At 37.6% G+C, this 135,962-nt stretch overlaps 1 protein-coding gene across 2 annotated transcripts; it reads left to right on the forward strand.

Moving 5' to 3' along the window:
• The first annotated feature begins 55,805 nt into the window (after window positions 1-55,805).
• On the forward strand, window positions 55,806-121,657 carry LOC105492598 (speckle type BTB/POZ protein like). Of its 2 annotated transcripts, XM_011759814.3 has the most exons (11): window positions 55,806-56,156; window positions 98,670-98,807; window positions 98,996-99,117; window positions 99,395-99,546; window positions 101,042-101,169; window positions 107,452-107,629; window positions 107,711-107,766; window positions 109,238-109,360; window positions 113,163-113,305; window positions 113,395-113,448; window positions 117,373-121,657. In XM_011759814.3, exons 2-11 carry the CDS (start codon window positions 98,730-98,732, stop codon window positions 117,515-117,517), a joined length of 1,179 nt encoding a protein of 392 aa, XP_011758116.1. In that variant the 5' UTR covers window positions 55,806-56,156; window positions 98,670-98,729; the 3' UTR covers window positions 117,518-121,657. The 2 variants fall into 2 exon arrangements, with proteins under 2 accessions (XP_011758116.1, XP_011758118.1); XM_011759816.3 differs by lacking the exons at window positions 55,806-56,156; window positions 98,670-98,807 and adding an exon at window positions 102,918-103,014 and having other exon boundaries at window positions 98,994-99,117; window positions 99,466-99,546.
• The last annotated feature ends 14,305 nt before the right edge of the window (window positions 121,658-135,962 follow it).

The following is a 135,962-nucleotide window of genomic DNA, read 5'->3' on the forward strand; positions in this document are numbered from 1 at the left end:
ATCAAAAAAAAAAAAAAACAAACAAACAAAATTTATCATGCTAAAGAGGTTGGATTTTATCCTGTAAGGAGTCAAAGGTCATTAGAACACTTTAAAGAAAAAATAAATGGCCAGATTGGTATGTTTGATTATTTTCTCAGACAGGGTCAGCATAGAAAGAAGACAGTACTGAAAACTGGCTAGCATCAGGTTAAAAAGAAAAGGCAGCATTTCTGAATGTCAAATTCACCTGCTCTATAACTTTGTATAAGGCTGCCTCAGATGATGATGTCACATTTTCCCAACCTACTATCTAACAGCTGGTCAGCCTGTTCCATAGATTTCATTAGGTCAAGCAATCAAATAAGCAAATCTTCAACTGCAATGGGATCTTTATCATGGTGTTTCAAAGATGCTTTACAACTTTCCATTAAAAAAAAAAAAAAAAAGAATGAAGTAATGTTTCTCTTCTGACTTCCAAAGTTTACATTTTCATGATACATTGTTATTTAGAATTTTATTGTGAAATTTAAAAAGGCAAAATACTGATAATCACAGAGTGATAGCTTAAGAACTAAAATTTGTGGCTATAAAATAGATCATTTGTCACAAAATTAGCACAGTTTTAAAATTTTGATGCAAAACAAATGTATACTACATTGCAACATTTGTTTTTTCCTTGCATACAATTTTTTTTTTTTTTAGTAATTGTGAGAATATGTCAAGAACCTAATAGTACCTCTTAGCTATAAGCTAGGCATTAAGCTGATACTTGGTTCCTTGCCTTTCTGAGTGCTCTCTTTTTGTGCCATTCCTCTGAGAACAATGCTTCCAGCAGAACTGATTTTGACATAGAAGTAAATAGTTTCTGCTACAAACATTTATTAAGTTCCATAGTGGGCTAACACTGTCCGGGGCACGGGGAATACTGTCATGAACAAGCAAGAGAGGACACCGTCCGTGGTTCGGGAAGATCAAAGTCACATACAAGCGAAAGCAGTAGTAGTAACACCCCATCCTCAATTCCTAAGGGTTCCCCCATCCTGACCTCCCATCAGGAAATCCCCTGATGTGTACACTACCTGATGAGGAACTTTGTTGAGGAAACACAAGAAAGGGAGGGAAAGGATACTCACCCGGCTAGGCAAATCAGCCAAATCACCTGGGATGACAAACATCATAATCACAGATTGCCCTGCTTCAAGGAGGAGCCACTTGGTGACTTAAATCATTCAGCTGTTTCATTCTTAATCTTTGTTTTATTGTGTTTTCTTCAACACAGCTGCTAAGTACTCCCTTTCTTAGCAGGGAAAAAAGTGCAGGCCTAGCTATTTCTAAAGTCCAGTCATTAGTTCCTTGGAAACAAAATATATTAATACAAAACCTCTTTTAGTAATAAAAAGCCTACCCAAACTACTTGGGAGAAACAGGCTTGTCTGGCTTTCTAGCTGGGAAGTTCCACCAATGAACTTCAGGCACGGCTAGATCACAGTGCTCAAATTACATCTTAAAGATTTGACTTTCCCATTCTATCTTTGTTTTTCTCTGGGCAGATTCTTCTCACATGTGGCAAAGATGACCACCAGCAGCTCTAGGCTTCCATCATCTTTACAGACGATACACCTGTACCCCGCCCTCCCCACACCAGCAAATTGTACCTTTCCTCATAGTTTCAGCAAAATTCCAGGGATTGTCCTCCAGAGAAATGCTAGAAAGAAAAAAGAAAACATAGGTATATCCATTTTACACAAAAAGCCCTCTAATATTTTTAAAGACTTTTAAATAAAGAGAACAAAATTTTAAAAAAATCAAATTCCAATGACAAAAAACTGTATAGATTAATGTTTTTTATAGATCTCCCTCTGGAGTTTATGGAAATGTCAATGGAATTAAGTCAGCTATTTCTTAGCTCCTTTTACTGACTCACTTCTTGTTGTACTGTTCAGAACAATCTCTGCCTAACTTTTTTGTTTAGGTTTTATTTTCAGGATAATACTCATAGGTTTTCCCAACTTCTTGTTTGCCATCCTCTCTTTCTAATTACATAGCCAACAGTGAAATTACGTAGACTAGTTACAGATAATAGATCCAGAGAGAGCCAAGTAAGACTTGTATCTTCTCAGAAAACCATAGGCTTTCTAGATCTAACGTCTTCTGGCTTCACATAGACAAGTCAATTTACTTAATTCCTTGATGCTTGACCTATGCTTTGCTCCATTATGTTTTTAGCAATGGTTATCAAGCACAAAGCTGGAAATTTGTCTCTATGGGACTGGAACATAGAAAGCTGGTGCTGGGCTTTGAGAAACCCTCACAAAAGAGGACAAAGACCAGGCACTGTAAGGAAGATGAAGATTGTACACATTCTCTCAAGCTGGGCGGGTCTCTTGCCCATGCAATTCTCTCCAGCTGTAGAAAAGTGGAGACTGTAGAAAAGTCAGCCCACTACCTGTGGCTAAGAGGAAAACAAATTATTCTCATATGGTAGGAAGAATGCACCTGTACTGTATCAATGGAGAATTACCTGGGCATGATCAAGATGAAAATAAATCTCATGGCAAAAACAAACAAATATTTAATGCAAAGTAAAAGGACCCAACTTGGAAGAAATTATAGCTTAAAAATGACATGGAAATACCTCACAGTTGCTTTAAGCTATAGATGAATTTAATAAGAATACAAATTCAAAGGATTTTAAGAATGAACTGAAAAATGAGTTGATCAAACAACGGTTTGAGATCAAAAAGAAGTTTGTCAGTCTGAGAAAAAAACAATTAAGGATGGATAACATTGTTCTCAGGCCATAAAATTCATTGGCTCTTCTCTCTTCTTTCAAATAAAATATGGTTTAGGAGCTCAGGAAATAAACCAGACTCATTGTTTGAAGAGATTCCCTAAGATATCGCCTGTTTCCTGCTTTAAAGATCATACACCTTCTCTTGGAATTAGGAAAGATCAAGGCTTCATGAAGACTTTGGTGGAAACTTGGCAAATGCACATGTGTGTGTGCACACACACTAGCCAGTGGAGAGGAGTAAATATTTGAGACCTATTGAAGAGTTAAAGTCTTTGTGTTCCTTCAGCAACATCACACAAAATGACAAGTATACGCTAATCATTCTCACTGTCAAACCCCTCAATACCATTTCCACCACTACCATTCTCTGTGTTCCATGGAAAGCTGACCCCTGAGGACTCATCACCCTTGCTCCTTTGTCCTTGGGCTTCCAGTTGGGCAGGAGATCAGAAGGTAGGAGGAGGGAGAGGCCAATATGTTTTTTCTCCAATTTTTCCCTGCTGCTTTGTAGATCTCTGACAGTAGATAGAACACTCCACACTCTGCTGGTGTGAGAGGGGACCTTCTTCTCTGTGTTCATTGTCAGTTGACTCCAGGAGCGCTGTAGTGCCTGTAGCAGCTTCAAGCAGTTGTTAGTCTCTCGAATCTCACTATTGCTTATTTTTTTCTCTTAATCTCATTCCCACCCCAACAGTACTTCTTAATATGTCTAAATTTTAAGCAAACAGGGCAAATTCTGTTTCCTCACAGGATCCAAACTGAGTTGCAAACACAGATACTGACTTTGGCCAAATTGAGAAAAATGAATAATTTCAAAGAAGCAAAGAAAATTAAAAAGGTTCTGATAAATATAGAATTGTTCTTATAGGGAAATGGCTAAAGATAATAATAGTGAATGTAAAAAAGAAAAGAAGAAGGAAGAGAAGGAGGAACAATCTAAGAGATTAGGGGGAAATTAACAGATAAGAGAGTTAGATAAAAAGGATCTAACATAGATACTGGGTTGTAAAGAACCAAACAGATACAAAAAGTTATTTGAAAATATGAAACAAGAATAAGAATAATTTCCCCTGAATTGAAGGCAAATGCTGCAGACTGAAAGAACACACTGGATTTGAAAGAAATTTGACACAGAGTAGTCAACGCCAATTCATATTCTAGTTAGGTGATTTTCCTTATGCTAGTTGTGCTACTATCAAGCATTAAGAAAAAGAATTCAAACAAAAAAGACCAAAAACGCCAATCACTATCACCGGGGAAGTAATCACACTGGCCTCAGATTCCTTGACAATTGGAGATTGGTTGTACTGTTCTTCATGGTTCTGGGGGGAAATCACGGTACATTGTAATAGTCCTATTATGTTAAAAATAAGTTTTAATAAAACCTGGAAGGTAGATAGAATGAGATGACAGAATGGATGTGACTGTTAATGTCCTCCTTATTTATAGCAGGGAATCACTATTAAAACTGAGACTTTCCAATCGTTTTTTTTTTTTAGGTGGAGTTTCGCTCTTGTTGCCCACGCTGGAGTGCAGTGTTGGGATCGCAGCTCACGACAACCTCTGCCTTCTGGATTCAAGCGATTCCCCTGCCTCCGAGTAGCTGGGATTACAGGCATGTGCCACCATGCCTGGCTAATTTTGTATTTTTAGTAGATAAGGGGTTTCTCCATTTTGGTCAGGCTGGTCTCTAACTCCCGACCTCAGGTGATCCACTCTCCTTGGCCTTCCAAAGTGCTGGGATTACAGGTGTGAGTCACCGCACCCAGCCCCTCCAATCTCTTAACATTTGTGTTTTTCCAAAATTTCTTCCACAGTCTTAGAGGAATCTTTTACGTTGAAAGGAAAGGAAATATTTGTTTGAAACTTACACTTCCATCAGGGTGTTTGAGAATGTTTGTGTGGTGTGTATGTATGCATGTGTGTGTGTGTTTGGGTCATAAAGAAATTGGCTTCTTTTTCACTTTAAAAAACATCTATAGGCCGGGTGCAGTGGCTCACGCCTGTAATCCCAGCACTTTGGGAGACTGAGGTGGGCAGATCACCTAAATCAGGAGTTTGACAAGCAGCCTGGCTGGCAGAGCGAAACCCCAGCTCTACTTAAAATACAAAAATTAGCCAGGCAGGGTGGCACACATCTATAGTCCCAGGTACTCCGGAGGCTGAAGCAGGAGAATGGCTTGAACCTGGGAGGCAGAGGTTGCAGTGAGCTGAGATCGTGCCACTGCACTCCAGCCTAGGTGACTGAGCAAGACTCCAACTCAAAAAACAAACAAACAAACAAACAAACAAAAAACCCGAAAACTATAATAGGCCAGGCATGGTAGCTCAAGCCCATAATCCTAGCACTTTGGGAGGCCAAGACAGTTGGATTGTTTGATTTCAGAAGTTCAAGACCAGCCTGGGCAACATGGCTAAACCCCATCTCTAAAAAATATAAAAAAATTGCCTTGGCATAATAACACTCACCTGTGGTCCCAGCTACCCTAGAGGGTTCCTTGAGCCCAGGAGTTCAAGGTGGTAGTAATCTATGATAGTACCACTACACCTCAGTCTGGGCTACAAAGTGAGACCCTGACTCTTTTTCAAAAAAAAGTCATCTATAATATAATCATATTTTAAAGCATTTCTTTCCTGTCTAGTGGTCTATTTTTTAAAGAAACATGCCTGGATAAAGTTCATCTAATATTAACCAAGTTTCTTCCTATGTGGTGAGATTTAACTGATTTTTAAATCTCCATGTTTGTACTTTTTGCAGTGTTTGAATTCCTTCTAAAAATACACTTAGTATTTACAAGAAAAGATAGAATAATTTATTTTATTAAAAATAAGGCTGTAAACAAGACAAAATATTAACCAACAACTATTAATCTCTTAATATGGAGATTATGAGATTATAATCTCATATATGAGATTATAATCTCATTATGAGATTATATCTCATATATGAGATATGGAAGGATATGAATCATTTTAGTGTTCTTCTTCTACTTTTTTCTAATTGGCAAATAATAATTCTATATATTTATGGGGTAGGATGTGATGTTTCAATACATGTATATACATTGTGAGATGATCAAATCAATGTAATTAGCATACCCGTTACCCCAAAAGCTTATTATTTCTTTGTGGTGAGAACATTTAAAATCTTCTCTTTTAGTTATTTTGAAATATCTAATACATTAACTATAGTTACCTTGCTGTGCAATAGAGCAGCTAAAACTTATTCCTCCTAGCTGTAACTTTGTACCTGTTGACAAATGTCTCTCCTTTTGTCCATTTACCTCCCCCAATCCAACCCCCTGGTAACCATCATTCTGCTCCCTACTTCTTTTTTTTTTTTTTAATTTTAGCATCAGAATTACGTGCAAATCTGCTCTCTCCTTCTATGAGCTTGCCTTTTTTAGATTTTACATATACATAAGATCACATGGTATTTGTCTCTCTGTGCCTGACTCATTTCACTTAACACAATATCCCCTAGGTTCATCCATGTTGTTGAAAATGACAGAAATTCAGTTTATTTTTTAAAGATGAACAGTATTCTGTTATGTATATATACCACATCGTAAAAATCTATTCATCCCTTGATGGAAAGTTAGGTTGTTTCCATATCTTGGCTATTGTGAATAACGCTGCAATGAACATGAAAGTGCAGATGTCTCTTTGGCATAATGATTTTAATTCCTGTGAATATATACCCAGTAGTGAGATTGCTGCATCATATGGTAATTCTATTTTTAGTTTTTTAAGAAATCTTCATATTATTTTCAAAATGTCTACTAATTTATAATACCACCAACAGTATATAAGGGTTCCCTTTTCTCCACATGCTCACCAACACTTGCTATCTTTTATGTTTTTGATAATAGTCAGTCTACAATTGTGAGGTGGTATCTCATTGTGGTTTTAATTTGCATTTCTCTGATGATTAAAGATACTGAGCATTTTTTTCATGTATCTCTTGGCCATTTGTACGTCTTCTTTTAAGAAGCGTCTATTCAAGTCCTTTGCCCCCCTTTTTTTTTTTTTTTTTTTTTTTGAGACGGAGTCTCACTCTGTCACCCAGGCTGGAGTGCAGTGGCCGGATCTCAGCTCACTGCAAGCTCCGCCTCCCGGGTTCACGCCATTCTCCGGCCTCAGCCTCCCGAGTAGCTGGGACTACAGGCGCCCGCCACCTCGCCCGGCTAGTTTTTTTTGTATTTCTTAATAGAGACGGGGTTTCACCGTGTTAGCCAGGATGGTCTCGATCTCCTGACCTCGTGATCCGCCCGTCTCGGCCTCCCAAAGTGCTGGGATTACAGGCTTGAGCCACCGCGCCCGGCCTGCCCATTTTTAAATAGAGTTGTTTTCTTGTTATTGAATAGTTTGGTTTATTTATATATTTTGAATATTGGCTCATTATCCCATATGTGATTTTCAAATATTTTCTCCCAATCTGTGGATTGTCTCTTCTCTCTATTAAGCTTCTTTTACTTTTTAATAAAAGTTTGTTTCATGTCTTTGCAAAACAAGGTTCCAGACTTCATTTGATAATATACAGGAAAGTTCAATAATTTGTGACAGCATATTGCAGGGTAAGGAATACTCAAGCTTTAGACTGAACCCAAGTTAAATATCAATTATCTATTGTTATGTAGTAAATCACTCCAAACTTAGGTAGCATAAAATGACTACTATTTTATATACTTATGACTTTGAGGGTCAAGTAGTTAGGCAATGTACAATGATAATAACTTGTTTCTGTTCTTTGATGTCTGGAACCTCACCTGACTTTACTTAAATATCCAGGAGCTGGCTGGAAAGGCTCAATGGAGGACATATGTCTGCAGTCTTGGTTCTGACTCTTAGCTTGGGCTCCTCATATCATGGTAGTCTCAAGGTTCCAAGAGGAAACATTACAAACAAGACAAACTCCCTAAGTCCAAGTGGTTAGTAAGCCTCTGTTAATGTCATGCTTGCTAATGTCCCATTGGCAAAAGCAAGTCCCAAGGTCAAACCTAGACTCAATGTGGGAAGGGCAAACACAAGAAATTTGGATCCTAGCTCTATCTTTTTTGACCTTGACAAGTAATTTTATTTCTTTAAGTCTCAAAATTTTGAGTTTTCTCTCCTGTAAAATGAAGATAACAATATCCGATTCACTTGGTTTAAGGGATTAAATGAGACAAAAGTATAGCTAACAGAGAACCTAAGAAATAGTACATGTTTAATAGATATTAATTTTCATAATACTTATTATAAAAACATAAAGGGTACTTTTGTTTAAAAATGATTGCACACCTCATAAACTTGCCTTTTGAATAAGTTTGATACAGTTTTGATTAGCACTGTTTTAAATCTGTTTACTTTGGGTCCCCCACACGAATTCTATAAGTCCTTCTATGCCATGGTTACCTTATTTTCTATTTCCTTTGTTTCTCATCTTAACTTTTATTTTTATAGGCTTCTAATCAAAAGTACATTTTCCATTAACTACTTGGAGGACATCTCATTTGATCTTCATGCAACCTTATGATATAGATAAAGAGATTATTATCTTCACTTCACAGTTGGGGAAATTATGACTGAGAAAGGTTAAATTAATATCTAAGATCATCCATTAGCATACGCAAGAATATGTCCAAAGTCTCAGTCTTCCCAGGCTTCAGAACTGTAGACCATAATATATCTTTCTAAATTCTCATGAGCCTCTTAAGAAATCTACGTGAACATTCCAGAAATGTTATCATTGCAATGTTTCTACAATCTTTTCATATGTTGATTTACTGTCTAATAATAGAAACAGAATCCACCATAGTTAAGAGAACTTAACTTACTTTCTCCAGGTATCAGATGCAAACCTGTTATAATATTAGTATGTATTTAACATTGTAAAAATATGTAGGAAACTTCTGGCTGTAAAAGGCTCTTTTCTTTTTATTCAAATAAAAAAGGACTTAGAAACTCACTGATAAACTGGAGAGTGTTGAAGGCAAACTCCCTAGAATATACCTGTTTCTGCTTTGTTTCCTTTAATTAAGAAAGATCAAGGTCTCATAAAGATGCCAGTGGAGGCCGGGAGCTGTGGCTCACACCTGTAATCCCAGCACTTTGGGAGGCCAAGGCAGGGGGATCGCCTTAAGTCAGGAGTTCGAGACCAGCCTGGCTAACATGGTGAAATCCCGTCTCTACTAAAAATATGAAAATTAGCCAGACGTGGTGGTACGCGCCTGTAATCCCAACTACTTGGGAGTCTGAGACACGAGAATCACCTGAACCCAGGAAGCAGAGGTTGCAGTGAGCTGCGATTGCTCCATTGCACTCCAGCCTGGCTGACGAGAAACTCCGTCTCAAAAAAAAAAAAAAAAAAAAAGAGGCGGGCAGAAGCTTGATATTTGCAGATGAGTCTCACATACCAACACACATTCATTCATACAAGCATACACACACACATACACATCAGTGGAAAGGGGTAAATGTTTGATATCTGTATACTGATATAAAATGTTAAATTCTGTATAATCTTTAACAAAGGTAACACAAAGATTGTGGAGGAGTTCAAGATTTTGTGTACCAATTAGAGATCTTCAGTTGCAACGAAAAAGGCTAGCACTGGCAAACTTGAAAAATAAAAAAAGACTTACAGGAAGGATACGGGTGGCTCACATAAGCAAAGTAATAACTGCCAAAGTGTGATCAGCGAAGAACCCAGGGACGCAGGTAGCAAGAGTCAAGTAGCAGGAACTACTCTGTGGTTTTATTAGGTTACCTCTGTGGGGATGAATTAGCTCTCTTTTTCCTATCTTTATATCACTCTTTTTAAAAGTTAAATCTTGAAAAAGAATGTTTGGTTGGTCCTTATACTCACTCCTTGGCCAGGTGAGGACAGGGGACTTTGACAGTGAACAAGACTGCAAACATTGGGCAAAAGGTAACTCAAGAAAGGAAATCATGGTATTATATCGAGAAGAAAGAAAAGAATGCTGGACCACTAAAAATTAAATTACAGACCAAAATGTCTGGTTTAGATTTAATACATTTTATAGAAGGAGATATTTGCCTCAGATAAACCCAATAGCTAAGCTGATTTAAGATTACCCCATTTAATCATTACAGAGACTTATTTTAGAAAGTTCTCAGTACATCAGGTTAGAATAATTTTATATTATTCTCTTAGTATGTTACTTACAGTTATCTGTTTTATTGTTATTAAACCTGTCGTTTAAAAACATAAGCAGCACAATATAGTTCATTCCAAACTACACTTTCTTTCATCACATAATTACATTAGAAAACACTAAGCCTTCTGCTACAATGAGATAATACAATTCCTAGGTGTTCAAAGACACATGGCAAACAATACCTAAAAGGCAATGTTATCTTACAGTTAAATATGCCTACCTCTCAGGGTGTTACCACTGCTAATGTGCTTTTAGAATTCTGAAAAAGATGTACTATAAGAATGTCATTGATTGGCAAATCATTACATACCAATTACCTGGAGTAAAATAATAGTAAGAATTCAAAACAAGATTGTGAGTATATTTTGAAATAAATTTTGAAAAACATACATGGAAATTAAAACCTTTTTTGCAAACTGCCATAACTGTTTTCCTTGATTATAATGAGACATTGGCAGAACTAAGTATTTGATATCTATAATAATTTAAGAGATGAAAAAAATGGCAGATAGGAGGCAGGACTAACTTGCCTCTCCACCTCAGATGGATAGAACAGCATGTGGGGACTCACACTGTGAACTTTTGCTCTAAAAACTACTACAGGAACATATTAGAAAAACCAACAGAATACAAGAGACCCTTTGAAAGAAGCAGGTTGCTGCTGCAAACTCCGTGAGACAGCCAAAACACCGTGAGTGCCCAAAGTGTGAGAGGGGTAAGTCCACCTTCTAACACACACCATCACTGGGGAACCTGTCAATCCAGATCACAGGAGAAAGATCTAACCTTACCTAGATCTGAAACAAATGTAGAGAGCCAAGAGAAATACAAAAGTAGAAGAAGCAGTGGGAAGAGCCCTTTAGGCTCTGCCAGTCCTCAGGGAAGCCATTTCTGATTTTATCTCACAGGGTTCCTTAGGGAAGGCTGCCAGTGGAAACGGGGGAAGGATCACAGGGAGAAGGAAACTTCCAGAAGATCTTTGTAATAATTTTGACCAAACACAAATTTTCCTGGACACAACTGGGTGGGTGGGGGCAAAAGGGAAATGCAGATGGGAGCACAGAAGTCAAGGCCGGTGGGTAGGGGTGGGGCCTGAAAGCCCTGCTTACTTTCTTAGCAGAAAGGCTTGTAGCCTGGGGCTAGATCTCAGCCCTGCTCACAGGCTGGCTGGATATAAACTCGGTGCTGTTGATGCAGCACGATGGGAGTGAGACTGGTCTTGCTGGCTGCATGGGAGTTGGGTGATGCTGTCACTATTGGTTTTCCCCTACTTCCCTGGTGATCTGTATGAAACAGAAGAGGCAGCCATAATCCCTCTGAGAATATAACTCCATTGGCCTGAGAACCACACCCCCATACTCCAGAACAGCTGCAGCAAACCCTGCCCAAGGAGAGTCTGAGCTCACACCACCTAAACTTGCCCCTACCTGATGGTCTTTCTCTACCAGCCCTGGTATCCAAAGACAAAAGGTAAAATCTCTTGGGAGATTCTATGGCCCCACCCATTGCCTGAGAAACGCAAGTACTTATCCAAGCAACCTTAGGGCAAGCTTGTATCAGCTGATGCTCTCTCTTCTTCTTTTTTTTTCTTTTTTGAGATGGAGTTTCGCTCTTGTTGCCCAGGCTGGAGTGCAATGGCACAATCTCAGCTTACTGCAACCTCTGCCTCCAGGGTTCAAGCTATTTTCCTGCTTCAGCTTTCCTGAGTAGCTGGGATTATAGGCATGCGCTACCATGCCCAGCTAATTTTGTATTTTTAGTAGAGATGGGGTTTCTCCATGTTGGTCAGGCTGGTCTCGAACTCCCGACCTCAGGTGATCCTCCCACCTCAGTCTCCTAAAGTGCTGGGATTACAGGCGTGAGCCACTGCACCGGGCGCAGCTGATGCTCTCTTGAAAGCACCACCTCCTGGCTGGAGACCAACCAAGTGCTAGCAAAACTAACATTTGAGAAAACCAGTGCACTAAATACAACTACAACCAAGGACTCTCACAGAGTCCACGACACTCCCCTACTACCTCCACCGGAGCAGGTGCTGATGTCCATGGGTGAAAGACCTGAAAACCAATCACGTCACAGGACTCTTTGCAGACACTCCCCAGTACCAGCCCAGAGTCTGGCAGCCCCACTGGATGACTAGTCTCAGAAGAGCAATAACAATCACTGCAGTCCAGCTCTCAGGAAGCCCCATCTCTAGGAGAAGAGAGAGAACAATGAGACAAAAGAATATGAACAGCGGCCCTTGAGCCCCAGATCTTTCCTCTGACAGAGTCTACGCAAATGAGAAGGAACCAGAAAAACAATTCTGGTAATATGACAAAGCAAGGTTCTTTAACACCCTCAGAAGATCACATTAGCTCACCAGCAATGGATCCAAACCAAGAAGAAATCTTTGAATTGCCAGCAAAATAATTGAGAATGTTGATTATTAAGCTACTCAAGGAGGCACCAGATAATGGTGAAAACCAACTTAAAGAAATGAAAAAAAAAAATGCAGGATATGGATGAAAAAATCTCCAGAGAAATACACAGCATAAATAAAAAAACAATTAAAACTTCTGGAAATGAAAGACATGCTTAGAGAAATGCAAAATACACTGGAAAATCTCAACAATAGAATTGAACAAGTAGAAGAAAAAAACTTCTGAGTTTGAAGACAAGGCATTTGAATTAACCAAATCCAACAAAAACAAAGAAAAATAATCAAAAAAAAAAAAAAAAAAAAAAAAAAAAAAGAACAAAGCCTCTAAGGAGTTTGGGATTATGTTAAATGACCAAACCTAAAAATAATTGGTGTTCCTGAAGAAGATGAGAAATCTAAAAGTTTGGAAAACATATTTGAGGGAATAGTGAAGGAAAATTTCCCTGGCCTTGCTAGAGAACTAGACATCCAAATTCAAGAAGCTCAAAGAACACCAGGTAAATTAATCACAAAAAGATCATCACCTAGGCACATAGTCATCAGGTTATCTAAATTCAAGATGAAGGCAAGAATCTTAAGAGCTGTGAGGCAAAAGCACCAGGTAACCTATAAAGGAAAACCTATCAGATTAACAGCAGATTTCTCAGCAGAAACCCTACAAGCTAGAAGGGATTGGGGTCTTATCTTTAGCCTCCTTAAACAAAACAACTTTCAGCCAAAGAGTCTATGTCCAGTGAAACTGAGCTTCATAAAGGAAGGAAAGATAAAGTCTTTTTCAGACAAACAAATGCTGAGAGAATTCACCACTACCAGTGCCAACTGGTAGACTACACTACAAGAGCTGCTAAAAGGAGATAGACATCTTGAAACAAAACCTCAAAATACAAAAAACAGAACCTGCCTAAAACATAAATCTCACATGGCCTATAATACAATACACAATGAAAAAAAAAAGGTATTTAGGCAACAACTAGCATGATGAATAGAATAGTACCTCACATCTCAATATCAACATTGAATGTACATGGCCTAAAAGCTCCACTTAAAAGATACAGAATGGCAGAATGGATAAGAATTCACCAACGAAGTATCTTGTTGTCTTCAACAGATTCACCTGACACATAAGGACTCAGATAAACTTAAGGTAAAAGGGTGGGAAAAGATATTCCATGCAAATAGACACTAAAAGTGAGCAGGAGTAGCTATTCTCATATCAGACAAAACAGACTTTAAAGCAACAACAGTTAAAAAAGAAGAGGAACATAATGACAGAAGAACTAGTCCAAGAAGAAAATACCACAATCCTAAATATATAAGCACCTAACACTGGAGCTCCCAAATTTATAAAACCCAGAAAAGAAGAGAAAAGATCCAAATAAGCTAAATTGGAAATGAAATGGGAGATATTACAACTGATACCACAGAAAATACAAAAGATTATTCAAGTCTGCTACAGACACCTGTATACGCACAAACGAGAAAACCTAGAGGAGATGGATATATTCCTGGAAAGATACAATTATTCTAGTACAAACCAGGAAGAAATATAAATTGTGAACAAACCAATAACAGGCAGCGAAATAGAAATGGTAATTTTTAAAATCACCAACAAAAAAAAAAAAGACCAGGACCAAATAGATTCAGAGCTAAATTCTATCAGTCATTCAAAGAAAAATTGGTACCAATCTTATTGACACTATCCCAAAAGATAAAGAGGGAATCCTCCCTAATTTCATTCTATGAAGCCAGTATCACCCTAATACCAAAACCAGGAAAGGACATAACAAGAAAAGAAAACTACATACCAATATCCCTGATGAATATAGATGCAAAAATCCTCAACAAAATACTAACGGATCAAATACAACAGCATATCAAAAAGATAATCCATCATGATCAAGTGGGTTTTATCCCAGGGATGCAGGGATGATTTAACATACGCAAGTCAATGAATGTGATACACCACATAAACAAGATTAAAAATAAAAATCACATGATCATCTCAATAGATGCAGAAAAATCATTTGACAAAATCCAGCATCCTTTTATGATTAAAACCTCAGCAAAACTGGCGTAGAAGAGACATTCCTTAAGGCAATCAATGCCATCTATAACAAACCCACAGCCAACATTATACTGAATGAGAAAAAGTTGAAAGCATTTCCCCTGAGAACTAGAACAAGACAAAGATGTCCACTCTCACCATTTCTATTCAACATAATACTGGAAGTCTTAGACAGAGAAGTCAGACAAGAGAAAGAAAAGGCATTCAAATTGGTTAAGAGGAAGTCAAACCATTGTTGTTCACTGATGATGTAACTGTATACTTGGAAAACCATAAAGACACGTCCAAAAAGCTCCCAGATCTGATAAATTAATTCAGTAAAATTTCAAGATACAAAATCAATGTACACAAATCAGTGTACATTGGTGTATAGCACTGGTATACACCATCAGAGGCCAAACTGAGAATGAAGTCGAGAACTCAACCCCTTTTACAATAGCTGCAAAAAAGAAAAACAAACAAACAAAACTTAGCAATATAACTCTATTGGTCCATTTTCATACTGCTATAAAGAACTGCCCAAGACTGGGTAATTTATAAAGGAGAAAGGTTTAATTGACTCACAGTTCCGCATGACTGGGGAGACCTCAGGAAACTTACAATCGTGGCAGAAGGTGACGGGGAAGCAAAGCACCTTCATCACAAGGTGGCAGGAAGGAGAAGTGCTGAGTGAAGAGGGAAGAGCCCTTTATAAAACCATCACATCTCGTAAGAACTCACTATCATGAGGTCAGCATGGGGGAACTGTCCCCATGATTAAATTATCTCCACCTGGTCTCTCCTTTGACACGTAGGGATTATGGGGATTACAATTCAAGATGAGATTTGGGTGGGGGCACAAAACCTAAGCATATCATTCTGCCCCTGTCCCCTCCCAAACCTCATGTCTCTTTCACATTTCAAAACCAATCATGCCTTCCCAATAGTCTCCCAAAGTCTTTTTGTTGTTGTTGTTTAATACTTTAAGTTCTGGGATACATGTGCAGAATGTGCAAGTTTGTTACATAAGTCTACATATGCCATGGTGGTTTGCTGCACCCATCGACCTGTCATCTACATTAGGCATTTCTTCTGATGCTATCCCTCCCGTAAGTAAGCCCCAGTGAGTAATGTTCCCTTCCCTGTGTCCATGTGCTCATTGTTCAGCTCCCACTTACGAGTGAGAACATGCGGTGTTTGGTTTTCTGTTCCTGTGTAAGTTTGCTGAGAATGATGGTTTCCAGCTTTACCCATATCCCTGCAAAGGACATGAATTCATCCTTTTTATGGCTGCATACTACTCTATGGTGTATATGTTCCACATTTTCTTAATCCAGTCTATCATTAATGGGCATTTGGGTTGGTTTCAAGTCTTTGCTTTTGTGAACAGTGCTGCAATAAACATATGTGCGCATGTGTCTTTATAGTAGAATGATTTATAGTCCTTTGGGTATATACCCGGTAATGGGATTGCTGGGTCAAATGGTATTACTGGTTGTAGATCCTTGAGGAATTGCCACGCTGTCTTCCACAATGGCTGAACTAGTTTACAGTCCCAGCAACAGTGTAAAAAGTTCCTATTTCTCCACATACTCTCCAGCATCTGTTGTTTCCTGACTTTTTAATGATCACCATTATAACTAGCATGAGATGGAATCTCATTGTGGTTTTGATTTGCATTGCTCTAATAATCAGTGATGATGAGCTTTTTTTCATATGTTTTTTGGCTGCATAAATGTCTTTTTTTTTTTTTTTTTTTTTTTTTTTTTTGAGATGGAGTCTCACTCTGTCACCCAGGCTGGAATACAGTGTTGCGATCTCGACTCACTGCAAGCTCCGCCTCCCGGGTTCACACCATTCTCCTGCCTCAGCCTCCCAGGTAGCTGGGACCACAGGCACCTGCCACCACACCCGGCTAATTTTTTGAATTTTTAGTAGAGATGGGGTTTCACCGTGTTAGCCAGGATGGTCTCAATCTCCTCACCTCATGATCCACCCTCCTCGGCCTCCCAAAGTACTGTGATTACAGGCATTTTTGTTTTGTTTTGTTTTGTTTTATTTTTGTGAAACGGAGTTTCACTCTTGTCACCCACGCTGGAGTGCAGTGGTGCAATCTTGGCCCACTGCAACCTCCACCTCTGGGGTTCAAGCAATTCTCCTGCCTCAGCCTCCCAAGTAGCTGGGATTACAAGTGCCCACCAGCACGTCCGGCTAATTTTTGTATTTTTAGTAAAGACAGGGTTTCTCCATATTGGCCAGGCTTGTCTCAAACTTTTGACCTCCAGTGATCCTCCTGCCTCAGCCTCCCAAAAATGTCTTCTTTTGAGAAGTGTCTGTTCATATCCTTCACCCACTTTCTGATGGGGTTGTTTGTTTTTTCTTATATATTTGTTTAAGTTTCTTGTAGATTCTGGATATTAGCCCTTTGTCAGATGGATAGATTGCAAAAGTTTTCTCACATTCTGTAGGTTGCCTATTCACTCTGATGATGGTTCTTTTGCTGTCCAGAAGCTTCATTCCAGCACTAACCCAAAAGTCCAAGTCCAAAGTCTCATCTGAGACAAGGCAAGTCTCTTCCACCTATGAGTCTGTAATATCAAAAGTAAGTTAGTTACTTCCTAGATACAATGGGGGTGAAGGCATTGGGTAAATATAGCTGTTCCAAATGAGCGAAACTGGCCAAAATGAAGGGGCTCCAGGCCCCATGTGAGTCTGAAATCCAGTGGGGCAGTCAAATGTTAAAGCTCTGAAATAATCTCCTTTACCTCTATGTCTCACATCTAGGTCATGCTGATGCAAGAGTTGGGCTCCCATGGCCTTAGGCAATACCTAACCAAGGAACTGAAAGACCTCTACAAAGAAAACTACAAAACACTGCTGAAAGAAATCATAGATGACACAAATAAAAACACATCCCATGCTCACGGATGGGCAGAACAAATAATGTCAAAATTACCATGCTGCCAAAAGCAATCTACAAATTTAATGCAATTCCCATCAAAATATGATTATAATTCTTCACACAACTAGAAAAAACAACCCTAAAATTCATATGAAATTAAAACAAAAAGAACCTGCATAACCAAAGCAAGACTAAGCAGCAAAAAAACAAATCTGGAGGCATCACATTACCTAGCTTCAAACTATATTACAAGGCTATAATCACCAAAACAGCATGGTTCTGGTATAAAAATAGGCATGTAGACCAATGGAACAGAACAGAGAACCCAGAAATAAAACTAAATACTTACAGCCAACTGATCTTCAACAAAGCAAACAAAAACATAAAGTAGAGAAAGTACACCCTTTTTAACAAATGGTGCTGGGATAACTGGCAAGCCACATGTAGGAGAGTGAAACTAGATCCTGATCTCTCACCTTATAGAAAAATCAATTCAATATGGATCAAAGATTTAAATCTGAGACCTGAAACCATAAACATTCTAGAAGGTAACATCAGAAAAACCATTCTAAACATTGGCTTAGGCAAAGACTTCATGACCAAGAACCCAAAAGCAAATGCAACAAGAACAAAGATAAAATGGTGGAACTTAATTAAACTAAAAAGCTTATACACAGCAAAATAAATAATTAGTATAGTAAACAGAACCCTCGGAGTTGGAGAACATCTTCACAAACGAAGCATTCAACAAAGGAATAATATCCAGAATCTACAAGGCAATCAAAAAAATCACCAGAAAAAAAAAATAAATAAATAAAAACAAATACAAATAATCCCATCACAAAGTGGGCTAAGGACATAAATAGACAATTTTCAAAAGAAGATATACACATGGCCAACAAACATATTTTTTAAATGCTTAGTATCACTAATTATCAGGGAAATGCAAATCAAAACCACAGTGCAATACCACCTTACTTCTGCAAGAATGGTCATAATTAAAAAATCAAAAAATAATAGATGTTGTCATGGCTGTGGTGAAAAGGGAACACTTTTAGCCTGCTGGTGGAAATGTAAACTAGTACAACCACTCTGGAAAATAATATGGAGATTCCTTAAAGATCTAAAAGTAGATTTGCCAATTGATCCAGCAATCCCACTACTGGATATCTACCCAGAAGAAAAGAAGTCATAATATAAAAAGACACTTGCACATGCATGTTTATAGCAGCACAATTCGCAATTGCAAAAATATGGAATCAGCTCATATGCCCATCAATCAATGAGTGGATAAAGAAAATGTGGTATAACGTCCCCACCCTGTGTCCAAGTGTTCTCATTGTTCAATTCCCACTTTTAAGTGAGAACATGCAGTGTCTGGTTTTCTCTGCTTGCAATAGTTTGCTCAGAATAATGGTTTCCAGCTTCATCCATGTCCCTACAGAGGACATGAACTCATTCTTTTTTATGGCTGCATAGTCTTCCATGGTGTATATGTGCCACATTTTCTTAATCCAGTCTATCATTGATGGACATTTGGGTTGGTTCCAAGTCTTTGCTATTGTAAATAGTGCCGCAAAGAACATATGTATGCATATGTCTTTATAGCAGCATGATTTATAGTCCTTCAGGTATAAGCCCAGTAATGGGATGGCTGGGTCAATGGTATTTCTAGTTCTAGATCCTCGAGGAATTGCCACACTGTCTTTCACAATGGTTGAACTAGCTTACAGTCCCATCAACAGTGTAAAAGCATTCCCATTTCTCCACATCCTCTCTAGCACCTGCTGTTTCCTGACATTTTAATGATCGTCATTCTAATTGGTGTGAGATTATCTCATTGTGGTTTTGATTTGCATTTCTCTGATGGCCAGTGATGATGAGCATTTTTTCATGCATCTGTTGGCTGCATAAATGTCTTCGAGAGGTGTCTGTTCATATCCTTTGCCCACTTTTTGATGGGGTTGTTTGATTTTTTCTTGTACATTTGTTTAAGTTCTTTGTAGATTCTGGATATTAGCCTTTTGTCGGATGGGTAGATTGCAAAAATTTTCTCCCATTCTGTAGGTTGCTTGATCACTCTGATGGTAGTTTCTTTTGCTGTCCAGAAGCTCTTTAGTTTAATTAGATTCCATTTGTCAATTTTGGCTTTTGTTGCCATTGCTTTTGGTGTTTTAGTCATGAAGTCCTTGCCCATGCCTATGGCCTGAATGGTATTGCCTAGGTTTTCTTCTAGGGCTTTTATGGTTTTCGGTCTAACATTTAAGTCTTTAATCCATCTTGAATTAATTTTTGTATAAGGTATAAGGAAGGGGTCCAGTTTCAGCTTTCTACATATGGCTAGCCAGTTTTCCCAGCACCATTTATTAAAGAGGGAATCCCTTCCCCATTCCATGTTTTTTTCAGGTTTGTCAAAGATCAGATGGTTGTAGATGTGTGGGGTGGGGGGCGGCAGAAGGGATAGCATTAGGAGATATACCTGATGTAAATGACGAGTTAACCGGTGCAGCACACAAACATGACACATGTATACATATGTAACAAACCTGCACATTGTGCACATGTACCATAGAACTTAAAGTATAATAATAATAAAAAAGAAAAGGTGGTATGTATATATATGCAACATGAAATACCACTCAGCCATAAAAAGCATGAAATATTGGAATTCGAAGCAACCTGGATGGATTTGGAGACCATTATTCTAAGTTAAGTAACCCAGGAATGGAAAATGGTGCATTGGATGTTCTCACTCATAAGAGGGAGCTAAGCTCTAAGGACACAAAGACATAAAAATGATACAATGGATTTTGCGGATTCAGTGGGAAGGGTGGGAGGGGAGTGAGGGATAAAAGACTATACATTGGATACAGTGTACACTGCTTGGGTGATGGTTGCACCAAAATCTCAGAAATCACCACTAAAGAACTTATCCATGTAACCAAACACCACCTGTTCCCCAAAAACCTACTGAAATTGATTAAAAAATCATTTAAAAGATGGAATAAGGAGCTGGGGCTGTTGGAATCATCTCGCCACTTTGTTTGCCTGAATGAAGTCAGGGAATGAGGTACAGAGATGAGATTCTGTGAGTTCTCTGGCAGGTTTTCATAAGGGTGGATAAGAACTCATGTGAACCCACAGAGCTTTAGAACTTAGAGAACCTAGAAGTAAAGAGCTCTTAGAAATCATCCAGGCCAAACTCTTCATATAACAGTTTCTTTCTTATCATTCATGTGGTTTATCAAAAGATAGTAGCAATCCTAGTCATGCCAATTCTAATTCACTACTTACCCAGAGTGGAAAGTTTTACCAAAATATTTGGAAACAGTTTTAAATTTTTTTTCTCTACCAGGATGTCCACATGTTGAAGGAAGTAGGCAAAAACTATGATAAAAATATGAGCTAGTCCTTTGTCTTTTGAATGCCTTAAAAACACTCAAAGAATCTGTGAGCTGGCAGGAACCCAAGAGGCTACTTCTTTATACATTCTACGTTTTGTTCTAAAAAACAATTTATGGCAGCTTTAGAAGTCAACTAGTAAAACCTTATTTCCCACAGAGGAACCTCCTCTGGGACATCTCAAATTGATATTTTCTTTTATTCTTCAAAGATGAAACACATTCACAAGTATCTTTCCCTTGCTAAAGCTGATTATTAGAAAAAGAAATCTCCCCTATATGGATTTACATCCTCTTTCCTAGAATGTACACTTTATTTAATACAGTCCACTTTTAGGACTTCTTTCAAGATCATAATCTGTCCACAATCTTCCTAGCAACCCTAGAAATTTTTCTTCCTATATCAAAGAAATGGCCTAACTGAATCACTTGTCCACTGTCAAAAGTAAGTTGCCTCTTCTGATTCTGAATCAGCATCAGAATCACTTGCTGTACCAATTCATAGGCTCCACTCCAGACCTAAAGTATTGGAATCTCTGAAGACATAAGACCAGAGAATCTACAACTATTTACATCCCAATAAAAAAATTAAGAATATAAATTTTTAAAAATTATGCTTTAAAAAGACCAGAGAATCTGCATTTTAAATAAGCATATTCTGATTCTTGCATACACTTAAATCCTTGAACTAGTGCCTAAAGGATAGGGATACAAAGCTAACACGGATTCAACCATCTTAAAACTAACTCCTAGAAAAATGTTCTCATTCTGCAAGAAAAAAAGAGCATCGTTATCTGAAAGCTCCACAGTCCCCAAAGCAACACATTGACATAACTGTAGGAATCCAGTGCTTGGCTAGTAATTACTCAGTCTGTTGGGGGCTAATTGTTCAAGGGGTTGCAGTCTACATGGAGAAAGTGCACAGAAACAGTGAAGAACAAACTAGCACCAGACCCAAAATGTTGGGGGTGGGGGCAGCCCTATGAAATGTTGCTCTGATTTTACTCCATGAATATGAACAATACTTCAACATACTTGACATTTAAGGAAAGCTCGTTTTATAATAAACTTTGGATTCTTGAGAGGCTTTTTATGAAATTTTGTCTTTAGTAGCACAAAGTAGGGTTAATCCAATTCTATGAGCCTTAAACCAATATTCCAGAGTGTACTTTGTTAAGAACCTATGATTGAGTTCTAGACTGACATACCACATGTATCCCAGGATTTAATTCTTAGATGACTCTTCTTTTCTCTACCTACATTAACTGCTTTGGTTTTCTCATGGCTTTCAATATCACCTATACTCTGCCGACAGCTAATTCTCTAGTGCAATTCTCTTACCTGAACTCTAAATTCATACTCAATGCCTATTTGACATTATTGCTTAGATATCTAATATACATCTCAAACTAAATATTTCTAAAACTGAATGGTTCATCACTTTCCAAACCTGGTCCTTTTGAAGGCTTTGCTATCTTAGTTAACTGCAAATATATCTTTTCAATTGCTCAGGCTATAACTTAAAGTCATCTTTAATTTTTCATTTTCTTTTTCATCCCAAATTTGATTTTTCAACACATCTTCTTGGTTCCTTCTTCAAAACACATCTAGAATCTGACTTCTTCTCACCATTTCAACCTCTACCACTTGATCTGAGCCACCATCTTCTCTTGACTGGGTTATTGTGATAGATTTCTAAATGGTTTCCCGAGTTCTATGCTGTCCTCACTCCAAACCGTTCTTTACCACAAAACCCAGAATAATTCATTTAAAACTAAGCTCAAAGATATCATTCCACTGCTCAAAATTCTTCAATGTTTCCTCATCTTACTCACTCAGGTTAAAAACCAAAATCTTTACTATGGCCTACAAGACCCTACATAAATCTGGCTCCCCATGACCTCTAAGAGTTCATATCAAACTATTCTGCATCTGGCTCATGCTGCCCCAATATTCCTAGCTCTGGTATCCCAATGAATTCATCATATTCCGGCCTTAGGGGCTTTGCACAGGCTTTCCTCAGATATTCTCATTGCTTACTTCTTTGCCATTTTAAGTTATTGCTAAAAAATGTCACTTTCTCAGTCAATAATCCCCTGACTACTCTGTTTAAACCCTGTTTAAAATGTACTTAGTGCCCAGAACTACTGACCCTTTTTTTCTGTTTTATTTTTCTTTCATGTAATGTCACCTTCTAACTTTTTTTTTTTTCCTGAGACAATGTGTTGCCCTGTTGCCCAGGCTGGAGTGCAGTGGCACAATCTCATCCCACTGCAACCTCAACCTCCTAGGCTCAGGCCTTCCTCCTACCTTATAATTTACTTTTTCACTTTTATGTATTATCTACCTTCTTCCAGTAGAAAATATAAACTCCACCAAAGCAATCACTTTTGTCTTGTTTTTTTTATTTTCCCTCTCTCTGTCCCCACTGTCGTATTTCCAGTACCCAGAATAGTTCCTGGAACAAAATAGGTTTTTAAATAAATGTTTTTTGAGTGACTCAGTTAATAAATAAGTTTAGCTGGCTTTGTGGCCCTGATAGGATAGGTCGCTTAACCTTACATCCTGTGAATCCTCATTTGTAAAATGTGATTCATGATCCTTATTAAGGTCTCTTTCACATTCTGAAATTAAAGTGAGGCTCACAGATCCATAGTTATGGAAGAAAGCCCAGTGAAGTTCTGGGGCACAGCCTGGCTGTTTGAAGATTATTGTAAACCAAGCTGCCATGGCCATGAGAAAGGCACCCAGTGGTTCCTGTGATAAAGACTGAGTTTCAACATAACGTGGTGTCAAGGAGAATCTGAGGTTGCACTACCCTCTCTAAAACAGTCATAAATAAAATCTGTCTGATGATTTCATCTTTATATCTTTTTTCTGCTTTGGGCAACCCAAGTAGTGTTCACTGCCTCTACTCAGCATGATTTTGTAAATGCTAGCCACACTACAGAGTTTAAAGGTATGAAATACCTAATTAAAATGAGACTTCTGGTGGGAATAGCTTTCAGAGAGTAGTAATATGACTAGACAATATTTAACAAAAAATGTCTGAGTCTAGGAGTCAAGGGAACTGGATCCTAAATCTGGTTCTGTCACTGTGTGACTTCAGAGAAGACTTAGCCTTTATGCCTCAGTTTTCTCATTTGTCAAACCAGGATTTGCCAGCCCTCAGAGAATAATTGTAGGGATTGCATAAACTAACAGATAAAAAAGTACTTTTAAAGTTTACAAATGCATGTTTCATCCTTTAAAAGTACTAACGATGTATTATGTTCTGAAAATGACAGAATTAAATGTGATCTTCACTCATAAAACTAGGAGATACAATCCTATAGGTTCACAATTTACTTAACAGGATATGACATGATCACTGGGAGATATTCCAGAAAAGAGGCTGTTGACAGAGTGGAAAAGTCAGGCATATGCAATTACAATGTTGAATCCAATCATCGTCATAAGTTCAGGGTAGATATTTATGGATCATCATGGGGACCAGGAGGAACCTGACATTCTGAGTGGGTGGTAGAAGATTTTCTTTGGAGAGGCAAAGTTATCAAAGACAAAGTCACTTCCGACTTAAGAAGCAGATATTTTACAAGCTGTACAGTTCATCCATTTAACAGGCCCTAACATTTGCTGCATACAGAAATTAAGTTTGGTTGCCATGAGAGTATACTGGGTATTCTGAGTGCCACACCTGGTACCAGCACAGCTGTAATCAGGACAGATTGCGATCAGGATACTTTTTTCTGGCTCCATAGATGCTGAAAAAATCCATGTTTTCTTTTTCCAGGGCCTAACTCAGAAATCAAGCCTGATCAAATAAAGCACACATTCCCTCTGGCACTAAATTTGACTCGGCAGCGTCTGTACAGGGATCCTGGCAAGTAAGAGAATCATTTTTCTAAGCCATGGCCAGTCCCTGGAAGCGAATCTAATCATAGTATGGTGTTCCAAGAGGGGAAGTGAGAAATTTTCAGAGATGGGCAGAAGGGAAGATATAAGAATAATCATAACAAGATTCTAAGGGGGGAAAGCCATATTGAATTAAACTTCAATATGTTTTTGAAGTTTATCTAGATGATCTACAGCATCTCTGCAGTGCCCAAATAAGTGCCTATAAAAAACCAAATATATGTGTTAATTAATGAAAGAATGAAACCTAGTCAGGGTTGGCTAAGTATCTATAATTGTATTCATTTGGTTACAGAACCAGAACATTCAGCCTTTAGAATCACTGGGGATTGGCTCACTGCTGTGTGGAAACACAACTGTTATTTCCGAATGCCATCCACGTGGCTCAGCCACTGAGATGAAGCACCATTCAGAAGAAGCAAATGTGTGCTCTATGTTTCACCCAGTCTGATTTGGCCAAGATCACATAGATAGGTTCTACAAAGAAAGCATTATTGCCATTATCATTGAAATACAAATCTACTTTTGGAAGACAAGGGCCTTATAAATACACCAACTGAAAGATAAGCAAAGTGAATTTAAGCTATGTAAGTATGAGATTCTTTAACAGAAATGCCCTCTTCTAAATTTCTCTGCCAAATCTTCTTTCTACATTTAAATTCTCAAAACCTTTTTGTTTCATGTCCTTGATTCCAGTGCCTTCAATGACTTTAGCTACTCTTTAGTACTTGTACAGAGAAACTTCTCTTACATGATACAGTCAGGGAATGCAATATCCAAGCTCTACAATATTCTGGCTACTGAAAAGATATGCTTTTGACATACCATATAACATTTCCAACAGGTTTCCAACAATAATAATACATGATATTCTATTACATCATATTATATTAAATCATATTATAATCATATATGAGTTCTTCTGCTGAATGTCGTATAATCTTCTCCTGGTGACTCATCAAGTACTTTAGGATCATGGTTTGTCTGTTTTATCGATGCTTACAAAAGCAAAACAACTATGCCAAAGTGCTGATGAGTGAAGCATTATATTGAATAGATTCCTGCTAAACCCGAGAACATCTTTGCCCTGAAACTACCTGGTATCTAGATAGCTCTTGGTAACCCTAGGTATATACTATCAACATAACAAGATCAGCTCTACTTAGTTTCCCAGATCAAACAAGATCAGTTGTGCTTTATTTAGTGTATTGTTTAATGTCTTCCTGCGATTGTATTCGTTTCAAGCTTTTTTTCACAATACACTCCTTCTTTTGTTTTCATTTCAGATTGTCTCCAGGCTCCAAGATTTTATTTTTTCATAGCAATTTCTTCCCCCAATGCTTATTTTAATGCTACGCACAATGAGTTCTTCAAAAACTAGCCACTAACTGGTACTTACCAGCTACATTTTGTGAAACAAAAATTATGGGAGGCCATTGTTTTAGGATGGAGCTCCTGCCCTAGTCCCTAACAAACTAGACCAAACCAAAATGGGGTCACTCATGCTAAATGGCACATAATCAAACTAAAGCTTTAAGAAATCAGATAGATCCCAAATCGACCAACTTTTCCTGAAAACAGGAGACTCCAGTCTACCTGAGTCAGAGTAATAAGGAAGTCCTTTCTCCTTGAACCTGCACAAAAAAAGTAACCTGATATTAAATAATCAGTTATTTTTATTCCTTTTTTTTAGGTGGGGTCTCACTCTCTCACTCTGTCACCCAAGCTGGGGTGCACAGGTGCAATCATGGCTCATTGCAGCCTATAGAGGTTCAAGAGATCCTCTCCCCTTACCCTCCCAAGTAGCTGGGACTAATTACAGGCACACATTACCATGCCCAGCCAATTTTTTATTTTGCTTTTTGTAGAGATGAGGTCTCGCTTCATTACCCAGGCTGCTCTCAAACTCTGGACATCAAGCAATTCTCCTGCCTCATCCTCCCAAAGTGCTGAAATTATAGGCATGAGCCACTGGGCCCAGCCCCACTCAGTTAATTTATTTTATTATTTTATTTTATTTTTCAGACAGAGTCTTGCTCTGTCGCCCAGGCTGGAGTGCAGTGGCATGATCTTGGCTCACTGCAACCTTCGCCTCCCAGGTTCAAGCGATTCTCCTGCCTCAGTCTCCCGAGTAGTGAGGACTACAAATACGCACCACTATACCTGGCTAATTTTTGTATTTTTATTAGAGACGGGGTTTCACCATGTTGGCCAGGCTGGTCTCGAGCTCCTGGCTTCATGATCTGCCTGCCTCGGCCTCCCAAGTGTTGGGATTATAGGCGTGAACCACCGTGCCCAGCTTCAGTTATTTTTATATTGCTCTTTTCCTTGTCCTCACTTTAAAACACCCACTGTTCTGCCATTGCCCAGTGGGAAGTTTACTCCATCTTGAAGAATAGAAGCTGCCCCAATTCATGAGTCACAGATAAAAGCCAATTCTATCTATAACTAAATTTGTTGTAATTTTGTCTTTTGACAACTTTATATGGCAAAAATAGCCAATGTGCTAAGTGAATAACCAAAATGTTCTTGTAAATAACATAAATTTGTAGTTTCCTTGAATACTCTGCAGAGCTCTGGGATTCTCTAGTGCTTCACTGACCACTGTGATATGAAGAGGAGGCTAAACTCACGTCACTCTGCACATCCCATATCCTTCAAGCTGAGGTACTCCATCCTAATCCTTTTTATTTATTGAGACAGGGTCTCACTCTGTCATCCAGACTGGAGTGCAATGGCTCTATCATGGTTCACTGCAGCCTCGACCTCCTGGGATCAAACAATCCTCCTGCCTCAGCTCCTGAGTAGCTAGAACTACAGGCGTGTGCCCCATACCCAGCTAATTTTTGTATGATTTTAGAAGTGGAGTCTCCCTACGTTGCCCAGGCTAGCCTCAAACATCTAGTTTCAAGCAATCCTCCTGCCTCAGCCTCCCAAAGTGCTGGGTGGTTACAGGCAAGAGCCACTGCACCTGGCCCTTGTCTGTTTGATATAGTGGGCTTCTATGCAAGATTGTGTGTAAATGTGTTTTATAGCATAAAAATAGTTTGACAATTAATAACATTGACCCAACTGCTAATTGACAGTGAATATTTCACTTCGGTGACTTTACTTGCTTGTTGACAAAGTTACTATTGAGCAGGGGCAGTGATATTGTAAAGTCCTTTTTTTTTTTTGGTGTACAAATATTTTTAAATGCTTACCAATGGTTCAATACTGAATAAAGTCTATGTACTCCCAATGATTACCGTTCAAAGTAGCATTATGCAAAGCACTTAACTGAGCTTCCACCCTATGATTCTAAAAGCTAAGCAAAAATGCTTGTCACTATTTTGAAGATATGGTTTATAATTATTGGAGAAGCACGTTCACATGCGGTTTGACTCTTCTCCACACTGGAGTAATTACCCTGCATTGTAGCTGGACTCAGGGGATTTTGAATGTAGTAATGAATTGCTGCAAACCTTCCAAGAAATACAGAACCATATGTCTCGGGAAATGGGTTGGAGGCTGCAGCTATAGATAAGAATGTGGGAAGGGAATGCTAGTACTTCTAAAGCCAACTGTGTAAGGTTATGAATTGAAATTCATTGCTAATGTGGATGAAGCTGGAATGTATTTTTCCCATGATGTTTAGAGTGGAATTTGTCAGAGTAGCAGGAAATTGGATGCTAAACTTTATAAGTTGCTTTCCAGTGATTAAAGAACAGAATGTCCAGATTCTTAGAATCTTCATACTAGAAGTTCAAATTTATATGTAGCTTATATTATCTGGATGGCTAGAATTGGAAACTCTCAGAAGCTTAGGCCAGATCACAAAAAGGCCAAAATATGAGAATAAAACCATTGAGAATTAAAATACAGAAGTTGAAAGTCGCCGACTGTAGAAGTTTCATATTCAAGAGATATTTTCTTTTTCCTGAGATCTCAATCCAGTCAAATAATCAAATGTAAATAAAAAATATGTAACTTAATCAAATCCATCTGTAGAAAGGATAGGATGTGTTTATAGAAGCCCAGTAATTTAAACCAAAGCTAGAAAAGGTGGTATCAAAAATAAAGATTTATAAAAATTTGCACTATCCAAGAAGAAGAGAGAGACTATGGGTCACCTGAGGGAAATTCTACCAATAAATAAGGGCGGTTCACCAAGCTTACAGCCTAGTGAGACAATATTCCAGATCTCAAGCTTTCTTACAGACTGGAGACAATCTTTCAGATCTCAAGAAAGAAAGAATAGATAAAATAGACATCTATAGTCAGTTGACTTTAAGTAAAAGAGATAATCCTATATCATCTGAGTGGCCCTAATTCAATCAGTTGAAAAGCTTTACAGCAGAATGAGTTTTCCTGGAAGAAGAAATTCTACCTATCAGCTTCAGCTTGACATATTTTGGACTTGTCTAGCCAGCTCCCACAACTGCAGCCTGGGTGACAGAGTGAGACCCCGACTCAAAAAAAACAAAATAAAAATAAAAAAATAAAAATCCTTAGTATATATTGTCTATTAGTTCTGTTTTTCTGGTTGAACTCTGAATGAACTTCTCCATTAGTTGCCTGACAAAGGCAAAGTCTTCATCAAAAAGAAAGTAAATAAAGAAAGAGGAAGACTAGTGTCAAGCAAACAGAGCATTAAATTTAAAAGAGTGACAAAGGGAATCCCTCGATGATGGTAACTGACTAAAAATCCCTAGGACAACACTTGTGAACCGTATACAATAGGATGTCTAACGTCCATAAGGGAAACAGGAACAGATACTTATAAGGTGAAGTTTACTCACACGTGTCAGATTAGTGGAAGTTAGCAGCTTGAGAGGAAGACAAAAGTCAGAAAGATTCAAAAACAATATTGACAGTAATTCTTAGTGACTAAGACAAAAGTTGCCCGGCAGTTCATTGGTGGAACCATAGAAGTCTGTCTGGAGTTCACTGTAAGCCCAGGAAGCAGGGACATCAATGAGACTGTTCTGGAGCCTTGACGTGCCATAATTATGGTTTTGCCTGAGATTACTATTAATATAAACTTCACGTTCTGAAGAAGAATCTACTCTCCATTACAAAAACCAAAGTAAAGAAAGTCTGAGCAACGAATGCTTCACCATGCTTTATTGTATTAGCGAAAATGAAAGTTTCTGAATAGCATTTAAAAAATGATCATGGTAATATGCCAAGAAGGAAAAGGTTTCCAGGAGGCAAAGGGGAATTAAAACATGTGTTGATAGAAAAATGTGTTTAGTTGATAGAAAGAAATTCAGAACTATTAAAGTTGTGCTGTGGGGAATAAAACTTTGGTACCAGAGTGACACCTTTGATATCTCTCAACTATCAGAGTCTATAAAGTAAAATCATGTTATTTAGATATCAGCCTCATGTTTTTGGCTCAACTTAGTCAAAGACTAAATTTAATGCAGCTTTAGATATAAATTAGATTGTTAGGGAAATGAATGACTTCTGAAGTTCTGGGTAGTCCAGAAACCATCAAGTAATGAAATTAAGCAAGGAATTAAGAGCAGTGCATTCTATTGGACCTCAGGTAGGTTTATGAAATTTTGTTTAGGTGAGTCATAGATGTAGAAGTACATGAACAAGTTACAGATAGTAGTTATGGCTCTCAAGGATCAAACAAGCAGTGGCTTCAGAGCCTTCAAGATATTTCTTCCACATCATGATCTGAGGATTCTAATGAAAGTTGGAGATACAGTGCCCTATTCTTTAGTATATTTTGTCTTACAGTAATAAAAACAAATGCATTTATATGTGTATATAGGGAAAAGCACTATAGTATTACAAATTAGGCAGACTGAGACATGAGACATCCTGGTACCTTAGCAATTTGTATCAACAAGAAAGGAGCAGAAGCTGAGACTTTGAAGAACATAAGACATGCCAATCTTGAACAGCTAGCTTCTGAGGGACTAGCCAGGAATTCCAATGCCCAAAAATAAAAAAATATGGAAGCCCAATGCTGAGTCCCCATCAGTAAGGGTCCCCATCAGTCAGGTAGGGAAAGCATCAGAAATCCATCTGATGTTGATTATAACTCCTGTCACAGCAAACTTCTTGATGGGAGCCAGGATCCACAGGAGAGAGGCTTGGTACAAGCCATATAGGGAATTGGAGTCACAGCCAAGTTAATTGCAGCTTGAGGAGTATCTCAAGCCCAGCAAGGAAAGCGTAGCAAATTGATGATCTGAATTAATTTGGTGGGTAACAGGGGAGAAACAAAAACCGTGCAACAAAAGGTTTATATGCTCCAGGAGCTTGGCAGGGCCATGCCAAGTACAAATTAGGAAGAATAGTTCTAGACTCTGTCTATAGGTGGTGCTAAGAAAACTGCTTTTACTACCTGACCTGGTTAGGCTCTGCTAGGAAACTGGAGTCATTGGGGGCAGCTTGAGAGGGGCATTTTTGACTTCAGCTGGATGGACCTGGAGAACACAAAAGTAAAGAAAATGAGTTCATTAAGGACAACAGGCATATATTTGTAACTACATAAAAAGAAGCAACACGAGTCCTATTTCAAAGCTATTATATATGTTGTTTCCAAGGAACCCTTGTCAGTGAGGAATCAGAGTTTTTAATGAATAGGGTTATGGGAGTTCTACACTACACATTTTCAGGAACTGTGCTCCTGAGCAGGTGAATGAAAAGAAACTTCTGCACATTTACTTAGGGAGATATTTGTTCAGTGTGGTAACAGGAATTGTTATGTTTTGAGCTCATTAATAGTTCATGAAGCCTACTGGACAGTCATGGAAATGATGATCAAAGCAAGGACATAAATAATCTATACTTTATTTTTCCAGTAGAGTATGAAAAAATATCTCATTAGCCTTTGAAAAAAACTTGGGAAATAAAATGAGATGTCTGGGGCCAGGTGCAGTGGCTCATGTCTGTAATCCCAGCACTTTGGGAGGCTGAGGCAGGCGGATCACCTGAGATCAGGAGTTCGAGACCAGCCTGGCCAACATGGTGAAACCCTGTCTCTATTAAAAATACAAAATTTAGCCGGGCATTATGGTGCACACCTGTAATCCCAGCTACTGTGGAGGCTGAGGCAGGAGAATCATTTGAACCCGGGAGGTGGGGGTTGCAGTTAACTGAGACCACACCATTGCACTCTGGCCTGGGTGACAGAGTGAGACTCTGTCTCAAAAACCAAAACAAACAAAAACAAACAAACCAAAAAAACAGATGTCTGAAGAAGTCATCAAGAAAAGCAACTAGTTAAAAAGAGATTTTAAATAGCCATATAGTTAATGAAGTGGCTGAAGGTGTTTTTGTCATTGTTTTGTTTTTTCCTGTTTCATTCCAACTAATCCCACAGTGTTGGCTGCAGGATGTTGAATGGCAGGGTATCAATCAGCACTTTTCCAAGTCTGAATAGGCTGTCATTCTACTTTCTTTGGTAAGAGAAGACTTAAAGTGGATGGAAACATGTCTTGGCCTACCAAAAGAGCTTTATGCAGCAACCCAATCCAACTACTTTCCCCTTAGTCCGCAGATACAGTAAACCTGGACCTGGAAAACTTGGAATACATCTTCATCTGTCCATCTGTTACACTTGCAAGGAAAAAATTATGAAGTCAACCCTTATAAAGGCTGTCCTGATTCACAGAATATTCATTCAGTGATTTTTCTTTATTTCATTTCTCCAAGTTCCACTATTTAAAAACAAAAATTAAAATTAAAATACCCTTTAGTAGTTGGGATACTTTTTTAAAAGAGGATAGGTAACTTTTTCTATCTAGTTAATGGTTTGGGGATAGATAGGCACATCATTTCTGGATAAACAGATCTCCTCCAAAGAGCCAAGTAATTTCTGCAACTTTCAATTTTTAATTTAACTCTAATATAGCAGCCAATGGTTTTAGTGCTATAAGAGGTCTGAAAAGATTATCTTGCCCTATCCCCTATATTCTTTTTTTTTTTTTTTTTTTTTTGAGACGGAGTCTCGCTCTGTCGCCCAGGCTGGAGTGCAGTGGCGCGATCTCGGCTCACTGCAAGCTCCGCCTCCCGGGTTCACACCATTCTCCTGCCTCAGCCTCCCGAGTAGCTGGGACTACAGGCGCCCACAACCGCGCCCGGCTAATTTTTTGTATTTTTAGTAGAGACGGGGTTTCACCGTGGTCTCGATCTCCTGACCTTGTGATCCGCCCGCCTCGGCCTCCCAAAGTGCTGGGATTACAGGCGTGAGCCACCGCGCCCGGCTATCCCCTATATTCTAACCAATAAACGATAAGTAGATACATGCCTTCATTTTATGGAGTTCAGTGCTATGCTCAGGTCTCACAGCAAATAAGAGGGTAGAGAATCCAGGACATGTGTACCTCTTGTGGAGGGTCTTGATCTACCATACCATGCTGCTTCTCTTCCAGATCTGTGACTGATTTAAGCTATGTTATTATAAACCAGGCCATAGACATTAATTCAGTAACTGAGTTCTGTGAAATTTCCAAGCTAGATTAAGATGATTAAAGAGTGTCTTCTCAAAAACAACTTTATTATTAAAATTTAAATAGATCTTGTAGAGTAAGTGTCGGTAATAATACACATTTTTTTCCTCTTAATAAAGCAGTATGGCCGGGCGTGGTGGCTCACGCCTGTAATCCCAGCACTTTGGGAGGGCAAGGCGGGCGGATCACGGGGTCAGGAGATCGAGACCATCCTGGCTAATACAGTGAAACCCCCGTCTCTACTAAAAATACAAAAACATTAGCCGGGCGTGGTGACGGGCGTCTGTAGTCCCAGCTCCTTGGGAGGCTGAGGCAGGAGAATGGCGTGAACCGGGGAGGTGGAGCTTGCAGTGAGCTTAGATTGCGCCACTCTACTCCAGCCCTGGGCAACAGAGCAAGACTTCGTCTAAGAAAAGAAAGAAAGAAAAGAAAGAAAAGAAAGAAAAGAAAGAAAAGAAAGAAAAGAAAGAAAAGAAAGAAAGAAAGAAAGAAAGAAAGAAAGAAAGAAAGAAAGAAAGAAAGAAGAAAGAAAGAAAGAAAGAAAGAAAGAAAGAAAGAAGGAGGGAGGGAGGGAGGGAGGGAGGGAGGGAGGGAGGGAGGGAGGGAGGGAGGGAGGGAGGGAGGGAGGGAGGGAAAGAAAGGAGGGAGGGAGAGAGGGAGGGAGGGAGGAATGAAGGAAGGAAGGAAGGAAGGAAGGAAGGAAGGAAGGAAGGAAGGAGAAAGAAAGAAAGAAAGAAAGAAAGAAAGAAAGAAAGAAAGAAAGAAAGAAAGAAAGAAAGAAAGAAAGAAAGAAAGAAAGAAAGAAAGAAGGAAGGAAGGAAGGAAGGAAGGAAGGAAGGAAGGAAGGAAGGAAGGAAGGAAGGAAGGAAGGAAAGGAAGGAAGGAAGGAAGGAAGGAAGGAAGGAAGGAAGGAAGGAAGGAAGGAGAGAGAGAGAGAAAGAAAGAGGGAGGGAGGGAGGGAGGAGGGAAGGGAATGGAAGGGAAGGGAGAAAGAAAGGAAGGAAGGAAAGAAGGAAGGAAGGAAGGAAGGAAGGAAGGAAAGAAGGAAGGAAGGAAGGAAGGAAGGAAAGAAGGAAGGAAGGAAGGAGGAAAGAAGTAAATAATGGGAGAGTCATTGTTTATAATTTCTAATATTCTCATACCAATGCTTATAATCATACAACTTCTTCATATCACAATGAATATATTCTGGCTGGCGATAAAGTTCAAGTCAAGACTGTAATCAAAGGAAAAAAAATGAAATCACTATGCAGAAGGATATGGTAGCGTATGCTGGTGAAGTGTGGCAAAAAAAATTTGCATGTGTTCCCTGTGTCTCTTGGTGGATAAGACTAGAAGACATGATAAAGAAGGACATAGGAAACCTAAAATGGGATATTTCCAAATTGGAATAATGGGCTTTCCACTGTGCTACCCTTATTCCAGAGAAAGCCATCATTCTCCACCAAGCATAAGTAAACCAAAACCCTTGTTTTCCGAGGTAGCAGATTACCACAGGGTATGCACTAAGAAGTGAGAAGTGGTGTTTCTGCAGATAGTCTCAAGATGGTTGGGTTGGTGGCTCAAGCCAGTCTTTGAGAAATCCTTATTTCCAATGGAAAAAATGGGGATAAAGAAAATACAGTTTACTATCAAAAATATATATTGTTATAGGCTGGGCCAGTGGCTCACACCAGTAATCCCAATACTTTGGGAAGCCAAGGCGGGCGGATCACTTGAGGTCAGGAGTTTGAGACCAGCCTGGCCAATATGGTGAAACCCCGTCTCTACTAAAAACACAAAAATTAGCTGGGCATGGTGGCGGGCCCCTGTAGTCCCAGCTACTCGGGAGGCTAAGGCACAAGAATTGCTTGAACCCGGGAAGCGGAGGATGCAGTGAGCCAAGATCGCATCACCACACCCTAGTCTGAGTGTCACAGCGAGACTCCATTTCAAACAAACAAACAAAATACATCTTGTTATAAAATGTTATTAAAGTTATTGAAGCATATATTCCTGTGAAATATTTTTAACACACATTTTATGAAACTAGAGATTTGTTTCTTTACATTGACAGTGTAGACAAAGACCTCTATCTGGTAAATTATCATTTCTAATTCCAAGTGTGTGTGACCATGCATATTCCTATCTTATTTTAGAATAAAGTTTTTTGGTTTTTATATTGCTTGTAAAACTGCAGGGTTTTTTTCTGTTTGTTTTCTTTATGTGGAGTTTCGCTCTTGCTCAGGCTGGAATGAAGTGCACAATGGCTCACTGCAACCTCCACCTCCCCAGTTCAAGCAATTCTCCTGCCTCAGCCTCCCAAGTAGCTGGGTGGGATTATAGGCACCCGCTACCACACCCAGATAATTTTTGTATTTTTAGTAGAGACGAGGTTTCATCATGTTGACCAGGCTGGTCTCAAACTCCTGACCTCAGGCAATCCACCCACCTCGGCCTCCCAAAGTACTGGGATTACAGGCAAGAGCCACCACGCCAGGCCAGAAATGCAGATATTTTAAAACAAGATCTACAAATTGATTTTTCAGACACTGTGGTAACAACATTTAAAGGTAAATTAATATAAACATATGATTGATGATACTTAAAAAACTTTTATTTTTCAAAAGTGGTAGTCTTTTAAATTTTACACTTGCAGGTAAGAATATTTCTGGAGAGCATGTCCAGACTGACTTATTTATATAAGTGTTATTTTATACACTGTTTTTTTTCCTAAAAGAAAGTAAAGGACATTACAAAGATACAAACAGTATGAATCTACATTCAGATGGCTAGGTTAATTCAAGGAAATATTGTAGACAGTTGTATTTGTCAGTATAGGCTAGGTTATACTTTGCTTGAAAAACATAGATTAATAAAACAGAATTTTGTAACTTATTTACTGTAAGTCTGTTGTAGGTCAAGGTGACTCTTAAGGCTAATGTCCTTCATCCAAAGACTAAAAAAATTGATGCTGCATTTATCACCTTCCAGTGGGTTTCAGAGCATATCATTTTTAGTTTTGTCAAAATTTTTTTAGTTAAAGAATTATTTAAATGTTATATGATGCTATCAATTCTAAATTTTGTTCCAAGCCACAAGCATCTATTGATATAATGTTAGGATATATACTTTCTGTTTTCTGTTTTTGTGTTTTAGGGAGGATGATGCCTATGTATATTTGCACATTGAAATTGTTTCTAGAATAACAAATAAGTTCATGTCAATGCTTACTAAATTTTTTTGTGTGTAATTTTTTTGTTAAACCACTTTATTGAAGTATGATAGATACATGAAAGGTCATAAATATTAAATGTACACAACATGATGCGTTTGGAAGTAGGCATACATCCATGAAACCATCACCATAATCTATGCCGTAAATCTACACATCACCTCCAAAGTTTTCTCCTGCCCTTACTACTATTGTATGTGTGTATGATAAGAATATGTAACAAAAAGTCTACCTATACATTACAGTATTGTTAACTGAAGGCATTATACTGTACAGTAGATCTCTAGAATTTATTCATCTTATATAATTGAAGCTTTGCACACTCTAATACTTTCCCATTAATACCTCCCCCACAGCCCCTGCCAACCATCATTCCACTCTCTGCTGCTATGAATTTGACTATTTTAGATTCATCATATAATGAAGATAATGCAGTATTTGTCTTTCTGTGTCCGGTTTACTTCACTTAGAATAATACCTTCTGGGTTCATCCATGGTGTTGCAAATGGCAGGATTTCTTACTTTTTTAAGGCTGAATAATATTTCATTGTAAATATATACCACATTTTCTTTATCTATTCATCCGTCAGCAGGCTTTTAGGTTGTTTCCATTTCTTGGCTATTGTCATGAATCTAGTAATAGAGATATCTCTTCAAGATCCTAACATTAATTCCTTCGGATAAATATCAAGAAGTAGGATTATTGGATCATATGGCAGGGTTATTTATAATTTTTTGAGCAATCTCCTTATTGTTTTCCATAGCTGCTGCACCAATTTACATTCTCACCAACAGGATACAAGTGCTCCTTTTTTTCCCACATCCTGGCCAATACTTGTTAACTTTTTTTCATTATTAATAGTCCTCCTAATATGTATGAGGAAATGATCTCATTGTGGTTTTGATTTGCATTTCCCTGATTAGTGATGTTGAGCACTTTTGATATAAGTGTTGGGCATTTGCATGTCTTCTTTGGAGAAATATCTATTGTGATCCTTTGCCCATTTTTAACCAGATTATTTGTTGTCAGGCTTTTGGGGGGTTTTTGGTATGGAGCTGTAAGAGTTCGTTGTATATTTTGGATATTAATTCTTTATACAGACCTATGGCTTGCAAATATTCTCTCCTATTTTATATTTTGCAAGATAGGTTTGTCTCTCACTTGATTTGTTTTCATTCACCGTATCTTCACAATATTTATATTTGCCACTAAGTGAGATTTGAAAAGCATGTTTACATGGTATTCTTGCAATTGTAAAATCCTCCCAGAAAAACTGAATCATTTACATTATCATGCCTTATTCCCGCTCCCCGCCCCGCCCCCCCGCCTTAAACCAATTCTATAAGCACTTAAATGATCTTGATAGGGATTTAAAGTGATACCATCTCACACTAGTCAGAATGGTGATTATTAAAAAGTCCAGAAACAACAGATGCTGTTGAGGATGCAGAGAAAAAGGAACAGTTTTACACTGTTAGTGGGAGTGTAAATTAGTTCAATTGAAATTAGTTCAATTGTGGAAGACAGTGTTGTGATTTCTCAAAGATCTAGAGGCAGAAATACCATTTAACCCAATGATCTCATTACTGGGTATATACCCAAAGGAATATAAATCATTCTGTTATAGGCCAGGTGCAGTGGCTCACATCTGTAATCCCAGCACTTTGAGAGGCCGAGGTGGGCGGATCACTTGAAGTTAGGAGTGTCTGCGTTAGTTTGCCGAAGATAATGGATTCCAGCTCCCTCTATATCCTTGCAAGGGAAATGATCTCATTCCTTTTTATGGCTGCATGGTATTCCATGGTATATATTTTCTTTATCCATTCTAACACTGATGGGCATTTGGGTTGATTCCATGTCTTTGCTATTGTGAATAGTGCTGCAATGAACACAGGGGTGCATATATCTTTATAATATAATTATTTATTTATTTATTTATTTTTTGAGACTGAGCCTCGCTCTGTCACCCAGGCTGGAGCGCAGTGGTGCGATCTTGACTCACTGCAGCCCCTGCCATCCAGGTTCATGTGATTCTCATGCCTCAGCCTCCTGAATAGCTGGGACTACAGGCACATGCCACCACACCTGTCTAATTTTTGTATTTTTAGTAGAGACAGTGTTTCACCCGTTGGTCAGGCTGGTCTCACCACAGGCTCTCACTTACAAGTGGGAGTTAAATGATGAGAACACATGGACACTGGGAGGGGAACAACAAAAACTGAGGCCTTTCATGTGGGAGGTGGGGGGAGTGAGGCCATCAGGAAGACCAGCTAATGAACACGGAGCTTAACACCTAGGTGATGGGTTGATGTGTGCAGCAAACCACAATGGCACATGTTTGCCTGTGTAACAAACCTGCACATCCTGCACATGTACCCTGGAACTTAAAATAAAAGTTGAATGAAAAATCAATCAATCAATCAATCAATCAATCAATCAATCTAGTATTGATTTGGGTTGTTTCAGTTTGCGTTCTCCAAATAATATTTGTTCAAAATAAAGTAATTTAGAAAATGCTTTAAAATGTGAAAGACTTACAAGAACTTGAATGTAAGACAACATCCTTTTATTCTAAGGCATACTTTTGGACAAAGTATTAAGAGTCTATTATGTGCTTGGCATCATACTAAATAATAAGAGAAATACAAAGAGGCAGAAAGAGATCAGAAAGCTGGAGATGTGGGTATCTCACTGGTATCTCATACACACTGTGGTGTGCATGCCATTTTGACTCAGAAGGCAAGGGTTGGCTTTTCTCAAAGGATGATATCATGCTGACTGCTAAATGAAGAAGAAAGTGAACAACATGGAATTTTGGGGGTAGGACATGGGTAGGTAAGGTGTGAATCATACCAGGCCATAATGGTCATAGCATGGGGTCTAGATTTATGTGTGCTAAGAAGCAGTTCTTGGGGTATTTTTAGTAGGGATGTAGTATGATCTGATCCATATTTTTTAATATTGCACCCTGTCTTGTACATAGAAAATAATAGTGTCTTGGTGGCAGAGTGGAAGGAGAGATTTAGTAGGAGGCGAGGGTTTAGTGTAAGTGGGAGCTGAGAGAAGGAGGCTTGGATCAGTAGAAGAGATGAAGAGAAATGGACAGAATTCCATAAAGAAATTCTAAAGACAGGTCGGGTGCGGTGGCTCACACCTGTAATCCCAGCACTTTAGGAGGCTAAGGCGGGCAGACCACCTGAGGTCAGGAGTTCGAGGCCAGCCTGGCTAACATGGTGAAACCCCATCTCTACTAAAATACAAGAATTAGCTGAGCATGGTGGTGCACACCTGTAGTCCCAGCTACTCAGGAGGCTGAGGTAGGAGAATTGCTTGAACCCAGGAGGCGGAGGTTGTGGTGAGCCAAGATCGTGCCACTGCACTCCAGCCTGGGCGACAGAGCCAGACTCTATCTAAAATAAAATAAAAAAAAAAAAGAAAGAAAGAAAGTCCAAAGACATAAGGTACTAGGAAAATATTTGAACCTCACATTGCTTTTCTACAGATCAGTAAGAAAAAGACTGAAAACTAAAAGTAAAATGAACAAGGAATGTTAACAGGCAGTTTGCAGAAAAGAAAATAAAAAATGCTTCTAAATATATATTAAGCTGTTCAATTTCACTCCTAATAAGATAAATGAAAATGAAAATTACATTGAAATGTATATTTACTAAAGATTAGCAAAAAGAAGAGAGTTTAATAGAATATAAACTTGGGGAGGGTAGAAAGAAATATTCTCATACATTTCTGGGGTGCATATAAATTAGTATACTCTCTGTGATGGACAATTTGGAGGTATCTATCAATATTACACATGTACTTATTCTTAGACCCAGAAGAGTCTTCTCATTTTAATTTATCCTAGAGATAAACTTTATTCTATATCCCGTAACAGATGCTGTCGGTGCTATGCTCATGTTCATCAGATCTGCAGCCTCCTATCAATGACTCTCAGAAGTTGGTGTGTATTCACTTCAGCTATCTCACTCTTGAGGTTAAATAATTGTGAGGAGTGTGTTTTTCTTCTTTCTCAGGTTTCCTCATTTGAGCTTCCCATAAGGTTAAACTCCAGTTGCCCATGTCAGTACCTTGGCTCGATACCGCACCATTGGATGACTGCCTTCTTTTCCCTGGATCACTTCCCTCTTCCTTTACTGGTTTTCCCAGTACTTATGAATCAATTACTTAAAATCGAGATTTGTTTCTCGAGAAATTGAACTAAGACAATCAATCCGAGCTTTTTCTCTGAATGTTCTTTCTACTTTTAGATTCCTAACAGGGGTGCTACTGGCATTTGGGTAGCATATGTGTATGTCATATAATCCTGCCACTACCTTTCAGGATGTTTAGCTTGTCTCTTCTTTGGACACAAAATTCCACTAGCTACTGTGACAGCCAAAAACTTAATACATGCATTTCCATATTTTCATGTGTCTTTCTCTCTCCCCTGGAAACAGAGCTTTTCCTATAGCCCTCTCAAGTAGTGCCAATATCTTCTCTCAGATGCCACATACCACTAGGCCAGTCGGGGGCTCCATACTGCTTCCAGATCATTTTCTCTTCTTCTTCCCCTAAAACTCCAGCTTTTAATATCATATCTTCCCATCATAATATTGCTATGATTCACTGTGTTTCCTTTAGTTGACTGACATTTTATCAAATGCTATTCCTATAAAAATTCTTGATGATTGTAATATTCATGTGGATGATTCTTTTAACTCCATGACCTCTCAGTTCCTTGACTTTCTCTCTTCTTCAATGATCTTATCTGTCCTTCCTAAGGGAACCTCCAGAATCTCCTACCAAATACCTACCTATGGCTCTGCATCTGTGCCCACCTACCGCCTTTTCTGTTACTGTAAATGAACACCCTGTGCCTATCCAGACCCATATGTCTTCTAGTGTTCTAATCCCATACTTTCCTGCCCACTGAAGGACATAATTCTAGCAATTCATCTTGCTCTATCTGCATCCTAAATTTTCCCTCTTCACAGCAGTCAAATATGCTGCAATTTTGCTCATCTGAAAATGATAATATGCTCAACTGGTTTTTATTCTACATCACTGGCTACTTTGTCACAACCTACTTTGCTAGTTTTGTCTTGTCTCTTTGATTCTAACTATTGGAGTGCCCGCAGGGCTAAGCCCATGAACTTTTCTCTATCTGTGCTGGTTACATTGTGATTTTGTTAATCTCTGTGGCTTTCAATATCACATATAAACTGAAAATTCCAGAATTTATTTATCCAGCTTGATCTCACCTCTGAATTCCAGACTTATATATCCACTATCCTTTTTGATAGCTCTATCTGGTACCTGATAAATAGTTCCAACTGGAAATTTTAAAAACCAAATTTATATCCGCCTATCCAAACGTGCTCACTCAATGATCCTCTACTCAGGAAATGGCATACTCATCATTCCAATTGCTCACACCAAAGTCCTGGCATCATTTAATTTCTCTTTCTTTTACACTCCACATCTACTTTATCAACAAATCTTTTTGGCTCTATATTAAAAGTATAAATAGAACTCGATCACCACTTACACCTCCATTGCCCCCAACATTCTAGTACGAACCATAATCCTTTTTTAAAATTTCAATAGCCTCCTGATTGGGTTCCTTATTTGCATTTTCCCCCACAGTCTAATTTAAGTATAGAAGTCAGAGTGATCCTTTTAAGACTTAAGTCAGATCATGTTATTACTTTGATCAAAACTCTGTATCTCATTTGGAATAAAGGTGAATGTTCATACAATTGCTCACAAGACCAGATAGATTCTAATCCCTCAGGCACCATTCCACATGCCTCTTCTTTAACCTCTGAATAAATAACTGGAGAATGGAGACAGATTCCACATCGATTTTTGGAGGTAGAACTACTAAGACCTGCCAGTGGATTCGATGTGGTAGGGTTAGGGAAAGACAGCAATAAAACATGGTAAACAACTCCTGAGGTTTTGGCCTGAGCACCTGGAGAAATGATTGTGTATTAACTCTCATGGGAAAGACTAGGGGAAGAGTAGGTACGGGCCTACCTAAAGTGCATTTGTAGGATATAGTTATAGCAAGTAGATAAGAATTCTGTCATATACATGTTAGGTTTTAGATACCTACTGGACATTTAAGTGAAGATTTTGAGTATGCAGCTATGACGTCCAGTAAGAGAAAACTAGGTGAGTATATTTCATGAAATCTATAGAAGATGATGCTGTTACTAAAAAGATGCCATGTTGAGAGATTTTGATGCTGCTGAGAGATTGAGGAAAAATTGAACAGAGGTTGACAATGAATTAGATACATTCAGGTCATTGGTAACCTTGTGAAACCGTACTAGTGAAAAGATGGGATGGGTTAGGGACAGAATAGGAGGAGTGAAATGGAAGAGAGTTTATACAACTAATATGGTAGTAGAAAGTTATATTGATTCCGATTGAATCCATTTTTAACCATCATTGATATGATATAATTAACATACCATAAATTTACCCATATAAAGTATACAGTTCAGTGGTATCCAGTGTATTGAAAAGATTGTACAACTATCACTACTATCTAATTCCAGAATATTTTCAATACTTCCCAAAGAAACCTCACATTCATTAGCAGTCACTTTCCAATCTCCCAATCCCTGCCAACCACTGTCTTCTTTCTGTCTCTATGAATTTGCCTATTCTGGACATTTCATGCAAGTGAAGTCATTCAACACACGGGCCTTTGTGTCTGGTTCTTTCACTTAGCATGTTTGCAAGGTTGCAGTGTGTGTCCATGATTTATTCCTTTCTATGACTAAACATATTTGATTATTTTATGTATATCCCGTATTTTGTTTATCTGTTCATCAGGTGATAGACATTTGGGTTGTTTCCACCTTTTGGCTGTTAAAGATAAGGCTGCTAGAAGCACTCATGTATGAGTTTTTGTGCAAAAATATTTTCATTTCTCTTGGGTACATCCTAGGAGTAGAACTGCTATGTCATGTAGTAACTATACGTTTAGAAATTTGAGGAACTGCCAGACTTTCCTAAAGTGGCTGTACCATTTTATATTCCCACCAGAAATTCCAACCAGATTCGGGGCTTTTAAAAATATATTCCATCTCTACTTAGCTTTTTGAACATTTGGAACATAGTCACAATAATTGTTTTAGTGTCTGTCTCTGCTAATTATATCATCTGTGCCAATTTTGGGTCCGTTTTGATTGATTGGTTGCTCTCCCCATTATGAGTTGTGTTTTTCTGTTTCTTTGTATGCCTGGTAATCTTTGATTGCATGCATACTTTGTGAAGTTGTTGGGTGCTGGATACTTTTGAACTCTCATAAATCTTCTTGAGCTTCATACAGGTATGATGTTAAGTTACTTGGAAACAGTTTGATCTTTTCAGATGTTGCTTTTATGATTTGTTTGGCAGGTTGAAAGCAGTTCTCAGGCTAGGGCTAATTATTTCCCACCACTGAGGCAAGACCTTCTTGAGTACTTTATCCAGTGCCTGTGAATTATGAGTTTTTCCAATCTGGCTGGTAGTGGGAACAGACACTATTTCTGGCCCTCCTGGCCCTATGTATGTCATGGCCACAGGTTCTGTCTACTTCCTCCAGATGGTCCTTTTCTAGGCCTCATGTAATTTCTTCATAGTCATGATCAAAACTCTTCTGAATACTTGACGGAGATCTTTCTGTGGACCCCCAGGCTTCACTCTGCACAGCTCTCTCTCTCTCCTCTGTCACTCTCTCCTAAGAAATCTCACTGCATTGATCTTCCTGGACTCTCAGCAACGTTGCCTCAATTCAGAATCATAACTGGGCTTCACCTCCGTTCTCCTAGCACATGTCATGACCTGAAAACTCTCTCAAATTAGTAAGCTGGGGCAACAGTAGTTCTCATCCCTTTTATTTCCTGTATTTCAAGAATCACCATGTCCCTTGCCTGATGTCTAGTGTCATGAAAACCATTGTTGCATGTCCTTTGTCTGTTTTTGTTATTGTTTAGTTGTTACAGGTAGGAGGGTAAATCTAGTTCTACTACTCCATCTTGACCATACACTTTTTTCTAAATCAGAGATAGCAGGGAGGACTCTGAAATGGCCCATCATCAATGCCTTTCCTTCCTTATTTATGATGAGAATGAGGGCTTTGACTCAAATCATTTCTATGTATATTTACATAGCTGTTTCTCAGATCTTAAAAAACAGATGGGGCAAGCACTGATACCTCAAATAGATTTCTTTTTTGGAAACAAAATATTCCACTGGGGAATAGTCATTTATAGTACGGGATGCTAGCCCAAGCTTTGTCCTGGCAGAGTTTACAGATACAAATGTCTGCACAGAGGCTTGACAGATGTGAAGTGTAGGCCAGATGTAAAATGTGATGAACTGAGAACATGACAGTGAACTGGAGAGGCAGGCTTGGTCCAAAGTCCTTCAAATTCAAAAGGATGACAGCAAATGAAAATGCCCTAACTTTCTGACTGAACTTAATCCCACTGTCTGCATCCAAAACTCTGACCACCTGCCTCGATTCTAAGATAGTTTTTATTTTTCACCAACTACAAAAAGCAGCACTGAATAAGATTGTTTTATTAAAATATCTCGTACAAAAATATCTTTAAAAGAAGAGCAACACATACTAATTTTTGTATAGTGATATTATTATTAAAGCCTATAAGTCCTTCAAAGGAGGCTCATTGTCTCCCAAAAGATGATTAACTAGGAGAATGCAAAATGACAGATGAGGAAATAAATGTAGTTTTACTGAAGCAGTAAGTATTTTAGCAATCTCAGAATGTGTGTCCACAAAGCTTAGCAATATACTTATGTCAAGGACAGTAGTTACATCTCTTTTATCTTCCCAGCAAAAAGTAACTACAACCAGTTTCACCTGTTTTGCAACTTGCTTTGGTCAATATTTTCTTTAGCTGGGAAGAAAGCTAACTGACACAGTGGAGATGGAAAACTGGTTTTAGAAACCTATTGATATAAGTTAGAAGAGACATATTTGTAGAGCTGGAATCAACATTTTAAATACAACAATTTCTAGACTTTAAATAGTTATACTTTGGTTTACAGTTTTCTAGAAATTAAATGGTAACTAAGACTATCATATTAGGAATTGAAATATGAATGATTCTATAGACTGTGACTTAGCTGTGATGCTCATAAAATTCTAAGTACTGCACCTACTTAAGGTAGTCCATACAAGTACAAACCCAGAATATCTGAGTCATGTTATGAGTGAAATATATGTTCCTACTAATATTCAATCAGAGTTACCTTGCCTTTTAAAGGACATCAAAGGATTTCAACATACAAAAGTCAGATATAAAGTGTTAGTGTATATTTTTTAACACCTAGTAAAAATAACAATGGTATTAATTGTATGAAGAAGAAAGGCCATCTTGGTCAGGTCGTCCAACCACAATACTTAACAGGAAGATTAGCTTCTCCAACATAAATACTTAGTTACACACACCACTGCTGTGACAATCACCACTGACTTTCACTGTAGAGTTTATGGATCTTTAAGATTATATTTCATGACTGAACTGCATTTTTAAAAGACTTTTCCCAAATAATGTATGAAAAACCAGACTTCTTTTAATTATTGTTTGTTGTAACAACTTATATTAAAAAGAAGTGACATTTTTCCAAGTAGGTTTTGTTGGATCAGTGGTTTTCAATTTGGGGCTCATTTGTCTCTCTCATTTTTTTCCCCCAGGGGACCTTTGGCAATGTTGAAAAATGTTTTGATTGTTATAACTAGACAAGTGGGTGCTACTGGTAGAGATGCCACCAAAAATCTTACAATGCACAAGACAGCTCCCAACAACAAAGAATTATCCAACCTCAAATGTCAATAGAACTGAAATTGAGAAATCATGTTAGATCAAGACTCTGTGACGTTAAGCTTCCGTATAAATTCTAGTTGAGAAATACCTTTGTGGTAACTTTTAAAATTACAATTGTTTCAAGAAAAACAGCTAATTTAGGCTTATTTACTATATCAAAACAATAACTTCTTATTTGCTTAGCATTTTATCTTTAAAAAAATTTTTTTTAATAGAGACAGGACCTCTCTATGCTGCCCAGGTTGGTACTGAACTCCTGGGCTCAAGTGATCCTCCTGCCTTGGGCTCCCACAGTGCTGGGATTATAGGCATGAAACACCATACCTGGTCTTTTTTCTTTTCTTTTAGCCTTTTATCTTTTGCACAATCTTTTCATATGTTTCATCTCATTTTCTCCTCATAGATTTGTGGTGAAATTATCTTTTTTTCTGTTCTGCTATCCAGGGCACTGTTGTGCAGGACAAGAATAGGATTCAAACAAGTGATACTGATTCGCATTCTGAATGAAAAACCCAGTGCTCTTTTGCTATCCTATCCTACAGTAGTGACACTCTTGTTAAGGACACTATATGAAAAGAAATGTAAAAATAAACAAAAACAAATCATTGTGCACCTCTGGGAATGTGACCCCAGAAGATAGGTATCATATGCTCTAAGAATGGAGGAAGCAGGAGAGACATAGGTTGGATATGGGAGGTGAGGAGCAAGTATGGGGAGTAAGAGGTGGAAAAAACAATGACATTACTAAAGCCATCTGGAGAAGCACAGGCAGATTCCTAAACTGAATGTGACTGCTTTCCTGTGAAAATCATTCCTTCTCCCCTAAGCAGGGTAAGACCCTTATGAAAACACAAAATGCATGAATCTGCTGAATTCAACTAGAAAAACAGAAACCACACTTATTTCTTCGAACAAAGAATGTGATACAAGGAATCTGTTGCACAGGTGATGAAAAAAACTGAGAAGAATCCAGGGGAAATTCTTCCCTGGAGAAGCAACCACAGGAAACTATTACACTTTTTAGTAGGTGGCAGGAGGAGGTGGTATTGTCAGATCCCAGCGCTGATTTCATGGTAGGCCTGTCCAGCAAGAGAGGGAGCCTTTGGGGAGAGAGCTGCTGCAGGGGATGGTGCCTAAAGCAGAAAGAGATGGGGAGATAACATTGGTTTTTCCCACCCTCCAGTCACCGGACAGTGCTCCCTGTTAGCCTAGCCCAGTAGGAAGCCAGCTGACACAGGGGTCTGGAAAACAGCCTGCAGAAGCCAGCTGAGATAAGAAGAGAGAAGGGCAGGGGAGGAGTATCTTCCAAGACTAGCAGGCTAGTCATCACATGTCCCGCGGAGGAATGCCAATGGAGGAACACCATGGATTGGTCAAGTGATCAAGTAAATATTCCAGGAGCTCAATCATGTTTTCTTTCAAAATAAGATGTTTTAAGTCTATCTTGGACCAAACAATTAAATAACTAAAATAAAAATCAAACTCAGAAGAGAAAGAGTATTTGACAAATGAAGCCCTGTACCTTTTTGTATAAATATCCAGGCCTCGCAGGGTTAAGTGATTATCACAGAAAGAAAAGGTTTTTTTTAAATAGAAAATAGAAAACAGCTCTAATAGGTGGGATTTTGTCACATCTGTTTTGCACACAGTAGGCTCCACGGTCAAAATAGAGGAAAATTCTTGCTGAGCTTTTGACGACATGAAAATAAAGGCATTCATCACCTTTCCTCTCAAAATTGCAGACTGTAGCAGAACACCATTTTAAAAAATCTAGTCTAATTTCCTTTTTGGGGAAAAAAATGAGAAAGGAGACTAAAGAGACAAAAATATATAATTGCAGATTCTCCCTCTTAACTAGATCACTGTGTACCCAAAATATGTGTAATTCAATTCTAAGAAATATATTGAAATTGCAGAATCACTAGTATAGAGACCTCAGAAATCCTGGAACAAAAAAGCCAACTATTAATGGCTATTTCAACTGAGTAATGGTTAACATTTAGAAGAGATGTAATCTGGGGTAATTGCTGGGGATACTTTGACTTTCTTGTATATGTTCTTAATCTGCATAAATCTGCATAAATGATCAGAAAAGCCACAGAGAAGTGTAGTAGGGATGCCACATGTAACTGAGTCATAAAAGGCTCCTTTAGAGAAGGAGACACTCAAAGCACAGGGAAATGTAACAGGCACCTTAAGTAGGAAAATGTGAAGTGTGATTTCTGGTAGCTGTCCTACTTGGGACACAAGTGGCCTTTGCTGGTCAGTCCCAGCAGGCAGGGCAAGACTGAAGGACCCAATATGCAGTCCCAGACCAGGGCTTTGAAAGGGGCTCCAGAGAGCCAGATGAAGCTGCAGCCTTGAGAGGGTCCAGTTATCATTTCTACAGGGTCAAGCAAACAAATGCCACAGTCCAAAGCGGCAGTCGCCTGGGGGCAGGGTCCTCAGAGGTGGAACAAGAGCTTGAAAGGGAATCTAGGGGCTGGTGAAACTCTTGAAATCCAGGCAGGCCAGCTCGCTTTGGGAGTAAGGGGAGTGTTTATCTGACAGCTACTGGCAGAAGGTGAGGAGCCAAGACAGAGGATCAGGCAAAGAAGCCCATTAGGATATAGAAACTGGGCAAGAGAGAGATTTAAGTGATGATGGGGGTGAGGGGCTTGAACTGTGTCATAGAGACGTGTGTAAGTGTTTGCTTCCCTCCCAGTGGTATTTTTCTAATCCTTTGAGGCTCAAGTTCTCACGGTAGGTGCAGTGCCCAGAGCTCATAAGCCTTTCCCAGTCTTATCAAATTGTTTGAGAGCTGGACAAGAAAATGCCCTGGCTCTAAAATACAAAGCAGACTGTAAAATGAAATTAATAAATACTTCAAGAGGAAAATTATATGAATTCCTTTAATTTTTCATAACAAAACATTGTGCTTTTCATGTGGGATAGGACTACATTTTCCAGTGTTTGATAGTGTGTGGGATGAGGCCTCTAAAAGAATATGCAGGGTTTATGTAACCCTTGAATTGGTCTTTCTTCTGCTTGGCATAGTTCGGGCAGGGGAGGTTCAGTGTGTTAAGACTTCAGCAAGGTTGGGCAAAGACTGGAAGGCAAAAGTCCAAATCACACATAGCCAGAAATGTGGGGGAGGGGAGAAGAAGAGACTGGAAGGAAGGGTGTCTGGGACAGTTGCAGAGGTTGGGTTGACTAAGTGCTGAGAGATGCAGGCACAGTGCCCCTGGAGATGGTGCAGTCTGGTTTCTAATTTTGGAAATGGTCATACCAGGGTTTCCAATTCGGCAGGCAGGCTAGCAGTAAAAGACTGAAGTGTAGGAGAACCATCTAGAGGCCGGTGGCCATTCAGTGTTGTGTGGGGGTATAAATACAGAATTGACAAAGTAAGACAGGGCTTAGTTTCTAAAGCAGGTAGGCAGCAGAAGGGAAGCGATGACTGAACAGGAGAATCTGGTTCTTCTGAGGCACCAGACCAGTGGAAAATCAGTGAGTCAAGGAACACTGAGGTCCAGAGGTTCCAAGGCTCCTGGGTTTACTTAGTGTCTGATTGGCTACAAGGCAATTTCAGGAACACCACAGAAGGTCAACCAATGAGAATGGACTTCTAGATTGCTTGTCTGGGATCAGGGCCTAATTCTATTCTATATGCATCCTCGTTGGGAGCAGGGGCAACAGAGTCTAAGTGAAACAGGGAGTGATCCAATTGGAGATTACCCTGGAGACAGGACCCCTTTGTGTGTCCAGAGAAATAGGTATGGAACTGCCATTTCTTGAGTCAGGTTCCAAGATGACTGGGGTGAAGTGGCTCCAATTTAGGAGAAGGACACAAAGACAGGAAACCACCCAGTAGGCACTGCAGGGGCAGATGTTTAAACAAACTCTTCTAGCCAGGTACGGGCACAGACCCTGACGGGGAGACACTATGATGACTGAGCAGAGATAAAAGAGGAGGAGACCTATCATTTGTACCTCTAGAGCCAATTAGGGCTGATGCAGATGCTGGTGGCCTCTGGCTGAAGAACAGAGTGGAGAGCTTTAGACTTCCCCTGGGTCTGTATCCAGGGTCCAGGGCCAACCACAACTCCTCTCTCTGTTACCTGAGAGCAGAGAAGGGGCAGGGCCAGGGCGCCAGCAGGAGAGAGCTTAGCTGGCCAAGCTGAAGAGAGAGGTCATTAGGGACTAGATCATGGCAGCAGCAACTGCCTGGATCCTGGCAGAATAAAAGAATTCCAGCAACAGTAAGCGACTTTGGATAAGAGCCCTCAGCTGATGCCTGGAGGGATGCTGTAGGAGTTTTGGATAATCTTGTAGAAGAGATCATTTTTATTGTTTTTCTTTTACTACATATGAATAGAAGACCTGCAGGTAGCATAGCCAAGACTTTTCCCAGATGATATATTTCCCAGCAGAGGTACTGCTATTTCTAATGTGTGAGACACTAATGATACAGAATCTAGGAATTACTAGCATTTCAAGAACCTCCATCACGTTTAAAACCTAATTCAAATGAATATTTAACTGAACGGCTATAAAATGTAGCAGTATGCCAACCATTCAACTTATTCTTCAAATTTTTCACAAGAAAAACAACAAAAATCATCTCTCCTATAGTAGACCTGACAGATTATCCAAAGAATCAAAGCAGTAAATTTATGAACATGTATTTAATTTGGAACAAAGAAGCATTCTGAAATATTTGACATAATGTGACTGGGGACATAAAGGTGAGGCTGTTGGCCGGGCACTGTGGCTCATGCCTGTAATCTCAGCACTTTGGGAGGCCAAGGCAGGAAGATCACTTGAAGCCAGGAGTTCCAGACCAGCCTGGGCAACATAGTAAAACCCTGTCTCTACAAAAAATAAAAAAAAAAAATTAGCTGGACTTGATAGTGTATGCCTGTAGGAGGCTGAGATGGGAGGATCCTCCTTGGGCCCAGGAGGTCAAGACTGCACTGAGTTATGATGGAACCACTGCCCTCCAGCCTGGGTAACAGAGCAAGACACGGCAAGGGAAGGGAAGGGGGAAGGGAGAAAGAGAAAAGAAAGAGAAAGGAAAAAAGGGAAGGGAAGGGAGGAAGGGAAGAAGGAAAAGGAAGGGAGAAAAGAAAAGAAAAAAAGGAAAAGAAAAGAAAGAAAAAGAGAAAGGTGAGAAAGAAAAGAAAGAAAAGAAAGTAAGAGGAAGGGTACCAATGAAGGACTTAAAGGACTTAAAAATGGTCCTGTTCTCAGAATTCAGGGTAGGCCCTGTTCTGAGTTTTCTGAGAATTCTCTGGGAATGATTTTTGAGTGAGTACATCAAATGTATGGGTCCTTTTTTGCCATAGGCATCACTAGACAAGGGTTACAGGTATAATTGTTTGAGTTCTGAAGTTTTTTGCAACCTTAAGAAGTCAGTATCATATAATATAAAAGTACTACAAAACTAGGAATTCACAAGCAAGATGAAAAGCCAGAGGCAGAAAAACGAAGACATGAGAAGAGAGAATGAAATTACGTGTACAATAATTTACAAGCTATTAATATTAAACAAGGATTTGGTGTTTCCTTTGAGATAAAAGGCCTCATATTTATTACAGTGAAAAATAATCAGCAAATGAGTTGTCATTTCTTTCCACATTGATTCCAGAAACTAAACGTCATTCTAATTGTATAAGTGTTAGCTTGTGGAAGTTGGGACTGAGTTTGGTTTCCTTGAAGAAAATTTAGGAAAGAAGGGAATGATACTTAGAAAAATACGTGGGATGCCAGGCATGGTGGTGTGCATCTATAAGTTCCAGCTACTCAGGAGGCTGAGACAGGATTGTTTAAGTCCAGGAGTTTGAAACTGCAGTGAGCCATCATCATGCCTATGAATAACCACTGCACTCCAGCCTGGGCAACAAAAGGAGACCCTGTCTGTTTCTTTCTTTAAAAAAAAAAAAAAAGAAAGAAAGAAAGAAAAAGGAAACGGAAAAATAGTGGAAATCAGCTTACTAGCAAAGAGCTTGGTGGACTGCATTAAAACTTGTAGAGGCATTAGCAAAATCCCCAGAAGCAGCAAGCCCAACAAGTACATCACCAAGGATTCATAAAGTATTGCATGTTTGCTAACAAGCATATTCCTTGCTTTTTTATCTCTACATGGAAGATAATAATGGATTTGTGAGTTTTGTATAGCTTAGTTTTTGACAACTAGAATTGGAAAATTATTGTATAAAGCAGGTGGTGGTATGGAAGGCAGTGGTGAGTCCATCGTGCCTACACAGCCATGAAATGGGAGCATCTGTGGTGTTTAATTTAGAAGAGGAACAAGATGCTACAGTCACTAAAATATCAAAGTGGGAAGCTTGATTGGTTCTTTAGGCAGAGCCTCATAGGGTTGGGTCATGGAGATCCAGAGTCTGAGGCTCATCTGTGTTTATTAAACTCAGAACGGCTGTTCTGATCATCTTCACTAACTGCTGACATAATTATAGGAAGTAGAACTTCCAAGTTGGCCATATACACTGAGTATAAATAGTTTCCTATAGAAAATCAACAATAAGTAGCAAAATAAATATGCAAAAGTTATATGCATATTTATTCAGTAGGCTTTTAGGCAGGACAGGTTGGGTGATCCTAATGGTTAATGCCTTAAACAAAGCAAGCCTGATACTGGCCTAGCAGAGGCACACTGCGCTCTACACTAATGATAAAGCTGTTATTTATCTATTTTAAAAATTTACTTATGGCAGCAGTAAATGAAAGCCTATCTTATCTCTCTAGTTTTCCAATAGGTATCCAGTAAGTAGGAAATCAAATTAAGAAGGTAGTTCTTTAGCAGACTGGTAATAAAGCATCAAGCTTTAATAAGCTTAAATCCAAGCTTATTGACCAGAAAACCATCTTCTACTTTGCTAAGCCGTTACAGTTTTGTTAGCATTACTTACAAGCCATATTCACTCTTACTATCATTTTATTGGTGGGTAAAGTCATTATATACTGCTAGCAAGAGAGGAATGGTGTGTCCTAACACTTAAGGATAGTAAGGAGATCAAGCCTAGGGAAAAGACTCTATGAGAATACCCTGAGGAGCAATTTGACATCCTTGTGGTGGAAGTTTATTGAATCAGTTCCCAACTTTAGCCCAGTCAACTGTGAAGGGTCAGCATTATTCTTAACTTCCAACTGGAAATGTACTTGATGAACTTATAATTTAATTCTTTGAGTGTATTATATTTACTAGGTGTCTTAAAATTTTTAATTAGTGGAAGAGAAGGAGGTGACATACTACGAAGGGGTTAAAAGAGCTAAAAGCCTTAGTCAAAAATTACATGTAATTTTTGCTGTATGTCACATACTATAAAGTTAACACGGTTGCACAGTGAGTATAGCAAATAGTTTTAACTGTTCTTTGCTGGTGTTTGGAGATGTTGAAATGTTTACACTAATATTTCCTCTCTCCACCAACTCTTCCCCACTCCCTATACTCACTTCCACTTCTGTTTTTTAACTTCTGGAGTTTCTTGATCTGCATAAACATTCTATGAACTCAGCCCAAGGCAACTTTGAATTTTATGGTTACACTGCTAATTTTATCTTTATCTGAAAACTTTTGGCACAGATTTTGTTTTAAAGCACGTTTTGTAAATAAGTCAATAAGATTGCTACTGTAAGGCCAGATGTGGTGGCTCACACCTGTAATCCCAGCACTTTGGGAGGCAGAAGCGGGAGGATCACTTGAGTCCAGGAGTTTCAGCCCAGCCTGGGCAATATGGTGAGACTCCGTTTCTACTAAAAATACAAAATTTAGTCGGACTCACGCCTGTAGTCCCAGATACTTGGTGGCTGAGGCACAGAATTGCTTGAATCCGGGAGGTGCAGGTTGCAGTGACCCAAGCTCATGCCACTGTACTCCAGCCTGGGGTACAGAGCAAGACCCTATCTCAAACAAACAAAAAGAAAAAAGAAAAAAGAAAAAGAAACAAAAAAGATTGAAATGAGGGGATCTGACTGTCCAGTATTCAAATCCCAGTAAACTTTGGATGAATTACTTCCCATTTCTAGTTTTTGTTGCTTAATTTTAAGATGGAATTAATTTCTACCTTGAAGTTGTAGGGAGGTTGTTGAGAGAATAGAGATGATACAAGTCTATGCTTAGAATACTCAGCACATAGCAAAATAATAAATGTTTTCCCTCCCCCAGCTCTTTTCTTGGAAAGCCAGGTAAGCAATGAGAAGTTGATTTATGGCCGGGTGTGGTGGTTCACGCCTGTAAATCCCAGCACTTTGGGAGACAAAGGGGGTTACAACTGAACTCTTTATTCCCCACGGTCATGGGACAAAGATACTTAATCAAGCTACCAGGAGTAAACTTCTTTAAAGAAGTTTGGGGGACCAGCAACTCGGGCTTTGCCTGAACAGGCATGGACATCATTCAAGGATCCCAACTCTACTTTAACTGCATATGTCGGCAATTTTTTATTTTATTTTTTTTTATTTTTTTTTTTTAGACAGGGCTCTCTGTCACCCAGGCTGGAGTGCAGTGGTGCCATCACAGCTCACTGCAGCCTCGACCTCCTAGACCCAAGTGATCCTCCCAACTCAGCCTCCCAAGTAGGTGGGACTACAGGTGTGTGCCATGCCCAGGTACACAGAGCAAGACCTCATCTCTACAAAAAATTAAGATTACCTGGGCATGGCACACACCTGTAGTCCCACCTACTTGGGAGGCTGAGTTGGGAGGATCACTTGGGTCTAGGAGGTCGAGGCTGCAGTGAGCTGTGATGGCACCACTGCACTCCAGCCTGGGTGACAGAGAGCCCTGTCTAAAAAAAAAAAATAAAAAAAAATAAAATAAAAAATTGCCGACATATGCAGTTAAAGTAGAGTTGGGATCCTTGAATGATGTCCATGCCTGTTCAGGCAAAGCCCGAGTTGCTGGTCCCCCAAACTTCTTTAAAGAAGTTTACTCCTGGTAGCTTGATTAAGTATCTTTGTCCCATGACCGTGGGGAATAAAGAGTTCAGTTGTAACCCCCTTTTTAAACTAAATGGCCGCAGAGACAAGGCAGTCCCATCCTCTCTTCACACATTTGTGCAAGTGCAGCTTTATTTCCCACCGTGCAGCCCCAGGAGGCCGCCTGCTCTTCTGCACTCACTTCCTAGGCATCCCTGGCCGCCCCTCGCCCCTCCGCAGGCTCTCCTTCTGGCCTGAGACTTCTAGCTAAGACTCATCCCCTCCACCCGAAAACTGCTCCATGGGGCACTACATCTACCTGGAAAGTTCTCGATTTCCAACTGGAGCCTGTATATTGCTGGTTGTGTCTCAGCAGTTCTTACAGATCTGGGCTCACAACGGGAGTTTAGCAAAAGTTCTACCCTGGCTTCCTGGACCCAAGAAAATCCTGTGTGCACAAACGGCCGCCGCCTTTGGCGTCTCCCGCGGATTAGACCAGTTAGGAGGTCTCAGTAGTCTTTAAGCAGGACAAGTTTTACACTTGGCCAAATAAGGGTCAAGCTAAGCAAGGCGCCTCCGCACGCCTAGCCAGAGTGGTGCGGGCTGCGGATCCTGCCCAGCCGGGAGCCCAGTGCCAGGCGGCGGCGGCCTCCCAAGCGCGGCGGCAGATCCGGGCCCGCCCGGAAGTGCCCGGCGCTGGAGGAGGGAGCAAGAGCCCGCAGGAGCCCGCGAGCCGCCGCCGCCGCGCGCACGCGCCCTCGCGGGCTGGGGGCCGGGGCAGGAGTCGTAACTCGGAAGCCGGAGCCCAGACGGACCCGCGGCGGGGGGGTGGGGGCTGCGCGGGGGCGGGAGCGGCGGAGGTGGCCGCCCCTGGCGGCGGGTTTGTTTATCCCGGGGAAGAAGTTTAGGAGCGGGAGATAGGGAAGGAGGGCGGGTCGGGAAGGAGGGATGCCGTTCGGCGGAGGCGGCCGCCACAGGGACTTGCCGCCATCACCCCTGCCGCTGCCACCGCAGCCTCGGGCTCCCAGGGCCGACGCGGCCGCTGCCTCTGCAGGAGAGGAGTCTCCGCCGGGACTGACCGCTGCCGCCCCGCACGTCCAGGTAGGCGCCCCTCCCCCTCCCCCTCCCCCTGGTCCCGCGGCAGCCCCGGGCGCTTGCTCCCCTCCCCCGGCTCGCCGAAGACCGGCGGCCTCCGGCTCGTGCCTCACTGCGCCCTCTTCCCTCTGGGTCCCGGACCCCCGCTCGGGCGGCGAGTTCCGGCCTGCTCTGGGGTCTACCTCCCAAGCCGCCGGACCGCCCTTCCCTCGCGCGGCGGCGCAGCTTTCCCCGGGGATGCCCCCAATCCCTCTTTGATTTCCCAGCCTCCGCCTTCCAGGATCCCCTTTCGTTTTACACCCGGGCCTCGCCCCTTCTTTTCCTCTGGTCTCCCTCCTCGTCTATACCTGTATACCTCCACTCCTGCCCCTTTTTACCTGAGTGCTGCCCAAAGCCAGAAACTGCCTCCTCTCCCACCGCGCAGCGTCCACTTTCATACCTCCTCATCCCAAATACAGACACTTGAAACTCTCATCCCTGGTAGCCCATTTTAGGCAGAGTTCTCAGCTCCGCACACCGCTCAGTACCTCCACTCCCATGGTCATGCCTTTAACCTCGCCACCTGCTTTCTAATACATTTTTGCTCACTTATACCAGAGTACATCAAGCTAACCGAGCGGTTCGGGGTCCAAGTCTTGAGAAAGCCCACTTTTATTCCTGCTGCTCTCCTTTTTCCTAATTCTTTTTTAGTCGATGTATTTGTATACTGATTCAACGTAAAAGAAAAGGGATGGTAGCATTTTCTCTCTCAAAGCAGTCACAGAACCCAGTAGAAATAATATTCACCGTCTGCTTATCCTAACTTTCGCTTCTCTTTCCTGACTGAACTCTGTCATTCAGTGATTCTTCCCAGGCTTCTGATGCTTTGTCTATATTTGAATAATCTTGGGCCTAGTTTGACCCGTTGTAGTACTCACTTTCCTACTTGCAATTGAATTCACTGTTTCTTGGACTGGAAACTGACGAGGTAAAAGGTTCATACCTTGAAAAATTACTTCTCTCCTGCCACAATGGGATTGGTGGAATATTTCAAATTATCATTTCATCATTCTTGTGAGAAATGTTGCCTAGTGGTTAAGAACTCTTCTCTAGAGCTCAAACTAGTATAGTTACCAGGGTGTAAATCCTTGTTCTGCCATCTACCAGCTTTGGCTTTGGAGAAGTTATTTAATATTTCTTGGCCTCAGTTTTCTTACAGCTGTAAAATGGGGTTATGTATTACCTCATAGAATGGTGCTAATAATTGCACAAGTAAATACAAGTAAAGTACTTAAAACAGTACCTGGCATAGGGCAAATATCTGATAAATGTTATCTTTATCATCACTCCTTGGTTTTACTTGATCCGACTTGTGGGTAGGTTAATTCCAAGACAGGAAAGTGGGAATGGAAAGCTACTGTCTTTTTTTTTTTTTTTTTGACATTTAACATCCTTTTTTTGACATAGATAGCATTTATAATTTGTTATTGTATAAATTAATTCCTTCTGATTTGAAAACTACAGGGTTGTAGCCCACCAGTTGCAAGTCAACTGACTGCCAAGCTGCAGATAGGTCAGTCTTTATTTCAGATGTCTATTTGGAACTTCTACAATTTTACCTTTGTTTTGAGAATAAACAAAGTGAAAGTACTGTGTATAATAGATTCATCTACTGGAAACTGAGATTTTACAGATGAAAATGTTAGTACTGTAAGTTAAATACTCAAAAACTGGTGGTATTCTTCGTACTCATCTGACCTTTATCTTCAATCACTACTCGAGATAGAGCTTTGGCTTGGCTTCATTCAGAAGACTGGTGGCCGTTTTCTCTTCATGTGTTACATTCATTCATATTCACATGTCTTCTTGGCTTGGTGTTTACAGAATTTTACTCACTTAAAAAAATGCTGACAGTTTTTGCCGCATTTGCTTACCTCTTGTGCACTATTGCTTGTTTATTACATTTTTAAAGGACTCACATTAAAGGATCTGAATAGATATTACTTACTTTAGTGTTGTTTTAAATAGTAAAAGTTTGAAATCACTATTTGCTGTCCTAATTACATGTAAAAATATGTACATATGTAACTATCAAAATAAAAATGTTTTTCCATTTATAGTTTAAAATCATTCTTGTGCCACCATGGAGCATATTCCATACTTGGGGTGACACTGTTTTTGGTAATCCTGTTCCCTGACCTAGAATAACCTTTGCTCTTTCTCCTGCATATCCAGGTTCTACCTGTATTGCACCTCTCACTGATTCCACCTAGTTCCTTCCAACATTTCGTTTCTTGGCTTTCCTAATGTCTATATCTACATTTTTGGCCATGAATTTTTATAAGCAGTGCAGATTGAAGAAAACTTCCCTAGAATCAGACTTTTAAAGCTTATAGAACTTTGAAAGGCTGGGATAAAATTGACATTTAGCATCTACTCTATGCCTAGCACTATTTCTTTGGTTTTGTAAATACTCTTTCCAAAAATATTTAATGAGCATCTACCATGTGCCAGGCATTGGGGATACATGAGAGTGGCCCTTCTGCACCATGTTTCTGGGTGAAAATCAAACCCTAATGCTCTGAGGCATCTAAGCTATGTAATGAATTATCTCATCTCCTGTGCACCTAGAATGGTACTAGCTATGTACCATTCTTGAGAGAACTGAGGAAGTGGTTACTCCAGTCAGTTTTTGTGGGGCTTAATTTCTGCAAAGCCCTAGTTGAGAAAAGCTCCTGTACAGAGAAGAGTAATATGCAGTCTCTGCTTTTTTTGTAATTTATATTCTAATGTGGCACTGTCAGGCAGTTTATATATATTAACTTTTTTAAACCCCATAATAATTCTTTAAGAAGACTTTTTTATTCCTATTTTACAAATGAGGAACTTGAGAAACAGATGAGTTAACTTCTGCAAAATCAGACAATTGAGAAAGTATTGCAGCCAGGCAACATAGTTCTCATCGATTACTCTTTTGACTCTCACACCTTTCACTTCCTTGTTGATTTACTTTAGAGAAGACTCACTTCCTTGTTGATCAGAGAAAATTCTTCACATTTCTGAATATCTTATTTATTTATTTTTATAAATGTAAGCTTCACAGCAGAGTTTCCTTCTCTTTTCATGTTGTTTAGTAAAGAAAGTAAAGGAGATGTAACTCTTGTAAAGCACCTCGTCAAAAGTCTTATGTCAAGCCTTATGTATGACTAGATATTGAAGGCATTTACATTTAGTGGTCAGGCTCACTGTTTTGTTTGCTTACTTGGATTTGTTCACTTAACGAAAGTTTATTAACAACTCATCTGTGCCAGGCACTGTGCTAGTCTCTGGTGACATGTGGTAATGGAAAGATATTACTTGTATTCATGGAGGCAGAAGTCTGTTTGGGGAATAAAATAAAGAAAAAAATTACAGGCCAGGTGCAGTGGCTCCTATCTATAATCCCAGCACTTTAGGAGGTTAAGGTGGGCTTATCACTTAAGGTCAGGAGTTCGAGACCAGCCTGGCCAACATGATGAAACCCCGTCTCTTCTTAAAAAAAAAAAAACAGCTGGGTGTGGTGGCACGCGCCTGTAGTCCTAGCTACTTGGGAGGGTGAGGCAGGAGAATCTCTTGAACCCTGGAGACAGAGCTTGCAATGAGCTGCACTCCAGCCTGAGCAACAGAGTGAGACTCTGTCTCAAAAAAGAAAAAGGAAAAAATTGTAAAAAGTAATTAGCTACCATTACTGCTACAAAGGAAAATCATTGTAAAGAATGAAGGCCCACCAATCCATCAGGGAATGCTTCTCTGAAGAAATGACTTTTAGACAGAAACCTAAAGGATGAACTTTTAGTGACCCAAGTGATGTTGGCAATTTCAACTTTCTAGAACTGACAGACCCAGTAAGAACTGAACCTTAGTACATGCGGTTGGTTGATGGGGAATAGACTGGAGCAGATCACAATGGCCAAAATCCATGCTAAGCATTTTGTACTTAATCCCAAGAGCACTAGGAAGCCACCAGAGAAAACAGCTGAATAAGTTACCCAAATTTTTGCTTTAAAAAAATCACTTGGCTGCTCTGTAGAGAATAGGTTGGAAGGAGGCAAGTATAAATACAGGGAGACTAGTTAAGTCATTGTCTCTCAAGCTTGTCTGTGTTGAAGGACCAATTTTGTTTTAATTTTCAATTCATACTGGTATTTAGTAACACACAATAAGATGTTTGCTGTGGCAGTGTCAAATTGCTGTAAAAGTTCCTAAATGCTTTCTCTAGGTTTCTATATTTATTTCATTTCAGACCAATAACAAAAGTTTGTGGATCAGTGTCAGTGCACAGATCACAATTTGAATAGTATGGAGATTAGCTGTTATAATAATGTAGTCAAGAGTTGATGGAACCTTGGTTCCGGATGGCAGTGATAGAGGTAAACTAGCCTGATTTGACAAATATTTGGGAGGAAAAATTATATAGATATAATAGATATAGAGGTGGATGAGATTTGGGGATCCTGGGGAGAGGAAAAGGCTGACTTCCAGGGCCAGTAGTTCTTGTGCTTCAGGTGGGAGTACTGGGGGAGGAGCAGTTTTTTATTTTGTAGTTTCAGGGAAGGGGGAGGTATTGGTCATTTTTCAATTTGAGGCTTGTTAAACTTGAGACTAAGACACAGAAGTAGAGATGTCTAGTAGCAATTGGATGTATAGGTCTGGAGCTCAGCAAAGAGGTTTGGACTGGAAATAAATTGGAAATAGTCAGCGTACAGTTTATAATTGATTTCTTGGAGTGAGGGATGAGATTGCTTAAGGAGAGAGTATAGAGAAGATAAGGGGGCTTATGAGTAAGCCCTGTGAATCTTTTGCATTTGAACTTTGGTAGAAAGAAATGGAACTAAAGAGGCTGAGAAGGAAGAAGCTAGAGATTGGAGGAAAATTTTGTTGGTATCACTGAAGCCAAGGCAATAGACTGAAAAAGAAGGGAGTGGCCGGCTGAATATTTTGAATGCAACTGGGAAATCAATCAAGTGGCAAACTAAGGAGCATATGCTGAATTCAGCAACAGGAAGAAAATTTTATATTTCTGGTAGTCAGTCCACCCATAAACTGTTTGACGATGAATTTTGTATTGATCTGCTAAAACTACAATCCTAAATTAAAATATTAAATCTATAACATGAGCCTTATCTGTCTTCCTGAGTTCAGACATGTTTTTGTTTATCATTTGGCTGTTCTATAAGTATCTAAAACTTTTCACAGCTTATTCATTCATAGTATGTATTTCTTAAATAGTCACTATTTATCAGACACTGAATACTAGACTTCTAGGTATGGGATTAGAATTCAGAGATTAGGGACCATGGATGATTAAACAAATATTTGTTTTTCTTGTGTGATGAGTGCTGTCATGGCAATTTATTCAGGTTGCCTTGGAAGCACAGAGCAGGGGCATCAAGGGAAGCTTTCTAAGGAAAGTGACCCTTGAGCAGAGTGTTTCTGAACGTCAAGTTACATAGGTGGAGAGGGCGAGTTAATCATAGGTGGCAGAGGAGTTTAAAGAAATGATACTTTAAGTAATTTGAAAGTCTGCAAAGGCAGAAAATGGGGCTAGATTACGTGGGTAGTAGGTTGGAGAGGTTGGCCGTACCATTTAAAGGTTTCTCACTTGAACTTGTATCTTTTTTGGATTTGTTTTTTTGATTAATATCCTTACCACCCATACAGTCAATAATTGTGGAGGTATCTTTTTACTATCTTTAAGAATGAAATATTTCTTCGTTTGAGTATTTATTGCCCAAGATAGTGTTTAATTTTGCTAGTTAGCTTTACATTATATGTATGAAACCCATACTTACAGATTCATTCAATAACTGATAGCATACTTAAATATTTTAGTTATATTCCAGTGACTTAGTATGGAAGAAATTTTATGTAACTTTTTCTCTCAATTTTAAGGAGTTAAGGAAAGCCTTGCTAAGGATTGGTGAAGATGTACTATTAAACCTATGGGTTTATGGTCAGTGATGGTGTTTTTGGGCTCAGTAGAATGACAGCCGTCCCCTGATAGCTTAAATGTTATTTTAGGTGGTTGTATTACATCAAACAGTCTATAAATTCCTGGACTTCTCTCTTGAACCATGGGTAGTATACAGTTTATAGACATGGATAAACTTTTTGAAGAATACTGTAGTTGGTAAAAGCTTAATTGGCAAAGGCAGTGTCTCATAGAAAATAATGGGATAGAAAGGAAAATTATGTTAAAATTAATTTTATTCTTTATTTTATTTTATTTTTATTTTATTTTATTTTTTTGAGACAGAGTCTTGCCTTGTCACCCAGGCTGGAGTGCAGTGACATGATCTCAGCTCACTGCAACCTCTGTCTCCCGGGTTCAAACAATTATCCTGCCTCAACCTCCCCAGTAGCTGGAACTACAGGCATAGCCACCATGCCTGGCTAACTTTTGTATTTTTAGTAGAGACGGGGTTTCACCATGTTGGCCAGGCTGGTCTCAAACTCCTGACCTCAAGTAATCTGCCCGCCTCAGCCTCCCAAAATGCTGGGATTATAGGTGTGAGCCACTGGGCTGGCCAAAGTGAATTTTAAAAACACAGTGAATGAAAAGTTCTAGAAGACATGTACTTTGTTTTATTTTTGGCAGAGACAGAGATCTCGCTGTATTTCCCAGGCCTGTCTCAAACTCCTGGCCTCAAGCGATCCTCCCACCTTGGCTTCCCAAAGTGCTGGATTACAGGTGTGAGCTACCCAACGCAGCCATAGAAAGAATATACTTTAAAAGGGGGTCAGCTTTTTCAAAACCTGTTTCTGAAATACCTTCTTGAGTTATTGTGGAAACATCATTGTGTTATTCTGATCTGCTAGGGTGGTCTTCCTGAAATTTCATGTTAGGAAAATTATAACTTTAAACATTTCTTTTTCCTAGTTCATACTGGCTTTAAAATCTTTTGTTCTTGCCTTTTCCTTGGTTTTAAGTTTTGTATGTCTTGTATAACAACTGTATGCTTTTCATGTATTTATTATGGCTCTTACAGGTACCCTTTTAGAGGCCTTTTATCTTTATGTTGAACATAACTATAGCTCCTGTTTTGTATTCTTTATACCTGCTTATATGTTCTAAAAGAGGTCAGAATAATTATTAGCATTATATTCTGAATTGTGTAATACATGAGACTAAACTTTACATAGGTAAAAGCTAGCAGATTAAAATGATTTTTTTATTCTCAAGTATAAAATTTTTGCACCTCAAAGCATCATTGAGACAGGTTAGATATACCTGAAGTGAAAGTATGATGAAGTTACTCATCTCTGCAATATGGATATATTTAGAAAATACTCCCCTTCCCCCAGCACCCACACTTCTTTAGAGTTGGTGTGTTTGCTTTCATCCTATATTAGATAAATAAATACAAATATTTAGGGTTAACAGTTAAAATCAAAGAGGTGTTTTTATTTTCTGCAGAACTGTAAGGTTAATAGTATACCTAAAAAGTAGTATCATGCTTTTGAAATATTATTTTATAGGTGTGAGCTGAGAATAAATTAAACAAAAATAATGAATAAAATATAATGTTTTGTTTATTGACAAAGAAAATACCATTGTTTCCTGTTTGGGTATGTTTTCCGAAGCAAATTTAACAATTTTTTTCTTGTGTAAAATACATTTGTATCTCCCCTCCTCGAACCCCCCAGTTAAGTGATTTTTTTAAAAAATAGATTTTATGTTTTTGAAGCTGTTTTAGGTTCACTGAAGAAGTTGAGCAGAATCTACAAAGGTTTTCCATATATCCCCTGCACCCATACAGACATAATCGCCTCCATTATCACCATTCCCCACGAGAGTGACCCATTTTTTAAACTGATGAATCTACATTGACCCATCATTATCATCCAGAGTGGATGGTTTACATTAGATTCACGGTTGGTATTGTTTAGTATATTCTATGGATTTGGACAATTTTTATGACATCAATCTACCATTATGATGTCTTTTGCAGGGTACTTTCACAGCCTAAAACTCCTCTGACCTAGGCCTGTCCATTCTTCCTTCCTGCAACCCCTGACAGCCATTGATCTTTTTACTGTTTTGCCATTTCCAAAGAGTGTAGCCTTTTCAGATTAATTTCTTTCACTTAGTATTATGCATTTTAAGTTTCCTCTGTGTCTTTTCATGGCTTAATAGCTCATTTCTTTTTAATGCTGAATAATATTTCATTATCTGGATGTACCACAGTTTATCCGTTGACCTACTAAAGGACATCTTTGTTGTTTACAAGTTTTGCAGATTATGAATAAAGCTGCTATGAACAACCTTGTGCAGGTTTTTGTGTAGACATAAGTTTTCAGCTCTTGGTAAATACCAAGGACCATGATTGATGAGTAGCATGTTCAGTTTTGTAGGAAACCACCCTGCTGACTTTCAAAGTGACTGTACCATTTTGCATTTGCACCAGCGATACGTGAAAGTTGCTGTTGTTCCACATCCTTGTCAGTGTTTGGTATTATGCCGCTGTTGGTTGAAGTACTCTATAGATGTCCATTATGTCCAGTTGATTGATAGTATTGTTGAGTTCAAATTTGTCCTTACTGATTTTCTACCTGCTGGATCTGCCCATTTCTGTTAGAGAGGTGTTGAAGTGTCCAACTACAATAGTGGATTCATCTGTTTCTCTTTGCAAATCAGATTTTGCCTTACGTGTTTTGACGCTCTGTTGTTAAGTACATACAAATTAAGAATTATGGAGAATTTACCTCTTTATCACTTTATAATGCCCCTCTTTATTCCTGATAACGTTCCTCAAAGTATAATTAAGTGATTTTTTAAGGTAAAGATTGCAATAGTCTCAAGGTGTTTTTTAAGCTGTCATTTGGATATATTTTTTAATGTTTTAGTAGGAAATTCCTCTGTAGTTTTTATAATATAAGACAAAAAGTGAAATAACAGTGCGTGTAAATTTGTTCTGAGATTGCCAAGGCAAGTACAAAAACAGGAAGCTACCAAATACCTAAATGAATTTAATTTCATTTAATTACACTTTTTTGGTGACAATATTTAGGCTCAGTTTAAACCTACTAACCATTTAGGAATTACGTCGAGTTTTGGTAGAAAAGCTCAAGTGGGGCATGGGCACACGCTAAGCAGATTTGGTCATTTCTGATTGCATTTAAAGTGCAACCTTTATCCTGCATGTAGAATTTAAAAATAAAAATAAAAAAAATAAAGTACATCTTTTAAAACATGAAAATACTTTTTCCTGTAAGCATTTTATCAATGGCATTTGAGAACTGCCTTGAATTGTGGAGTATCTTGGTTTGTGCGTTAATATTGTTGATTTTATTTTCTCGGGTGTCTGATTTATTTTTACTGTTGTCTCGCTGCCTCTCCGTACCCCAAGTCTTTTATCAACAAAAATTTCATCTTTAAGTAGTTTAATGAAACCAGTATTTTTTCTTATGAGAGTATACCAGGTGTATTCGCACATGGGCCTGAGAAACTGACAGCTTTCTACAGTGGTAAATATAACCTTTACATCAAATTTCCTCATAGATTATTTTACTAAAAGAGAAGAAGTACCCTTTGTAAAGCACTTGTGCCGGACAGACACTGTGCCGAGTACTTAAGACATTTTATCTCATCTACTTCTTATCAGTAACCCATGAGGTATAGATAATATCGTAATTTTTTGAATCACAGTTGCTATCAATTACCAGATGGATTATTATTTTATGTACCCCAGAGAGAGAGAGCACTGCGGATTTTAATTGTAAGATGCTATCAACTTCAGAAATGTTAAAATGTGACAAAATAGCTGTCTTAGAATTAGTGAAAGATGGAATTAGTGCTACCTTGTTTTGTGGTTATCACTTAGGGTTCTCCAGACAACTCACCTCCCAAAATGATGTGAAGTCAAGACAAATGTAGGTCTGCTTTACTCCAGAGCTCTCCAGGCATCAGAGCATAGAGACTAGGAGCATACAGCCAGCTTGCCATTTAATAGCTGTATGACTTCAGGGAAGTTACTTAAAGTCTTAGTTTTCTTTTCCGTAAAATGGAAATAGAAATGACAATGGTAAAACCATATAGTTATGAGAACTGAATGAGTTGTATATACATTTATAATGTGCTTTCCATGAGGTTAAATGCTTTGCACATATATTGGTTAATTAAAACAGTATTGTTGTTTCTGATCTAAGTAGTTGCTTTAAGCTTAAAAGAGAGAGGAAAAGAGCCTTATCAAATGGTTCATTGATGTTTTGTGCACATAATAAATATTAAAGTAATTTATTGATTTGTCCTTTAAAATTAATGTAAGATTGCAGTCTTGACAATTTTGACATCTAAATTATATTTTTATTTTGATAAAAATAATACTGTATAAAAGTTTGGGTGAAATCTGCTTTCCTTTCATCTCTGTTATGACATATTTAGTCAAAATATTGATGTGCTATGATGGATATCTTGAAAATAACCTGTGATACAGTTGGGATTCCTGTCAACCTCATAAGAAACTGATTCAGAAATTTTTTTAAAGGGTTTCAGTATTATTGACGCATGTTTTAATTTCAGTTAAAATACACTGCCTTTTCATTGCACGGTGTATAGAGGAAAGATAATACCGAGACAGTTTTTGTAATAGCTTTATGTGCGGATGATTTTGTTGGTTCACTTTGAGATTTAAAATCTTGTCATCTTTCTGAACCACAGTTCTGTACAAATAAAATAAAATCTTTTCATATACCCTGATAACAAAAATGGATTAAGACTTCCTTTGAACTTCTTGCTTTTTGCCTTATTCCCACTTTTGCTTTGTTTTCATTGTTTTGTTTTGGTTTTTTTCGGACTCACATTATTCATTTACTTCACAAATAGTTATTGACCGACTGTTAAATGCCAGGTCCTGTGTTTACAGTGATGAATTGGAAATAGCCCTTGACCTGGAAGAACTCACTATTTATTAAATGTCTAGTCATTGAGTATTTAGGCATGGTGCCGAGGACTTTCTATATACATCTTTTGATTTAATCCTCGTAACTACACTACTAAGATAGGTCAGTGCTTCTCAAATGTTTCTATTAATAGATGGCAGAGAAGAGGAAACTCTTGGGGAATCAAAGGGAGGTGACAGTCCGAGTGTGGTAATGGTGATGGTGAAGGGGGAGAGCTTTGATGTTAAAATTCTTTTCAGTTTAGTGTTTTCTCTTACAAATGATTTGAGGCCTTGGTGGTTGTCACCTGTAATCCCAACACTTTGCAAGGCCAAGGTAGGAGGATTACCCGAGGCCAGGAGTTCTAGACTAGCCTGGACAACATAGCAAGACATTGTCTCTATAAAAATTAAAAAGTTAGACTGGACATAGTGGCTCACGCCTGTAATCCCAGCACTTTAGGAGGCCAAGGCGGTTGTATCACCTGACGTAAGGAATTTGAGATTAGCCTAGCCAACATGGCGAAACCCCATCTCTACTAAAAATACAAAAATCAGCCAGGTGTGGTGGCACACGCCTGTAATCCCAGCTACTTGGGAGGCTGAGGCAGGAGCGCTTGAACCTGGGAGGCGGAGGTTGCTGTGAGCTGAGATTACACCACTGCACTCCAGCGTAGGCGACAGAGTGAGACTCCATCTTAAAAATAAAAATTAAAATTAAATTAAAAAATTAGCCACATGTTGGTGTTGCTGTGCACGCATGTAGTCCCAGCTACTCAGGAGGCTGAGGCAGGAAGATCACTTGAGCTCAGGCATTTGAGGAGGCGGTGAGCTATGGTCTTGTCACTGTACTCCAGCCTAGGAAATAGAGCTAGACCCTAACTCAAAAAAAAAAACAAAAAAATTGGCTTTTGCATTCTGTTAACATACCTTTCTTTGTTTTGATATAAACAAAATTTTAATGTAAAAAAGTTTTAATTAGCATGAGGGAAGATTCAAAAAAGTATCCTGTTCCCATTTTAGGGTAGAGGGAGTGTGATACTGGGAGCAGGATTTTATTACACACTTCAGAGCATCAAGGGTGCTTATTTATTTGTTAATTTTTTTTTTTTTTTTTTTTTGCTTTTTTAAGTAAACTTTTGAAGTATAACATGCAAAGACATGCACATATCATCATACATCATGTATGGTCTTTTATCCTGGCTTCTTACTCTAAACATACATATATGGTTATGTGATCTGTGACCCCGAATATCTGAGACAGGTCTCAGTTAATTTAGGAAGTTTATTTTGCCAAGATCGAGGACTTGCGCTGGGGTAACAGCCTCAGGAGGTCCTAATGACATGTCCCCAAGGTGGGCAGAGCATGATTTGGTTTTATACATTTTAGGGAGACATGAGACATCAGCCAGCATATGTGAAATGAATATTGGTTTGGTCCAGAAAGGCGGGACAACTCGAAACTGGGATAGGGCTTCCAGGTCATAGGTAGGTAAGAGACAAATAGTTGCATTCCTTTGAATTTATGATTAGCCTCTCCAAAGGAGGCAATCAGATACACATTTATCTCAGTGAGCAGAGGGGTGGCTTTGAATAGAATGGGAAGCAGGTTTGCCCTGAGCAGTTCCCAGCTTGACTTTTCCCTGGGGAATGTACCTTGTAATATAATCATTGGGTCATATGTGTGCTTTGTTCAGTTTTAGTTTAACCCAGTGATTTCCAAAGTTGTACCAATGTATATAACCTCATCAGCAGCAGATGAGAGTTCTAGTTGTCCCATATACTCTGGAACATTGACTTGATATTCTCTCTCATATATTTAGCCATTCTGGTGGGTGTAACATGGTATTAAGTTGTGGTTAGGCTATTTTCTCAAAGTAAACATGATTCCTTTCCCTACTCCTACCCTTGGTCCCCTCTGTGCACACCAGGGGAAAGTGGAACAGAGACTTGTGTATTTTCGTAAAACCCATCAGATGATTCTGGTCGCCTTGCCAGTTGGTAAGAGGCAGAATATACAACAAATTTAAGTATAATTTAAGGAAAATGAGATGGTCGTGAAAATTATAGCTCCACAGTGTAGTTTATTGGTTTTCTGACAAATAGTGCACTTCTGACTTGCTAAATATGGATGAGTTTTAAGATTTTGCAGGCTGGCGAAAAGTTTTATAGGCTTTTTTATTTTACTGAGTGAGTTTGCAACATTGGCCCAAAGCTCTAATTACACAATGCTGGAATGCGCTTGTTCTTACTTGACCATCTACCCAGATTGCAGGTTGTGTTCATTCATTATTCTGTGGGGTTTTGCTACAGTTTAAAGAAGGGAAACACTATATGAGGAGATGTTTCTCAATTTTCAGAACTTGAAAAAAGTTGACAAAGTAACCATTTCCTCACAGCATCCTGTGTGTTGTTTTATATTTAATTTCTTGTTGTGTTTTTCTTTTAAGTTTCACAGAAGTGTTGCTAAGCTGTATTTTTTGTCATTTTGTAGTGAAAGCCCAAGAGTGCAAAAAATATTTTTCCCTTGTATCCTTTTCAGTGTTAGGATTGTCGTTAATCTTTTCTCATTCCTTAATCATTATAGATTATGTTAGAATCATATGTAGGGAAGTGTCATTCCTGTACCTTTTGGGAATAATATTTGTTGATTTCTTTTAAGATATGCACATAAACTCTTAACTCCAGATAAGCCCATAGTTTTCCCTTTCTACATTTTATATGCCTAACTTTTTACAGCTATTATTTTTATAACTGGCTTCATTTCTTACTGCTGCAAACTACTGTTTTAAGGTAGAGCAACCATTTGATAAATACTTCTGCTCTACATATTCAAGTATTTACTGATTATTGCTAGTCACAGAACTCTTGGAATTATTAGCTCATCATCAGAAGAGCTAAGATGTCATTCATTATTTGTAAGATTTTTATTTTGAAATAAACGTGTTTGACAATAATTAGCTAAAAAATAAACAAACAAAAAAACCAAGTTTAATGAAAGCATGTGCTTATGAAGCTGCTATTCTGCTTTTAAAAATTTTCTACAGCATTGTTCATCAGCTCAAATAAGCAGACAGTGGGTGGTTAGATTGATAAGGGGTGGAGGGTTTACAGGATGGTTGCGGTAAAAGAACAAAGGAGTGAAATGTTAAGTATGCTTGCTAGAGGGTGTTTGAGGTGGTGATGCATTGTGGGTTTGAAGTTTGATAAGGAAGGAAGTGAAGCCATAATGGGAATAATGACTTAAATGGGAAGGGGCTAAGAAAGTATTGGTAATAAGAGATATTGAGGGATTAAATTGGTGACAGAACAGGAATAAGGTCTGTTGTAAAAGATATACTGAGGTTTATTTTCAGAGTTGGTCAGGCTATTGTAGGTAATAAGTTTGTTTGGAAAAGACTGCTATAATATTATGTGGGTGAGATCATTCGGGAATGTCAAGGAATTTGATGCTGGTAGGTTGCAAGTCCACAGGGTACACTCATCCAAGGTGATGATAGAAATAGTGAAGAAAACTATGGAGGGAGACAAGTGCTGAAGTCCTCAATAAGGGAACCTAACTATTAATAGAAGAGGTGAGCCCATGATAGCCAGGGAGAAGAGGGGAAGAGGGTATTGCATTTGACTCACACAGTTGCCAGTTTTGCAAGAAGGCTGGAAAAGTGGTCTGGAAACAACATCAGGGAGTTGAAAGAACTCTAATTGCTCCATACTTCTTTGGTCTAGATCCTTCACAGGTGTAAGAAAAGAGTATTATTTGAGCAGTTCTGGTTTATCTGCTTTAATTAGGTATTTACCTCTTTGACCTTATCGTCATAATCTTTGTTTCACCAATGCCTGACCTATTTAGGTACTTAATAAATGTTTGTTCTGTAAATGCTAGACAAATTGAAATTGTGCCAGTGTCCTGGAATTCTAGAACAAAGAACATTGCTTAGACATTTAAAAAAGTGATTTGAAAACTAGTAAAAGAACTGTTACTTTAACACAATTATATTTTCAAAGTATGGAATTAAGTACCATAACTATAATGAGACATGTTTGTGTTTACAGGCATAGTACAGGAAATAAATTACATAATTTTTTACATAAATAGGTGGATGACAGTTTCTTGATGGATTATAAAGGGTAGTTGGGATGTTTGGGAGAACATTCTTGATTTTTAGAAGTTGGCAGGAGGATATTGTGAAATTGATGCGTATCTTTTAGAACTTTCGACAATTATTACACCTCTGATGTCTGGCTGCTTTTTACTTTGTTGTTTCCTTTCATTGGAGCATTAGACTTTTTTTTTGAGACGGAAGCTGTTGCCCAGGCTGGAGTGCAGTGGCGCGATCTCGGCTCACTGCAAGCTCCGCCTCCTGGGTTCACGCCATTCTCCTGCCTCAGCCTCCTGAGTAGCTAGGACTACAGGCGCCCGCCACCGCGCCCGGCTAATTTTTTGTATTTTTAGTAGAGACGGGGTTTCACTGTGGTCTCGATCTCCTGACCTTGTGATCCACCCGCCTCGGCCTCCCAAAGTGCTGGGATTACAGACTTGAGCCACCGCGCCCGGCCGCATTAGACTTTTGAGGACTGAATTGTAGCAGATTAATTTTGGGGCAAGATGGGTAAAGAAATCTTCAGTAATTTAAAGTAAAAAATTTCTGGCCGGACATGGTGGCTCACGCCTGTAATCCCACCACTTTGGGAGATTGAGGCGGGAGGATCACGAGGTCAGGAGGGCGAGACCATCCTGGCTAACACGGTGAAACCCCGTCTCTACTAAAAATACAAAAGATTAGCTGGGTGTGGTAGCAAGCGCCTGTAGTCCCAGCTACTCGGGAGGCTGAGGCAGGAGAATGGCGTGAACCCAGGAAGCGAGCTTGCAGTGAGCCAAGATCGTGCCACTGCACTCCAGCCTGGACAACAGAGGGAGACTCTGTCTCAAAAAAAAAAAAAAAAAAATTCTGACCTAGGCCGGGGCACAGTGGCTCATGCCTGTAATCCCAGCACTTTGGGAGGCTGAGGCAGGCAGATCACCTGAGGTCAGGAATTCAAGACCAGCCTGGCCAGCATGTGGTGCAACCCCGTCTCTACTAAAAATGCAAAAATTAGCTGGGTGTGGTGGCTCATGCCTGTAATCCCAGCTACTTAGGGGGCTGAGGCAGGACAATCACTGGAACCTGGGAGGCGGAGGTGGCAGTGAGCTGAGATCTAGCTATTGCACTCCAGCCAAGGCTACAAGAGCGAAATTCTGTCTCAAAAAAAAAAAAAAAAAAAAAAAAAAAAAAAAAAAAAAAAAAAAAAAAATTCCGATTGCTAAATGAAGAAGGAAGAGAAATAATGAAGGCAAATGACTCTATTATGATTTTGTAAAAAGAAAAATAAGACACAAAACCTTGGAATTTGGGGAAGCTTTAATGAAATGTTTAGCCAAATTGTTCTGAAACAGAAGAGGTTGGGGAAGAATGAGAGAAGGGAGAGGGAGAGAACATAGCTTTTATTATAGATGAATGTTTTAGAACTAAGGTAAATTTGAAAAATGCCTAGAGTTAGTATTAGTAGGTCCAGAAATGGCAACTAACTGTGCAGGAACTACCCCAAGTGCTTTATAGACCTTATCTCCTGTAATACTCAATATGACCTTTCTGAGTGAAGAATTATTCCCTTTCTGAAAATGAGAAAACTAAGGGCCGGAAAAGGAAAGTAACTTGTTCAAGGGTATAAAACCTAAGTTTTTGTTTAATTTACAAAGTTTTATACACAGACTTTACAGATATATTTCAGTGAGTTTCGAAGGAGGTATTCACCAGTGTAACAACAGCCAAATCAAGATATAGATCATTTCCATTACTCCAGAAAGTTCCCTCGAAGGTTACACAATTCGTAAGAGACATGTTAGACATCAGTCTGTCTTCTTCCAGCTGCACCTCCACATTGCTCGTATTAAAAGGCAGATGAGAGCTGCTGGAGATAATCAGTGTGAGAAGAGCAGAGTTAATAGCTGGTATATACCTGATGGAGAGCCAAGCAATAAAAGTTTAAACAGCAAGACTAAAACCTCAAAAACTATATTTGGACAAATTTAACTCTGCTGTCCTTCATAGTTCCCAAGATTATTACTACTTTGTAAACAAGTTCTATCTTTGAGTTTTATATTGAATAATTTATTGAGTGCTTTCTGTCTACCAGACACTGTACTAGGTGTCTTCTCTACATTCCCATTCGATATACCAGTCATTTGAGAGAATTACCATTTGTTATTCCCATGTTATATACAAGAAAACTGAGACCCAGAGACCTTACACTGCTTTGGGATCGAACCCAAATCTGATATCAGAAACTAAACTTTTAACTGTGATGGTGTTCTCTGGATCATTCTGTAATACTAAATTATTTTTGATGCTTTATTTTAGAAGGCATTAAATTATGTACTGTTTTGTAAACATCTAATTCTTTACTAGTGGTTGACTTCTTATCCAGTCAGCATGTCTTTGCTTACTGTCTGTCACGTTCTATACTAGGCAGTGGTTGCATAAAGATGGAAATATAGTGATCTCAAGGAGCTTAGCGTATTTGATGAATTGGAGAAGTCATAGTGTTTTCACTTAAAAATTCTGGATTCATTTGCTGGGCGTGGCAGCGGGCGCCTGTAGTCTCAGCTACTCTGGAGGCTGAGGCAGGAGAATGGCGTGAGCCCGGGAGGCGGAGCTTGCAGTGAGCCGAGATGGCGCCACTGCACTCCAGCCTGGGCGACTGAGCAAGACTCCGTTTCAAAACAATAAATAAATAAATAAATAAATTCTGGATTCAATTTCTGATTTCTTGGGCTTAAAAAAAAAAAAACTCTGTGACCTTTAGTAGTGTTGCTTTTCTGTGTTTCAGTTTCCCTATCTGTAGAACAGAAGTAAATACTTAACAGGTTTGTCTAGAGGATCAAATGAAATAATGTGTGTGAAGAATAAAGTTTAGGTGGGAGGATCACTTGAGCCCAGGAGTTCAGGACTGGCGTGGGCAACATAGTGTGAGCCCGTCTCAAAACAGACATAAAATTACGCAGGTATGGCATGCGCCTGTAGTCCCAGCTACTTGGGGGAGGCTAAGGCAAGAGGATTGCTTGCCTAGGAGGTCAGGGCTGAAGTGAGCCATGATCACGGCACTACACTCCAGCCTGAGTGACAGAGTGAGACTCCGTCAGAAAAATAAAATAAAAAATAATTTTTTAAAAAAAGTAAAGTTTTAATGTGTAAAGCAAACTCTTACAGATTATTGTACTATTAACTACAATACATTTGATTAATTCTATGTGGGTAGCATTTTTTGTGAAAGTCCCAGTTAGCTAAGGAGTAATTTTTACCCAGGAAAATGGTATAGGGCCAAAGGGTGGTTAGTGAAAGTTTTACAGAAGAGGTGACATTTAAGATTAAAATGCAATGTTGGTGCTTAAAGAGATAAGGTTATATTATCTGCCACTTACTAGTTGAAATATCCTTCTCCTCTATGAGCTGAATAAAAGAATTGTGTTACTATAAACTAGAGCTTGAATTAAATTGACTAAAAATTTTGTTATATCAAAACTGTATATTTTTGTATTCCATAATGTTTTATAAAAGACTAATTATGCATAGGTAATTTCTGATTCCTTCTGTCTTTTAAGAACTTTAAGCCATTGCTGAAATTTGCAAAACTTTGTAGGCCAGTACTCAAGTAAATTTATTTTTAGAGACTGTAGTGAACTTGGAGGTACTGCTTTGGTATTACGAGTATTTGGATGATCCTGTTGCTTTTATCATGTTTGTGTTGCTTAAAAATACATACATACCTGCATACACACATGTACACAGACATACATTTGGTCACAACATTTGGTTTCAGCTATTTGTAATTTTTACCAAAAAAGGTATGGTCAGGTTTGCTATTTTGTTTATTTACTTAAGCACATTGGAAGTTGTAGAAGATTTTATCTGGAGGACCTCTGAGAGCTAGTTCAAATTATGAGGTCAGAGACTGTCTTTGTGTTGTCCTTCCTTATTTCCACATGGCCTACATTAGTGTAGGTTCCCCCAAAATACTCAAATGGGTCAATGAATAAGAAAGTGAACAAATGAATGAATGATTTTTTTTAAAAAAAGAAGAGGCTGTGCAAGTTTCATTTGTGAGTAGTCACCTGACTGCTAGTCTGGCCCATTGTAGTTTACTACCCTGTTTATATATTACTATAATTTAAAATCTTATCTCTTATAACTGTAGTTATAACTGTAGTTATAAACTGTGATGCTAACTGAATACAGTTGATTTTTTAAAATCCTAATACTGTATAAGACTGTTAACATAGGTACACTGGGCTTCCTTTTTCCTTACATGCCTGTTTATACAATATTATTAATACATAATAGAAAAAATTGTACTTGTCACAACTAGCATGCTATATAAATGTAGTTGTTTGCAAATGATGATTTTAAAAAATGGTTTCCAGAGATCCAGAATATCTTTAATATGTTATGCTGTAGAAAAAGTAGTCAGGTTCTGCAGTGACCTATAGTTTGTATTTTAAAAGAAGGTAATTGCAGTGTGAGGAAATTATTTGGTGATGTTGAGTAAATTTTACACTACAGTTTATGAATCTGTATTAACTTATGGTAGAACTGGACAGAACTTAGTAATTCTTGCCTCCAATTCTGTCTGTAGCCAGAAGCTCAATGATGTGCCAAAGAGTACATAGCCTGAACCATGAAATGGGTAGAAGTAGAATCCAGGTATCTCAGCACATGGACCCCAGAGCTTTTTTTTTTTTTTTTTTCCTTTTTTACTGTTGCCATGGAAAATGACATTATGCCTATATCTAGAAATATTGTTAGATGATTTCTTTTAATCTTTTCTTTGAAAATACATTAAAGCAACAGAAATGAAGTGATTTTGTGGGATTATATTGTGGTACACAGGGGTTCACTCTTAGTTTAATTTTCAGTTGTTTATTTTTTGTGGGAGAACCCTGGCAGTAAGTGACAAGGCAGCAGTAAACAGAGGCTCTAAATCTCCTCTTTTATAACAGCATGTGTTATTAGCTTTTAGGAATCATCAAGCAGAAAAAGAGTTGTTCCAAAAATATCTGGAAGTCTTCTGCCTACCCTTGTAAACTTTTCATATATCTATACAATGTAATTAAAACTACCTCCTTGCTTTCAGTGTTGGAGGATGTTGTGGATTTCAAAAGAGATTCCCTAACATTGGAATAAGACTCCCCAAAAAAGAAGTTGAAAGTAGTCCAGTTCCACAGGATAGTACTCAAGTAAAATGGAAGACTTATTCAGAGATGGAGGACAAATGAGCAGCTGGGGAAATGGTGATGAGTTTTTTGTGTGTGTTAGTGAGATTGATAGCTTCCTGGTTCAGCTTTCAGACTAGAACCAAGGTTCTTAATGTGAGATCCCAGGACCACCTGAGACTTCATTAGAAATGCAAATTTGGGAACCTGACCCAGACCCATTGAACCCTTAACACCCAGACTGAAGCCCAGCATTTTGTTTAACCAGCCCTCGAAGGTTATTCTACTGCACACTTAACTTTGAGACTTACTAACCTAGAAAAACATAAGCCTTAAGGTCTACCATTGTAATCACTTAGAGTGGGGGACTGTTGGCTTTAGGACCACATGAAATTACCAGTATTCTGCTTTTGACATACAAAAATGTCAGTGTCATGTAATTCAACCTGATACAATTGACTGAAAAAACACTATAGAATAGCGATTTCTCTTATGACTGAAGGACCCAGGTAAGTAGACTATAAGGTAAATGAAGGTATTTGTTCATCTCCACCCTTTTTTTAAAAAAACTGGGGTTCTGTGTAAATATATTACCAATGCCAATTACTTCAGTGTACCCATCCTCTCCTTCCTTTCCCCCAGCTCTGTTGGCTTCCCCCTTAAATAGAAATATATATAAGAAGAAGGAATATTTTTTCATGTCCTTAGCCAGTTTTTTTTTCCTGAGGGTTCAGCTGTTGCCATTACTGCATCTTTAACCACCCACTCTTCTTGCCCCTGTAACATTCTTTTCAATAGCAGTGGTGTCCAGCTCTGCCACTTAGTCTAATCAGTCTGCTGAAAGACACAGCTGTTTCTGTTTCAGAGAGGAGCCTAAATTGACTAAAATTTAGTACAAATTTTAGTCAACTCTAAGTAAACTGGTTTTGAGTAATTAAAACTACAAGATGGACTTTCTGTTTTCATGTGTAGGTCAAAATGAGCTATTCCATTAATTCTCTCAAAACGTGTAACCCCCTTCCTTTTTCATTTTATTTTTAAACCAACACTAAGTGTTGTGCTAGGGTTTGCCTTACAGAAATGAATAAAATAGAGATGATATTATACTTAGGTAATACTGCAGCCATGCACCTAAACTTTATAGTAAAAGACAATAAATGAAGTAGGCTAGTGGGGGTGTATATTAGTCCGTTTTCATGCTGCCAATAAAGACATACCCGAGACAGGGCAATTTACAAAAGAAAGGTTTAATTGGACTTACAGTTCCACATGGCTGGGGAAGCCTCACAATCGTGGCAGAAGGCACATCTCCCATGACAGCAGACAAGAGAGCTTGTGCAGGGAAGTTCCTGTTTTTAAAACCATTAGATCTCATGAGAACATCACGCAAAACACCCACCCCCATGATTTAGTCATCTCCCACCAGGTCCCTCCCACAACACATGGGAATTATGGGAGCTACAAGATGAGATTTGTGTGGGGACCCAGAGCCAAACCATACCATTCTGCCCCTAGTCACTCCTAAATCTCATATCTTCTTCACATTTCAAAACCAACCATGCCTTTCCAACTGGTTTTGAGTAGTTAACCCCCAAAGTCTCAACTCAGAAGTCCACAGTCCAAAGTCTCATCTGAGACAAGTCCCTTCCACCTATGAGCCTGTAAAATCAAAAACAAGTTAGTTATCTCCTAGATACAGTGGGGGTACAGGCATTGGGTAAATATAGCTGTTTCAAATGGGAGAAATTGGCCAAAACAAAGGGGCTACAGGCCCCCATGCAAGTTCAAAATCCAGCAGGACAGTCAAATCTTAAAGCTTCAAAATGATCTCTTTGACTCCATATCTTGAATCTGGGCCATGCTGATGCAGCATCCTATGGTCTCAAGCAGTTCTGCCCCTGTGGTTTTGCAGGGTACAGTCTCCCTCCTGACCGCTTTCAAAGGCTGGTGTTGAGTGTCTGCAGCTTTTCCAGGCACACGGTACAAACTGTCAGTGGATCTACCATTTTGGGGTCTGGAGAGTGGTAGCCCTCTTCTCACAGCTCCACTAAGAGGTGACCCAGTAGGATTCTGTGGGGGGCAGGGGCGGGACTCTGACTCCACGTTTTCCTTCGTCACCGCCCTAGCAGAGGTTCTCCATGAGAGCCCCATCCCTGCAGCACACTTTTGCCTGAGCATTCAGGTGTTTCTATATATCTTCTGAAATCTAAGCAGAGGTTCCCAAACTTCAATTCTTGACTTCTCTGCACCTGCAGGCTCAACACCACGTGGAAACTGCCAAGGCCTGGGGCTTCCACCCTCTGAGGTCACAGCCTGAGCTGTACCTTGACCCCCTTTAGTCACAGGTGGAGTGGCTGGGACCCAGGGCGCCAAGTCCCTAGACTGCATAGGGCAGAGGGACCCTGGGCCCAGCCCATTAAATCATTTTTTCCTTCTAAACCTCCAGCCCTGAGATGGGAGGGGCTGCTGCAAAGGTCTGTGACATGCCATGGAGACATTTTCCCCATTGTCTTGGGATTAACATTCGACTCCTCATTACTTATGCAAATTTATGCAGCTGGTGTGAACTTCTCCTCAGAAAATGGGATTTTCTTTCCTATCACATTGTCAGGCTGCAAATTTTCCAAACATTTATGCTCTGTTTCCCTTATAAAACTGAATGCCTTTAACAGCACCCAGGTCACCTCTTGAATGGCTTGCTGCTTAGAAATTTCTTCCGCCAGCTACCCTAAGTCATCTCTCTCAACTTCAAAGTTCCACAGATCTCTAGGGCAGGGGCAGAATGCCGCCAGATCTTTGCTAAAAAGTAACAAGACCCACCTTTGCTGTAGTTCCTAACACTTTCCTCATCTCCATCTGAGACCACTTCAGCCTGGATTTCATTGTCCATATCATTATTAGCATTTTGGTCAAAGCTATTCAACATGTCTCTAGAGAATTCCAAATTTTCCCACATTTTCCTGTCTCCTTCTAAGCCCTCCAGACTGTTCCAGTCTCTGCCTGTTACCCAGTTCCAAAGCTGGTTCCACATTTTCGCGTGTCTTTTCAGCAGCACCCCACTCTACTGGTACCAATTTACTATATTAATCCCTTTTCACACTGCTGATAAAGACATACCTGAGACCGGGCAATTTGCAAAAGAAAGATTTACTTGGACTTACAGTTCCACATGGCTGGAGAAGCCTCACAATCATGGCAGAAGGCAAAACACATGTCTCGCATGGTAGCCGACGAGAAGAAAGCTTGTGCAGGGAAATTCCGGTTTTAAAAACCATCAGATCTCATGAGACTCATTCACTATCATGAGAACAGCATGGGAAAGACCCGCCCCCATGACTCAGTCATCCCCCACCGGGTTCTTCCCACAACACATAGGAACTATGGGAGCTGCAAGATCAGATTTGGATGGGAACACAGAGCCAGACTGTATCAGGGTGGTAGAAGTGTTTCACGTGAGCTGACTGGCAGTCAGTAACTGATTTGTTTTCCAGATAATTGACATACTGTGTTATATACTGCTTTTTTCCTACTTAATAGTGCTTTTTTGAAAAGAGAAGTTGTGGCTGGGCATAGTGGCTCACACCTGTAATCCCAGCACTTTGTGAGCCGGGATGATTGCTCAGGACCAGAACTTTGAAACCAGCCTGGGTAACAGCAAGACCTGCATCAGTACTGAAAGTAGAAAAAACAAACAAAACAAAAAAACAGTTAGCAAAGTATAGTGGCACATGGCTGTAGTCCCAGCTGCTTAAGAGGCTGAGGCAGGAGGATCACTTGAGCCTGGGAAGTTGAGGCTGCAGTGAGCCTTGATTGTGCCACTGCCCTCCAGCCTGTTAGAATGAGAACCTGTCTCCAAAAAAAAAAAAAAGTTGTAATTGTATCAATTTTTGCGTTATGTAAGAGAGTAGAGAGAATAAGATATCATCCATTTTCACCTTCACTCCCAGTTTTATTGTGCTTGCTTTTACTTGTATAAGTGATTTCTGTAATGTTCTATATGTTCTTTATTAGCTCTAGATAGTATTACCTATGTTTCTGAATCATGGTCTTGTTCCTTTCCTTACTCCTTCAGTCTCACAATTTTAATTAGTTGTTAATTTTGCATCATCAAGGTATTTGCATTTTGTTCTGACTATAACTTTTTTTACTTTTTAAATCAGTTCTAATGATTTTTAAGTCTAGAAATAGATGATTATATGAATACTTACTATGGAACAAAGTGGAATGTCTCTACAGTATGAAATGTAATCCTCTGTACATGAAAATTTCATCAATTGAAAATTTTCCAAGTGGAAAGTTCTTGTGGATTCTCATCTGATTGTTGTTGTTTCCTACTCTTCCTCTGAGGTTATTCAGCTCTACTGTGTCTTCACTTCCGTGTTTTCTTCTTCATTTGGTTAGAGCTGTGGTCTTTAAAATTAGACATTAATGTAGAAGGAGGCACACAAAATAATTTAGAGGAGTATCAGGATTTATTAGAAATTAAATTATGTGTTAATTTTTATCTATAATTTTTAATTTTTATTTTGGTATGTTTTACAATACATGTATTAATATAGGGATGTATATATTTTATAAAACTATACTGAGTATATTCAGATTTTTTTTTACTCATAAGGGTGTGCCATACAAAAAAATTTAGAGTTTAATTGGGTTCAGAATACATTTTAAATATAGGATGTCAGACTTTTCAAGTACGTGTTATCTGAAAATGTCCTTTATTTGGTCCTCATTCTTGAATAAATTTGAGTATGGATTTTTTTTTTTTTTTTTTTTGGAGATGGAGTCTCGCTCTGTGACCCAGGCTGGAGTGCAGTGGCACAATCTTGGCTTACTGCAACCTCGGCCTCCTGGGTTCGAACAATTCTTCTATCTCAGCCTACCAAGTAGCTGGGACTACAGCACCTGCCACCACACCTGGCTAATGTTTGTGTTTTTAGTAAAGACAGGGTTTCGCCATGTTGGCCAGGCTGATCTCAAACACCTGACCTCAAGTGATCCACCTGTCTCGACTTCCCAAAGTGCAGAGATTACAGGCAGCAGCCATGGCACCGAACCTGAGTATGGAATTCTAAGTTCAGCTTTTTTTTTCTTAACAGCATTTACCCCTTGCCTTAATATAGTATTCAGATTTTAGTCTGACTTGTTCCTTGTAGATAACATAGAAGTTTTAGGATTTTCTTTTTTTAATGGAATTTTGGAGTTTTATCCAGATGTGTCTAGGTATAGATCTTTTTTCAGTACTCATTCTTGGCAGTTGATGAGGCCTGTCTATGAACTTGTGTCTCCCTTCAGATTATGGAAATAATCTTGTGTTTTTCTCTTTATATATCTCTTGCTCCTAGTCGTACCTTCTTTAAGAGCACCTGTCAGGTCAATACTGGACCTCCCCGGTCTGACCCGCAGTTCCCTGATTTCTCATATTTCCTATATTTGTGTTTTTAATCTGTCTCCTTAGAAGTCGTCTTTATCTTTTATTTTCTACTCATGCATCAGTTATGACCATATTATTATTTATCTTGCACGTTAAACTTATTTTGTGATTTATTTTTAATCACGAAGTCTTTGTTTCTGACCACTTTTGCAAAGCAGCTTGTTCTTGTTTTATTCAATTGTACTTTATGAGAAAATTTTTTAAAAGTATATCATTCAGTCCCCTGAATTGTCTCCATTTCTGTGAGAGTTCTTTGTTAATTTTTTTCTTCTTTAGTTTTCCCCAAAACTAATAGATAAAAGAGAAGGTACAAAATGGGAAGAAAAAAAATTATCCTTGGCTTTCCGTTCATATATTAGGATGAGGGACTGTGTTGCTAAAAGATGGTATTTGGCTGTCATGGTCTTCAGTGCAGTTGTGTAGATCTGTTTCCCCAGCATCCTCTTTCTTGAATGGAAAGGTTATGGACACATTTGGTATAAGTGGGCAAGGTGTCTCAACATGATGACTTCCCTGAAGTTGCATGTGTAAGTTGGGAACTGTCACACATGTCCAACTAAGGAGGGCTTTATTTTGTGTGGGAGGGTGCTCTAATACTATTTAATTTCTATTAGAAGTTATCTTTTCTCCTTTTTCTTCACGTCTCATTCCTAGTGTCTGCTATGGTATTGAGAGTTAGTCCAAGCTGTATCCTGTTTGTGTCTCAGGAATTGGCACTCTCACAAGAAACATACCCAGACAGGTGGCCCTCTTCCTTTAGAGGGCAATTGTTGGCTTTGCTGTGATGGTAAAAGCTACAACTGCCACCCTTGGGGAAGGGTAGAGCCCCAGCTGTCTCATCTAGCCTAAATACTGTTTCTGAAATAATTACTCTGAGGCTTGCCTCTTGACCGTTTCCTGTTCTTTGTGTATGTGATGAAAGGTTAATTTTTCTTTGGGCCTCCTTAAAACAAACATGGATACTTACAGTATCCTGGATTGTGATTTATCTCCCTTTATATATCTGCTAATTTATTGCCATTCCTCTGACTTGAATTTTTAAAAATGTCTGATCTACCAATATCACACCCTTTCTTATTTTCTAACGTTGTTATTGGTTTTTTGGTTTGTTTGTTTTTTTTTCTTTTTTTGTAAAAATTTGTTGTTATCTCATTGAGTATGGTGTTGGGAAATAAAAGAGATTGATAAATGTGTTCCTTTCACTGCCTTGAACTGTATATATTTTTCTCAAAGTTCCATCTTGGGTGCAATATATGACTCAGGTATCTAGAAATCAGAAAATTAATACAAAAACTGTATACGATTGTCACATATGAATTGACAAGACGGTGACTCCCTTTTGTTCTGGGTTTTTAAAACCAAGCATTGTCTGTTACTTACATTCTGGAAAGGACATGTCTTAAAGAATTTAGTGTAAGCTTGGACTCAAATCCAGTCAAGTGCTGCCAAATTTTAGTGCTAGGACTTTGAGTAGGTTACTTTGCATTTTTGCAACCTCGTTTACTTATCTGTAATATTGGCAGAGGCAGTTATTATCTTCCTCTTAGAGTTAATTTGAGAATCAATTAGATAAATACTTAAGTCTGGCATATTGAAAACCTTTAGAAAATATCTGTTCTCATTGTTTTTAAATTCCCTCTTTTCAGGAAAATGTTATTTATACATTTTAGATAGCCCCTTCCTTACAGGACAGATAAGTTTCTGCAGAGTTGACTGTGAAGCAGATTATTATAAAACAAATTTCAAAATAGTTCTCTTTATAATATCTGGGGAGAAAAATTATGAGTTGAAAGCTCTTGGTGAAGAAGTTTGTTAGTGGCTTGCTGGAATGAGTAGCAAGTACACTTGCAGAGAGAAGTTAGCTACTAGAAATGGTTGTCCCTCTTAGGAAGCACCTGCTGAAATAGTAGAGCCCTTTGCATAATTGGGCTCATAGGAAGCCAATAAGTAATACCCATCTTGTATCATTTTTCTGTGTATACTTCTATAAAGTTATAATGAATATGATGTATTCTTTATGGCCCTTTTGAATATGTTTTTGACCACCCCGTTTCCATACTGTTCTTCATTGTTACCTTGGTCATAAATGAACTGTTTGTGTGTGTGTGTGTGTGTGTGTGTGTGTGTGCACTCATGTGTCTGTGTGTGTGTGTGTTTCTGGACTCTTTTTTTCTTTAATCAACTTCTCTGTTTTTCCACCAGTACCACTCTGTCTTAATTATTACAGTTGCTGTATTTTAGGTTTATGTTTTCTAAGTCTTTCAACTTTGTTGTTCATGATTGCTTTGGTATTCTTGACCCATTTGCATTTCCATGTAAGTTTTAGAATCAACTTGTCAGTTTCCACAAAAAGCAGCATTGGGATTTTTATTGTTATTACACTGAGTTTATATGTTAGTCTGAAAATATATACTTTTTTTAAACTTTTAAGTTCAGGGGTACATGTGCAGGTGTGTTATATAGGTAAACTCCTGTCATGAGGGTTTGTTGTACAGATTATTTCGTTACCCAGGTATTAGTCTAGTACCCATTAGTTATTTTTCCTAATCCTCTCCCTCCTCCCACTAATAGGCCCCAGTGTGTTGTTTCTTGCTATGTGTCCATGTGTTTCCATCTTTTAGCTGCCACTTATAAGTGAGAACCTGTGGTATTTGGTTTTCTGTTCGTGTGTTAGTTTGCTAAGGATAATGACCTCCAGCTCCATCCATGTTCCTGCAAAGGATGTGATCTCGTTCTTTTATATGGCTGTGTAGTATTCTGTGATGTACTACCTTTTTTTAATCCAGTCTACCACTGATGGCATTTAAATTGATTCTGTGTCTTTATTGTGAATAGTGCCGAGGTGAACATACGTGTGCATGTGTCTTTATGACAGAATGATTTATATTCTTTTGGCTATATCCCAATAATGGGATTGCTGGGTCAAATGGTAGTTATGTTTTTAGGTCTTTGAGGAATTGCCACACTGTTTTCTACAATGGTTGAAGTCAGTCTGAATATATTAAAATCGATGTCTTTACAATAATGAATTTTCTAATTCATGAATACTATATATCCCTTCATTAATTTACCTTATCTGTACTTTCTCTTAATATCTTTTGTAGTTTTCAGTGTAAAGATTGCATCCTTCATTAGATTTATTTCTAGGAAGTAGACTTTTAAATTATACTTTGGTATCTTAAAATTTTTGTTTTCCGATTGTTGCTAACATAAAAATATAATGGATTTTTATATGCTGACTTTGTATACAGCATCCTTGACAAACTTCATTGTTACTCCTGTTACTTTGTCTGACTCAAGCATGTTATCTGTGAATGGTGACCATTTTCTTTATGCCTTTCCAATTCTTATGCTTTTGTTTATTTATTTTTACCTTAAGGTACTGGATAGGACCTCTAATACAATTTGAATGGAAGTGGTAATAGTAGTCTTGTCTCATTACCATTTCTCAGGGAAACCTTACTGTAGGGGGTGTGTGTGTGTGTGTGTGTGTGTGTGTGTGTTAAGACACTTTTAAAATTAAGGATTTATTCCTAGTGTGTAGCATTTTCATCCTGAATGGGTATTGAATTTTATCAAATGCTTTTTCTGCAACTATCAAAGTGATCTTTTCCCTCCTTTTTCTGTTAATGGGATAAATTACATTAAAAATTCTAATTTTTAATCTAGTCTTAACAGTTGGAGTATTTTGGCTTATGTATAAAAATGTAATTATAAATAATATAATTATATATTTACAATCTTTTTTCTCTTCTTTTTAAAATCTATTTCATTTTTAGTTATGCTGTCTTTTCTTGTAGTGGTTACTGTAGAGATTACGGTGTACTTCATGGAGTAACTTGAGCTACTACCAAGCATTATTTTTGCCCCACTTCCCCAAGAATGCTAAAACCTTACTTAGAATACCCTTTTCCCTATAAAGAACACTTTTTACTCCATTTATCCCTCATGGTTTTTACATTACTGTTGGCATGCATTTTAATTCTATTTATATTTAAGCCCCAAGACATTACAATTTTTCGTTGGCCAGTTTTGGAAAATTCTTACTTATCTCTTCAAATATTGCTTCTCTCTTTTGCTTCTGTGACTCCACTAAATAGGTGTTAGACTCTTGCACTGTGTCTCACGTTTGCCTTTGGCTCTTTGTAATACCTATATTTTTTTCTCTGGTTTAGTGAAAATATCTTCATTGATCTTTTAAAAAGTTTTCTAGTCTTACCTTTTGCTGTTTAGTCTATTCAACTTATATTAAGTAATTTCAGTTATTTTCCAGTTCTAGAATTTCCATTTGATTATTTTTAAATGAAATTATTAGTAAAACTCCGTTGCCTGTTTTTTTTTTTTTTTTCCTCCTAGCTTTGATTCATAAGCATCTGTTTTTTGGCAGCCTGATAATTTTTGATTGAATAACTGTAAAAATTGGGAAGGCTCCAGATGATAATCTTCTTTTAGACAGGATTTATTATTTCTTTTCTTAGACATGTTAGCGTGGGAGCTGATAGCTTTCATCCAGTCAGGGACTAAAGTGAATCAAGACTGTTTTAAGGCTATTTGTACATTTGATTTGTCTTCATACAGTCTAGCTTTACTTTACAGGTGTTTCAATTTAGTCTTAAATTCTTGGGACACTGTGGCAAATCTGAACTCTAATCCTTGTCTTGTTTGCAGTGTAAGATGTCTGAAAACTTTGCTGCTTGAATTACTGTTGCATGCAAGTCAGCATTTGGCCGAAGTCTTAAAGAACACCTCACCAGGATCTTAACCCCTTGGGTATCCTATTTTATCTCCAGCGCCATGAGGCCAACAGAATCTTTGTTGATAGTTTCATCCCATGGCAGTGGCTCTGTCTGGGTAAAGTATGGATTCTCGCTCTTGCATTATGGTTACAATCCGCAAATATTATTGAGGAGAAAAGTGGTGGTAGTCTATCAGCCCAATTTATTTATTTTTATTTTTGTTCGCTTTTTTTTTTTTTTTTTTTTTGAGATGGAGTCTTGCTCTGTTACTCAGGCTATAGTGCAGTGGCGTGATCTCGGCTCACTGCAAGCTCTGCCTCCCGGGTTCACACCATTCTTCTGCCTCAGCCTCCCGAGTAGCTGGGACTACAGGCGCCCGCCACCACACCCAGCTAATTTTTTGTTTTTGTTTTTGTTTTTTTATTTTTAGCAGAGATGGGGTTTCACAGTGTTAGCCAGGATGGTCTCGATCTCCTGACCTCGTGATCCGCCCTCCTCGGCCTCCCAGAGTGCAGCATGAGCCGCCGTGCCTGGCCTTGTTTTCGTTTTTACTTCTGTGATGACTTGAAATGTCAGCCCATCTTTAGGTTGTTCTCCCTTCTCTGGAATCTTGTGACCTTTTGTCCTGATTGCTTGAGCAGCTCTAGATACCTTTAAACATACTTATTTTTATTCGAGTTTTTCTATTTCTCAGCAGAATTTACTTTACCTGCCAGTTATTCCATTATCCCCAGAAGCAGAACATCTCATGATAGCCTCTAAGTACTTTTCTCATACGTTGTTTTGATCATTACCAGCCTTTTCTCCCCTGCCCATCTTTACCGTCAACTGTCATCAGTAAAGTTTTACTTACTGTTTTTATTCAGTACTCATGTTGTGGTAAGAGTGTGTATATGTATAAAATTTCCTATTATCCACTCAACAACCATAGGGCAATGAGGTGCTATAATAATTTAATAAACAGAGGAGAGGCCCAGTATCTATAAGATCACAGAATTCATGGCAAAGCACTGATTCACACTGATCTCAGTATATAACTCTTGCTATTAAAATCTATGCTCTTGTTTGTGGTCTTCCTATAATCTTGTTTGCTTCCTATAGAATACAGCTCAGGGAATATCTTCAGGACATTCTTGCTGTCCTGAAGTGCTTCATTATCACTCTGTACAGTTCTCTCTCATATTATCATATTCAAAATATCTCAGTGAGTGTCTGTATCCTCTACTGTGTTACAGTTTTTGCCAAGAATAGGGAATGTGTTTTGTCTTTGTACCCCAGGGTTCATTAGTGCATGATATATCTAAGCATATAATAAATGTTTATTATATTTCCCTAAAGTCATTGTATACTTAATTTGAATGGATTTAAGAAATGTGTGTGTGTATTACTATTTTATCACCTTTATAAACACTTATTAGAATCTAATTCTACTCCCTGGTAACAGTCGTAGCAAAACTGTTGAACTATATGTTAAGTTACATATTATATTAACTCTTTTTCATCATATATATAAAGTTGTTTTGACCTCAGGCAATATTTTGTTATGACATCCTGAAGCAGTTCAGAGGACTTTTAGCATAAATATGGTGGTATTTCAAAATTGTAAAGTAATTTACCATTTGTTAATTGTAGAATTAATAAACAAAAATGCTATGTGTGTAATTAAATCACAGTTGATTAAGCTACCTCCTAGAAGATGAATGAGCTGATTGCAGATAACAATGAAAGACATAGCTCATAAACATCAGTCTCATTTTATAACTGTATAAAATTTTGATAATACTCTTTAGACAGCATGATTTTTTTTTTAACCCTACTTTCCTGGGTAATGTATATATTTTATTGGTCTAGAAGCCTGATAGCTAACACACTTGATATACTGCACAGTTGAAGACATTTGTTAAAGAAACTTAATAGTTTTTCCTTTGGGTGATTAAAAATAACAATTAGTACTTTATTCTCTATTAGTGGCTAATTTAGACTCAATAGTTATAGAAGATATTTTATCGAGTTGACCCTCTGTATCCACCGATTCCGCATCTGAGGATCCAACCAACTGTGGATCAAAAATATTTGGGAAAAAAAAAATTAACAATACAACAATTTAAAAAATTCAAATAAAGCAGCACAGTATAACAACTATTTACATAGTATTTACATTGTATTAGGTGTTAAGTAATCTAGAGATGATTTAAAGATACCAGAGGATATGTGTACGTCAAATACAGTTATTATGCCATTTTATATAAGGGACTTGAACAAATCTGTGAATTTTGGTATCCATGGGAGTCCTGGAATCAGTCTCCCATGGATTGTTGTAAACAAAGGGACAACTTTGATTACTTTTCAATCACAAAAGAAATGTGTATATATTTGCATATGGACATGTATGTGCAGGTACTTTTTAAAAATGAGGTAAAATTCATACAAAATTTATCATTTTTTTTAAAATAAAAAGTACAGTTCAGTAGTGGCTTAGTACATTGACAGTGTTGTGCAACTAGCATCTCTGTCTAGTTCCAGAACACTTTTATCAGTCCCAGAGAAAACTCCATAACCAATTACTTACCGTTTCCCCCTCCTGACAGGCCCTAACAACTACTTATCTGCTTTTTGTATGTATGGATCTGCCCAGTATTTAATACAATGTGGCCTTTTGTGCCTATCTTCTTCACTTAGCATAATGTTTTGAAGATTCATTCATGTTGTAGCATGCATCAATACTTTATTTCTTTTTATGACTACATATTATTTCATTGTGTGACCAGGCTTAATGGCTCACACCTGTAATCTCAGCACTTTGAGAGGCTGAGGTGGAAGGATCCCTTGAGCCCATGAGTTCAGGACCAAACTGAGCAACAGTGAGACCTCGTCTCTATAAAAAATGAAATTACCTAGGCATGGCAGTGAGCTGTGATTGCATCACTGTATTTCAGCCTGAGTGGCAGAGCAAGACACTGTTTAAAAAAAGGAAAATTCATTGTGTACATGTACCACTTTTTAAAAATTCATTTATTCCTTGGTGAGCATTTGGACTGTCCAGCAGTGGATGGATTATTAGCTAGTAACCTTTTGGCTATAATGAATACTGCAGCAATGAACATTTACATCTCAGTCATTTGAACACCTGTTTCCAGTTCTTTTGGATACATACCTAGGGGTAGAATTGCTGGATCATAGGGTAATTCTGCGTTTAATATTTTGAGGAATCCTTAAACTGTTTTCCACAGCGGTTAAACCATTAAACATCTCCACAAGCAGTGTCCACGGATTTCAGTTTCTCTATATCCTCGTCAATGCAGGTGATTCCTCACTTGGTTTTTTTTTTTTTTTTTTAATTTAGCCATTCTAGTGAGTTTTTTTTTTTTTTCCCCCAGCATTTTTACTGTGATCCATACATTTGCAGATTTCTTTGCTTTTAACCTACTTGGACTTGATTGAGCTCCTTAAATGTATATATTATTGCTTTTCAATAAATTTAGGAAGTTTTCAGCCATTATTGTTTTAGCTATTTTTTTCTGCTTCTTTTTTCTTTCTTCCCCGTCTGGTTCTCCTGTTATGTATACGTCAGTATGCCTAAAATAGTGTCCTACAGTTCTCTGAAGATGTTCATTTTTCTTCATATTTTTCTATCTGGATTGTATAAACTCTATTGATTTGTCTGTAAGTTCACTAATTCTTCTATTAGTTCACATCTACTGTTGACTTCCTCTAGTGAATTTTCATTTCAGTTGTATTGTTCAGCTCCAGAATTTTTATTTGGTTCTTCAAAAAAAAAAATAACCTTTAACTTTTTGTTGATATTCTTTTTTTGTTTTGTTTTGTTTTTGTTACATTGTCATCATACCTTCCTCTACCTTGATTATGGTTTCCTTTAGTTCTTTAAACATATTTATTAATGGCGATTTGGAATGCTTTGTCTGTTAAATCCAACATGTAAGTGTAATCACAGTTTCTGTTATCTGCTTTTTTCCCCAGCATATGGGTCATACTTTCTGTTTTTTCATGCCTTCTAATTTCCTATTCAAAGCTGGACATTTTACGTAGTATATTGAGAAATTCTTGGAACTGGTTTCTTCTTTCCAGGACATGCTGTTGCTTCTTGCTTATTTTGTTTATGGACTGTTTTAGTGGAGTCTATTTAGTGCCCTCCCCACCCCCCAGCCCCACACACACACAGTGTTAATTTAAGCCTCTGATGTTGCACCTCTGGGGAAGCAGCCTTGGGTATTCCCAGTTACCGTGGGTGATAGTGGTTTGGCGGGGCTCTCTTTTTGCCTGACTACACACATCTGTTAAGGTCCATTAATCTAGTGCTAATTACACAGTTTTCAACAATGCCCTGGGGCATTATGTTGTTCTATAGACTCATCAAATTTGGTTTCCTTTGAAGAAATAGTTCCCTAAGTCAGTGCTTGAAATTTCTTCTGAACCCAGGTGGACTCCTCTCAGCTGTCTCTTTTCCTGTTTTTTTTTCGGGCAAACCAACTGTCCAGTTTAGCCTTTGTGTCTGTTGATTCCTCCAGTCTCTTCTCATTTGCCTCTCACAGCCTCTACTATTTTTGAGATCATGCTTGCATGTTTCCTTGCAAATGAACTTTGTTTCTCTGGGAAGAGATTAAAAGCAGTCTGCTTTATGGTCCATCTCTTTCCACAGGCAAACATCTCCAAGCCCAGGCTCTGGAGTAAGGAGTAAGGAACAATGGTATTTCTTTCCCAGTGATATGTCTACTGTAGGAGCTGAGCTGGAGGGAGGCAGTAACCTCAGTTCTTCTTATCTTCACGCTCCTGGTATGGAACCCACAGCTTACAAGTCAAGACAACAGTGATTATTACCCCGACAGCACCATGCCCAAAGTAGAGCCTCTACCTTTCCAGCAGTGACTGATTTGAAGAAGGGAGCCAGCCCCTTACCTCTTGGCTACATTCACGTGGAGTATCAGCATTAGGTAGCTAGAGGTGTAGCAGGATGAGCCAAACAAACAAACAAAACCCCTCAGACACCAAGTTGAGAAAGGAAAGGACTTTATTCAGCCGGGAACGTCAGCAGACTTAACGCCTCAAACAACCGAGCTCCCCAAGTGAGCAATTCCTATCCCTTTTAAGGGCTTACAACTCTTAAGGGGGTCTGCGTGAGAGGGTCCTGATTGATTGAGCAGGCAGGGGGTACGTGACTGGGGGCTGCTTGTACCAGTAATCAGAATGGAACAGAACAGGATGGGGATTTTCATGATACTTCTCCATACAGTGTCTGGAATCTATAGCTAACACAAGCACTTAAGTCATGGGTTGATTTTTAACTACGAGGCCCAGGGTGTGACACCGGGCTGTCTGCCTGTGGATTTCATTTCTGCCTTTTAGTTTTTTTGTTTTGTTTTGTTTTGGTTTTTTTTTGAGACGGAGTCTCACTTTATCGTCCAGGCTGGAGTGCAGTGGCCTGATCTCAGCTCACTGCAAGCTCCACTTCCCGGGTTCACGCCATTCTCCTGCCTCAGCCTCCCGAGTAGCTAGGACTACAGGCGCCTGCCACCACACCCAGCTAATTTTTTGTATTTTTAGTAGAGACGGGGTTTCACCGTGTTAGCCAGGATGGTCTCGATCTCCTGACCTCGTGATCCACCCACCTCGGCCTCCCAAAGTGCTGGGATTACAGGCATGAGCCACCACACCCGGCCTGCCTTTTAGTTTTTACTTCTTTTTTCTTTGGAGGCAGAAATTGGGCGTAAGACAATATGAGGGGTGGTCTCCTCCCTTAGAGGCAGGATGAGAAATGTTGACATCCTTCCTGTCACAGGAAGACTTTGACTGGACCTGTTGGAAGAGGGAACATAGTGCTTATTGCTACACCAGTCTGGAGTGGAGTTTCTGACTCCTTGAGTTGGGACAGAGCAGGTCCTGGTTCAAAAACACCACAGACTCTCACTCTTCTCAGAGTCTCTACTAAATTTTCTTGAATAAATGTTTCTTCATTTGTTCTGTGCTTCCAGCAGTGTTTTTATATTTTTCAACAAATTTGCTGGGCAGTGTGTCCATGGAACTCCTTAAGTTGTCATGCTGAAAGCTTTTTTCATTAATGGTTCAGTCTTTGCTGTTTATGGAGGTCTGTTCACATTTTCTGTTTCTTCTTGAGTTTTGGTAGTTCCACATTTGTGAATTTTAATTTTTTTTTGTTCTGTTACTGATTTATAGTTTCATTCAACTGCAATCAGAGAAGATACTTTGTATAATTTAATTTTTAAAAAATTTGTTGAGACTTGTTTTGTGGCCTAGCGAGCATATGTTCTATCCTTGAGAACAATTCGTATGCACTTGAGAAGAATGTGTGTTCCACTGTTGATGGGTGAAATGGCTATTAGGTCTAGTTATTTTATACTACTTTGAAGTCTGCTATCTCTTTATTGATCTTCCTGGTTCTATGCATTATTGAATGTTGGGTATTGCTGTCTCCAACTCTTACTGTAGAATTGTCTATTCTCTCTTTAATTCTGTTAGTTTTTGCTTGATATAGTTTAGGACTCTATTATGTGGTGTATATATGTTTGTATTTGTCATACTTTCTTGATGAATTGACCCTTTTGTCAATATATAATATCCTTTGTCTCTTGTAACAATTTTTGACTTAAAGTCTCTTTTGTCTTATGGTAGCATAACCAACCAACTCTCTTCTGCATGAAATATCTTTCTTCATCCTTTCACTTTCAACCTGTTTTTGATTTCCATAAACATAAGAACCCTTAAAGATACTCTTCCAGTCTTTGCAGATTGCCTATTTGTTGGATCACTTCTTCAGTGCTTAGCCAGGCCATTTACAACTCTGCCTTAGTCTTCACTTCCTGTTGGCTCAGCACCGTGAGCCAGCTTAGGACCTTCTTACCTGTTTTCAAGATGTGTTTGCCCCTGGCCATGCCCATGGCTTTGTAGATTTCCTGGGATATATGGGAGCTTTTCAAAGCTTTTATTCCCCAGCTTCTTCCTTCCCACACTTTTTTGCCTGGTCATTGCTTGTGCCAACTCTGATTCCTTCTCTAGGTGGCTATAACTAATACATTTGCCTCTTAATGTTTTTGATAAATGCCAGATCCCAGAATGCTGTCCCCTACCTTGGTGAAGCTCCAAGGCAGGTGAAACTGGCCCTTCAGTCAGTCCTTCAGGGAATTGCCAGACTGGTCAAAGTACATAATGACAATATGTTTTAGAATAAGATCCCTGTTGCTCCCTTTGGTACCAGCACCCTATACCAGGAATGAGGGCAAATGACTTTCTACCAGCATCCTGTATCAGGAATGAGGGTTGATGACTTAGGTGGACTACCAAACTGGGGGAGGGGGCCATAGTAAGCAGATGTGTTAAAATGCCACAGCCCTTTCTCACTGAAATTCGGTAGCTGCTTTCTTCACTAAGCATTCCCTTAGCTGTTAAGTTTTTTATTCAGTTCCAGAATTTCAAACAAGCTGATTCTGACCATTTCACCAGCTATTCATTTCTTTTGTGGAGGGATGGAGTTTTGGAGCTCTCTACTATTTTGTGACATCTACATGTATATACATTATTACATATCTATGAATTTCTACCTATATAGTTTAGGGATTCATAGATATTTTTAAAGAATGTCAATAAATTTATTGGTATGATAATCAGCAATTCAGGATATAGGTTACTTCTGGTAAAGAGAGGAAATGTGATGGTGGTAGGGACGCACCAGGATGGTGGGTACGTGATTGTTTGACGTGTGATTCTTTTTATGTTTTCTGAATACTTGAAATTTTTATATAAAGTTAGATAGTTGTATGTGTCTATATGACATATATAAAACATTGTGACACTCAAGCATTTTGTTGAAGTAGAAAGTCTTGTATATGTTTATTCAAATAACAAATCATGCTTTCCCTTTAATAAGTAAAAGTAGGAAATATCACACTTGAAATGCTTAAGACTGTACGATGGGATAGGGAAGAATCTTCTACTTATTTGTTGATGTGTATGGATTGATTGTCTTGTGTTTTTCTCTAGATCTTAGTTTCATTGTACCCTCTCTGCAAGCTTTTTCTGTAAGAATGAGAATAGGAAGGCCTGAGTGTTAATAGGTAGTTGATAGTCTACTGTTTTTATTTTCATTTTTCTTCTTATGAAGAGGAGGAAAGAAGTAGAATCCTGGAAATAGCACTAAAGTGGACTTTGGGAGATCTTTGTCTTTGTTCTTTGTTCTAGTATTCATCTAACAGTGTAAATTTGGACGGTTCTTATATTCTGTGCCAGTCCGTTTCTCTCATCTTGGTCCTCATTTGTAAAATAAGAATTGGAACAGATCAGTAAGGCCTGTTTCAGCTTTGTAAAATCCAGAAGGGCACCATGATTCTATGGAAAGAGCATTGACTTTGGAGCCAGGCAAATTTGTGTTCAACTATTTTCTAATTACTTAAACTCTAAAGTAAGCTTTCCAGAGTGTCTCTTTTCTCATCATTAAGATGGGGTATTAACACCCATCTCACAGAGCTACTGAAGAATAAACAACATATCTGATATCTTGTAAAGAGCTCACACATACACTCTGTTCACTCAGATTCTCCATACCCTCATCTTGTAACTACATCATTTGAAGGAGTAGCTGGAGAGAAAACAACAACGACAAAAAATCCTTGTAACCTTTTATGTAGCTTGCTTTTTTTTTTTTTTTTTTTTTTTTTTTTTGAGATGGAGTCTCGCTCTGTTGCCCAGGCTGGAGTGCAGTGGTGCGATCTTGGCTCACTGCAGCCTCCACCTCCCAGGTTCAAACTATTCTCCTGCCTCAGCCTCCAGAGTAGCTGGGATTATAGGCGCCTGCCCCCATACCTGGCTCATTTTTGTATTTTTATTTTTTTTTTATTATTTTTTGTTGTTGTTGAGACAGAGTCTGGCTCTGCCGCCCAGGCTGGAGTGCAGTGGCCGGATCTCAGCTCACTGCAAGCTCCGCCTCCCGGGTTCACGCCATTCTCCTGCCTCAGCCTCCCGAGTAGCTGGGACTATAGGCGCCCGCCACCTCGCCCGGCTAGTTTTTTGTATTTTTAAAGTAGAGACGGGGTTTCACCATGTCAGCCAGGATGGTCTCGATCTCCTGACCTCGTGATCCGCCCATCTCGGCCTCCCAAAGTGCTGGGATTACAGGCTTGAGCCACCGCGCCCGGCTCATTTTTGTATTTTTAGTAGAGACAGGGTTTCATCATGTTTGCCAGGCTGGTCTTAACTCCTGGGCTCAAGTGATCCGCTTGACTCAGCCTCCCAAAGTGCTGGGATTATAGGCGTGAGCCACCGTGCCTGGCCGTGGTTTGCTTTTATATATGAATTACACTTGAAGTGTATATGAAGTATATTTTTATATATGAGGTATGTTGTGAATTATACTTCAGGAAGATAATAACTCTTCTAGAAATATTGAAGAACTTTCTCTTTACCCTCCAGAGTTTCTAAAACTTTTTTATTTATGTATTTTGTTAGTATTAAATTATAATAGTATCTTTTTATAAAAGCTTAAAGATTCAGGTTAACGTTTTATTTGATTTCTTTCTTTTTACCTTCTACCCCAGGATCTATTACTTAAATAATAACATAGACACAAGATATTACATATTTGTTGTGGTCCATATGAGTTTGAAAATAACCATGTTTCCCACTACCTTTAAAAATAATTACTTGTATTTCTGTATTAATTAAAACATAACACATTGATAAAATATAAATAAATAAAAATAAGAAAAAAAGCTCATCACCCAGAGATAGCCTTTAATATTTAGATGTATTTGACGTTATCACTGAAATGCCAAAGTGCAACTCAGTGCCTCCATCTGCCAGTCTGTTTTTCTTTGTGCACCAGTACCTCCATATACTATTTATATTTATAAAAGCAATGTCCTGTTAGGCATTCTGATTTTTTTTAGATATATAACATATCCTGAACACTTCTCCCTGTCATTAAGAAAATTTAATACACTCTTAATGGTTGCACATTTTCCATGTATTAATATTACAGAAATATACTGTGCTCAATATTATCTTTTTCACAGTTGTAATCATTTTCCTAGGATGTGTTTATAGGATGAATCTGACAAAATTTCTTTTGATACTAATTATAAAATTGATCTATAGCAAAGCCTTATCCCCAGTATAGTGACATCTGCTTCTCTGCAATTTTGCTGGCTGTAGGGCTTGACAGTTTAAAATAATCTTGGACAATGCAATAGGTAGAAAATGATATGAGTTCTTTTTCTATTTCATTGATTACAAGTGAGGGTAAACTTTTTCTTTTTCTTTTTTTTGGTAATCATTCTTCTGTGAAATGCTTGCTCATCTCATCATTTTTTTGTGTGTGTGAATGTTTTTGAAATCAATGCAAGTTGCCAGAAATCATATAAATGCTTTCATGGAAATCAAGTAACACCCTCTGCATTTTTATACTTTTAGAAATTGGTAGCTTGTATTTTAGCATCATTCCCTTCTTGCCAGAAATCTCACCAGGAAATAATAAGGGAGATTATTATACTATTTGTATTCCCGCAAGAAAAGTATGAGAGCACCTTTCCTTACACTTTCACTCATCTTTTGGATTGTTCCTAGTTTGATAGGGAAAAAGTGGCTTTTTAATTTAGTTTTAACTTTTATTTTTCTAATTATAAGTTTCTTTCCTGTGAGTTATTTACTTATTGTTTTATTTGTACAAATGCTTCATATATTAAGGAAATTAGTTTTATGTGCTATATGCATTTCAGATATTTTTTCTTGGTTTATTGTTTTTGAAATTGGTCATGATGGTTTATTTTATCATGTTTCTTTACAGCCACTGGCAAAAGTATTGACCAGGACACATCCTTCTCTTATATTACTAGAGATTTTTCTAACAGATAAGTCTAATAATCATTACTCTTTCAGTACCTTTATTTAGTTAACTATGAATTTCCTAAAATAAATATTCAACTTTTGTTTCTGCTTCTGTTTCTACTCCCAACTCTGTAGAAAACAATAGTGGTCTGTCTTGGAGAATGTTCCACATGCTTTTGAAAAGAATGTGTTTTCTACTGTTGATGGGTGAAATGGCTATTAGGTCTAATTATTTTATACTGCTATTCAAGTCTGCTATTTCTTTATCAATCTTCCTGGTTCTATGCATTATTGAATGTTGGGTATTGCTGTCTCCAAGTATTATTGTAGAATTGTCTATTCTGTCTTCAATTCTGTTAGTTTTTGCTTGATATATTTTGGGGCTCTATTATGTGGTGTATATGTTTGTACTTGTCATACCTTCTTGATGAATTGACCCTTTTATCTATATAATATCCTTTGTCTCTTGTAACAATTTTTGTCTTAAAGTCTGTTTTATCTGCGGTAGCATATGGTTCTCCAGACTTCATACTTATATTGTCATGTAATCTTGAAACCCTCTTGCACCTCAAGAGTGCACTGCTTATGTAGCTTATTCTGATTGTGCCTCTTTCTTTTATTAAATTACAAAGCAGCAACATCTGGTCACTAATATCCTGATTAGATTATGAAGAGGTAATTGTGCATCCCATTGGATATAGTACGAGCTATAGTACAAGTATAGTACAGCTAACTGGGAGGAAATTTTATGACATAGTACATCTCGGTAAGAAGCACTCTGTTAGGGATGAAAGTCTTAACAGAGAACCTGATAAGATAGACGTAAACTTTCGTAGAAAGTCTGTATTTCTTCTTACAGAGCATTCATTGCCTGTTACATTCCATTCTGTGTTTTGCTTGATGAAAACTTCTGTAGTCTGACAGATGGGTAACTAGTATTTATAGTTCTAACTTTGCAAACCTTTTCGTTTTCATGACAATGTCAATAAAAGGGTGAAGGAAGGTAAGCCAGATATTAACTGATGTCATTATGTTTCCAAGATATTTTGTGATTTTGTGTATATGCTCTTACTCTTAAACTATACGTTATTTTAAAATTTGTGATTTTTTGGAGAACATGTCTTTACAAAATAATCTTATCTATAAATACTATGTTTGTTTAGATTTCAAGTGTTATATGTTACAAAAACTTATTTTATATTTCTTAAAATCATTAAATTTATTTAAAATTGTCACATGTTCCTTCATAATCTAGTTTGGGATAGTAATTGTTTCATGTCTATTTAAATATGTCTTCCCTCTTGATTCTGTCATTTAAACTTTTTAATCAGTACATCAGACTTCTTTCCTTTGTAGGTAAGGTAGTCAACTGTGTGGGGTACTACGTAAATCCTAAAAGACTACAATAAAGTGGCAATGTCTCGGGAACCCACCCCACCTCTACCTGGAGATATGTCTACTGGTCCCGTAGCAGAAAGCTGGTGTTACACACAGGTACATGCTCTTAAAAATCCCTCACTTTATGTCACTTATAAATTTTACAGTATGTTGAGAATATTATTGTGAAACACTTTGCCATAGTTATTAGAAGTGTTAGAAGACTGGATCATAGGCTGTTGAACATGTAACAAGTTAAAAGTATTAGCGTCATCATTATAAAAGTGGTTTTCTGAATCTCTTAGGTTAAAGTAGTAAAATTTTCCTACATGTGGACCATTAATAACTTCAGTTTTTGTCGAGAGGAAATGGGTGAAGTGTTAAAAAGTTCAACATTTTCATCTGGCCCAAGTGACAAAATGAAATGGTAAGATTTTTGTTTGCTTTGGATTTTTGTTTTTTGTTTTTGATGTGATCATCATCTGCTCATGATTTTGTTGTTGTTATTGTTCCTGAATGAGTATTAATATAATTTCATATTAGATTGGTAATATGTTCCTAATCATGTGGGGAATTATAAAGAACTGTGAGGATGTTGACAGGAGTGCTGTTTGTGATATTAACACATGATTTCAGTATTCTCTCTCTCTCTCATGCTTTTCAAGTATTATATTCCTCCATGTGAGCTTATTGTTTTATTTTAGGTGCCTGAGGGTAAACCCAAAGGGATTAGATGATGAAAGTAAAGACTACTTGTCCTTGTATTTGCTTTTAGTCAGCTGTCCCAAAAGTGAAGTTCGAGCAAAATTCAAATTTTCCCTTCTGAATGCTAAAAGGGAAGAAACAAAAGCAATGGGTAAGTGATTTGCAAACTGAGTGAAGACATTTCTGTAACTACATGTTGTGACTTCTTCTGCACCTTTACCTGGAAAAGTCTGGGACTTTTTCCACTAAAATCTGCTTAACCTGAAACTTTTAATTTGACCATTATTTAAATCCAGCAGAGAGCTATAATTATTTTACTGAGTCTTAGACTTTGTAAAACATGTAAAAATGGTTAATAACATTACTTCTTCATGTCCTAAAATGACATCCTAGTTGTCACTTAGAAAAATAGTTGCTGTTAGGGCAAGGTGCCTGGTTCAGTGCTTGGTATATATAATAGATGCTCAGGAAACATTTCTCTCTTGCCTTTTTTTGCCAGGTAATAAAATCTGAAGAACAGTGAGAAAGAGATAGAGTGCCCTGATATTTTGTCACTAGAATTTTTTGAGCAGTAGATTGAACACTGACTGAAAGGAGCCATTTTTCTTAGTTTCAGGGCCTATTAATTTCAGTCCAAAATTCACATATATAGCCAGCTGAAATGCAGTAGCCTTGAGCTTCATAATAGAAGAGTGATGTAGGAAATGTACATTGTGTATGGCAGAAGAATAATATTTTCTAGAAATGAATCACAGAATCAAATAACTTGATTACAGAAAATTCACATTCACATACATTTTTAAATTATATATTGCTAACATAATATATATTTTCACATTGTCTTACCTTAAGATAGTGGAGTATTTCAGGTAGATTGATTACTAATTTTCCACTTCCATTTTATTCTTTGTATAATAGATGATGAATACTTTCTGTAGAGGATCTTGTTTACTGCCTAGTATATAGTTGTTACAGAGTACCTTAGACATTTGAAATATTTACTTCAGATATTTATTAAATCTATTACAAATTACACGAAAAGCATCTTTTGGACTTTTATGAAAAATTCTTTTTAGGGGAGAGGAGGTTATGTCTGGAGACTTAGGAATGATAAAGGACTTTATTTAGCTTTTTCACAGGTTCATGGATTTTTCTATAGTTGGATAAAACTTAAATCAGTGGGATGGTTATGCCAGGAAAGCTTAAACATGCCTTGATATTTAGAACATCCGTTTTTAAAGGGAGAAGCAGGAAATAAGATGTATGTTTCTTACCAGATTCTGATATTAGATGATAAGTAGTGTGCCTGTACCAACATGTTTTGATCCTATTTCATTGTCTTTTAGGGCCTAGATTGTTAAAAAGGTCTCTTCCTTCTCCATGACATTTGATCTGACTTTTCTATTTGAGATCCAGAAGTCTGAAATTGAGCTCATTGACAATGGCCAAAATTGAGTAGGCATGTGAAGTTACTGTGTCTACCCGACTTAAAACTCTTACGACATTTGATTTATAAACACAAATATCTGCAATTTTTATGATGGATGTATTGGCAAGTCCTGTTTTCACACATTTAACTGTGTTACCATGTTTAAAAAGTCTCTTGGATATTTATTTTATTTGAACTCTATTCTGTTTTCCACCAGAAAGCCAAAGAGCATATCGATTTGTGCAAGGGAAGGACTGGGGTTTTAAAAAATTCATTAGAAGGGACTTTTTGCTTGACGAAGCTAATGGTCTTTTACCAGATGACAAGCTTACCTTATTTTGTGAGGTGGGTACATCTTTTATTCTAAGGAACCCCATGGTTTATTTAGTGATATGGCAAAAGTATAAACTGGATTAATAACCCTTTAAAAATTAATTGGTATAGTTCATCAAGTTTCATTTGTAAATTTTTGACTAGAAAAAGCTGTAGAAAATTCTTGACTACAAATCAGTGTAATGACCCAGTCTGGAAACATGTCATATTTCTAGCTATAATTTGTGTGTACACTTATACTACAACACTACATCCTTCTTCTCTTGAAAAGACTGTGAATGTGAATATGTGAACATTCCTAAATATTTTCTTCATTCTGAATAACTGACATATATTGTCACTTTTTAAAAAAATTTTCAGATTGATTGTATTCAACATTATTACTGAGAGTTTATCAGTTTGAACCCAGAAGTACCTGGAAGACATTGAGAAGCTTTCTGATTGTTCAGGCAGTTGGATTAATCTAATCAAATAGCATTCTAAGAAATAGTTCTCAAATTTTTAAGATATGTATGTGTCTATTGACAAACTTATAAGGTGTAATTATGTGCATAGAATGGCATATTTTGAAAGTTACTACCATTGCCTCTGCCAGTAATGTACACTTATGATTTGTCCTAATTTGATGTTTGGATTTGCTTTTGTCATGTTATCGTTAGGTAGTTTTATCTATATGAATTTTTGAGATTCACCTTTGGACTGAATTCAAGGATTATATTTTTAACCAGTACAGTTTATAGAGAATATACATCAGTAACAATTTTATCAAAATGTTTAAGGCAGTTGATAATTTTCATAAGAAATATAGTTGAAAAGATTTTTATCAAGTATTCAACAGTAGATATATTTCAACAGATTATCATGGACAGATGAGTGTGTTAGGAGTATAATAACTTATTTAACTGTAAGTTAGCTGTAATCTTTTTACATTAAGTGTATAAGATTTCTTGACAAGATTACAAACTAATTGTATGACATTATGTCAGAAGAATAATTGAAATATGCCCCCAGGGACTATATAATTGTGTCTTATTTTTTACTAAGACCAGTTAACTGTATGATGAATTTATTATGAATACAATTATTTGGTTGACAAAGCACATAGCACAAGTCTTATTAAATAATTGGGAAGAAAACAGTATTTGTTGCTAATTGGCAGATATTCTAAGTAGTATGCTAAATAAATATAGGTTATGCCATATAAAATTTTTAGCATCCTTACTATAGAGTCTTCCAGAATTTTAGCAGTTATCCTAAATTTCAACATGTAAATTTTTAAAATGTTAATTTAGAACAGAAAGGATCTTGAAGACTATTTAATCCAATTTTAACAAAAACAAAAAATGACCAGCTAAAATAGTTTTAGAAATGAACCTTTTTAGAAAATACTTTTTTTTTTTTCAGAATTGAAATAGTATTTACAGATATTTTCCTAAGTACACTGTGCTGGAACCTAGACAACCAAGAAATTCAGAAATAAGGCTGAAATTAAGTTTAAGATTTGTTTTTTGTATGCTTGGTATCCATATGCTACCTGCTTAGTGACCCCCAAAAACAAAACCCAACATGACATGTATTTTAAATTTAGCATCAATCAGATTCATTTTTGGATCCTGAAATACAGATCTTTTTGCTGATATAGATAATTATACCCTGGGCACCGTATTTAGCATAGGTGGGCAAAAGGTACTTTTAACTAACATTCTTCATGCCCTCCATTGTTTCTTCCACCCCGCTCACGGATGCCCTTCCTTCTACAGAATCTCCAGCACTGCTTGCAGAAGAGGAGGAAGCATTGCACTACCCTTCCTAAAGAACTGCCTCCTCCCCCTCCCCTGCAAGTGGTGCTGTAGACAGGTAAGGCAGTTGGGTGCTACCCTTTTTGCACAAAACATAACTTAATCTTGCAAGTTCCCTACAGTGGTAAAAGTGGCCAGAGATAAGAGATTGGTAGCAGTGTAAGCAGCTCTGCCCTCTTTTCTCAAAGTGACACAGAAAACAGGAATTGAGAAATAAGTAGGAAAACTAGAAAACTGGTTAGTTTAATTTATCTTTTGAAATCCAACAGATTTTAAATATTCTGATAGTCTACAGACCCATGCCATTTCATGATATACAGGAAAAATATATGTACAGATAAAATATATATAAACAAGTATTTCATGAGGTTTAACTAGCTCATTTTTAAGGACACATCTTTTATCCCATCCTGTTTATCTTTTGCTAAGATAGCGTCTTAGTCCATTTCGTGTTGCCATTAAACAGAATACCTGAGATTAGGTAATTTTAAAAGAACAGAATTTTTATTGGCTCATGGTTCTGGAGGCTTTGAAGTCCAAGATTGAGGCTACATCTGGTGAGGTCCTTTTTCTCACATCATAACATGGTGGAAGTCATCACATGGTGAGAAAGACAGAGAAGAGGTGAGGGGAAGAGTGGGGGTTGATGGAGGGCAGGAGGGTGTGTGTGTGTGAGAGCAGGCCAGACTCGCTTTAATAAACCCATTGTCTCAGTAAACACATTAATCCATTCATGAGGTTAGAGTCCTCATGACCTCGTTACCTCTGAAAGGTCTCACCTCTCAAGAGTGTTGCGTTAGGTATTAAATTTCCAACATATGATCTTTGTGGAATACATTCAAATCATAGCAGATAGTCTTTCTGTTTTAAAATAATTATATATGATAGTGGGTGGAAGTTGGGATTTTCTAAAAAGCCCTTTCTTGGCAAAATGAAAAGTTGACTACCCTATTTCTGTCACCAGATTTTTAAAAAAATGACACCAGTCTATGAAAGTCAAAAAGTCTAAAACTCACTATTCTGGAAGATATTCATGTGAAATTCGACTGTTAAAAGTTTCTCACTTTGGAGCCAGTGTGGTGGGTGTTTGACTAGTTGATTAAAATGGCAAAATTGTAGTACTATGCAGCACTGGAAATTCCTGGCTTTTAGAATTAGTTGGAAAATTCAGATTTCAAAAACTGGAACCAATAGTTAGCTCTACATTGGAAGAGACCCACATTTTTCAGGATAGTCACAGATTAGATCCCTCAAATGTTCCTTGTCACTCTAAACTATATTCTTTGAGTTGAGCCAAAAGCAAATTTGAAAAAGGACTGTCAAATGACTGAGGTTTTGCTTTGCAACATGTAACAATTTTGAGGATTGCACATTTGCCTTTTTTTCTTTTCTTTTCTTTTTTTTTTTTTTTGTGAAAGAAGCATAAATTTGACCTCAGAAAAGAATCTCAGCCTTTTTCCTGAATTTTTTATTCTAGGTTCCATTCAGTAAGAGTATTCATTACCTGCATTTGAGTATGTAATAGATAAAACCAAATTTTTAACATTTTCTTAAATATAGGTATCAAGAAAATCGGAATCCATTGCATGTGTCAATTTTTAATTAGATCATTAATTTCTGCTCTATAAGTAGTCTCTTGAATACTCTTTGGAGTATGAAGTGTTAATTATGTGTCTTAGTTAAAATTTGTGGTTGCTGTGATAATACTATGTAGATAGGTATGTCAATAATACAAATCTTCTGAATTGTTCTTGCTTATACAGAATACAAATATAATATCAATATCTGTGATAATATTGTCTTTATTTTTTAATCCTTTTATTACCTGATTTTTTTACCAAATTTTTAATTAAGTTATTTTGAATTTGTTAAGAGACAGTAAATAGAATTCAAGAAATCATTTCTGAAGTTAAATGCATCATCACATTTTGTAACTCTGCTGTATATATCATGCAAGCCATTGAACAGATCCAGTTTTTTCTCTCTAGAAATTTCAAGAGCAGTGCTTGATATGAACAAATAAATGCTGTTAGGGTCTAAAGAGCTGATCCCTTACGAAACCTTGAATATTAACACCAACATTTTTTGTGTCTATATCATTAGGTTATAATGTGTAGTAGAATAGGGCAGTTGGGTAAGGATTAGTGAAACTTTTTTTCTCTTTATAGTTATTAAAATTTTAGACATAATTTGATTAAAAACTTGATAAGATAGGAGAACCTTTATTGGCAGATTTATTTGTTTATACAATAGCTTGTGGCTCCAATACTTAAAGAAACATCTCACAAGATTGTTGTAATAAATGCTTTTTGATCATAATTGTGTTAATGTTGCTAATTTTTAAAAATATCAAAAAAATATTGCACAAAGAGCCATAAAGAAAGGAATCTGGGCCAGGCGCAGTGGTTCACACCTGTAATCCCAGCACTTTGGGAGGCTGAGGTGGGTGAATCATGAGGTTGGGAGATTGAGACCATCCTGGCTAACACGGTGAAAACCCATCTCTAAAAATACAAAAGATTAGCCAGGCATGGTGGTGGGCGCCTGTAGTCCCAGCTACTTGGGAGGCTGAGGCAGGAGAATGGCATGAACCCGGGAGGCAGAGCTTGCAGGGAGCCTAGATCACGCCACTACACTCCAGCCTGGGCAACAGAGCAAGACTCCGTCTAAAAAAGAAAAGAAAGGAATCTGGAGATTTAGGAGTAGTCTTCCTTTCGTACAAGCCAGCACAATGTGGTTTGGAACACTTTGTTTACCTTGTCTTTAGCACGGTCTGAAGTCTCTTTATAAAATAAGGTGAATAGATTGGATGATTTCTATGACACATATGATTTCAAACAGTTAATATGTAAATTTAGGGCAAAAGTGGTTAATAATATCCTCAGAAAAATAAAAATTTTCTGGTTTTTCTTTAGAAGTATATGTTCATTCACATGAGATACATGTTTGTATGTTTAGATGTATTGGAACTTCTGAGACTTAATCTTCTCCAAACACTTTACATAATTAGACTTTGTGTTAGCATGTTGGTAGCAAATTTATTTCTGATTCTGTTTTCTGCATAGTTTACTGTATATATGTGTGTCCTTATTTATATTTTACTTAATAAAAGCCTGATGAAATATTGTTAAATTAATGCAGCTATCTATTGCTGCGTAACAAATGATCCCAAAACTTAGAAGTTGAAAACAGCAATAGATGAGTAATGTAGCACTTTTTGTTTGTTTGAAGTCATTTACTTTGAAACATTTACTTACTAGTTAAGGTAGTGTTTTCTTTAAATGTATTTTTACATGTATTAAATGTAGTGTGACATTGTTAATAGCATAGTAGAATTCATTTTTTAAAAAAGTGATGTGCAGCCAGGTGCAGTGGCTCACGCCTGTAATCCCAACTCTTTGAGAGGTCAAGGCAGGTGGATCACTTAAGGTCAGGAGTTGAAGACCAGCCTGACCAACATGGTGAAACCCCTTCTCTACTAAAAACTACAAAAATTAGCCGAGTATGGTGGTGCACCCCTGTATTCCCAGCTACTCGGGAGATCTGAGGCAGGAGAATCACTTGAACCCAGGAGGCAGTGGTTGCAGTGAGCCGAGATCACACCACTGCACTCCAGCCTGGGCGACAGAGCCAGACTTTGTCTCAAAAATAAAAAATCAATAAAATTTTTTAAAAAGTGGTGTGCAAGACTTAATCAGTAGTGTTTTATGATATTCAGTATGTAGTCATCTTTTATGGGAAATAACTTAATCCATATTATATTGGAATCTCCATAAAAATAATACGTAATCATACCTACTTTTATTGATTATTAAGTAAATAAGGGTCTGCAAATTGAACTAAATTATATTGCTCTTGCTCTTCATCTTCCATAAAAGATTTTCATGAACTTTAATAATTACAATTGCTTTTGTGGAAGTTTTTGTACCTTAACATTTAAATCAGTTTAATATGTATTTAAATTAGTTTTACTAGAAGTGAAACATTAGGAATAACACTTTAAACACGTCTCAATTTGCATATCATAGACTGTAATTTTATCACCTTTTTTATACTGTAAAAAGTCATTTTGACTTCTAAACAAAATACTATGTTTATGTACATATAGTAAAATTTAAATGTAGATAGGTTTGAAGTGTAAGAAAATAAAAAAGAAATTTATTTCTCCACCTCACAAAGGTGTATTCTTGTTTGAGTTTTTATATCATATTGTGGCTTTTCTATTGAGAAGTATTTTTGTAATTAATAATCAAGCATTCTGACCAATTGATAAGCCATTTATTTACATAAATTGAAAAAGATCTATATTATTTCTAATTTTTTCATTTCTCTCCTTTAAATTGTGTTTTTAATTTCAGTTTCTAGATATTATAAATTTTGATTAGGAGTACATTGAATTATCCAAATAATCTTAAAAAAATTTGAAGTATAGACTTAAACTAATTATTGATATTACTTTGTGAAAGTGTTTTTCTTGCTGTTCCTTTTTTATTAGGTGAGTGTGGTCCAAGATTCAGTAAACATATCAGGACATACTAATACAAATACTTTGAAGGTGCCTGAGTGTCGTCTAGCAGAAGATTTAGGTAATCTCTGGGAAAACACAAGATTTACAGACTGCAGTTTTTTCGTGAGAGGACAAGAATTTAAAGCTCATAAATCTGTGCTTGCAGGTACTGTCTACTTATGGGGTAATATAGTACATTTAAAAAATACATTTATGCATAAAATAATGATGCATAATCTTGTTACAGCTCGATCCCCAGTTTTTAACGCCATGTTTGAACACGAAATGGAAGAAAGCAAAAAGGTAAACATGGCTTAAAGGCTAATATTTAATTTATATAAAGGTAAAGTAGTTGGGTGTATGTTTTAAAAGTAGTAGTGCAATGTTCTCATTGTCATACTGTGATAAGCAGGGAAAATTTTTATAAATAGGAAAAAATGTGTTCTATAATAGAATAATAGATGTAGCTCAATGTGGATGTGCAGTGAATATTCCAGGGAACAGCTATTTTTTCTGCCCATCTGGTAGGTAAATTAGATAGTTATTATGCAAAAGGATAGTTATCCAAAGGACTCTTCTGGTCCATAGCTATTTGAGAAGTCTCTGTTCAAGGTATATATTCTGCCTTTGTAGACTTTATGGATTGATTTTTGGAGTCTGTTTTCTAGCAACAAAAATAACATAGATGACATCAGTATTATTGTATACCAACTGTAATCAGGATGTTACCTACTTGACTCCCCCAGATGTTTCTCTTTCACTTGTCATCATGAAATATAGTTATGTTAGAGATCAGAGGTTAATTCTTTGCTGTTTGCATAACTTGTGGACCGTACGGCTCCAGCTGGACAACTCCAGAGTTTATTCATGTGGCTCAATTTTATTCTTTCTGCAGAACTAGATGCTGCAATAAAATAACTGCTTTCTTTCTCAAATTTTGGTTTGGGGAGATGCTGTGATCAGCCTTCTGATCACTTCCAAGTTGGGAGACATCAATGATATCATATACTGTTGACATCAAGGGGTCAGAAAAATTTGCTGTCATTTAGTTAGATATTTAGCTTTATTGATCTCAGCAAAGAAACTAAATACAAAAACGTGCAGTAAAAAAGCACTAGTCCTCTTTGGACTTGACTGTTTTTCAGGTAAGCAAGGAAGTGCCAGTATATGATAACACATGCCATTTTTGCAAATGGGAGAATTCTGAGGTAGTGGGCTTTGTTGTTACCTCTAGTAGCTTGCCCTACTTTTGATTAATTCTGGGAATAGAACTGTTTGTTATAGAGTCTTAGGTGTTGTATTAGGACCTAGGGATTCAACAAAGAAAGGGTTAATAGCCAGTGTCCTTTAGAATAGTGGTCAGAAACTTAACACAGATGTGTTTTATTTGGTTTATAGTTTTCTGTTTGTTTACTTGGTTTTTTTTTTTTCTTAGCTGTTTTTAATTGAAAACTTGGGGCTCCTTTTTCCACATGGTGGTGCTTGGCTTGGTCTGAATATCCGGATATGGGCTGTCCAGCTGGCCATGGTTCCCACCTCTCTGATAGTGTATGCTTTTCCTCTTGGACTTGTCCACTTCACTTTGCCGAAGTACTTAATGAAGATGTACCTACCTCAATTTTAAAGTAGAATTTAGAAATATCTGTATATGTGTATTTGAGTTATACACTATTTTAGTGTAGATGTAGGGCTTTTAAATTACTGTCAAAGATTCACTTTGGTTCATTTGTGTGTGCATTTTTTTTAACTTTTTTGTGTTGTTTTTTGATATCAGAATCAAGTGGAAATAAATGATTTAGACCCTGAAGTTTTTAAAGAAATGATGAGGTTCATTTACACAGGGAGAGCACCAAACCTTGACAAAATGGCTGACAACTTGTTGGCAGCTGCAGACAAAGTAAGTAATTAGGTCTTAAGGAACCAAAATATACCCTCAAGCTTGATTTATATAGAATGCTGTCATCAAATGCAAACTCCAAATAACTTGTATTATTTGTAGATGGCTCATGAGAGCTTTATGAAATACCATACAGTAGGGTAATCTGGAAATGAAATTTTTTTTTTTGAAGTCACGATGTGAAAGCATCTTGAACCAGAAAGAAGTGATTTTTTTCATGGGAGAGTAACCTGTAAACTCAGTCGTTTTGAGTGTATATGGACTTCCATTTAAAAGAACACACACAGTGGCATATGTAATTTTCAGGTATTTTTAGTCTTGAGATGTAGTGCATGACCTTTTTTAAAAAAAGAAAAAAATATTGGATATTATGTAACTTGATTCTCTCCATGTAGAGATGGTTTTTTATTATGACAGCATAGAAAGAGCAAAAACAATATTAACAATTTTATAATACTTTTTTGTAATGATTTTTTTGAAGGCAGAGAAACTGCAGAAAACATCAGAAAAATGTATAAGCCAATGGTTCTCAATCATAAAAGCACATTCAGTATACAAGTTCACATATGCGTGTATGTATGTATATATGTACTTATGCATGTGTTATGTGTCGATGGATGGTATATGTGTATATATACACATCATTTGAAAAATGTTACTATTGGGGAAACTGGACCAAGTGTATATGGAATCTATTTTTTCTGACAACTGCACATGAATCTGTAACTGTCTCAATAAAAACTTAAAAACACCATTTACAATAGCAGCATCGTCAGTACTAAATACATAGATATACATTTGAAAAAAGAGGTTTAAAACCTGCACATTGAAAATTACAAAGGTATATTGTGTGATGCTGAGGTTTAGGGTGTGATTCACCCCATCACCCAGGTAATGATCATAGTACCCAATAATAGGTAAGTTTTCATTCCTTGCCTCGCTCCTTCTCTACCCCCTCAAGGAGTCCTCAGTGTCTGTTGTTCCCATGTTTATGTCCATTACACAATATACCTCTGTAACAAACCTGCACATGTATCTCCCTGATTTTAAAATAAAAGTTGAAAAGAAAAAAAAATTACAAAATATGCTAAAAGAAACTCAGGAAGACTTAAATAAGTACATAAATCTTGTCCATGGACTGAAAGTCTCAATATTGTTAAAATGTCATTTGTCTTTAAAATTGATAGTAGAGTCACCATATTCCTCTCAAGATTCTAGCAGTCTTTTTTCTTTCTTTTTTTTTTTTTCCCCCAGAAGTTGACAAGCTGATTTAAGATTTTATGTGTAATAACTTTGGGGAAAAAAAGAATAAAGTAGAGGACTAACACTACTTGATATCATGACTTACTATAAAGCTTTAGAAATTAAGACAGTGTGTACTGGTGTCAAGATACACAAATAATGGAACAGAATAAAGAATATGAATATGAAAATAGACCGTCGCATTATGAATATTTAATTTTTGACAAAGGTGCAAAGACAGTTTAGTAGAAAAAGGATAATCTTTAAACAAGTGGTACAGGAACAATTGAATGCTTACATGTGTACCTCAAACCATACATAACAAAAAAAAAAAAAAAAAATACGGCAGGCCTTGCATGGTGGCTCACGCCTGTAATCCCAACACTTTGGGAGGCCAGAGTAAACGGATCACTAGAGGTCAGGAGTTCAAGATCAGCCTGGCCAACATGGTAAATGAAACCTTGTCTCTACTAAAAATACAAAAATTAGCTGGGCATGGTGGTGTGTGCCTGTAATCCCAGTTTCTTGGGAGGCTGAGGCAGGAGAATCGCTTGAACCCAGGAGACAGAGGTTTCAGTGAGCCAAGATCATGCCACTGCACTCCAGCCTGGGCAAAAAAGCAAGATTCCATCTCAAAAAAAAAAGTAATGCAAAATGGATCATAAACCTAAAAATCTAAAACTTCTAAAACGAAACATAGGAGAAAGTCTTTGTGATGTTAGGTTAGGCAGAGATTTCTTAGCTGTGGCACCAAAAAATCTGTAAAAGAAAAAAATGATAAAATAGACTTCAATAAAATTACAACTGCTTTTCTTCAAAAGACAATAAAAAGATTAGCTACAAACTGGGAGGAAATATTTTGCACAGCAGATATCTAATGAACAACTTTTATTCAGAATATATTTGACTTTTGTATTCAGACTATATAAAGAATTCTCAAAACTCAGTTATAAGAAAACAATGTTATTTCTAAAAGTAGACAAAACATTTGAGCAGACATTTTCTGAAATAATGTCTGAAATACTTTAAAAGATATTCTAGTCAAGCATGGTGGCTCACACCTGTAGTCCCAACACTTTAGGAGGCCTAGGCTGGAGGATCACTTGCACCCAGGAGTTTGAAACCAGCAAGTGCAACATAGTAAGTCCCTATCTCTACAATTTTTTTTTTTTTTTTTTTTTTTTTAATTAGCCTGGTGTGGTGGCATGTGCCTGTAATCTCAACTACTCAGGAGGCTGAGATGGGAGAATTCCTTTAGCCTAAGAGGTCGAGGCTGTAATGAGCCCTAATTGTGCCACTGCACTCCAGCCTGGGCAACACAGCAAGACCCTGTCTCAAAAATAAATGATACTCAACATCATTAGGTCGTTAGGGAAATGTAAATTCAAACCATCATGAGATATTCCTACATATCATTATAATGGCTAAAAGTACAAAGACCATACTAAGTGTTCTCAAGGATGTGGAAGAATAGGATTCTCATATGTTAAAGACATGGAAAAAGTAGGGTTCTCATATGCTGCTGTTGGAAATGTAAAATGGTACAACCACGTTGGAAAAGTGTTCAACAGTTTCTCAGAAAGTTAAACATAAACTTACACTGTGATCTAGTGAGTCCAATTTTAGGTTTTTACCTAAGAGGAAAGAAAGCATATGCCCATACAGGCACTTGTATATGACTAACAGCTTCATTTGTAACAGCCAAGAACTGGTAACAACCCAAATATTCATCAGCAGTTGAATGTGTAAAACGTTTTGTTGTATATCTATGTATGATGGAATAAAAAGGACTGAGCTATTGATAGGCAATAACATTCATTATTCTCAGAATAATTATACTGAATGAAGGAGTCAGACAAAAACAAATATGTAATATATGATTTCATTTATAGAAAACTCCAGAAAATGCAAAGTAATCTATAGTGATAGAAATCATATCAGGGGTATTACCTAGGGTGGGGCGAGAGGGAAAGATTACAAAGAGGTAGGGGGAAACTTTGGGGGACGATTGGTATATTTGCTATAGTGTTAATGATGGTTTTATGGCTGTATAAACTTACCAGAGTGTGAACCTTATGTGTACTTTATTGTGTGTCAGTTATACTGTAGTAAAGCTGCTCAGCATGTTACATAACATACACTAATAACTGCAAGAATGTTTAGTGGTTGTAAATATGATTTATTTGACATTATAATGAATTCATTCTTCAATACTGAGTGGTGGCAGCATGCAGTATACTTGGTGGTACACATTAGTGTTTGAAGTAGTAGAGAAGTATATTTATTAAGAATACTGAGTAATAAGGTAGCTTTTTAGAATAAATCCTACTTTAAAAAATACACTTATGCAAATTGCAGTTTCCTAAACAAAATTAGTCTTTTTTCTAAGTACATTCATTTATATTTTCTTCATATTAGGTTAAAACAGTAACTTAAAGAATTTTAAAATAATTGTAAAGAATAATCTACTTTACCTTTATTTTCCAAGTTACAAATGTATCATGTATTCAGGAACTTAGTTGGAGTAAATGTTTAATGGTTATGTTTTCATTTTGGATAGTATGCACTGGAACGGCTGAAGGTCATGTGCGAAGAAGCTTTGTGTAGTAACCTCTCAGTAGAGAATGTTGCGGATACCCTTGTCCTTGCAGATTTGCACAGTGCAGAACAGTTGAAAGCACAAGCCATAGACTTTATTAATAGGTAAGCTATGCTTATATTTCAGTGGGCATGACACCTTCAATATTTTTTCACCGGACTTTTTTTTAAGTATGTTTAAATCTTCAATGCAGGTGCAGTGTACTTCGACAACTTGGGTGTAAAGATGGGAAAAACTGGAACAGCAAGTAAGATGATATCAGTTTCTGACTTAAAGTTGCTCTGCATAAGTGAAATTAAATGTTTGCATAGCCTTTTGTTCATCTACAATAAGTATGAATCCAGATGTCATATGAAGCAAACTGCCAGTTATTAAAAACAAACAAACAAAGACTACTTAGTGGATTCCTGAGGCTATGCTCCCTTGTAGGTCAGCTTCTAATGCAACCTCGGATAGATGCTGTCATATCTTAAGTGCATAATGCCATGTGGTATATAGCAGAGTCCAGGTATTGCTAGAGATCCAGTCCGTGCCCCTTCAAAAAACATTCCATAAAGTGTGGGAAATAATTCATTTACTCTTATGAGGAATGTTACCCTCCAGATTTGCTGAGAAAGCCTTTTTGAAGGCTGACTCACTGCCTCTTAGGTTAGCCAGGTACCTTGAGTAATATGCTATATTAGACTAGCTTCCTAATATTCCAAAAATGGTAACAATTTGATACTCCCTTTTCCCTAGTGAACCTATAAGGAGTAGGATAGTTGCTATATCTTCTAAGACTGGATCTTGTGAATATGAGCATACTCTTGTGAATATGAGCATACTATTCTACTTTTTCCCTTCTCTTATTTTTCATGACTTTAATATTCTTTGTAATTATCTGAAATCAAAATGGGGAGTCAATAGGTTGAAGTGTTTGCTTCTGATTTTGATTAGTTTTGCCTATAAACCCTTAAATTTCACTTCCTCAAATTATCAGAAGTTGATGTAAGAAACTGGGAAGTTTTGTTTTTTTTTTTTTTTTGACGGAGTCTCGCACTGTCGCCCAGGCTGGAGTGCAGTGGCACAATCTCGGCTCACTGCAAGCTCTGCCTCTTGGATTCATGCCATTCTCCTGCCTCAGCCTCCCGAGTAGCTGGGACTACAGGAGCCCGCCACCACACCCAGCTAATTTTTTGTATTTTTAATAGAGATGGGGTTTCACCATGTTAGCCAGGATGGTCTTGATCTCCTGACCTCGTGATCTGCCCATCTCGGCCTCCCAAAGTTCTGGGATTATACAGGCGTGAGCCACCGCACCCGGCCAAATATTTTAAAGAATGAAATGAATTAGTTTATTGACTTAATTATTTCCCATTGCTTTAATCTGTTTTGATATATGTGAAGTTGTTTAACTGAGTTCATCCTATTAGTTTGTAGATTCTGTTTTCTGAAAGTAAAAAAAAAAAAAAAACTTTAAAATTATTGGTTGTCTTGTATAATATGTTGATCAGTGTATGCTAATATGATATCATCATGGTATTTGATCCTAGAGAAAAATTGTTTTGCGTTTAAAATATATTAGCATCAAATGTCAGTTTAGGATCCTTTGTACTTAGCCATTTTCAAGCGCTAGTTTTACTCTTAAGGAAATACTTTACATTTTATAACTTTTTCAGTGTCAAAAAATAGCTTGTTTTGTACCCCCTTGGAGAAGCTGTATTCATATTCATCAATCGATATTTATTAATAAATGAAAAAGGTATAATAGGTATCTATGTGATTCTAAACAACTAATTGAAATTTTGAACACAATGACACACTGGTATTAGGCTGATGCAAAAGTAATTGCAGATTTTGGCATTACTTTTAATGGCAAAAACCACAATTACTTTTGCACCAACCTAATAATTTGATGTTTGCCAACTTAAAAAATTGTTTTGTTGGTATCAGCTATTTAGTTCAGCAAACATTACTCTAGTATCTTCTGTGTGTCAAGTACAATGCTAGGTAGGGTACTGCATATAAAAATAATTTCAAGAGAAATTCTTGGTCCTGAGAAATTTATCTAATATAGATATATATATAAATATATCATTTCATTATAATATGCTAAGTAATACAATAGAAGAATATGTACAAGCACTTGACTAACCCTGGAAATTTAGAAATGGCTTCCTAGAGATTGCTGAGTCTTAAAACACAAATAGGAGTTAGCAGAACTAAGAAGGAAGTAGCAAGCATTGCAGACAGAAGGGACAGCATGCCAAAGTATAGAAGCGTAAAGTAGTAGTTGATCATTCTTTTGACAGATACTTATCTTTTATTATCCAGTAAATTCCCAAGTTACAGTGCACAGTATAGAGAATACAGTGGTGAGCATGACATATATTTTCCCTGCCTTCATGGAGTTTATGGTCCATGAGATTGATTAAACAGGTAATTGCAATAAAGTGTGATGATAGAGAATATGTAGCATACCCTTAGGAGCATATAGCAGAGACTTAACCTAATCTAGGAATCAGAGAAAGCCTTTTCAAAAAATTGTTATGAAACTAAATACCAGAAATATTGTAGAGGTTACCATGGTAAAGAAGAGGGAAGAGAGGAAGAAAAGTACACCCCAGAAAAAGGGCATGAGATGTGCAAAGTTTTAATAATGAGAAAGAGCAGTATACTCTGTGTATGTGTGTGTGTGTGTGTGTGTGTGTGTGTGTGTGTGTTGCGGCGGGGAGATAGGTAATAAGAAGCAGGAGAAAGTAGGCAGAGGTCAGATCCTGAAAGGCCATGTAAAATAACATTAGAATTTTTAGATATTCAGAGTAGTAGGTGACCAGTAAAGGGTTTTCACCCAGAGTGGGACATGATTAGTTTTGCGTTTTTAACAATCTCTGCATGCAGGGTGGAGAACGAATTGTGGGGAGGTTACGGTGGCGATAGTAATTGAGAAACAAGGTTGAATACAGGTAGGCTAGTTGGAAAGTTATTGGAGTAGTTCAGGCAAGAGATGAGCAGTGGAAATTAGACTTGATTGGTGACAGTGGGGCTAGAGAGAAAAGAAAGTAAGAAATATTTTGAAGGGAGAATCTAGTATTTAGATATGACTTGGATGGTAGATGGCATAAAGGAGAGAAATGAGGCAAGGAAGGGTAACTAGATTTGTTGCTGGAGCATTTATTTACTGTTACTGTTTGGTGAGAGCATAGTGTACATAGGGTACAATAAGTAGTTCAGTATCAGAGTATAAAATGCCAGATCATGGAAGAGGGTTGGAAGCGTGGGTAGAGTAAGAAACCAAACATAATATGATGCTGTATTTGTCTTTCTAAAGAACTTGGATATGAGCAGTGGGGAACAATGAAGAGGGCCTCATATATTTGTGTTACCAAGGTAGCATTATGGAAGCTCGGTTTGAGAGGCGCAGGAGACTAGAAGACCACTTAGGAGTCTGTTGTCATAATCCAAACGTGAGATGATGTGGGCCTTAAACTGGGATTCAGGACATCTCTGAAGCCTTTAAGACCTTAAAATAAGGTTTTGATGATTGGAGAGGAGAGTCTATGGTGACTCCCAGATTTCTAGCTTGCATCACTGGATGATGGTGGAAGTTTTAGCTGACTGGAAAGGTAGGAGGAAGAATTTGGGGTTGGGGAGAGGGATGATGAGCTCTCATCTGACAGTCCTGAATTTATGGGTCTTGAGGCACATCCAAGTGAGAAAACCAAGTGGTTGGGAATGAACTTTGTGTGGAGCCCTAGGATTTAGCAAATCAGTAGTTAACATCATTGAATTTCATAGTTAAAATTGTGAATAGTGGATGAGATAGAATGAATAATGAATGTTAAGGGAGAAGAGTAGAGTTCAATATTTGTAACTCAAGAGAAAATCTGCCTTATAAGAGGCATATAAAAGCAGAGAAAGGGGCTCTTGAAAGAGCTGGTACAGAAATGGTAACAATGAGAGTTGAACTGTGAAGACCTATGTCGCATACTTTAAGGGAATAGGACTTCCAGAAAAATTTAATAGTTTCAGTTGCCACAGAAAATACCAGTAAGATAAAGATGGTATTTTAATAAAAGCAAATGATTCGAATACCTAGGTAAAAAGTGTCCAAATATTTTGAAATTTGCAGTGCAACAGTACATTTTGAAAAGTACTCTTTAGTGAACATCTTTTTAATTCTATTTCTCAGCCAAGCAACCGACATAATGGAAACATCGGGGTGGAAGTCCATGATTCAGTCTCACCCTCATTTAGTAGCAGAAGCCTTTCGAGCACTAGCATCTGCGCAGTGTCCACAGTTTGGCATTCCACGCAAACGGCTAAAACAGTCCTGAAATCTTCCATGAACAGTTGAAAAATGGAATTGACTTTTACTCCTCCAGGTCCAGAAGGATTCTAATACACAAACCATAAGCAAGAGTTGTTTCTGTTATTTTGTCCACAGAACAGAAGCTGAAAAAGCATATTGCTTGCATTTCAGGTGGATAATTTATGGTTTATTCTTCAGCTTTAAATTAGACTGATTAATTCACTTCAAGGCCTTAAATTATCTTCAGTGACTTCTCTTGTTCATATAATACTTTAATTTTTTTTTTATTGTGCCTTGTCATTTTGACCAAGGCTATGCAGAATTGCACTAGCTCCATAATGCAGTAATATTGATAACTGAAGATATTAAGTTTCAAAAGGATCTTCCATTATTTTGCAAAAAGAAAAATGAATTTTATAGGGTTTGTCCTATGCTATCTCAAAGTTTAAAACTAAGTTCTCTTTAAAAGCACTTGTATTGGAGATTACCAGTAATGTCTCCAGTCTAAGTTCTATAAATATGGGAGAACCCTCTTACCTTCAAGGTAAGTTACGGCAATACACTGCTTCAATTCTAATTTATTTTTCATTTCAGGGGGCAAATATGCAATGAGTTGGCCCAGATTTTTAGTGACATTTGTGATGTTTGTCTTGTATGTTAACTGTCCAACAAACTGTGGGTTTATTCTGAGTTTACAATGATTAAGAACTGATTGAGGTTAAGATTTCATGAAGAAAGCATGTATTGTGTGGAAGTAATTTTTTTTTTAATTTATACTGACCTACATTTATATGAAGAATTCTGTACATGTTAAAAGTAAGGATGACCAAATGTAAATTTAATGATTGGGCCAATTAAGAAAGATATATATGCACTTTTACTGTGTAACTTTTGTATGCTGAATGGTACATATATTTTTTTGCTTTTGAGGGAATTATTAAGGTATAATTAATTGTGTCTTAACTTTTGAAAGAAATTTTTAGATGGAGACAACTGGGATGTTTATGATAATAGATAAGAAATATCCTTGATTGTAGTTAAATTGGTTTGGATTACAGATACTCATTATTGAATTGACTCCTATTTTCTCACATTTTGGAAAAGACACCTGAACAATAAATGAATCCTGGATAGTCAACTCTCCTTCACATAGTGAACTGATAACTTGCCTGTGGGAGATGCATACCAAAGGAGAGAACCCTTAGACTATGTCAGGTCACACTAGGAACCTCCCCGCCTCCCCGTTTTTCTTCATTGTGTTTCAGTTACTGTACTAACATTGTGGATGATACTGAAATTCTGCATAATGTGAACAGGATAAACTATTTATAAACTGATTTTCATGGGCCAGTTCTTTATTATAAATGAATTTTAGCTTTAAATACATATACACGTTCAGTGGTTGATAGTTGTGTTCTCAAGGGAGGTTTGTTCTGGTGCATTGTCCTGGAGAAGCAGAAGTAGTCAGTGTCGGGGCACCACATCTGACTTACTGTGGTGGTGACAATGTGCTTCTTAAGGGCACAATTTATGTTTGACCACAAGGGAAAAAGTGTGTCACTGGAAAAAAATGCATATACCTATGTTTGCAAACATAACTATTCTTCAGATAAAAATCTGTATAATTTGTTTATTTAATGTTTGAAGTCAGGACAAAAGAAAAAATGAAGCTTGAGGTGTTTTCAAATAGACCTTATTTTTGCTATCTCTTTGTTAGGTGTTAACTGAAGCAATTTTAATGTATCCAGATTCATCGGGATTCATATTTACATTGAAAAAACTCAAATAACCTTTTGTTATCCACAACAACCTGGAGTTTAAAAAGATCGTATTTTCACCTGTCTTCATTACTTTCTATGTAGTTTCATTCTTTGTCGTGGTAACTTAAATTTGAAATTGGAAGAATCTCTTGGGATAGAAGAAAGATTCTTACCTGGTGATGGACTTCATCCTTCATCCTGTGTAAGGGTATTATGGGAGGTAGAAATTCACTTCCTTAAATCCGTCATATGATTGAGCCTCTTAAGTTTGCAATATTATAATTTTAAAAATCACATACACACATACATATGTATACATTTCCAATTTAAGATTTTTCGAGGATCTTATAAGAAAACAAAAATTCCCTCAGGCTATAGAATTATGTTGTCATATATCAGAAAAGTACTGATGTATCCATTTATATCCAATGCACACCACACCGGCACATTGTGAATTAATTCACCGCTTGAATCTATATTTCTAACCACAGTGACTTCAGTAAAAATACCATATAATGAACATTTCAGCTTCTTCTTACTCGAGAGTTTATTGCAAATCTTAAGGATTTTATTATAAAGATTTTTTTTTTAGTTTGGTAGCACATTTTGTACCAAAAATGTCAAACACTGTGCTGTAAGAATATCCATGTGTGTAGAAATGTCCACTTTTCAGATAATATAACGCCTACCATTATACTAACAGAATCATATGGTAGTTGATTTATTTTTTTATTTATTATGTATATTTTTGGTATTGTGGGTTCTTGAGGCAATGATAAAAACAATGTATTCTGACATGAGTGCTCTAATAGCCTCCTCCCCCTCATTTTTAAGCTACATACATTACTTTCAAAATAGGCATAGATATTCTGTCCAGCCTTTTGAACTATTAGCCTGTTCCTGTTTCCCTTTGTCACCTTAAGCAGGGCTTTTTCTGAGAAAGTAGTGAATGGTTTAAAATGTTACATACTATAAAAATAATCATTGAGTAACTGTTGTTTAGACCAACACTTAGAAATACTATATTTGTGCCTTTTCATTTTTTAATTTTAATGTGTGTTGATATTTGGAGCACAAATAATGAAGGTGCCATAATATGGCTTGCCAGTGTTACCTCCTTGAATAGTCATGTGTCATTGTCTTGAAATGGTAATTGGAGAACCTTGCATGAAATAATGTGATCATTTGTGTGTGTGTGTGTGTGTATGCGTGTGTGTGTCTGTGTGTGTGTAAATACCTGTATTTGTTTGGGGCTTGTGTGTGGTATGTTAAAAAGAGTGAATTTCTGGAAATAGAAATCAGTTAAATGTTGAAAGTTCAGGTTAGCAGAAATATTTCATTTAAATGTGCTTTACTTTGGAGGACAATTGATTAACAGAGCAAATGATAATTTTCAAAAATGTGATCAATTTACTGCATGATGAAATGTGAAAACAGTGCCTTTTTAGGACATCAGTTATAATAAAATTGTTTTAAAATATTAACAAAGATCTCAAAAAGTTGTCATGAACATTATTGGTTTTTTTAAAACTGGATCTAAATAAGAGCTTAGATGGCCAAAATTAGAATTAATAATTTACCCGTTTAAATTTTGTGCATAAGTTTAAAATCTTAATCAGAATTCTTTATAAAATGTGGGTCATAGATATGACCCAGTGTTACTAAAATAGAACAGGGATTGTGAAAATCCATCTCAACATACTTAAATATACTTGGCTTAGAGCCAAGCATACTTGACGAGGTGAATTATTCTGACTTGGACATGCATGCTCTTTGATGGATAAAATAAAAATATTCAATGTATTCTTACAAAAGAAGGTGGGTGGGTGAGTGGATTTGTTTTAGTGTTCTCAGATTATAAAGACAGCACTTTCCGCACACATGAGTGTATTTTACAAACCTTTTTTATACAAGTTAATGAGCTCTACTTTATTTAAGTGTTCATGGAATGATGTAAATTTTAGGTCCAGTTGAACAAATATTGAGTGCCTAACATATGCAGGACTAACTCCTTACTAGGAATGAAATCACACAGTGTCTTCTGTTTGCAGTATGTGAACTTTATGTTTGAAAAGAAATTCTTATATTTAAATTTTTCTGTTGTCAGAGTTTATCATTGTATACTGTAACCCAGTAAATTTTGCATTCAGTTTTAAAAAATGAAGATGTAACTTACGTGAGTCTCATTTTTGAAAATGAAATTCCGCAAAAATTATTTAAAGATTAGTTCTTGGGGAAATTGATTTTCAGGATTCAAGTGTATAAAAACTTATATTGAACTTTTCAGCCTCGTTTTTAATTAGCTGATGTTAATGATAAGATACATAATACTTGTATCTTGTTGCTGAAAATATTTTTTGCATTTCAACATGAGTTAAAATAAAGTTGTTACTACTTATTCAGAATTAATCGGCTATCTTGTGTTTATTTGAAAAATACATACTCTTTTTTAGATTGATACGATGCTTTGCGAAAGAGCCATGTATTTGATATGATAAATCATGCATAGTAATTGTCTTTTCTACATAGGTAAGCTCTTATTTTTTGAAACCAATTGAAGACATTCTTAACTGTGAAATATTAATATGCATTTATTTTAATATGTATGAACCATCAATACTGGATGACTTATTCTAATGCTATGTACGATTAATGTAACACTTAGAGATCACCTTTTCCCTGTCATTCCTATCCCGTCTTAATTTCAGTTATCCTAGACAGTTTAATCATTTGATGCTATCAAAAAGCAAATTGGGGAAGGATATTCCTGAATCAGTTTAACAACAGTAACACATTTCGTACTTTAAAATTATGGCCAATGTGGTAGTAGAAAGGCACAGTGAAAAGCCTTCCATGTACCTCAGACACACATACATGTACTGAATTTTCCCTAATAGAATAAAAGCGGGTTGAAAAATTTAGAACATCATCTATGCAAGTATAGTAAAGTAGGATAAGTGGTTAATAATATTATAAATGTTACTAATGAACTTTGTGTAACCTTTTGCTTCTACTCTGCCACAGCCAGTCCCCTTAATAGTTTGAGAACATTGGGATGTGGTGTCTCCGTCTACCACCTCAGAATCATTTGTTCCTAAGAGAAGACGAAGAGTGGCATTTGCTTTGATCACTGTTTTTAAATAGAATACACATTGGTAGAAATTTTTCACATAATATGTTGTTGCTTTTGGGGGGGCTGTTGGGGAATACCAGAGAGGTCTGCATGCCTCTGCAGTGTACAGTGGCAAGCAAAAGGTTTGTCATTCCTGTTGTCCTCTTGTGCTTCCTTTCCACCTCTCCCTGGCTCTTCCCCCACCCCCTTGTTCCTTTTGTAAAGGATGCAGGTGTAGTCTTTTGCCAGCCTGTGACATAACACCTGAACAATTTCTATGGTATCCTACCCATTTGCTGAGATTCAAACCAGGCCTTAATCGATAACAAGCAAAGAGAAAAAAAGGTGGGATTTGTAAATAACAATTACAGCAAAAAAAAAGTGCACTGAGAACTCTGCTATTCTGCTCTAAAATAGATACATTGCCATAAGCAGAGGTTTTTAGACTTTTTATAAAGTCCTAAAATAATTGTGATAGTCATTATAACAGGCAAAGATGAAAAATGAGAATGACATGCAATTGAAAAAAGGTACTAAAGTTAGATGCATTAAATTTGATCAACACCAGAAATGATAAATCAGACATTTGAATCAGTAGAAGACAAGGTTGAGAAATGTTCCCAGATTATAAGGACAAGAATAGAGAGATGAAGAAAAAGACAATTCAGTTTAATTTATATTAGCAGTTAATTAAATAGAGTGCCTGGCACTGTGTAGAGCTGTTTACAGTGATAAAGTAGAAATGGTCTGTGTGTTCATAAAGTTTATTTTCTTGAAGAAGGTGCAGTCATATAATAGTAGGGGATAATTGTGATAGGAATACAAGAGGAGCCCCTAAACTGGGATGAGGGTGGGAGTCCCAGATGACTTTTCTGAGGAAGTGATGTCTAAATTGAGATTCAGTGGAAACTAAACAGGTTAGTGAGGGTGTCATCCAGCCCATTATTTGAAGTCTTAGAGGCTGACCAAGGTTCATACAGAACATTTATAGAAATGAAAATGAACATGACTATATCCTACTGTGTAAAGGGAAGAAAGGACTAACACAAACCAGTAAGGCAGGGTTACAGTTTATTACAAACCTTATTAAAGGAACCTGACTTAACCTGGGAGGACTGAAGTATTTCAGATGGGGGTATTTCATGCTGATCAACAATCTGTCAATCTTTACATAGTTTGGAGGGGGCTTTTCCCATTAGGGGGAGAGTTGAGAGAAAACATTGAAACAACTTGAAAATAAATTACATATGGTAGAAGGGAGAAAGAGGAGTTAAGAGTGGCTTCCAGGTTCCAGGTTTTGCATTTGGCTAACTGGGTGGAGGGTAGTTCTGTTCACCGATAGAGTAATCACAAGAATGGGAATATTTTTGGGAAAAAAATTTCATTTGGAGGCTATTGAACTTAGGGTTCCTATGGTGCATTCTGGTTGGATATGTGAATCATAAAAGTGATCTCAGTTATAAACGAAGTAATCATCAATACACAAATGATAATCTGCTTATGTAGGCTGAAAAGAAGGCAGCTTAGGGTAGAAACATAAAATGTTATCATTATGCTAAAAAGGATGCATAATAAGATTAAATCAGGAACACTTCCCTCCAGGAAGTTGGAGAGGAGAATGTTTCAGGAAAAGAAATGTCTAACAGTGTCACGTTCTGCTGAGTGGCCAAATAGGAAGTTAAAATGTAAAAGATTTTTCAAAGAAGAAATGAAAGGAATCTTTGAGGAAAGAAGTAGAATCTGAGTGAGGAAATGGATTCTCCAAGTATAGGAGAAAGTAGGCCTATATTTGGAAATTTTATACAATTGTCTTCCTAGGACACTCAAATTTAGAATTTCATGCCAGCTTTGTAAAATGGCTAGGAAAATCTAGAGATAATCCACAGGATATATGTACTGACAGAAACCATCGATGGGAAATAAAATTCCAATCACAGTGGCAGAAAATAAAATGGAAAAAGTCTAGGAATTTTCTTGAGACTTACAGACTCTACAAGGAAGAAAATATCCCACAAAATTTTACTGGAAGATAGGAGAAAAAAAAATGAATACTACATAAAGTAGAAAAAATAAGCCATACTATCATGTACCGATATTTAATAAAAATGTACTTGAGGAAAATATAAGACAAGAATATAATGATAATATTTGTCTTCAGATTATGTACTGGGGTCGTTTGTTCCAATGTACTGCATTTTCCAAGCTTTTCATAAAACAATGTATTACATTATTAATAAGAAAAAAGGTTAAATATTTTTAAAATGTACACGCTGGGCAAGTCAGTATATCAAAGCTATCCAGAATGGCAAAGATGGTAAAATCAAAAACAGTAAATCAGTGAAATCATTGACTACACCAAGCTTGGGAAAGGTAATATAGGTCATGTGGTTGATTTGGCAGTTTGTATTTAATTCTTACGCAGACCATCATTACTAATGAGATGTTTGTAATCATTTGGAAGTAATGTGGCGTGCAATTGCTAGGATAATGTAAATTCCTCTTATTTTGAAAAGACATTTCCCGGTCAGGTGAGGTGGCTCATGCCTACAATCCCAGCACTTTGGGAGGCTGAGGCAGGCAGATCGCTTGAGCCTGGGAGTTCAAAAACCCGTCTCTACGAAAACTGCAGAAATTTTTGTATTGGGGAGTATGATGGCATGGGCCTGTAGTCCCAGCTACTCGGGAAGCTAAGGGGGACGATCGATTGAGCCTAGGAGGTTAAGGCTGCAGTAAACCAAGATCACATTACTGCACTCCAGACAGATTGAGACCCTGTCTAAAAAAATTTTTTTAAAAAAGACACTTACCGAGTGTGTGTGTGTGTGTGTGAGAGAGAGAGAGAGAGAGAAGGAGTGAGAACTGTTAACATTCAAGCATAAAAGAACTTAGCACATCGAAGTCTTGATCAAATCCATTCCTCTTGGGATTTAAGGTTTTAGGCTGAATGGACAAGTGTCTCCTGTTAGTAATAATTACACAATTGAGCCCTTATTTGGCATAAGATACAGTGATGCCCAAAAAAATACAAAAATAGACGTGTCCTTTAGTTCACCTTGCTGACAATTAGAGAAACAGTTATTAATAATGATCAATCTTGCTAGATATTTATAAAAAACAGACTTTGTTCATTTTTTCTGTTGGTGTCCATTTTCTGTTTTATCAGTGTGTCCTCATTTAGCTTTATTACTTACCCTTTGTTTCCTAGCTTCTTAAGGTGAAGACTTAAATCATTGATTTTTATGTAGTTCTTTTCTTATAAACATGTAAAGTTTTTAATTTTTCTCTAGCTGCTGCTTTAATTACATTCTATAATTTGTTTGTTGTATGTACATTATCACAAGTTCAAAATATTTTCTAATGTGCCTTGGGATTTATTCTGTGGCTCATGGGTTTATCTTCTATATTTGGGAGAATTTTCCTAGCTATCGTAGTTTTATTGATCTCTTAAATCTGTGGTGGTCAGATAATATACTCTGTATGATTTCAATCAGTTGACATTTATTGATACTTGTTTTATGGCACAGAATATAGTCTGTGTGAAGGTTTTATATGCGTTTGAAAAAACTTTTCTGCAGTTAATTGTTGTGTATTATGAATGACGATTAGGTAGAGCTGATTGATAGTACTATTTAAATCTATATGTTTACTCATTTTTGTTTCCTTTTTTCCAGCAATTACCGAACAATGGTGTTAAAATCTCTAACTTTATCCATGGATTGGTTTGCTTCTCCCTTTAGTTCTGTTAATTTTGTGTGTATTTTGAAATTCTGTTATCAAGGGCACACATATTTAAGTTTGTTATGTCTTCTTGATTTGTTGATTTTTTTTAATTTTCACGAAAGATCTTTATCAATAGTGAGACCCTCTTCATTTTAGAGTTATTTTAATGATTACTGTTGTCACATCAGCTTTTTATACTGTTTTAAAAGTTATCTTTCCCCATTCTTTTACCTTCAGTTTACTTCTCTCCAAAGTGTTTCATGTAAATAGCATATAGTTGAATCTTGCCTTTTATCCAGTGTGAAAATCTCTGCACTTGGAGTGTTTACTCCATTTCAATTAATGTGATTATTTTTAAGTTTGGGTTTAACTCTTCCATCTTGTAATATTTATTTATTCCATCCATTTTTTATTCCCCTCTTTCTCCTCTCCTGGTTTATACTGAATGAATTGCACTTTAACATTTTCTGTTTTATCTTGTATATTCAAAATTTCGCTACAATTCCTTTGATCTGTTTTCAGGTTGCCCTAAAGATTACAGTAAGTACCGTAAGCATAGTCTATTTCAACTAATATGACACTTCACATCCAGCAGTCTAATTCTGTTCAACCTTTTGTGCTTTTATCTGCTTATATTTTACTTCTACACATGATATAAAACACAAGATATATTTTTTTAATGTAAAATAGGCAAGAGTTTTTAAAGTACATTTAAAACATATACATACGGAGTGTTTGTTGTTGTTGTTGTTGTTGTTGTTTTTGAGAGGGAGGCTTGCTCTGTTGCCCAGGCTGGAGTGCAGTGGCGCGATCTCTGCTCACTGCAAGCTCCGCCTTCCGGGTTCACACCATTCTCCTACATCAGCCTCCCAAGTAGCTGGGACTGTATACAGGCGCCCGCCATCACGCCTTGCTAATTTTTGGTATTTTTTGTAGAGATGGGGTTTCACCGTATTAGCCAGGATGGTCTCAATTTCCTGGCCTCGTAATCTGCCTGCCTTGGCCTCCCAAAGTGCTGGGATTACAGGTGTGTGCCACCGGGCTTGGCCTCTTTTTTTTTTTTTTTTTTTTTTTTAACAAAAAATGTAAATTACATTTACCCAAATATTTACCCTTTCAGGGCTCTTTGTCCCTTCTTTCAGATCTTTATTTCCTTCTAGCATAAATTCCATTTAGCCTGAAGAATTTCTATTAGCATTTCTTCTAGTGAAGCTTTTGTGTGTCTCAAATTGCTTTTATTTCTCCTTCATTTTTTAAAACTTATTTTTTCTTTCTAAAATGATCAGAAAGAATCCATTTTTAAATGACCATTTCACTGGATATTGAATGCTAAGTTGATAGGTGTTTCCCAACCTGTCCGTCCCCCGACCGACCTCCCCACCCGCCCCCCCGCCAAGACTTTAAAGACGTTTTTTCAGTGGGTCCTGCTCTGTGGTGGTTTGTATTGTTCCACTGTGTGTAATATGTGTTTTCTTCCCCTGCTTCATTTGCTTTTAAAATTTGTTCTTTATCTTTGATTTTCAGCAGTTTTACTGCAGGTATGATTTTCTCTGAATTGATTCTCCTTAGGATTTCTTGAGCTTTTTAGATGTATAGGTTGATGTCTTTCATTAATTTTCAAAAATCTCCAGTCATTATTTCTTTAAATATTTTTTCTTCATACTCTTTCCTCTCCATCTGTGACTCCAATAGTGCATATATTAAGTCATTTGATGTTACCTCATATATCTCAGATGCTCTGTTTTGTTTTGGTTTTCTTTTTTTCATTCTTTAACTGTTTTGTTTTTCAATGTGGGTATTATCTATTGACCTATTTTCAAGTTCGCACATTATTTCCTAAATCGAGTCCAGTTTGCTGTTAAGCTCACCTAATGAGTTTACTTCCAGAGTTTCCATCTGATTCTTTCAGTGTTCCAATGACTCTACTAAAATTTCTTATTTTCTTCATGCATATTGTTCATCCTTCTACCATATTCTCAACATTTTTATTATAGTTTCAAATCTTTGATAATTTCAATTTCTAGGCCACAGCTGGGTCCTCTACTATTTCCTATCGTAACCATTTTATGGATGTTGTCAGGCTTATTCGCATGAAGTTATTTGTTCATTATGTTCCCTTTTTGTTAACCTTTTAATGTTTGTAGGACATGAAGTAATAGCCCTTCTTCATTTCTAATTTTGGTATTTTTTTCCCCTTTCTTGATTGCTCTTGGTAAAAGTTTATCAGCTTTAAGCTTTTCAAAGGTCAATTTTTTTATCTCTTGATTTTTTTTCCTGTTGTGTATTACCTATTTTATTGATTTCCAACTTGACTAATTATTTCCCTCTTTTTCATTATGCTGTTTAATTTGTCCATCTTTTTCCTAGCTTTTTAAGTTAGAAGCTTAGATCATGGATTTTACACCTTTATTCCTTCTTGACATAGCACTTAAAGCCATAACTTTCCTCTAAGAAAAGGTGAAAGATTTTACACCTTTATTCCTTCCTGACATAGCATTTAAAGCCATAACTTTAAGAAAATCTTTTAATGGCATCTTACAAATTATTTTTATTGTGTTTTCATTATTGTTCCATTTCAACCATTTTCTAACTTCCTTGTGATTTTTTTCTTTTATCAATGAGTTATTTGGAAGTGTTTTAGCTTAATTTCCAAATAGCTGGAATTTTTCTGTATCTCTCAGTTTTAATATTTAACTTAATTCTCTGGCAGCCAGAGGATATACTGTAGCCATTGATATTTACTGATGCTTGTTTTAGTACTCAGCATGTAGTTTATCTTGGTAAATGTTTAAATGCATTGAAAAGAATTTAACTGTCAGTTGTTTTCTGTAGCAACCCACAAATGTGTGTTAGGTTCAATTGATTGGTAATGCTATTCAAATCTTCTCTACCTTGCTAATTTTTGTGTGCTGTTTTCTATCAGTTACTGAGAGAGGGAGGCTGATCTCACCAACTATAGTTGTTGAATTGTTTATTTCTCCTTTCAGTCCTGTCCATTTGTTTTACTGTTTGACTCTTTATATTATGTACATGTACTACTCTGATAACAAACAAACAAACATTGTTAAGCTGATGGGAATACCCAAGTCAGAGGGAGGGCATAAATATACAGGAAACAGGCTAAAGGGTTGTGTATAATTTCATGCACATTGTGATGGTATTCAATAAAGTAAATAGGAGAAAGGATCATTACTCTTGTCCATTTTAACAAGAGGGAAGGAGAGTAGGATCAAAGTAGGTTATGGTAGGTTTCATTAGTGGTGTCAAATATCCAGGTTGTGATCGATGAATCTGACCGGTCTGTAGCAACCTCAATTCTTTCCTCCTCAAAAGAAAGAATTCTACTTAGGGTCAGAAGGTAGAAGAAGAGACCGAGGCAAGTTTCACAGCAGGAGTAGAAGTTTATTAAAAAGTTTTAAAGCAGGATAAAAAGGAAAAGTACACTTGGAAGAGACCCAAGCGGGCACTGTGAGAGTCAAGTGTGCCATTTGACCTTTTGACTTGGAGTTTATATGTTGGCCTATTTCCAGGGTCTTGAATCCCTTTTCCCATGATTCTTCCCTTAGGGTGAGTCACCCCTACGGTGACCTGCTAACGCTTTGGAGGTAAGCATGTGCAGTGTGTTTACTGGAGTTGTATGCATGCTTGCCTAAAGCATTCTTCCCATTTCCAGTGAGATGCACCTGGAAGGTTATACTCCGCCATTTTGCTTCTTAATGTGTATGCTCGTGCCCACTCACCCCATTCCTGAATATTTTATTGGAAGCCGCTGATTACCAATTTTAAGTGTTTTTATCTATTGGGAGATTGCCTCTCCCTGGCACTGGCTGGACCAATTATCATTTTAGTATGACAACTGCCAGACCATCAGGAAACTGCCTCCTCTGGCACTGGCTGCAACCAATTCTTATTTTAGAAAGCCAGTGTGATAACTGCTGGACCATCATCTGATGATCACCTCTGACATTTCTGGTGGTGGGGTGGGGGTGGGGGTAGGGCGGTTGGTGGGGAACCCTCTCCTGCCTCACTCCTACCTGACTAGCTACCTACTGTAACAGTTATATATGTATATGGTGGTAGGAAACAGGTGTTCTGGTTCTGTTTTCTCTATGAAGAAATCAGCATGAGAGTGAAATGAAAACACAGACTCAAAATGCTTTTTACCTGAGAACAGTGATAAAGATAAGATTTCTTTTTCATTTTCAAAATTTTCATTAACTTTCTTTTAGCTATTTTTGTTGTCATGTTCATCCTTATAGCCTGATATGTTACTTCTTAGTTTATTTTATCTATATTTCGTTTTAGAGTTTCTCCTTTTCTTCCACTTAGTCTCAGGTTTATTTTCTGAAAAGACATTTGTAGGCTTTCAAAGGTATGTTCTTTTTCTGCTCTCTGAATAACTCAAATCAGCTTTATTTATGACTATCTGAGAGCTGTTAGCATCTGAGGGAAAATCATAATTGTCCATGTCATCTCTGTAATTTCTGAACCCCTTCTGAGCTTTGGATGGTATATAGTCAAGATTTCAAACAAGCTTAAAATCCAATAGGGGGTATAGAGCAAAGTCTCCTCCTGTGCATAACTTTCTGTCTTAATGAGCCAGATAGATATGTTTTGTGCCTGGAGGAAGGATTTGGTAAATCTCATATAGTGACTAGAGAGAGCTGCATAGATATTGAAGGGACACTCAGTCTAAGTCAGATGATTAGGACTTGGGTCAGCCAATCAGCTGTATTTCCCTGCTCTCAGCACATACTGATTTAATCAAAGCTATTCGGAATCAATGTCTGCAATTGAATCCTTCACTGCTTACTGTGTAATCTTGGTCAAATTACTTATCCTCTGAGTTTATTGCCTCATCTTTAAAAATGTTGATAACTTTACTATCTCATAGGAATGTTGTGAGGATTGAATGATAGAGTAGATGTGAATGTAGCTATCTTTTTTTTTTTTTTTTTTTTTTTTTTTTAGAGAGAGAGTTTCTCTCTTGTCCCCTTGGCTGGAATGCAATGGTGCCATCTCAGCTCACTGCAACCTCCACCTCCCGGATTCAGTCGATTCTCCTGCCTCATCCTCCCGAGTAGTTGGGATTACAGGCAAGCACCACCCATACCCAGCCAATTTTTGTATTTTTAGTAGAGACAGGGTTTCACCATGTTGGCCAGGCTTGTCTCGAACTCTTGACCTCAAGTGATCCCCCCACCTCAGCCTCCCAAAATGCTAGGATTACAGGTGTGAGCCACCACGCCCGGCTTGTGAATGCAGCTATCACAACTGGCAAACATACAAGTACATTCTGACTACTGGAGAAAACAGCTCTCAGTTGCCCTCCACCGCCAACTGACACTTGGTAGTTAACATAACAGCCTAGTCAACATGACGAAAACCCATCTCTACTAAAAACAAAAATTAGTCGGGCATGGTGGCACTCGCCTGTAGTCCCAGCTACTCAGGAGGCTGAGGCATGAGAATCGCTTGAACCCAGGAGGCAGAGGTTGTGGTGAGCTGAGATCACAGCACTGCACTCCAGCCTGGGAGAGAGACAGGGAGGGAGGGAGGGAGGAAGGGAGGAAGGAAGGAAGGAAGGAAAGAAGAAAGGAGAGAAGGAGAGAAGGAAGGGAAAGGAAGGCAGGCAAGAAATTGTTCTTCAGAGAGTCAAGACTTTTCGCCTTTCATTGAGACCACTGGCAATCAGTTTGAGGTTCTGACGTGGGAACTGTGAAGACAAAATGAAGATGACACTAGCATAAGAAAAGGGAAAGAGGCTGAGATTGGGAATAGGAAGAGGATAAAGCAATTCCAGGACAATAGGTGCTGAGGTCCCATCTCAAGTTCATGACCAGAAGCACGGAGGGTAGGAGCAGACCCAGTATTGCCCAACTGTGCTGATGTGGCTAGCACGAAAATGTAGGTTTAGAGTGAAACTAATGAAACTTCAGCTTCAAGGCTCATCATTGCACACATGAGCTCCTTTAAAGGCTCTGGGAGGGATTCTAGTAATGCAATTGCATATTCATATATTTTCATAAGATTTACAATAAAATATTTTGACTGCAATTAAGACTTCTGCCTCTATTCACTCCCCAACTTTCTGTCACTCTTTCCCTAGTGTTGGGGAGGTAATGGAGTGGCCACAGGCATTATGAGGTTCCAACTAAGGCAACTGAGTTGGATGTATATTTCTGCTGTGTTTTGTTGGATCTACGCATGTGCATGTGGGGCACACAACAGGTTCTAGGAATAATCTTGCCTACCATGCTAACTCTCTGAAACCATGTAAAAAGGTGAAAAGCTAGATGTTCTACATGATATAAACATGTCCTATTGCACCTGGCATTGAAGTATATGGGTAGTTAAATAGAGGAACAATGTTTGAAATATATGGAGCCAAATGGCCTGTGGGAAAGCCTTCCAACTCTCAGATATGTAACATTTCAAGAGGTAAATTCAGTTCTCGTTAATACCTAGACAAAATGGAAGTTGTGTTCTGTAAGAATATATTCAGAAATGCACATATATAATTACCAATGCATAATCGTATTTTTCTTTTTTGATGGAATTTGTGTGAAATTTATCACAATTTCTATGTATGTAGGGCACAAAACCTGTACGAGTACTCCTAACAGCTGTACAGCTTCATGACATGTGAAGTAATGTTTTATGCATCCTAACATACTGCATCTCATTACCAGTAACAAGTTGTGAAGGCAAAAGTTTAAAAAAAAAAAATCAGATCTATAACAAATTTCATCAGCCATGTTTCAGACTAAATTTTATTTCCATTACCTTTTTAGAGATTAGAAATTGTCAATATGAGGAAGTGTTCAAAGGTTTTATGCAGCCCACAAATTGTGGGAAAAGAAGAAACATAGTGTATATCAGACAATTAATAAAACATTGTGTTGTTTACACTGATTTTCTGATGTCTGTGTCAGCTTTTCGAGGTTTGTAATTTATTATAATTCCTTTTCTCATTTGAAATCTTCACTTTTCTAATAAATTTTTTATAATTATTTAGTTTTTTTATAGAGGCCCCCTAAAAATGTATAAACTTCAAACCTCACAATGCCTGTAATGGGCCCTGACAGTGAGAAAATGCAAGATAGGACAGGTTTTCCGGAAAGGGACATCAGTTCACTCCTAACACTCTGAGAGCACCCAGTTTATTACTAAACTGGAATGAATCATTCTACAGATGGGACTACTCTCAGAAATTGACTTATTTGCTTTTAGTACCTAGCTATGGACTCTTTAATTCTGCATAATGGATCAGCTGCATCCTAGAGCAGATGTTGTCCAAAGCCTTTGGGTGTCTTTGTGCTTAATGACTTTCTCTTTCAAATGAGCATGAGACCTCTCAAGCCTTCCTGTTTCCTTCTAGCAATATGGGGCAGTCAGGACATAGGACCTTGAGACACCAAAATAAAAGTTCGTGATGTTCTCTCTGTTACTGCTCCAAGGAAACACTTTACCTTAACTCACTCTCTCTCTCTCTTTGAAAAAAAAATTAGGATAAACCAAGGAAATCCCCTTAGAAGTTGGGCTTAATTTTTTTTCTGAAACAGAACCAGGTGCACTGTGTTTCAGTGATTACAAATGCAATATTAATATTGCAGATATTCACAAGGTAATATTTCAAATGCAAACTCCTATTAAGAATGTGTTCAATTTATTCTGTTACTAGCCATCAAGAATCTGGGTAAACTTCTATAGATCTTGTCATTAGTTACACATTGAAAATAGTAAGGAGTAAACTAGGTTTCCACTGTAATTTTTTTTTTTTCTCATGGAATTCTAAAGAGCAAGCTAGTCCAATAGATTGATTTACCATAGGATTAATTCTCATTTAAGGGACAGTTGTCATACTGCATTGGGTCGTTTCCTCTGATCTTTTTTTAGAGTTTTGCACTTACCAATCTCTTACTTTCTAAGGCCAAGTCCCTTGATGTTTCCCTAGGAGAAAAATGACTTTCAATACATAGATAGTAAAGAAAAAGGTGGACAACTTCAAATCAATTTAAAGAAGAACTAATTATTTCAAATTTGACTTGTATCATTTTATATATTTATTTATTTATATTTTTATTGTGGTTGAAACAAGCTGTCTTTTAATAAGATGACCTATGTTCTGTTTCTCAACTCTCAGGAAGTTGACTTCCTGAGCTGGGGAATGAAATGCTGGAAGAACAAATAGATGAAGCTGCAGCATCTTGCTCATCGGTAAATTCAGTGTTCCTCACAGCATCTCTATGCCTCCTGCCTGGATCGGGTATCTGCTCATTTGTGTGTTCCAATTGGGCAGCATCTCATTTCTTCCTTTTCTGTCCAAAATTTTTCTTCATTTTATTTTTTGCAGAAAGGCCTTTAAGTAATGGCTATCTGTATTCCTTTTGGAGCTCTTGGTATAATAAAACATTTACCTCCATATTTCATCTACATTTAGGTTTAGTGATTTCCTATCTTCTTGGTCAATGCTTTTACCTCTTAGGGTTCTGAGTCTGTTCTATGAAAAAGATGCTCAGAACCTCTCCCAAAATTGCGTTGGTTTAAGTGACCTTCTGCTTACAGTGTTCAAACCTTTTTTATTATTTTTTTTTTTTTAGCTGATCCTTACTTTTTTCCCCTCAATTTCCCTGTTCTTTATTCTGCTCCCTGGCCACACTTCTCTTACATTTTGTGGTCATTCAAGAAAAGCTGGAGAGAGAAAAATTACCTGGTAATTCTTTTTTTTTTTTTCTTTTTGAGACGGAGTCTCGCTCTGTTGCCCAGGCTGGAGTGCAGTGGCACGATTTCCGCTCACTGCAAGCTCCGCTCCCCAGGTTCATGCCATTCTCCTGCCTCAGCCTCCTGATACCTGGTAATTCTTATCCTCTCTACTGGGAGGATAAGGTGGGGACTCATTCCACCTTGACAAGATGACTGCTGATGACATCAAACAAGAGGACAGCTTCTGCCTAGAGACCATTGGGATCTAACGATGGGTTGCAACCAATGGTGAAATCAGAACATCACACTTACTAGGAGAGAAGACTTTGCGAGTCACTTATTTCAGACCAATAGAAGTGAATTATCATTAACTTAGAGTAAGAGGGACGTATTTCTTAAGTTTCTCTTGTAGTGAACTGGAGTTTATCTCTCTGCTTCTGGGAGAGGTACCAATGTAATCCTGCTTGAAATGTCATTTTGAGAAAATACTCATTCATGGTGCAGAAAAGTTTGAAAACCCTTGGATGAGATAGTATATCTCTCCAACCACCTGAAATTGAGATTTAATCTGTATTTTTATCTGTGTTTAATGCACATTCCTCACTTTATCCCCAGGGTTCTCCTTAATACTTTATTTCCTGAGTCTTCCTCCACTTACTCTAACCAGGGATATATCTTCAATGGTCCAAATGACAACAAAATTTTGTGTTTTTCTTGACTCTTTGATAACACACTCAGTGCCCTTCTCTTCCTCTTAAGTTACTGTCTGAACTCAAGGCTTAATTTATCAAATTACATCTCACTACTATTTAGGTCCTCCATTTTCTTAGATAGGGAAGATCACCAGTTACACCAACTACAATTATTTTTATACCACACCTTTTACAAATAAGCTTTACAATACTATAGAAACTTGAAAAATTAAAACAAAAACCAAGACAAAATGTGACAATCATTAAATAAGACGTTTTTGAGATTCCAGTTAGCCAAGGCAAAAAGAGAAAGCTAATAAATTAACATTATCCAGTGTTAATGGATAGTATACATTACGAAAGGAAGGTGTTGATTCCTCAAATAGCATTTTTCTAAATTTTGATTTCTTAATGTAATTGATAGATTACAACATTTCAATAAACCTAGCATTTCCCATGTTCTCCAATATTCTCACATAT

The sequence above is a fragment of the Macaca nemestrina genome, chromosome 11, assembly GCF_043159975.1.
Source record: "Macaca nemestrina isolate mMacNem1 chromosome 11, mMacNem.hap1, whole genome shotgun sequence".
Taxonomy (NCBI): Eukaryota; Metazoa; Chordata; class Mammalia; order Primates; family Cercopithecidae; genus Macaca; species Macaca nemestrina.

Excerpts from the sequence above, each read along its gene's own strand:
- LOC105492598 (XM_011759814.3), top strand. The coding sequence starts at position 98,730 with ATGTCTCGGGAACCCACCCCACCTCTACCTGGAGATATGTCTACTGGT. Across the intron at positions 101,170-107,451 it reads AGCTTACCTTATTTTGTGAG|GTGAGTGTGGTCCAAGATTC; the intron begins GTGGGTACATCT and ends CTTTTTTATTAG. Across the intron at positions 109,361-113,162 it reads TGTTGGCAGCTGCAGACAAA|TATGCACTGGAACGGCTGAA; the intron begins GTAAGTAATTAG and ends CATTTTGGATAG.